General features: G+C 44.1%; 1 protein-coding gene and 2 long non-coding RNA genes across 13 annotated transcripts; 1 reads left to right on the top strand and 2 right to left on the bottom strand.

The window, feature by feature from the left end:
• Window positions 1-3434: 3434 nt before the first annotated feature.
• Window positions 3435-60781, bottom strand: LOC310922259. Of its 2 annotated transcripts, XR_014592359.1 has the most exons (3): window positions 60649-60781; window positions 26202-26388; window positions 3435-3593 (listed from the first exon to the last, which is right to left on the bottom strand). It is a non-coding gene; the product is annotated as an uncharacterized lncRNA (long non-coding RNA). The 2 variants fall into 2 exon arrangements; XR_014592360.1 differs by lacking the exon at window positions 3435-3593 and having other exon boundaries at window positions 26128-26388.
• An 18168-nt stretch (window positions 60782-78949) lies between these two features.
• Window positions 78950-109060, top strand: LOC310922228 (polyadenylate-binding protein-interacting protein 1-like). 7 transcript variants are annotated; one of them, XM_083882676.1, is made up of 12 exons: window positions 78950-79308; window positions 81985-82154; window positions 87963-88151; window positions 91737-91849; window positions 93103-93214; window positions 103495-103620; window positions 104992-105098; window positions 105471-105588; window positions 105716-105770; window positions 106336-106429; window positions 108368-108457; window positions 108946-109040. In XM_083882676.1, exons 1-12 carry the CDS (start codon window positions 79086-79088, stop codon window positions 108956-108958), a joined length of 1410 nt encoding a protein of 469 aa, XP_083738802.1. In that variant the 5' UTR covers window positions 78950-79085; the 3' UTR covers window positions 108959-109040. The 7 variants fall into 7 exon arrangements, with proteins under 7 accessions (XP_083738802.1, XP_083738805.1, XP_083738804.1 ...); XM_083882681.1 differs by lacking the exon at window positions 78950-79308 and adding an exon at window positions 79332-79683; XM_083882679.1 differs by lacking the exon at window positions 108368-108457 and having other exon boundaries at window positions 108946-109060.
• Window positions 108879-131155, bottom strand: LOC310922229. 4 transcript variants are annotated; one of them, XR_014592349.1, is made up of 6 exons: window positions 130989-131155; window positions 128527-128606; window positions 127179-127322; window positions 114072-114235; window positions 113430-113953; window positions 108879-112930 (listed from the first exon to the last, which is right to left on the bottom strand). It is a non-coding gene; the product is annotated as an uncharacterized lncRNA (long non-coding RNA). The 4 variants fall into 4 exon arrangements; XR_014592350.1 differs by having other exon boundaries at window positions 108879-113606; window positions 113868-113953; XR_014592348.1 differs by having other exon boundaries at window positions 108879-113953.
• Between the last annotated feature and the right edge of the window lie 13024 nt (window positions 131156-144179).

Raw genomic sequence — 144179 nt, 5'->3', positions numbered from 1 at the left:
CACGATATGACAGCCAGTAGGAAAGACAATGGGAGTGTCTTGTGTTTCAAGTCTAAGATTCCTGTAATTAGGGTTTTTTCCTTTTCAAAGTCCCGTGCCAGAGTTAGAAAGAAGAGCGGATCTCACAGCTCGGTCTTGAAAGGTGTTTATTAAGATTTTTATCTGAAGGTCAGCGCACTGCCTAACACCAGGCTTAGCACACTGAAAAACACTGCTGCCAAGAACCCAAGACCTGATATCCAAGGTCTCTTAAAGGTTTCTAACCCAATTAACTCTTGAAACGTACTATATTTACAATTTTGTACCAATAATTACTACTTATTCTAGACACATAATTCTTTACATCACCTACATTCTATCAATGTCTTTGTGCCACCGTCACAGCAGAAGATGAAGTAGAAGAAGAAGAACTTAGGACACCGTCCAAAATTTTCTATCATGCCTCTATCTACTTCCATTCTAAAAACATAAAACTACAAATTTTTACCCTGTGACAAACTAAACTACTATCTAATTTAATTTTTTTGCTTTTCTCTTTTCATCCATAAGTGTTCGCAATTTTTCCTATGGGCTAAGGTCAAAGGCAATGCTTTCCTGGGGCCCCGGAGCCCCCGAGGGCAGTTTGAGGGTTTTTCCCCGTGCCCTGGACTCCAACAGGAGTGGAAAGGATTACACGGCATGGGGTCAGGACAACAAGGACTGACAAGGAACTTTCTGGAACCGAGGGCAGGGATTAGGAAGGATTGACATTTATGTAGGTGGGGTAAAAGGCAGGTCTGGGGAGTGATTGACAACTGAGGAAGGAGATAACCTGGACAATATCAAACATATCAGGGGAAAACAGGGATGATCCATTGGGATAATAACTTCACAACAACTTAACAAAAACACACCACCACAACAGTTGCTATTAGGGATATTTCAGTTTCGTTTGAATTAAAAACTATTAATTTCTGGAAAAGGAAAAGCATTCACCCTCATCTTTCTCATTCTTCCTTCTCCAAAGCAGCTTTAGTCAAAAGGGTGAGTGAGGAACCAAAGACCTGGCTGAAACTGCACCTGCTTGGTGATGAAGCCAAACCAGAAGGTGTTGTTTGGATGCCTGAAGAGCTACCTCTGAAAGAGGCAAGTGACTGAGACAGGTTCATCTGATAACCTCAAATCACATCCCAGCACCTTTTGTTTGCTCAAAATTGCTCCTTGGGTCCAAAACATCCTGGGGCTGCTCCCATGCCAAGGAACTGACATTAAGCTTTCAAATGCAGATCTTTCTGGGAGAGAAACAGAGCAGAACCTCAGCCCTGAATGCCTGATGTGGTGATGGGCAGGGCTGAAAGCACACAAGGGCACATCACCCTGCTACTGGGGAGGGGCTGTGCCCAGGGGCATGGAGACCTGAGCATCCAACTGTTATGGGGAATGTTCTGTATAAAATAATTCATGCTAAAATAAAGTAATATAAAATGAGAAAACAGAAGCCAATTCCAGGAAGGCTAGTTTGCATTTGTGAGGGGCCGGGTGGCTCTAGCAGAGATAAAAGAATTCAACAACAGAAAGGGGAGCTGCAACCTCGGAGATGGGCCATCAACGGTGATTCATCAAGGATACGCCAAATCAGATATGCCTTAAGGACTAGACGCACCCACTCATCAACCAATGCTGCCTTCTCAGAAATCTCATCAATTTGTCGTCTCTGCTCGGAAACCTATTCAGGAGGACTAGAGTCTCAAAAGAGGACACATGAATATACAATCTGAGCAAAGGTGGACAAAGAAACCCTGCCTTGGTGAAAATAAACAATATAAAAAACTAGATACATGGTGGCAAGATTTGTGAACGAAGGAGGATAGGTGCAATAAAAGCCTGTCCTGTGTTCACCCAGTGTCGATCCCGGGATCGGGATTGTCCTTTTGTCATGGCTTTCCATGTTCGCTGTTACACAAAAAATAAATTCTATTTTTTTATTTTTCAAATCCAGCTGTCTCATTTATAACACAACCTTCCACCTCTGCCACCTGGGAGCATTTTGGCAAGTGTACCTGATAAAAATGAAATTTAAAATGTTTATCCTGTAATGTAACAGTGAAAAGCCACCTCCGTGGCACCTCCCCCCCCAGACCACCTTAAAAATGAAAAGAGCTCCATTCAAAGAAGCCCAGTACCGCGTTCCCCCCCCACCCCTAACGACGGAGCGAGAAACCAGCGAAGCAGCCGGTGCTGCCGCCGCCGGCGTTGCCGCCGCCGATACCAGAGAGGGGAAGAGCAGCCCCGGCCCCCACCCGTTGCCGCCCCCGGGGCCGAGAGAGAAAAAAGAACCGGCCACCCCTCCCAGCCCCGTCCGCGGCCCGAGAACCGGCGCGGGGAACCCCAGAGCCCGCGGAGCTGCCCGGCCCGACGCGGCTCCAGCCGCCAAGCAGTCAGCAGTCCGGCACGGGAAATCCCAGACCCCTGCGGCCGCCGCCACCAGAGCGGGAGAGAGAGGAGCCGGCCGCTTCCCCCCCAGGCTCGGCACAAAGAGTTCCAGCAACCATGCCGCCCGCTCGGCTCAGGCCCAGCCGCAGAGAGGCCCCAGGGCCCGCGCGTGGCTCGGCCCGCCCGCAGTCAGCTTCCGCTGCTGGATAGCGCGTCCCCGAGCCCGCCGGACTGCCGCCTCGTTCCAAAAGAAAGAAATCCACGCCCGCCACGTTCCACCACCACCTCACAAGCCCTGGCCCGAACCCCCGCAAACGTTGCCGCCGCTGTGAGGCAGCGTGAGACCCCCGAAACGCCATAACTGCAGCAAAACTGCCACGCGGTCATTAGAGTCTCCAGGCGCCCGCCCCGGCTGATCCCGCATGCAAATAAAGGACTCCAGGTGCATCTCGGGATACGGTTTAACACCAAAAAAACCCTCATAAAATAAAAACCAAGCAAAATTGAAACGCACAGAAACCAATTCTAAGCCGTGTGGACCCTGAAGTATCAAAAGAGCTAATTTCTCCGGTTTTGCTTACTAGCTGTAAGTTAAAAAGACCAAACCAGAGGTGAGACCCCCGGAGAAAACAAAGGAAACTCAGAACTCTGGGGTTGCTCCCAGCGAGGGCGAGTTCTCCAACTCTGTTGAATTGCCTGCAGCAGAGCTGAAAAAGACCCTCCTCCTTCACGGCGCACGGGCAGCCAAAAACCCCTCGAGCAAATATTGAAAGAGCTGATCAATAAAGGCGTTTTAAGGAGATTAATATTTTCTCCGCCCATTTTTATTCATAACAGTACCCATACAACCCAGCCCTCAGACTATGCCATGTGTCCTGCAGAAAGGCTCAGGACGGGAGCCACGTGTCGCAGCACAACACTGGAAAGGTGTTACAATCCAATTATTAAAACTGTTAGAGATGCCCCTGCCCAAATTAAGTTGCAAATGAGACCATATGCTGAAGTCAATAGTATGGATTTTATTTAACAGTAAATCTGAGAAAAAGAGAGAAAGAAATGGAAAAAGGGGAGGGGGAGAGAAAGATAGTAACAGTCAGGTTAAATAGAAAATATCATCACTTCGTGGATCCCAATGGCATCCCATTGATCCTCTTCTTCTTGTCTTCTTGCTGGTGAGGGTCCTGCAAAACATAGAGTTCAATGGATTAATAGTTTCCATATTCCAGGAACTGTTTTGCATGGTCTCTCCTTGGGTCTGCCTTTTTAGAGCATGCGTGTTTCTTGGCTGTGTTCTTCATTATCACCTCCAGCTTCGGCCTTGGTCTATTTTTTCTTCAAATGGTAGATGCTGATAGTTGGTATATCAATAGCAGAGTCTTCTTTACATGTTCACTGGATGTTATCCCAGCCATACAGACAGTTCAAGCAGCTACTATATCACTACTACCACTACGCCTAATTTTCTTTACTAATAGCAGAAATAAAAACTTATATCCTTACCACAAAGTTATTAATCATATTGCACACATCTTGTGAAAAGCCAATTTTATAATATAAACTTATAACATACAGGGTATACAGGGTGCCACACACACATGAACAGACCCTCGTTATTCTCTTTTAATTCTGTTAATATTTTTTTTTCTTTATACCTTTTAAAATTTTGAGCCTGTTTTGCCCTTAAGGTGTTTTCTCCTAATCTTTATCTTACTGAAAGAAATGAAAATTGGAAAGCTCCTAAATATATGTTAGAAATTTGGAGAATTGAAACCCTTGATTGTTATGTAATAAGTGTATTAATATCTTGAATGTTTATTTTGTAATGTAACAACGAGAAGCCACCTTGGTAAGCAAAAAGGGGGGAGCTCTTTAAAAACCCCAGCCCCCCGAGCAGACAAAGAAAAAAAGAAGAAGCCCCCCCACGCTTGCCAAACTGCAGCAGCCCCCCCGATGCCGGAGTGAGTTCGCCCGCCGTGAGTGCCGAGAAGCCGGGGGGGGGGGCGGACGCCCACAGCCATGCGGCACCGGCTGCCGAGCCCGCTGCGGAACGGCTGCTAGCCGGGGGGGGTCTGCCTCGGGCTTCCCGGCCCAAGCCGGCCTCCCCTACCGTGAAACGGCTGCCAGCACCGCGGCTTCCGGCTCCCACACTGCTCCCGAACCCCTGCTGCTGCCACCGCTGCCGGAGCCATGCCGTGTGCTCCCACAGTCGCCGCTGACCCCGGCTCCCACACCGCTCCCGAACCCCTGCTTCTGCCGCCGCTGCCGGAGCCATGCCATGTGCTCCCGCGGTCGCCGCTGACCCCGGCTCCCACACCACTCCCGCTGCAGAGCCGCCAGACGGCTGCTGCCAGCATATCTCTACCCCGCCCCGCTCCAAAAAGAACCCGCTCCCCCAAACCGTAGCGGATGGCCGCCGAAGTGCCGCCACAAGCGCCTCTTCCCCCCCCCCGCCACCATCAGAACCTCCGAGACGCCTGCTCCCCGAGCGCAGCCATGCCATGAGGCTACTGGAGCCCCTGCAGCTCCTGCGCCCCCAGGGCGACCCCATACATGTAGATTAAAAATCCCAAGTGCATCTTGGGACCCTTTTTAACACCAAAAATCCCTTATAAAATAAACCTAAGTAAGATTTAAACCCACAAGAACCAATACTGGGCTGTGTATACCCTAGAGCATCAGTGGAGCTAATTGGTCCAGTTTTTGTAACTCACTGTAACCTAAAAGTACCAAACCAGGGGTGAGACCCCGAGGCAAACAAACAGAATTCAGAACTCCGGGGAGACTCCCAACGAGGGAGGAGTTCTCCAGCTCTGCTAAACTTCCTGCTGCAGAGCTGACCAGGACCCTCCTCCTCAAGGGCGAACTGGGCTGCCAAAACCCCTCGAGCCACCATTGTAAGAGCTGATTAATAAAGGCATTTTAAGGAGAAAAATATTATCTCCATCCCTTTTTAACATTACCCCATGGGTTTTCTTTTCCCTTCCTCTGCTTAACTATAGCCAAAGAAAATTAATAAATGATTTTTGTAAGTTCGCTGGCATTTGGCCAGTGTCAACCTGTCAAAGTGGGGTTACTTCTAAAGTAGTGTTTCTTCTGCTAGCATTGCAGCATCGATGCAGGCATTTTAGCCTAGAAATATGTATTACCAGTGGCAGTGCCCTCTGAGGAACTGGTTTAAATTCTAGGATTTTAGCAATAAACTCGAATCAATAGCTCCAACATATTCATTAACATAATGTAATTTTTATAGGTACCGTTTTATTCTGTGAACTAAACAAAATGTTTTTTAAAAAAAGAGACTGGAAGATATGACAGCCTAACAGTGAGAGGTAATTTTCATCTTGTAGACAGCCTATCTAATTAATTCTCTGGGCTCATTAAATATTTACAATTTTGTATTTGGCTGCCATTCAACATCCGCATAAGCTATCTTACACACGTCAATAAAAATAGTTGGGTAATTGGATTTTCACAGACACAATTTTTCTGATTTAAACAACTTTTGAAAGCAAGGTTGCAGGATTTGCTATCAACTAATTAGGACATTTGGTCAAAGTCCTGTATTGCTTTTTGTTTAGTCCTCTAGAATGTTTCCTTATTGAAAAGTATACAAAAACAAAGAAAGAAAAAATTAATAAACTGTTAATGGTGGCTTAAATTTTTTGTATACTGATCCAAACTGGCCTGGCTCTTTAATGATTCTGGGAGCCAATCATGTTCCACTTTTTGGACAGCAGACTCAGGTTAGTGAGGGACAGAAGCAGAAAGAAATAAACACTTTCCCTACATCTATGAGGAACCATGGGATAGAGAAATAATTGGAGGGTTTCTTTTATATCTTTCTCTCCTAGGTGGTGGGAGGGAATAGTGTGGACTTGATTAAGCCTTATTAAGGTGAGAAACTGAACTAAACATGGGACACACCTTACACTGTATTCATTTCCTGTACAAAACTCTATGTACACAGAGTGCAAGTCAGAGAGTTTGCATCCAAGAAGTAAATGCATTTATCAAAGGAGACAATATGCATAATAAAAATGTAGATTTACATTTTGTTTGTTCCAGGTCTTTGATACTAAATTTCAGTGCTCCCCTAATATGAAATACTGCAACTATTCAACGAAGGTACCAAATATGTACATAAAAGCATATTTATAAAAGGGAATATGTACTTCATTTCCTTTTCACCAATTTTTGTAATAGAAGAAGGCATGAGCATATAAAAAAGCTGAAAGAACAATCTAATAAAATGCATATAAAAATTGTGGTTTATATTGCATAGTTAATATGTGCAGTTAAGTGTCACAAAATTGATGGTGCTAAATGCTTGAAATTAATATTTTTAAATTCTTTTTATACTTATTGAATTAACCAAATTATATATGTCTTGCTTTTCAGCAAGAGGTAGTCTGTTAACTGATGTGAGACCAGAAGAGAATTTTTCATGGACATGGTGTTCTAGATGATTTTTTTTTACCTTCCTGTGAACCGGAGCTAGCAGCATGTCCCTAAAGCATGATGCATCCTGGCTTCGCAGGAATTTCTAGACTGTGGAAGGGTGAAAAGAAGAACGTAGAGATGAACTGTTCAGTTTAGCAGTACTGTAATGCTATAATAAGTTCTGAAACAGTGTTTCTTTTTGCTTGAGTGTGTGGTTATATTCCTTTTATGATTTCACTGTAAAATAATAAGTAGCTCCAAGTCAGACTTACAAAGGCAAAAGCCTCTGAATACTTCTAACCAAGGAGTAGACATCCAACCTTCACAAGTTACAAAGCCCTTTGTATGTGGCATACAAGGGGCTGCCTCAAAGAAAGTCTTAGGTTAAAGACATTAACAGTGTGGTTTTGAAATAAGTACAGTAACTTATTTCCAGGCATGGGACACTTCAGAGGATTGTATGCTGACATTGTCACTTTTTTGTTAGTGAACAAATGACCCATATAAATGACAAATGCTAAAGAGTAGAGGTGTCAGCAAGTCTAACCCTGAATCTGAGCCATAGAGTCACAGAATCATAGAATCATTTAGTTGGAAAAGACCCTAAAGATCGAGTCCAACTGTTAGCCTAACACTGACAAGGCCACCAGTAAACTATGTGCCTAAGTGCCACATTTATGTGTCTTTAAATAACTTCAGGGATGGTGATTCCATCACTTCCCTGGGAAGCTGTCCTGGTTTGGGAAAAATTTGGAAGGGAACTTCCCAAAGGGATGTTTCCCTAAAGGGCAGAATTCAGCAGCCCCTCCCCCAACCCGTTTGGAAGATAATCTCCTTGAAAAAAAAAAGTGGAAAACAACCTGTTTATTTCAGAAGCAAAGTACTCACAAACATAAAAAAAAAAAATGAACAATATTAACCCATAAAACCTCTTGTTGCTCTGAAGAGATGGCAAATTCAGAAAGAGTCCTGTGGTTCAGAGAGAGAGTCCTTTTCATGAGTGTGTCTTGCCTCGGCTCTCTCAGTCCCTCCAGGGCTCCGGTCTGTCTCTGGGGCTCATGTCCGGTGTCCTGGCAGCAGTGCAGCTTGGGGGGGGGAAGAGCCGGACCATAGTCCTGGTGTTCCTGGACCGAACAATAGCTGAACAGTTCCTAAAATAAAATTCTGGCCTCAGCTAACTAGAAAAAACTAACTAAAGGCAAAGGAGAGCTCTCTCCTGCTGTCTGTGCTGCAGACAACACAGTCCATGAGAAAAAGGAATTCTAAGGGAGTAAAAATGAAGCTTCTGCAGAAAAACTGCATGCTTCTTCTCCCCTCTTCCCTCTCAGAACCAGTCTTTAAGGCACAGAACTCAATATCCAGCATAAGCAAATGGAGGGGAGACAATACAGCATCATAAAGTCGCCCTAGGACAGAAACCTTGTCCAATGTCTGACCATCCTTTCTGTGAAGAAATTTTTCCTATTATCCAATCTAAACCTTCCCTGGTACAACTTGAGGCTGTTTTCTCTTGACTTATTGTTTGTTACTTGGGAGTAGAGACTGACTGCCACTTGGCTGAAACCTCTTTTCAGAGCAGACCTAGCAAAGCTTGGAATTTTTCTCATACTTTTTTTTTCCAAAGGCACTTGTTCTTTTTCTCCACATTTGCAAAAAAACTTAGTTCTCTAACACAATACAGCTACAGAAAATGCTGAGAGATTTTATAAAAAAGCCTCAGCCCATTAATCCATCCTGTCCAGATCCCTCTGCAGAGCCTTCCTACCATCCAGCAGCTCAACACTCCAGCTCAACTTGGTGTCATTTACAAATTTACCCTCATTCTGATTGTCAGTAAACATATTAAACAGAACTGGGTCTGTGACATGAATTTCAAAAGAATTAAGGATTTTAGAAAAGTTAAGATTTTAGCTAAAGATAAGCTTTGCTGGAATTAATTAAAGTAGATTGATAGATAGGCAGGCTTTGCTGGAAAAAATTAAGAGTTAATGGTTATCTGAAAGAAGCCAGATTTAAGATAATTATCACAGATCTAAATAACTAATTGCTTGTCATTTTTATGTTTGTTTAGCTGTGTTTATAATGAGAAATGGAGAAACTGATAAATAGATCTGAAAGAACACAGACAATTGCAAACCTTGTACATCTGGAAAACTCATTCAAAAGTCATGGAGGGACAAAATTGGAGTTCCACCAGAACTCATTTGTATTGTCATCTCTTGAAGAGGTTGAAAGTTCAGAATGAGGAAGACTCTAACCGCTTCCTCCTTTTAAGACCCCTCCCTATGAAAAGGACCACTGACCCAATTCAGGGAGCAAACTATGCATGTTTAATAGCCTTTTAAGATAATTACCATACAAAGTGGGAGATGGGAGGTGTTAGTGTTATGAATATGTATTTGTATTTTGGATATTCAAGACTTTTGTAAATAAATAGACTCTGAAATTGCTTGTAACTTTGCAGTGCGTATCAGGGGATTACCCCACACAACTGCCCGGCATCAAATTAAACATACACTTTCTAACTCTAAACTGTTAGACAGTCTTTTGTCCTTCAGAGTTGGGTATCAATACTAGATCAATATCCATATTTAATAAATCAGGTCCATGTGAGAGACTGGAAGGATTGCTGCCAATCCTGAAATATCCAGATGGGAGATTTATTTACTTCCTGTTATAGATGAGTAATGCAATGGTTGGTATGGTTCTTCTGAGCTTGTTTCCCTGGCTAGCTTGCTCTTCAGATACCATATAAACGAGTTATTCCTTTGGGTCCAGATTTCAGACAGAGACGTGATTTTGCCTGGAAGAAGGAGCGGCTCACACTTGGTGGTAATTAGGAAGGTGTTTATTTAGGGCAAAGGCCCTGGTGTCAGAGAGCTTGAGAGTGTGAGTGTCAGTCCCGATTTGGGCTCTTAAATGCTCTTATGAACAGGGGTGTTACTGATGGAAATGAGGGGGAGTGGCTTAGGTAAAGGGGGCATTTACATTGCCATTTTGGGACAAGAAGGGTGGGAGGATACCTGAAGCCTTGGCTGAACCATCTGGCTTTGCCAGGGCCATCAAGTACTAGGGAGTGTCCATTGATAAGATACAACAGAAGGTACAATACACAGGGACAGGGCTATTGAAGAGACATACAATGGGGAGGGAGAGGCCTATTATGTGGATAATGACAGGGATTAAGGAAAGGGGTGTGAGTGGGAATGAACCATTACAGAAACTCAATGAAAAAATCATACAGAGCTTTAGAAAATCCAAAAGGCACACTGCAACAGGTTGGCTCTCACAATTAAGGGATGAACATTATGTGTAAGTTAAGAGAAGTTTTATTGATGCATAGTTCTTATTGTGATATGTTCTCCCCATAGTCCTCTTTCCCCTCTCCCTTGTACTGTTGTTTGTACTGATGTTTAATGCAACAGCCTTGTATTGCCATTATATTTACCCTTTTGGCTGAGACATCAGTGTCCTGGTTTGGGACAGGTTTGGGAGGAAACTTCCCAAACGGCCCTCCTCTAAAAAGCAAATTTCAGCAGCCCCTCCCCCAACCTGAAGCATTGATTTAGAAGAATTAAGGACTTTAGTTAAAATAGATATTGCTGAGGTAAGGTAGCTAAGCTTCCCTTTTGTTAACAGAAGCCGATTGAAGGAACTGATAAATCATGGAACCTGTCAAACTAGGCTTTTATGTCCTGAATAATCAATAGACTCCATGAATACAATGCAATCATAAATCAAACAGTCCCGGAAAAACAGGATTCAGTTGTCATGTAACACTAAAGGTTAAAAAGTCAGAGCTGAGGAAGACAATCTTTCTTCATCATTTTGGGACCCCACCCCATAAAAAAGACCACCGACCCATTTCAAAGAACAAACTACGCATGTGTCATGGTTTGAAAGCAAAACGAGTGAGAGGCTCCAAGTCAGAAATACAATTTAATAAGAAGAAAGGTAAAAAGGTAAAAATAAAATAAAATAAATGCAATAACACAAAGGACCACTGACAGAGTCAGAATACAACCTGAGAAGGATGGTGGAAGCAGTCCAGATGAGGTGGTCTTCCTGAAGCAGTGATCCTGTAGAAAGGTCTGGGAGCTTTGGTCCTCTGGGAATCCAGTAGGTAAGGGCTGCTTGTACTGTCCCAAATCCCAGATTATATCTAGGTGAGAATGCTTGGCTCCTCCCCCTGGGTGGAGCATATCACAATGGGATGAGGAGTTGTGAAGTGGGTCCTTGATGGCCCATTAAAGAGAGAGAACTCCTGGAGGGAGTTACCTGTGAGTCGTGGGCAAGGCGTTGATGGGCCATTAGCAGAAGATAGCCCAAAGGCAGGGGGCCTGGGAAGAACACTGCCCCACTTGGTTTAACAATTCATGAAGATGGTGATAGAATAAATACTTTGTGTACATCCTACACTACAACCCAGGACTGTTACCCCTGCCTTTAGAGGGGCAACACGTTGTGACGTGGGAGTGGACCTTCACAGAGGACAGCAGGCAGCAGCTTGGTGAATCATGGAAAGCTCTTTATTATCTGACTCCAAAGGCTTATATACATTTTGTACAGAGGGCCAAGATTGGCCCAAGGAGGTTGCAACCTCCTGACTCCATTGGTCAATATGACCATCAGTCAAGTTCTCTCTCAGAGAACAAGAATGTAAAACATAGAGATAAATTCTAAGAATACTATATTGTTTACATGAAGCAGCGTGAGAAGCTGCTGCAAAGACTCAAACACTTGAAACCAAGAAATGCAGGGACGACACAGGACAGCATGCTTAATGGCTTTTTGGCTAATTACCGTACAAAGCGGGGAATGGGATGTACCAGAGTTATGAGTATGCATTTGTGTTTTGGGTATTCAATACCCCTGTACATAAAAAGACTCTGTGATCATCTGTAAATTGTGCGTGTGTTTCTGGGAGCTATCCCGCATGCTGCCTGGTGTCGTAATAAACATACACTTTCTAACTTTAAACTGTTAGAGAGTCTTTGTCCGTCATAGTTGGATATTGGTATTAGATCAATATCCAAAGTTTTTTAATAATTCATTTGGCGAGCCAGCCAGGAGAACTGCTCTCTCTGGCCATGGGGCTGGTGGGGTCTGGGACCCCTCGGGGTGCCTACCCGGAGTTTTCGGGGAGAGGGCTCCTATGACGCTTCCGTCCACCCGGGGAAAGACCAGAACCTCCTGGAGTCATGGACAAAAGGTATGTTTAAAGGAAAAATATTGAATACAGGTACCTTTGAATAGAGGCAGCTTATAAGTCATAAGAGATGTCTTATGCAAAGCAGAGGCCTGACTGGGTTTTGAAATCTCCGCGGAGTGTTGTAAATGGTTGTTGTGTTCCAGGTAAAGCTGGTAACTTGTTGGCTGAATCCCAAGTGGGGGCGGCAGCGGCGGCACAGAGCCGCAAGTCTTGTTGGTTTTAGGAGCGTAGTGGCTCCGATTTCGGCTTGTAGTTTAAAGGTGCACCTTGGTAATCCATAATCTGAGAGGCTAGCCCGAGTTTTGAGATGAAGAGGGTCTTGTTCTGGGTTGCAGTCACGCATGCGCCGGATGTGTGTGTGTATTGTGGACGAATTTGTGTCTGTTTGGTAGTCCCGTGCTTAAGTGGGAAAAGAATCATTTGTGTACCGTATGGGTTATGGTTTGTAAAAGTTTGTGTTGTAGGCGTTTTGCTTTGTGTGATTTTGGAGTGTGCTACTAATCTTTGTCTGCAAGTTTAAAGCTGTGAAAGAGTTTTAAAATCCCCGCCAGAATCAGCGGAGGGCTATCTTTGCTTGAAAGGGTGGAAGGATTTGTTGTGTTTAGCTGTGAATTGAATTGTGTGTAATTTTGACTGTGTGTGAGCAACAAAGTTTTGGTTGGTGAGAGGAATTTTTGTGTGTGTGTGTTTAAGCTGTTTATTTTGTCTTTTGGAAGAGCAAGAGATGCGGAAAAAGGTTTTTTTGTTGTTGTGGTGGTTGTTTTGTTTTTCTGTCTTTAGTAGGTTTTTTCTCTTCTTTGGAACTACAGTGATCCAGGAATCTGAGTTGCCCTGGTAACCGGCAGGGAGCCAGAATTTGTAGCCTTAGGGTGTGTCTTTAGGATCTTTGTGGAGTTCTGAAAAGCCTGATGTTTTTGTTTTAACTGTTGTTTGTTTGTGGAATGCAGTTTTAATTGTAAAAGAGCCAAAACTGCCTGAGATCGGGGACACCTCCCCCCTTCCTCAATGCGGAAGGATTTGTGGAGTATTTGGGATCCTGTGTTAAGATCTTTAACTGAGTGAGTTTGAAGTTGTCAAAATCCCGTTGTTTTGTGAGCTTGAAAATTGCTAGTATGCAAACAGGCTTTGGTGAAGGGGGAAAAGACCTGGTCTGGTGGTTTTGGTGCAAGAAAAGCAGAGAACCCAGAACTTATGCCTAACGCCGGCAAAAGTGGCTGAAGGATTTTTGGTGCTAAGATATGCAGGGAAAATAGTTCACACTGCATTCTGTAACATTCTGAGTCGAGTAGCAGAGACCTGTCCAATAATTCAAAAAGCTTTAAGACAAGTAGTAACCGCAGTTTACACAGCTTTTTTGCAAAATTTCCATTTGTCCCTTAGTTACAACACAGCAAGAAATACGACTAGTTCTTGGCTGCATGCTTGCTACAATCTATAAGAAGTTAATTGCAATTTTCAAACGTATTTTGGGAGTAATATACCCAGAGCAAAACATGAAAAAAATTAGTTTAATGAGTAATTAATAACCAGCAATTTGGGTAAAGTGTCTGGGTAATTGTGTGGAGTATTTTTCCTTTGAATGAAAAGGGGTTTTTCCCTTTTTTATGTAACCATAAATTCTTTCCTCAACAGCTGATGCTTCGAACCTTATTTTAAAAAATACATACGGCTAACTTTTTTTTCTTTTTTAAGATTAACAAGCTGTGTTTCCCTTTTACTGGTTAAACTATATGCCCAGGAATAGGAGGCACAAGAATTGAAAAGCTGGGTCAGAAGAGTTCTCCTGCCCAAGAATGGAATTTCAGAAACCTTAAAGAAACTAGTAAAAAATTCTTAAAGTTGAGTGTGGCCAGCATATTTTGTACCAGAGGAATATCAAGTGAAACTTAAAAACTAGGAAAAGATCAATGAACATAAAAAGATGGTCAAAGAGGAGAAAAAGTAGTTGCTCATATAAAAGAAGACTGAGGAGGACCAGAGGGCCCCACCCTAAAGAACCCTCTGGTTATAATTAAATTGGAGAACAGAGAAAAAAGAAATAGAATTCTTAATAGACACAGGGGCAGCATTTTCAGTGCTGAATAAAACCCTAACACCTGTAACCAATAACTATGTTATAGTAAAAGAAGCGACTGGCCAATCTAAAAAGGGATTACTTTTACAAACCATTGAAGTACAAATTGGGGAAACAATGAGGAGTTCACTTATTTTTATATATGCCTAAAGCTCCATCTGCACTTTTGGGCAGAGATCTGCTAGATCAGCTGGAGACAAAAAGTAATATTTAAGAAAGGGGAAATTATTTTGGAGGTAAAGGATCAACAATACGTAGAACTGTTCAGTTTAATGATTATAACCAAAGAAATTGAAGTTGCAAATGAAGAAGAGAATTTCAGAAAAATAATAGATCATGTGTTTCCTGGAGTGTGGGCTCCTGACATGCCAGGCAGGGCAAAGAATACACTACCAGTACAGATCAAACTCAGAGAAAGAGGACAGCCAGTAACCCCCGAACTAACCTGGTTTACTGTTTTAGATTTGACAGATGCTTTCTTTTGCCTCCCTCTCCATAAAGCCAGCCAGAAAATCCTTTCATTTGAGTAGGAGAACCTCAAACTGGATGGAAGAACCAGCTCACATAGTGTATGCTTTCCCAAGAGTACAAGAACTCACCCACTATATTTGGGGAGCAGCTTGCAAAGGATTTAGTGTCTTGAGAACCTCCACCAGTGGAAGCACAGTTGCTCCAGTATGTACATGACCTCCTAATAGCTACCCAGACCCAGGAAACATGAGTGGACCAGACGGTAAGCCTTGTAAACTTTTTGGGCCTACAGGGGTATCGAGTATCCCAAAAGAAAGCTCAGCTGGTGAGGCAAACAGTCATTTACCTGGGTTACGGAGTGAGTGCTGGGCAAAAGACTTTGGGGCAGGATACTAGACTCCAAAGCCTCAGGCAGTGAATGAACTTAGAACTTTTTTTGGGCATAACAGAGTAGTATAGACTGTGGATCTATAATTATGGAATGTTTGTTAAACCTCTATATGCCTTAATCATGGATGGAATCAGAGAACTTCAGTGGACAAAGGAAGCTACTCGAGCCTTTGACCACCTAAAGAAGGCCCTCATGTCAGCTCCAGCCCTAGGACTTCCAGACGCGAGTAAACCATTCTTCTTGTTCTCTCACGGAAAGCAAGGGATCACCTTGGGAATATTAGCACAGAACCTTGGCCCATATCGAAGGGCAGTGGCCTATCTTTCCAAACAACTGGATACAGCTGCTAAAGGACAGCCAGGGTGCCTCTGAGCTGTTGCAGCAGTGGCTGTGAACATCCAGGAAGCACACAAGTTCACCCTAGGCCAGAAGATGTCTGCACTAGTGTCTCACACAGTGTCTGCAGTCCTTGAGGCAAAAGGGAGACATTGGCTCTCCCACAGAGATTCCTGAAGTACCAAGCTATACTGGTAGAACAAGATGATGTTGAGATTGTGGTAACTAACATTGTGAACCCAGCTTCCTTCCTCAGCGGGAGTATGGGAGAACCAGTGATCCACGACTGCCTGGACACCATCAAAACCACCTACTCCAGTCGCCCAGATCTGAAAGACACTCCGATTGAGGATGCTGAGACCTGGTTTACTGACAGAAGCAGCTACGTTGTCAGTGGAAAGCAGCATGCTGGGTATGCAGTTACCACCAGCAGGGAGGTAATAGAGTCTGGACCATTGCCCACCAACACCTCTGCGCAGAAAGCTGAACATCTATACAGACTCAAGGTATGCCTTTGAGGTAGTCCATGCACACGGATCCATTTGGAAGGAGAGAGGACTATTAAATTCACATGGGAAAAGCATTAAACATTCACAAGGAATCCTAAAGCTGCTAGATGCTGTGCAGCTACCTAAGAGGGTAGCAATCATGCACATCAGTTCGCATCAAAAGCTGAGCTCTGAATTGGAAGAAGGGAATATGCTGGTGGACAGAGAGGCAAAAGATGCAGCCAAAGGTGAGGTACCCGATGAGACAATTGAGGCTGCACTTATCCCAGATGGAAAATTTTCAATTGAAGGAAAGCCAGTATACAATAAAAAGAATAAGAAACTTCTTAAAGTAGAGAAAGCAAATTATAATCAGGAAGGGTGAGCTGTGACAGAGAAAGAGAAGCTTGTAGTAACCTCCTATTTGTTATGGTCATTAGTGCAAAGAAAACATGAGAAAACACACTGGAGAATAGACTCCTTGTATAGCTATTTGAAGGAAAGAATTATAGCCAGGAAGTTACAAGGTACAGTGATACAAGTAACCCGTCAGTGTAGTCTTTGCCACCAAACTAATCCCAAAAATACCCCGAAGCCTAAAATGGGACAAATTGGGAAAGGCTGTGGACCTGGGCAACGATGGCAGATTAATTTTAAAGAGCTGCCCAGGAAGGGAGGATATCGTTACCTATTGGTGTTAACTGATACCTTTTCAGGATGGCCAGAAGCCTTTCCTGCCAGGATGGCTAAAGCCCGAGGAGTAACCAAAGCACTGTTGCAAGAAATAATACCGGGGTTTGGAGTTCCAGCCACCATATCCCCAGATAGAGGGCCTCGCTTTATTCCAAAATTGTACCTCATACCACCCTTAATCTAGTAGCCAAGTGGAGATTGAGGTAAAAAGTAATTTTGCCCTGGCCCCAAGCTCTCCCATTGGCATTATCACAAATTCAGACAAAAATAAGGGAAAAAAAAAAAAAAACCAAAAAAACCCAAAAAAACCCCCAAAAAAACCCCCAAAAAACCAAAACAAACAAACAAAAAAAAAAAAAAAACAAACAAACAACAAAAAAAAAACAAACCCCAAAACAGCTAAGTCCTTTTGAAATATTGTATGGAAGGCTGTATGCAGTTCAAGAAGGAACAGCACCCATGCAAGTAGGGGAAGAAACCCTACATAAGTATATAGTGGCCCTAAATAGACAACTTTGAGAAATTGAGATATATGTGGCTGGAGCTCAAAACAAAAAAAAATTAGACGGGCCAGTACATGATATACAACCTAGAGATTAAGTCTTTTGCAGAAAAGTTCTTGGAACCACAGTGAGAAGGAGCATTCCAGATGCTTCTTACTACTTTCACTACAATCAAGATCAAAGAACAGAAGGCCTGGATCCATCACTCCCGAGTGAGGAAAGCCCCAGAAGGAATCTGGAAGATCACACCAGGCGATGACGAACTGAAACTGAAGCTCACTCGGAACCACGAATAGATGGACTAATAGTTATTATGGACATTATGTGGAAAGTTGCGATTATTGCAATCATAACCTTAACCATAGCACAAGTCAACACAATACCACATAGGTACAATGTGACTGAGATAAACAGGTGTCAAGGAAAAGCTTATGATGCTTACTCTTGTAAGGCTTTAAATAAGATGCTTAGAGTTACGAATGCAAGCTTGTGGGAAGGAAGAAATGTTTGGGGATGTAAGTATGCATTCGTACAGGATGGGTTCCATGAGGCTTACCACCCACCCATGAGACCCATTCGGATTAGTCCTGAATGCTGTGACAAATGCTTGAGTAAATGTCCTCAATTTAGACTCAAAATAGAGGGGTGTGCAGTAAGAGAGTATGACATAAACTTTAACATTATGATTCCACCAGTGCCAAGAAAGGCTGTGATCCCCCAGGTGCCAGCTATCCCAGAAGCAGAGGAACAAATAACTCCTTTAATTAAAAAGACAGGAGTTCAGAATCTGATAATTAACCCAAAGTGGTCTTTAAAACGAGTAGAAATGAGAGTACAGGTAAATGCTTCTCAGGTTCGTCCAGAATGTGCTCCATTTCTCAAAAACTCCTTTATGGACTGGACCACTTGGTTCCAAAAAAGTAAGCCTCCTAATTTTAAAAGTAAGAGAGTTCTCACTGGGGTGCTAGAAACAGGGTTGAGAGTACTAAGTACAATAGATTGAGAGGTACTGATGAATAAATTAGCCTCAGTAGGCAATGATTTAGTCCAACTACAGCAACCTTTGCAATCTTCTCTACTTGCATTGGGTAACAATCATTGGAAATTGACCAAATACTACCAGAATGGGAAAACACAGAAGAACAGGATCATGAGGTAATAATTAATGCACTAAGTACAGCTAGTGAAAACATTTCGCTGGCTGTAGGGTGTACTCAGGCACAACAGTGGATGCAATCCGTGGCTGCCGCAGTGTCCTGGGTTGCAGTGTAGGATGTACACAAAGTATTTATTCTATCACCATCTTCATGAACTGTTGAAACCAGGTGGGCTAGTGTTTTCCCAAGCCCCCTGCCTTTTCTGCTAATGGCCCATTAACGCCTTTGGGGTGTTTTCTGCTAATGACTTTTGGGGTGTCTTCTGCTAATGACCCATGAGTCACAGGTAACTCCCTCCAGGGGTTATCTCTGTTAATGGGCCATCAAGGACACATTTCACACTTCTCATGCTATTGTGAGATGCTCTGCCCAGGGGGAGGAGCCAAGCATTCTCACCTGGATATAAGCTGGGATTTGGGACAGTGCAAGTAGCACTTATCCACTGGATTCCCAGAGGACCAGATCTCCCAGACCTCTCTACAGGATCACTGCTTCAGGAAGAGCACCTCACCTGGACTGCTTCCACCATCCTGCTCAAGTTGTATTCTGACTCTGTCAGTGATCCTTTGTGTTATTGTATTTATTTTATTTTACTTTTACCTTTTTACCTTTCTTCTTATTAAATTATATCTCTGACTTGGAGCCTCTCATTCATTTTGCTTTCAAAACCACAACATTTTTTGGTGCCCAACGTGGGGCAGAGGCACTGAGAAAAGTCAGAACTACAGTTTTGTATTTGAGAAGACACCTGTTTGCTATGATGCTCAACATGCTTACATGTGTCTTATACCTATCTCTCTATATTTTTCCACACATGGGGTACTATCTGCCGGTCTTAATGCTCCTGTGTAGACCAGGGTATGGTACTAAAATTGCCTTATTGGTCTATTATGTCCATTGCTTGATAAACTCCGAGGCAATGAACAGCATTCAGAATATATACCCAGTTTTGGATTCGTGTCCTGGTCTAGGATGCTACATCTGGGGCCTCAACAATCTCACTCAGCCCCTCTGGGGAGGAGTAAAGAATGATTTTTTCCAGCTTTTTAGGCACCACACAGCAGTTTTTGAAAATACTGAGTGCGCTCTGGATGCCAAGGACAGTATGATGTTATTGTCATCCCTGCTTTCTCTTCTCTGCACAGCCCTTTGTTTTTTCTGCACCATACTTAGGAACAAAACACTACCTGGTGTGATACAGCGTGTTCCTAAGGAAGAGGAAGAGGGAAAGAGAAGCAAAGCAACAGCATCAGCATCTACACAGACCATCGCAGAGGAGAAAGAAGCCAAAAATGAATCAACAGTGTCCGTGTCTACACAGACTATCACACAGGAAAAGGGAACCAAAGACAAGGCAACAGTGTCCTCATCTACACAGACCACCACAGAGGAGAAAGAAGCCAAAAGTGAGGCAACGGTGTCCACATCTACGCAGACTGTCACAGAGGAGAAAGGAACCAAAGGTGCCATCAGCATCTCCACACAAACCGTTACTGAACTGGAACCACCTAAACCAGTAGCAGTTGCTACCACTCAGAAAAAGAAGTCAAGGAGCAAATCAGTCCGCGTAGTGACTGACGAGGATGCAGCAGGACCTTCGCAGCCAGCAGAGGAGACAGAGATAGAGATCATCACTCGCTCTCTATCCCTGGGTGAGTTGTGTGACCTACGAAGGGAATTCACCCGCCAGACCAACGAGTCCATCCTGACCTGGCTGCTCTGCATCTGGGACGCTGCAGCCAATGACACCATTCTGGATGGAATTGAGGCTAGGCAACTGGGATCGCTGTCCCAGGATGTGGTCATTGACCAGGGGATTGGGAAAACCCAAGAACCTCTCAGCCTCTGGCAGCGACTGCTGACAAGTGTGAAAGACAGATACCTTTGTAAAGAAGATCTCCAAGTGCACCAAGGCAAATGGAGCACAATAGAACAAGGTATCCAACGCCTGAGGGAATTGGCTGTGCTGGAGATCATTTTTTCAGAAAACGAGAGATTTCCTAAAAACCCAGATGATGTCCAGTGCACATCACGGATGTGGCTGAGACTTGCACAGCTTGGACCAGAGATGCACTCACGTTACCTGGCAACACTGCAATGGAGGGAAGGTGAGGACAAGGTGGGTGTCTTGGCTAATAAATTAAGAATTTACGAGGACACTGTCATCGCCCCAGTTCGCACCCATGTCTCGTCTGTGGAAACAAGACTGGCTGAGCAAGTCCGGAGCTTGATTGAAGAAGGCCATCAGAAATTAAAAGAACTTAAGGAAGAAATTTACCATATCTCACCAGAGCCGATGAGAGTCTCTGCCATTAGGAGCAGGCGTCCCCCAGCCAGGGAGAGAAGATACACACCACAAGGTAACCTCTGGTCTTTTCTTAGAGAGCATGGAGAAGATATGAAGAAGTGGGATGGAAAACCCACTTCCACTTTAGCAGCCCGGGTACGTGGACTGAAAAGAGGAACACCTACCACAAGAAGCCCATCTAGAATCAAGGTTGCCCCAGTCTCTCAGAACTCCAGACAGTACAGGAATGATGATATGACTGATCCTCTGGAAGGGACCTCAGAAACATACGTACAGGAGGAGAACAATGTATGCCATGACCAGGAATAGGGGTGCCCTGCCTCTAGCCAGGAAGAGGAAAGGGATAATCGGATCTACTGGACTGTGTGAATCCGACGGCCTGGCACATCTGACCCACAAGAATATACGGCATTGGTTGACACTGGGGCCCAATGTACCATGATGCCATCAAGGTATGTAGGAACAGAATCCATCTCTATTTCTGGGGTGACAGGAGGGTCCCAGGAACTGACTGTATTAGAGGCTGAAGTGAGTTTAACTGGGAACGAGTGGCAAAAACACCCCATCGCAACTGGTCCAGAGGCCCCATGCATTCTCGGCATAGACTATCTCAGGAATGGATATTTCAAAGACCCGAAAGGATATCGCTGGGCTTTTGGAATAGCTGCAGTTGAGAAAGAAAACATCAGACAGTTGAATACTTTGCCTGGTCTCTCAGATGACCCCTCTGCTGTGGGACTGCTGAGAGTCGAAGAACAACAGGTACCAACTGCCACAACAACAGTACACCGCCGCCAATACCGCACTGACAGAGACTCTGTGATTCCCATACATGAGATGATCCGTAAACTGGAGAGCCAAGGAGTGGTCAGTAAGACTCATTCACCTTTCAACAGCCCAATATGGCCTGTGCGTAAGTCCAGTGGAGAATGGAGACTGACGGTGGATTACCGTGCTTTGAATGAAGTCACGCCACCACTGAGCGCTGCTGTGCCAGACATGTTAGAGCTTCAATATGAGCTGGAGTCCAAGGCAGCAAAGTGGTATGCGACCATTGATATTGCCAATGCCTTCTTCTCCATTCCTTTGGCAGCACAGTGCAGGCCCCAGTTTGCTTTCACCTGGAGGGGCGTGCAGTACACCTGGAACCGACTGCCCCAGGGGTGGAAACACAGCCCCACCATCTGCCATGGGCTGATCCAGGCTGCACTAGAGAAAGGTGAGGCTCCGGAACATCTGCAGTACATCGACGACATCATCGTATGGGGGAACGCCCCAGGGGAGGTCTTTGAGAAAGGAGAGAAGATTATTCAAATTCTGTTGAAAGCTGGTTTTGCCATTAAACGAAGTAAGGTTAAGGGACCGGCTCAAGAAATCCAGTTCCTGGGAGTCAAGTGGCAAGATGGATGTCGCCAAATCCCCACAGAGATAATAAACAAGATCACTGCCATGTCCCCACCTACCAACAAGAAGGAAACACAAGCTTTCCTCGGTGCCATAGGCTTCTGGAGGATGCACATTCCTGAGTACAGTCAGATTGTGAGCCCTCTCTATCTGGTTACTCGCAAGAAGAACGATTTCCACTGGGGCCCTGAACAGCAACAAGCCTTTGTTCAGATCAAACAAGAGATTGCTCACGCAGTAGCCCTTGGCCCAGTCAGGACGGGACCAGATGTGAAGAATGTACTTTACTCTGCAGCCGGGAACAACGGTCAGTCCTGGAGCCTGTGGCAGAAGGTGCCTGGGGAGACTCGAAGCCGACCATTGGGATTCTGGAGCCAAAGCTACAGAGGCTCCGAAGCCAACTACACTCCCACAGAGAAGGAGATCTTGGCCGCCTATGAAAGAGTTCAAGCTGCCTCAGAAGTGATTGGTACTGAAACACAGCTGCTTCTGGCACCCCGATTACCAGTGCTGGGGTGGATGTTTAAGGGAAAGGTTCCCTCCACACATCACGCCACTGACACCACATGGAGCAAATGGATTGCTCTCATCACACAGCGCGCCCGTATTGGAAACCCAAATCGCCCTGGGATTCTGGAAGTTATAACAAACTGGCCAGAAGGTGAGAATTTTGGATTATCGTCTGAAGAAGAAGAAAAAGCAAGTAACGCGTGCCGAGGAAGCCCCACCATACAATGAGCTATCGGAGATTGAAAGACAATACGCTCTCTTCACTGATGGCTCCTGTCGAATTGTAGGTGCTGACCGGAAATGGAAAGCTGCAGTTTGGAGCCCCACACGACAAGTTGCACAGGCTACCGAGGGACAAGGTGGGTCGAGTCAGGTTGCAGAGCTTAAAGCTGTCCAGCTGGCTTTGGATATTGCTGAATGAGAGAAATGGCCAAGGCTCTATCTCTACACTGACTCATGGATGGTAGCTAATGCTCTGTGGGGATGGCTGAATCGCTGGAAAAAAGCCAACAGGCAGCGCAGAGGAAAACCCATCTGGGCCGCTGACATTTGGGAGGACATCGCTGCCCGAGTAGAGAGACTGACCGTGAAGGTTTGACACGTGGACGCACACATACCCAAGAGCCGAGCTAATGAGAAGCATCGCAACAACGAGCAGGTGGACAAAGCTGCCAAGGCGAAAGTATCACAGGTGGATCTAGACTGGCAGCACAAAGGAGAACTGTTCCTAGCTCGTTGGGCCCATGATGCCTCTGGTCATCAAGGAAGAGATGCGACATACCGATGGGCCCGTGACCGAGGGGTGGACCTTACTATGGACAGCATCTCCCAGGTCATCCACAACTGTGAGACCTGCGCTGCAATCAAACAGGCCAAGCGAGTGAAGCCTCTGTGGTATGGTGGACGATGGCTGAAGTACAGGTATGGGGAAGCCTGGCAAATTGACTACATCACCCTTCCCCAAACCTGCCAAGGAAAGCGCTACGTGCTGACCATGGTGGAAGCCACCACTGGATGGCTGGAAACCTACCCTGTGCCTCATGCCACTGCCCGGAACACCATCCTGGGCCTGGAAAAACAAGTCCTGTGGAGACACGGCACCCCTGAGAGAATTGAGTCGGACAATGGGACCCATTTCAAAAACAGCCTTATAAACACCTGGGCTAGAGAACATGGTATTGAATGGATATATCACATTCCTTATCACGCACCAGCTGCCGGAAAAGTTGAACGGTGCAATGGACTACTAAAGACTACCCTGAAAGCACTTGGCGGGGGAACCTTCAAGAATTGGGAAATGAACTTAGCCAAAGCTACCTGGATGGTCAACACCCGAGGGTCTATTAATCGAGGTGGTCCTGCCCAGTCTGAACCCTTGCACACAGTGGATGGAGATAAAGTCCCTGCAGTACATATGAAAGGCATTTTAGGGAAGACTGTTTGGATTAATCCTGCCTCAGGAAAAGGCAGACCCATCCGTGGGATTGTCTTTGCTCAAGGACCTGGTCACACTTGGTGGGTAATGCAAAAAGATGGGGAAACCCATTGTGTACCACAAAAAGACCTAATTTTAAGTGAGAACAGTGCGTAACATTTTATTCTCTATGTGTATGCATATCTTTGTAAGAATGTATTGATTTGGATATGATGTAGATGGTAATAGAATAAGGGGTGGATTATGTCCTGGGTTGCAGTGTAGGATGTACACAAAGTATTTATTCTATCACCATCTTCATGAACTGTTGAAACCAGGTGGGCTAGTGTTTTCCCAAGCCCCCTGCCTTTTCTGCTAATGGCCCATTAACGCCTTTGGGGTGTTTTCTGCTAATGACTTTTGGGGTGTCTTCTGCTAATGACCCATGAGTCACAGGTAACTCCCTCCAGGGGTTATCTCTGTTAATGGGCCATCAAGGACACATTTCACACTTCTCATGCTATTGTGAGATGCTCTGCCCAGGGGGAGGAGCCAAGCATTCTCACCTGGATATTAGCTGGGATTTGGGACAGTGCAAGGGCACTTATCCACTGGATTCCCAGAGGACCAGAGCTCCCAGACCTTTCTACAGGATCACTGCTTCAGGAAGAGCACCTCACCTGGACTGCTTCCACCATCCTGCTCAGGTTGTATTCTGACTCTGGCAGTGATCCTTTGTGTTATTGTATTTATTTTATTTTACTTTTACCTTTTTACCTTTCTTCTTATTAAATTATATCTCTGACTTGGAGCCTCTCATTCATTTTGCTTTCAAAACCACAACACGCAGTTATCAGAGAAAGCGTCGAGGGAACATTCCCTGCTGAAATTCGCAAAATTATTTGAGACAATGCCTCTGATATGGAGAAGGAACTCCAGTCTTGGTGGGTGCTGGTCAGTTTCACCTATAACCCTGCGACTAGTATAGTGACAGCCTTTGTTTTAACTATACATGATGCCTCAGTGGATTTGTCACTTTGAAACGCATCCAGGCAAACAGAAAACTTCACTGGTTTATACTGGACAAGGTTGTGTCTGTCTAAGGACAGCGTGCCCCATCATAAGAATAGACAATCAAATTGTAAATGAGACCAAATTAAATTTGCGTGTTTGCAATTTTGTTAGAATTAAGGGATGTGATTTTTCCTATCGGGCACCTGTAATATCAAGATACTGCCTGTGCCCATAGGAATGAATTTGACTTTAGTCGCTTAATTGATGAAACATCCCGGATTGAGAGGAATGCTAAAGGAAACTAGAGAAGGGGAGGAAAAGGACACCATGACACAGAAACCATCAAAAGAGTATTTAAGAGGCTTGAAGAACATTTGTCTCATCATTGGTGGGATGTGCCTTTTGAGTGTTCTCTGACAGCAACTGATATACTAAATGCCTTAGTCCACCCTATAGTTGTGTTGCTTATTTTGGTTAGTATAAGTTTAGTTTTATCTGTTGTGATACTTTTTTGGAATTGGAGGATGCCACGACAAATAGCAGCCTTAACTTCACTATCAAAGGCGTATGGCTTGGTCTTGAGAGACACTAGCTGTACGGATTGGATTGATGAGGAAGACACTCTATATTGAGTAAAAGAATTTACTCACTTTAAAGAAGAAGTGGGGTAGTGTTGAAGCATTGATTTAGAAGAATTAAGTACTTTAGTCAAAACAGATATTTCTGCGGTAAGGTAGCTAAGCTTCCCTTTTGTTAACAGAAGCCGATTGAAGGAACTGATAAATCATGGAACCTGTCAAACTAGGCTTTTATGTCCTGAATAATCAATCGACTCCATGAATACAATGCAATCATAAATCAAACAGTCCTGGAAAAACAGGATTCAGTTGTCATGTAACACTAAAGGTTAAAAAGTCAGAGCTGAGGAAGACAATCTTTCTTCATCATTTTGGGACCCCACCGACCCATTACAAAGAACAAACTACGCATGCTTAATGGCTTTTTGGCTAATTACCATACAAAGTGGGGAATGGGATGTACCAGAGTTATGAATATGCATTTGTGTTTTGGGTATTCAATACTCCTGTACATAAAAAGATACTGTAATCATCTGTAAATTGCGCGTGTGTATTTGGGAGCGATCCCGCATGCTGCTCGGCATCGTAATAAACATACACTTTCTAACTTTAAACTGTTAGAGAGTCTTTTTCCGTCATAGTTGGATATTGCTATTAGATCAATATCCATATTTTTTTAATAATTCAAACCAGTTAGGGAGAAAAATCTCCTTGGAAAAAAGTGGAAAAAACCCTGTTTATTTCAGAAGCAAAGTACTCACAAGCATGAAAAATTAATAATAATAAACAATGGAACCTCTCATTGCTCTGAAGAGATGGTAGATTCAGAGATCCAGAGTCCAAAAGTCCTTTCTGTAGGTATGTCTCCCTCTGGGCTAGGAGCTGTCAGGGCAGTGTCCAGGGGTTTGCTGGCATGGGCTCCCAATGCTGGTCTTCTCGACTAGGGCAGAGCTGAACAGTTCCTCTGGAACACTGAAGAGTTCCTGTGAAGAAGCCACAGTTTAGAGAAAAACTTTTTTGTTTCGGCTAATGAACTAGAAGCTAGCTTAAAAGCAAGGAAAAAAAAACCACCTCTCAGTCTCCGTGCTAAAAAACCAGCTGTGAACGACAGGAATGTGGGGGAGCAAGTGCAGTTTCTGCAGACAAACTGCTCTCTGCTTCTCCCCTCCCTTTGCCCTCTCTGTCTCTCTGGGCCTAGCTTAAAACTACAGGATCCATTTCTGAGCAAAAAACCAGATGATGGGGATACCAGCATCATGAAGTCACCCTAGGACATCAGTGAACCAAATATCTTCTGTTGGCATCCTCTCAGTAAAGGGAGATGCATCTAAAATTGTTGAGGGTTTAAAAATCTGTTGTACTGCTAATGGATCTGCATTGATAGTAGTTTGTAATTTAGAAACTGTAGTAGTGTCTTCTGTTAATTTCAGTCCTTCTGAAAGTGCCATTAGGTAGGTGTTGGGGGGTAGGATTTTTCCTTTTTTTTTCTTTCTCCTAGGGAATTTTATCCCATTTTTGCCTCAGAGATGATAATGACAGTACTTGAGAGACAAAAGATATAGCCAAGGATCATGGGGACGGATGCAGCTAGCTGCACTCTTGTAGCTGAGGGGTGTTTTTCCTTGGGAAAGGGCAGAGATACCATGAGATTTTGGCTGGAGGGTGAGGGGCTGGGCTCAGCTCCTTGCTCACTCTCTCACTCTTGGAGCTCTTGGATCGGAGGGGAACAGTCGAGTTGCTGCTGCTGCAGAGAAAATTCACTGCCACTGCGGAGTCCAGCCCCTTTAGTGCTTCTTCCTTACCATGGGTGAACCTTTACTTATAAGGGCGGCTGTTGAACTGGGACCTTATTAACACCCGACCACACTGGAAAGGGCCCTCGCCATCTACTTGGGTGCCTCAGGGTAAAACCCAGGACCCCTCTTCCCTCCCCCTTCCCGGAGGGTGTGTCTACTGGCTGCATGCAGCAGCTGCTTGCAGAAACCTGGCTGCCACTGCACAGCCCCACTGTTTTCTGCTGCTGCCTCGGGCTTTTTCACCACACTTTAACCCGACAGCCCATGCCTGCCACGATACCCTGCAGCTCCTGCTATGGCTGCAGAGTTTCTGCTACATTTTGTTTGTCACCCCAGGTGTGTCCACCTCTGCCGTTCCAGCTGCTGCTCCAAGGTTCTTTCTACAGTCCATTTTGCCATCTGGAGGGGCACTGAGACTGGCTGCCCCTGTGGGTTTGTAAAGGAAGCCCCTTTTCTCTCCCTCCCGCCAGCTTGCCTGCCAATGCCAGCATGGAAAGTGGGGGCTAAACCTGTGCCACAGCGCCTCCTGCAGTCATGGGTGAATCATCACACCTGCCCTGCCCAGCCGGGAGCTGTAGTAGTGTGGCGATGGATGGTGGTTGCTACTACCTTTCCCCAAAAAGAATCTCTTCTGGAGAAGCTGCTTGGGTGGGCACACAGGCAAGGAACTCAAGTCCACACACTGCACACACCATAGCTAGCTCAGACAAGAAAGACAGGAAGGGTGTCCTGTATAAAGTTCCAGTGCAGTTTATTTTGCAGACACATGCCAAAGGGGTTTAGGGACAGAAAGACCCAGATCAAAGGAATGTCCAGGATTAAGTATGGGGTCAGGAACCATTGGTCTGAGGGCAAGGGGCAGTATGAGGGCAGGGCAAATGGCAGTGACATATAGGGTTGTTGAGGGTAAGATTTTAATTTTTTTTACCTATAGAATTTTTTCCCATAAGTTGCTAGGAAATTAACTGCTGGGTAGTTATAGGTACTTAAGCAAAACAAAGGGGCCAAAGGAGAGGAGTTGTAGCACCTGGCCACACTTCTTTGGGTCTCTGGGAGTTTCTCTCAGAGAGGGAAGATACCGCGAGCTTTGGCGGGCAGGAAATGGATGCGGCTGGGGGCAGCTTCTAGCTCTTGCTCTCGGCATTGAAGAGAGGACAGCCAGGCTTTTGCTTGCTGTGGGAGGAGTTCACTGTCACCACCAAGTCCAGTCCTGGGAAATCTACCACCATCTGCTCGTGTGTCCAGGAATTCTGAGCTTGCCTCCTCCTGTCCTGCTGCCTCTGTTTCTTCAGCACTGCTTTGAGGTTTTTTGCTACGCTGTGGGCTCGCACCTACCCTGCTCTGCTGGGACATCCCACCGTTCCAGCTACCACCGCAGAGATTCTGATATACCTCATCCACCAGCCTGGGATTTCCCACCATTCCAGCTTGGTGCTCTCAGAGTCCTGCAGGGGCACTGAAATCAGACTGCCCTGGGCTTTCTGAAGCAAAGCCCCTCAAGGTTCCTGGTTCTGTTTATTATTAATGCTGTAGTTGTGAGGCATTGATTTAGAAGAATTAAAGACTGTAGTCAAAATAGATAGTGCTGAGATACTTCCCTTTTGCTAACAGAAGCCAGACTGAAGGAACTGATAATCCTTGGACGGAACTGATAAATCAGAGAAGCTGTCAAACTAGGCTTCTGCATCCTGAATAATCAATAGACCCTATGAACACAATACAATCATAAATCAAACAGTCCTGGGAAAAACAGGATTTAGCTGTCACGAATACTAAAGGTTAAAAAGTCAGAGCTGAGGAAGACTATCTTACTTCATCATTTTGGGACCCCACCCTATAAAAAAGACCACTGACCCATTTCAAAGAACAAACTACGCATGCTTAATGGCTTTTTGGGCTAATTACCATACGAAGTGGGGAATGGGAGGTATCAGAGCTATGAATATGCATTTGTAGTTTGTGTATTCAATACTCCTGTAGATAAAAGACCCTGTGATGATCTGTAAATTGCGCGTGTGTTTCTGGGAGCTATCCCGCACGCTGCCCGGCGTCTAATAAACATACACTTTCTAACTTTAAACTGTTAGAGAGTCTTTGTCCGTCATAGTTGGATATTGGTATTAGATCAATGTCCATAGTTTTTTTAATAAATCATTTTGGCGAGCCAGGCAGGAGAACTGCTCTTTCTGGCCGTGGGGCCGGTGGGGTCTAGGACCCCTCAGGGCGCCCACCCGGAAGTTTTCGGGGTGAGGGCTCCTCAGACCTTACCGTCCACCCGGGGAAAGACCTGAACCTCCTGGAACTACAGACAAAAGGTATGTTTAAAGAAAAATGTATTGAATGCAGGTACCTTTGAATAGAGGCGGCTTATAAGTCATAAGAGACGTCTTATGCAAAGCAGAGGCCTGGGTTTTGGAATCTCCGAGGAGTATTGTAACAGTTGTGTTCCAGGTAAAGCTGGTCACTTGTTGGCTGCATTCCAGAAGGGAAAGCAGCAGCAGCATAGAGATGCTGGTATTGGGGGCGTAGTGGCTCCATCTTTGGTTTGTCCAGGTAACGCTGGTCACTGTTGGCTGCATTCCAGGGGGAAAGCAGCGGCAGCACAGAGCTATTGTACTGGTTCCAATTTGGCTTGTAGTTTAAAGGTGCACTTTGGTAATTCATAATCTGAGAGGCTAGCCTGAATTTTTGAGGTGAACAGGGTCCCGTTTTGAGTTGCGGTCGCGAACGCTGGATGTGTGTGTATTCGGGTCTGTTTGGGTTTTCTTTGTGATTGAGTGTTTAATTTGTGTACCGTATGTGTGTGAATTGTGAAAGTTTGTGTTGTAAGTGTTTTTGTTTTTAAGTTTGTGTTGTAAGTGTTTTTGTTTCTAAGAGATTTTAAAACCCCCGCCGATCCGCGGAAGGATATCTCTGCTGAAAAGCAGAGGAATTCGGGAGGGAATGTGCTTGGGCCGTGACTGGAGGGTGTCACGGAGAGCGCTGTAATTTCTGACCACATAACTGATAGTGTGATTTTAATCAGTGTGCTGTTCAATAGAAAAACATCTGTGGGTGGATAAACTGTTTATTGTTTATTAGAAAAACAAGCAAGTGTAAAAAAAAAAAAAAAAGTTTTGGGTGGTTTTTTTGTGACATATCACAGTGATCAGGCAGGAATCTGGGTTGTCCCGGTAACCGGCAGGGAGCCGGGATTTGTCGCCTCCGGCTGTATCTTTGAAATTCTGAAAAGCCTGATGTGTTTGTTTTAACTATTGTTTGTTTGTAGAATGCAGTTTTAATTGTAAAAAGAACCAAAACTGCCTGATCGAGAAACCCCCCCGCTTTTTCCTCAGTGCAGAAAATTTGTGGAGTGTTTTTGATTGGAGACGCTGTGTTAAAATCTTTAACTAAGTGAGTTTAAAGTCTTCAGAACCCATTGTTTTGTGAGCCTAAAAAAATTGCTATCACATAAACATGTTTTGGTGAAGGGGGACAGTGTATAAGAAGTTGATTGCAATTTTTCTTCAATTGTTAACTTTTTGTTTTAAGCACAAGAATTGAAAAGCTGGTTCAAAGAGTTCCCCTGCCCAGGGATGGAATTTCAGAAACCCTAAATATTAATAACCAGTAATTTGAATTGTGTCTGGGTAATCGTGTGGTTTTTTCTTTTAAATAAAAAGAATTTTTCCTTTTTTATGTAAACACAAATTCTTTCTTCAACAGCTGGTGCTTCGAGCCTTGTTTTAAAGAATACATATTGCTAACTTTTTGTTTTAAGAATAGAAGGAACAAGAATTGAAAAGCTGGTTCAAAGAGTTCCCCTGCCCAGAAACGGAATTTCAGAAACCCTAAAAATTAATAACCAGTAATTTGGATTAAGTGTCTAGGCAATTGTATGGGGTTTTTCTTTTAACTAAAAAGAATTCTTCAACAGCAAGCAATGACCTCTGATGGAGAGACAAAACTGATTAAGGTCCCCTTTTCCTCAATTGATTTAGAGATTTGAGAAAAGGGTGCTAAAGGCTATCGAAGTGATCCAATAGAGGTTGCTAAGAAAATGAAGTTTATAATCAAGCAGCATTTACCCGATTAGGCAGACCTCCAATTGCTACTTGGTGCCATAACAGAGAAAAAGAAATAAAATTCTTGAAAACCCTAACACCTGTAACTATGTAATAGTAAAAGAAGCGGCTGGCCAACCTAAAAAAGGCTTACATTTACAAACCATTGAAGTTTAAATTGGGGAAACAATAGAGAATCCATCGATTTTTATATATGCCTAATGCTCCATCTGCACTTTTGGGCAGAAATCTGCTAGAGCAGCTGGAGGCAAAAGTAATATTTAACTGTTAAGTTTAATGTAGATAACAAAAAAAAAATTGAAAAAAAAATAATAAAAAAGAAAATAGATTAGGTGTTTCCTGGAGTGTAGGCTACTGACATGTCGGCAGGGCAAAGAAAACTTTTTAAAGATAAAACTACTGAAGGAGTGTCAGTTTAAATTCAACACTCCTATCGTGCCAGTAAAGAAGCCTGACAAGTCATAACTTAGCTGTTAACAAGATAACTGAAAGCTTGTATTCAGTAGTTGCTAACCCTTATATCTTGTTAACTCATTTACTGTTTTAGATGTGCAGATGCTTTCTTTTGCCTCCCTCTCCATAAAGCCAGCCAGAAAATCTTTTCATTTGAGTCCTTTGAGGTGGTCCTTGCACAGGAGAACTTCAAACTGAATAGAAGATATTTGGGGAGCAGCTTGCAAACAGTTGCTCCAGTATGCAGAAGACCTCCTAATAGCTACCCAGATCCAGGGAACATGAGTGGACTGGACGGTAAGCCTCCTAAACTTTTTGGGCTTGCAGATCCCAGAAGAAAGCCCAGCTGATGAGGCAAATAGTCATTTACCTGGGTTAAGAAAGCTATTCATGCCTTTGACCAGCTAAAGAAGGCCGTCATGTCAGCTCCAGCCCTGGGACTTCCAGACGTGAGTACACAGCTCCTAAAGGATAGCCAGAGTGCCTCAGAATTCACTCTAGGCCAGAAGATGCCTGTGCTAGTGTCCCATACAATGTCTGCAGTCCTTGACTGGTAGAACAAGATGATGTTGAGATTGTGGTAACTAACATTGTGAACCCAGCTTCCTTCCTCAGCGGGAGTATGGGAGAATCAGTGATCCACGACCGCCTGGAGACCATCGAAGCCACCTATTCCAGTCACCTGGATCTGAAGGACACTCCGATTGAGAATGCTGAAACCTGGTTTACTGACAGAAGCAGCTATGTTGTCAGTGGAAAGAGGCATGCTGGGTATGCAGTTACCATCAGCAGAGAGGTAATAGAGTCCAGACCATTGCCCACCAACACCTCTGCACAGAAGGCTGGACATCTACTCAAGGTATGCTTTTGAGGTAGTCCTTGCACATGGAGCCATTTGAAAAAAAAAAAATCCTAAAGCTGCTAGATGCTGTGCAGTTACTTGAGAGGATGACACAGATCGCATCAAAAAGTGAGCTCTAATTGGAAGAATAGGCTGGCCGACAGAGAGGCAAAAGACGCAGCTAAAGGTGAGGTACCCGATGAGACAATTGAGGCAGCACTTATCCCAGATGGAAAAATTTCAATTAAAGGTAAGCCAGTATATAATATAAAGGGTAAGAAACTTATTAAAGCAGAAAAAGCAAATTATAATCAGGAAGGGTGGGCCATGACAGAGAAAGAGAAGCTTGTAGTAACCTCCTATTTGTTATGGCCATTAGTGCAAAGAGAACATGGGAAAACACACTGGGGAATAGACATCTTGTATAGTTATTTGAAGGAAAGAATTGTGGCCAGAAAGTTACAAGGTACAGTGATACAGGTAACCCGTCAGTATAGTCTTTGCCTCCAAACTAATCCCAAAAATACATCAAAGCCTAAAATGGGACAAATTGGGAAAGGCTGTGGACCTGGGCAACAATAACAAATTGATTTTACAGAGCTGCCCAGGAAGGGAGGATATCGTTACCTATTGGTGTTAACTGATACCTTTTCAGGATGGCCAGAAGCCTTGCCTACTAGAATGGCTAAAGCCTGAGAAGTAACCAAAGCACGGTTGCAAAAAAAAAAAAAAAAAAAAAAAAAAAAAAAAAAAGAGTACCGGGGGTAGAGTTCCAGCCACCATATCCCCAGATAAAAGCCCTAAATAGAGAAATTAATAAATATGTGGCTGGAGCTCAAAACAAAAATTAGACAACCTAGAAATTAAGTCTTTTGCAGAAAAGTTCTTGGAACCACAGTGAGAAGGAGCATTCCAGATGCTTCTTACTACTTTCACTACAATCAAGATCAAAGAACAAAAGGCCTGGATCCATCATTCCTGAGTGAAGAAACCTCCAAAAGGAATCTGGAAGATCACACCAGGCGACGATGAACTAAAACTGAAGCTCACTCGGAACCACAAATAGATGGACTAATAATTATTATGAACGTTATGTGGAAAGTTGTAATTATTGCAGTAATAACTATAGCAAGGGTCAACGCAATACCACGTAGGTACAATGTGACTGAGATAAACAGGTGCCAAAGAAAAGCTTATGATGCTTACTCTCGTAAGGCTTTAAATAAGATGCTAAGGGTTATGGGAAGGAAATGTCCTCCATTTAGACTCAAAATAGAGGGGTGTGCAATAAAAGAGTATGACTCAAATACCTGTAATAGAAAGGCTGTGATCCCCAGGTGCCATCTAGAGATCTCTCACTGGGGTGCTAGGAACAGGGTTGGGAGTATTTCACCTATAACCCTGTGACTAGTACAGTGACAGCCTTTGTTGTAACTATACATGCCAATAGTCCCCTAAAGATTAAATCAAGAGGGAACTGTATTGTACCCTTTTGAACACCGAATGTGAGCACAAGAAATTGAAGGAAAATGGCAAACTGTTAATCTAGAGCCCTGTACTGCAAGAAGACAGTTAGGATCTGTCACTTTGAGACAAACAGAAAACTTCACTGGTGTATACAGGGCAAGGTTGTGTCTGTCCAAAGACAGCATGCCACATCATAAAAATAGACAACCAAATTACCCAATTCAATTTGTGTATTTGCAATTTTGTCAGAATTAAGGGATGTGATTTTTCCTATCGGGCACCTGTAAGATAACCCATAGGAACATCCCAGATTGAAAGAAATCTTAAAGGAAATTAAGGAAGAGGGAAGAAGGACATTAATTACAATTCACCATGACACAGAAACCATCAAAAGAGTATTTAAGTGGCTTGAAGAACATCTGTCCCATCACTGGTGGGATGTGCTTTTGGGTGGTCTCCAACAGCAACTGGTATACTAAATGCCTTAGTCCACCCTATAGTTGTGTTGCTTATTCTGGTTAGTATAAGTTTAGTTTTATCTGTTGCGATGCTTGTTTGGAATTGGAGGATGCTACGACGAATAGCAGCCTTAACCTCATTATCAAAAGCGTATGGCTTGGTCTTGAGAGACACTAGCTGTACAGATTGGATTGATGAGGAAGACTCTTTTGAGTAAAAGAATTTACTCACTTTAAAAGGAGAAGTGGGGAAAATGAGGCATTGATTTAGAAGAATTAAAGACTGTAGTCAAAATAGATAGTGCTGAGATACTTCCCTTTTGCTAACAGAAGCCAGACTGAAGGAACTGATAATCCTTGGACGGAACTGATAAATCAGAGAAGCTGTCAAACTAGGCTTCTGCATCCTGAATAATCAATAGACCCTATGAACACAATACAATCATAAATCAAACAGTCCTGGGAAAAACAGGATTTAGCTGTCACAAACACTAAAGGTTAAAAAGTCAGAGCTGATGAAGACAATCTTACTTCATCATTTTGGGACCCCACCCTATAAAAAAGACCACTGACCCATTTCAAAGAACAAACTACGCATGCTTGATGGCTTTTTGGGCTAATTACCATACGAAGTGGGGAATGGGAGGTATCAGAGCTATGAATATGCATTTGTAGTTTGTGTATTCAATACTCCTGTAGATAAAAGACCCTGTGATGATCTGTAAATTGCGCGTGTGTTTCTGGGAGCTATCCCGCACGCTGCCCGGTGTCGTAATAAACATACACTTTCTAACTTCAAACTGTTAGAGAGTCTTTGTCCGTCATAGTTGGATATTGGTATTAGATCAATGTCCATAGTTTTTTTAATAAATCAGTTGTTGTTGTTTGTTCTGCCTTGTTTTACATACTAGTAAAGAACTTATTCCTATCCCCATACCTCTGCCTGAGAGCCCTTTATTTTCTAAATTATAATAATTTGGAGGGAAGGGGGTTGAATTTTCCATTCCAAGGGAGGCCCTGCCCCTCCCCAGCAGACACCTGTCTTTCAAACCAAGACAAGGGGACATAAGGACAGAGTATCAGGGTTACCACAACCAATGGGGAAAGAGGGAAAGGAGAAACCTCGAGAACCAGGGACATATGTGGATAGAGGTAGGCAAAGCCCATGGACCAATGCGAACAGCAAAACTGAGATAGATTAACATAATGTTGTAGAGCACCATGGGGGAAGCCTTTTTGCTTACCCTAAGCTATGAGGCTTTCCTGAAGCCTGTGGTAGATTCTTCCAAGTCATTGGCCTAGAAGTTTCCCTGGCAGGCTCAGGGGCCTCCATAAGGAGCCAACAGCACCTCTGCCAGCTGTGACCATAACTATACCAAAGGGGAAAGTGCTTGACAGCTGAGAGAAGGCCGTTACTGGGTTTCTGGTTTTGGTTTTTTTTGTTGCTGTAATAAATGCGTATTATATAGTTGGCTTTTCGCAAATATTAAAATGAATACTATATGTATAATTGTACTGTATTATCTTTTATTAATAGAGTTTAGAAAGGTGATAAATGTATATTTTCTGATTGTAACATAGTGTTAACAGTAAAAAGACTAGGTTTTTTTCTCTTTGTAATATCTAAACTGACCAAATCAGAAGGTATGGAGGGTCACCTTGCATTCCTGCATAAAGACTGCTGACTTTCTGTTTCTTATCCAAATGAAGATAACCAAAAACCTCAGGAGAAGAATTTATGTGACCCATGTCACCAGACGAAGTGAAGCCACCTACAGATGGCTCTACCAGATAAAATGATTGGGGGAAGAATTGAAACTGATCAAACCCAAAGAGAATGTTTGAATCATGCATTAGGATCTATTGAATATGCAACACAGCAATCCTTAAAACAGAATTCAAAAGAGTAAAGGCATGCTTTCTGGTGAGGCACCCCAGCTGGAACTTTTGCTTTTCTGTCTCCTAATTGCCTATTTTTTATTAAATTTATAAATTTTTCTAAGAAAGTAAAACTCGTTTTTTGCATTGCCATTGTGGTTGTTTTCATTGGTATACATATATATATATATTAGTAAAAAACTAACTAACTTTTCCCACATCTTTGTCTGAAAGCCCTGTAATTTCAAAGTTATAATAATTTGGAGGGAAGGAGGTCACATTTCCCATTCCAGGAGAGGTTCCCACTTTCCTTGGCAGACACCTGTCCATTAAACCAGGACAGATCTTGGCACCCAATGTAGAGCTTGAGGGCATCGAGAGGAAAGGGTAAAAAAAAACCAACCAAACAGTTCTTGGGTAACCTATTTTTGTGCTGAATAGAGAAACCTTGTTAAACGGCATGATGTGGTCTAGCCTAGCCTGGTTTGGTTGGCACATGGTTGCGGCTACATGGACTGCTGGGGTGTGGATGCTGACAGACTGGTCAGAGAGGAATTTTCAAGCATCAGACAGCTATAAGGCCTGTGAGAGAGAAAGTCAAATAACTTTCCCATACACTGGTCTGGGAAGCTGTAAGGAAACTCATGAAGGAATTAAAAAACAATCCTTGCACCTGGTGTTTTTGCACTTGTTTACTTGCAAGATGTTTATGAAGAGATGTTGTTTCTAATTAGCCAATAATGGTGAGGGGTGTTGATTGAGGGACCAATCATGTCCAGCTGTCTCGGAACAGTCTATAAAAGATGTGATTTCTAATAAACTGTGCTTTTTGCTTTCTGAGAATATTTGGAGTTTGCGTTGTTATTCAGTCATCTCTAATATAATAGTGACACTGGGGCTGTTATCCAGTTTGCACAATAAGGTGAGGAATTAATGTATTTTTAACTTCATCTGGAATGTGGACACATGGATAAATGGCTATCACACAATAAGTGCATGTTTTCGGGCTTTCATTAGTAATGGTACCTATTGTGAGGAAGTAACACTGAGGAAAGTTTTCTCCCAACCCTTCACCCGTTTCTTTGGGCCTACCCCACCAGCTTTTGAAGGGTTCAAATTTCCTCTAGATGCTAACCATGTGTTGTTGATAGACCTATTCTAATTAGCATTCAGAGATAAGATAATATTGACCTGGATAACTACCTTGACACCTACCCCAGAGACTAGGGATACTGCCCAACAGCCTGACATTTCCCCTGAGCCTGACACTGCTCAACAGCCCATCTCAGAAATGAACCACCCAGACTGGATGGGGGTAATGGAGGAGAAGATATGCCAGGTGCTGAGGGAATACATGTCCCCAGATGGTGGGAAACCCTGTCCCTTCCTCAAAGAGGGAGACTGATGGTGCAGCAGTGGAACCCATGGGCGTTACAACTGTCCAGGTTCCAGCTGAACCACAAGGGCAGCCACAGCCAGCAGCAGTCACCCCTGTGCAGAGGAGAAAGTATAAGGCCAAATCAGTATGCCCAGTTAATGATTATGAGGTACCAGGGCCCTCACAACCAGTGGGGGAACTGGAGCCTGAAATCATCACTGAGTCCCTGTCTCACAACAGTCTCCGTAATCTGCAAAAAGACATTGTGTGACAAGGGTGTGAGGCTTATTCAACCTGGTGACTTCGGGTTTGGGACCTTATGGGTCCAGGCATGCAACTGGATAGTGGCGAAGCAAGGAATTTGGGATCCTTGACCCAGGACACAGATATTGATTGGGTGTTCGTGAGGGAGCCAGGGCCCCTTTCCCTCTCTGGGAGTGGCTTTTAATGGGTGTAAGAAAGAGGTTTGTTCAGAGACAGAATGCAGGAGCACCATCATAGAATGCCCTGAAAAATCACTGAGGAAGGGATCCAGCACATGAAAGAAGTGGCAGTACAAGAGGTGCTCTTTAGGAGGGATGGACAGAATGATAATGACCCTGAAAAGGTCAGATGCACAGGGAAAATATTGTGGAACCTGGCAAATCTAGGCCCATCCCAATACACCACCTTCATTGCAATGATTAATGCCGAGGCTAACCAAGAGATTGGGTTCTGTAGCCAACAAGCTCAGGAATTATGAGAGTATGGTCAGTGTCCCAATGCAGGGTCATGTCTCTGCTGTGGTTAAGACCCTCAAAGAGGAGTATAAAGATGAGATTAGGGAGGAGATGAGGAAGAACAGTGTGGCACCACTGTGAGTCACAGGCCAAAATGTTAGAGCCTGACGTCCCCCAGCTAGGGAGAGGGGGTACACCCCACAGGCTGAGCTGTTGTAGCAATGGGGAACAAAGAGACATGGACCCCTTTATGCATCCGAAGATCTCCTTATTGTAGAAATCATCCCCCTTTTATACTGATAAGTTCATCCAGAGATAACCAAAACTTAACAGAAGAAGGGCTAGCTCAGCTGCAGTCTGCTGTCTACGAGTCATAACTACCTCTCACCCCTCAAACCGGCTTCCAACTGTTCAACCTGTAGCTGTGCCTTCTCACAGGGTTTTCTGGTGAACATAAGCCTTAACAACTTTAAAATTAAAATCCCATATCCTACAAGCTATGGTTCTTTCTGTGCGACCATGGGGAAGTGTAGTGGTTTTGGTTTGCTGAATTTTGTTTGTCAACTGGGAGATAGGATTTTGGGAGAAAAAGGCAAAACAGGCCTCAACTTAAGGCAAACAGATAGATTTTCTTAACATACACTAGGAAGAAAATAAGAAAAGAAAAAAAACTACAAATGAAATTTCTAAACCAACTCTTTCTCCTACCACAAACGGTTTATTTTCTACAAACAATGCAAAGAAGCAAAACTCAGAACTCCAGGTCAGTAACCACATATAGGACAGTCTTTCATTCAGTCTTTGCAAGAGAGAAGTCTCTCCTGTTGTTAGGTAACTTTTTACAAAAGAAAGAGACTGCTTGTGGCTTCTCACATAAAAGCAGCCCGCCCAGGAGATTCTGCAATTGTGGAACTTCTTATATCATGTAGCCTTTTCTGTGACTACACATATGGGCCATAGACTCACACATATATATATTGGGGTGGTAGTTTTTAAAGATAGGCAACTTCAAAGGCAAAGGATTCTTCAACTCAGGGAACAGAGATGTCTTCTCACTTCTTTTGCTGACACAGGGGGCTTCTTCTCATCTCTCTGTTCCAACCTCGCATGGGACTACCAAATCTCAACTTCTAATTTAATATTCACTGAGTAAATCATAGATATCTTTGCTCAAAGAATTTACAAATCATCTTCTCAATTCATATTGTCCATGATTTAAAGGATTATTCTAGCATATTCATATTACAGTCTATTACTATAACTCATAGGAGATTTTCAGCCTAGAACTAAGGCAACTTGTCATCTTTTTTACTTAAGAGGTTACTCTTCTTTTACTGACTTTGAGATCTCCATATAGTCTCTTTACATGTCTCCAATTTGACCTCTTCTCTCATCTCTGAGAAGGGCTAGAGTTTAAGAAAGTTTCAATTTGTGTCAGGAAAGAGTTAAAGCTTGCCCAGGCCTATGGTGGTCATGTGATCCCTGCCGTGGCAGCCACGAAGATTTCAAAGCCATGCTGGAGGGGGGGGAGAGGCGGGGGAAGAAGGATCTTATCTTCCCCTGGGCCAGCAGCACCGGCAGCCAGGGCCAGGGCACGGCCCAGCCACAGCCTGGTCCTCTCTGCTGCGGTCCTGCTGGCGCAGGGCCAGCACTGCTGATCTGAAATCTGGCTGTTCTTCTGGGGGGCAGCGCGCGCCCCCTCCCCCCCCCCCGCCCCTCGAGGCCTGGACGGCCTGCCCCAACCGCCCAAGGGGGTGGCGGAGGCAAGACCCGAGTCTCTGACTTACAAAGTGATGTTAACTCCTTGCCAGCTGGAGGAAGAAAAAGGCCAAGTCACCTGATACCTCTGATTTAAGCCTGGGTTGTCCAGAGGCGTAGACAACACTCCTATTAGTCAGCCAGAGTCCATCCCCAGCCTCACATCCATGCAAAACCACCACAGGAAGACATGAGAAGGTGGGATGGGAAACCCACTTCTGTCCTGGCAGCACGGGTGCGTTAACTCATGGAAGAAAACACTAATCAAGGGAGTTCCACTAAAGTGAAGGTAGCCTCAGCCTCCCATGACCAAGTCACCAGGTATTATAGAAGTGAGGATGATATGTCGGATCCCCTTGAAGGAACCTCTAGAATGTACGCCCACAGAGGGAATGAAAACCAGGGCTAGAGAGGCCCTGCCTCTAGCTAGGTAGAGCCACAGGAGAATTGTGTCTTTTGGACTGTGTGGATCCGGTGGCCTGGCACATCAGAGCCACCAAAATACAAAGCATTACGCAACACTCGTGCGCAGTGTACCCCAATGCCATTCGGACATGTGGAGGCAGAACCTGTTTCTATTGCTGGGGTGACAGGAGGATCACAGCAGTTGACCCTGCTGGAAGCCAGGTTGAGCCTGTGTAGTGGTTTCACATTCGCCAAATTTAGTGTCTGCTCTTTTTTACCTTTGGGAGATAGGATTTTGAAGAAAAAGGCAAAACAGGCTCAACTTAAGGTAAACAGATAGATTTTATTAACATACACTAGGAAGAAAATAAGAAAAGAAAAAAAACTACAAATGAAATTTCTAAACCAACTCTTTCTCCTACCACAAACTGTTCATTTTCTACAAACAATGTAAAGAGGCAAAACTCAGAACTCCAGGTCAGTACTGCTTATAAAATAGTCTTTAATTCAGTCTTTGAGAGGGAGAAGTCTCTCTTGTTGTTTTGGTAACTTTCCATAAGAGAAACAGTCTGCTTGTAGCTTCTAACTCACACAATAGCAGCCCGCCCAGGAGATTCTACAATTGTGGAACCTCCCATATTCACCTAGCCTTTCCTGTAACCACACATATGGGTCGTAGACTCACAGATTGGGGTGGCACTTTTAAAGATGAGCAACTTCGAAGGCAAAGGATTCTTCATCCCAAGGAACAGAGATGTCCTCTCACTTATTCACTGGCAGAGGGCTTCTTCTCATCTCTCTCTGTTCAAATCTCTCATGGGATCACCAAATCACAACTTCTAATTCAATATTCACTCAGTAAATCACAGATACCTTTGCTTTAAAATCCACAAATCATCTCCTCAATTTGTATTGTCCATGATTTAAAGGATTATTCTAGCATATTCATATTACAGTCTGTTACTAAAACTCCCAGGAGATTTCAGCCTCAGGCAACTTGTCATCTCTCCCACTTAAAAAGTCACTTTTTGTTCACTTGATTTATTAAAAAACTATGGACATTGATCTAATACCAATATCCAACTATGACGGACAAAGACTCTCTAACAGTTTAAAGTTAGAAAGTGTATGTTTATTACGACGCCGGGCAGCGTGCGGGATAGCTCCCAGAAACACACGCGCAATTTACAGATCATCACAGGGCCTTTTATCTACAGGAGCATTGAATATACAAACTACAAATGCATATTCATAGCTCTGATACCTCCCATTCCCCGCTTCGTATGGTAATTAGCCCAAAAAGCCATCAAGCATGCGTAGTTTGTTCTTTGAAATGGGTCAGTGGTCTTTTTAATGGGGTGGGGTCCCAAAATGATGAAGTAAGATTGTCTTCCTCAGCTCTGACTTTTTAACCTTTAGTGTTCGTGACAGCTAAATCCTGTTTTTCCCAGGACTGTTTGATTTATGATTGTATTGTGTTCATAGGGCCTATTGATTATTCAGGATGCAGAAGCCCTAGTTTGACAGTTCTCATGATTTATCAGTTCCTTATCAGTTCCTTCAGTCTGGCTTCTGTTAGCAAAAGGGAAGTCCTAGCTACATTATCTCAGCACTATCTATTTTGACTACAGTCTTCAATGCCTCATACTGACTTAGATATCTTTATATTGTCCCTTTACATATCTCTAATTTGGCCTTTTCTCTCATCTCTGAGAAGGGTTAGAGTTTTAAAAAGTCTCAAACTGTGTCAGGAAAGAGTTAAAGCTTGCCCAGGCTTGCGGTGGTCATGTGATCTCTGCCAAGGCAGCTGCAAAGATTTCAAAACCATGCCTGTGGGGGGGAGGCTGGTAGATGCCTTCTCTTCCACCCTCAATCTGATGGTGTGAGCTGCTTAGAGCTGCTCAGAGTTGCTCCCTGGGGCCTGGGGGGGGGGGGGGGGGGGAGGGAACAAAGGATCCCATCCTCCCCCGGGCCAGCAGCGCCAGCAGCCAGGGCTGGGGCACAGCCCAGCCACAGCCTTGTCCCCTCTGCCATGGCCCCTGGCATGCGGCCAGCACTGCCGAACTGCAGCACTGCCGCCGGCAGCTGGGGGAAAAGAACTCAGCCGGCCCTGTCTCCTCTGTGGGCAGTGGTTCCTGGAGGGTGGCCAGGCCTGGCCGCCCTGGGGCAGAAGGGCTTAAGCCAGGCCCTCCTCGGCTGCCAACAATGTTACCTGGTAGCCAGCTGAGAGGAAGAGGTGGGCTCAAACTCAGTCTCAGCTTTATATGGGTATTACCAAATGTCCTATTCCATTTTCTGAGTGGTCAAAACTACGTGCCAATCTAAGAACTGGCCCCTGATAGGTCCCTGTTCTTTCCAAAGAATTCTAAGGTCCTAGCAGAGCAATAGCGTATTAACCAAAAAAACCAAACTGTATTAACCTATGACAGCCTGACTGGGAAAGAGTGGCAGAAACATCCTATTGTGACTGGTCCAGAGGCCCCGTGTTTTCTGGGCATAGACTTCCTCTAGAACAGCCATTACAAAGACCCAAAAGGACTCAGGTGAGCTTTTGGAATAGCTGCTGTGGAGGCAGAGGGCATTAGGCAATGGAACACCTTGCCTGGACTTTCAAAAAAAATTTTTGGATTTGGGCTCCTGTAGGTGAAGGAACGAGTACCAATTGCCACCTCAACAGTGCACCTCCAGCAGTACTGGACAAATGGAGATGCTATGATCCCCATCCACAAGATGATCCATGAGCTGGAGAGCCAAGGGGTGGTCAGCAAGGCCCACTCACCCTTCAACAGTCCCATTTGGCCTGTGTGCAAGCTTGACAGGGAGGGGAGATTGACAGTGGACTATCGTGGCCTGAATGAAGTTACACCACCACTGAGCTCTGCTGTGCCAGACATGCTGGAGCTCCAGTACGACCTGGAGTCCTGTTGACGTATGAATGCAAGACTCAAAAGTTGAGAGAAAAAGGAATCTGTTTATTGCAGAGTTAAGACAGTACTTATACACTTAGTGTGAGAATCTTTGCTCAGTCCTTTGCATGCAACCCAGCTGCAGGCCTGCAATAAATCTGTCAGCCTGACAGTTTGTTAGTTTTCTCAAGGTTTGCAGGCTTTGAAGAAACAGGACGCCTGTTGAAACCCTGGAGGCTGAAAATTTCAGGCTTTCTGAGCTGAGGGGTGCTGACCCTCAGGCAAGCACTACATTTGACTTGAGGCCTTGGAACAGGCTTCCGAGATTGAGTGATAGAATAGGGGTTGCTGGTGTATAGTTTGAATAGTATTGTGTGATCTCACTGGGTGAAAAACTTAGATTTAAGATTTTAGTATATAGTAATGTGTGTGAGTCAAGATGGAGGATTTAAGGCATTGTCTAAGTCCTTCTTCTTCACCTTTGTCCTAGGGTGACTTTTTGATGCTTGTATCCCCAATCGTCTGTTCTGTTTGTACTGTGTAGATATTTGCAGTGAGGTTTGAGCTAACCCAGCCTGGGCCCCACACCAAGACCAACTGTGAAGCCTGTGGCACAGTTAGAAATTAGATGTTAAGGTGTTAATGAGGGACAGTGGGTTTTTTAGAGGTTAATAAGTATAGTTATTAGTGTGAACACTTCAGCCATCTTAAGGAACAAGTAAAACAATGTTTGTTTGCATTTTTCCCTGTGCTGTGTGCCAATGAGAATGTAACTGTAACTGTAAACTATATAGAAGTGTATATAACCTGCCATTTTAGATGAAATAAACAGAAAACGTAGCATTAATCATAGTGATTGGATCTGCATTTGCTCCTGTTCAGCTTCTCATTTATTTTAAGGGTCCTCTCACTTTAGTACTGTATATTGAGTTCTGTGCCTTTAAGACTGGTTTTGAGAGTGAAGCAGGGAGAAGAAGGGCGAAGTTGGTTTTGAAAACAGCACTCACCCTTATGCATTCTTTCTTCGGGGCTGGGTTTGCCTGAGGCTCGGACAGACTGTGGCACAGAGATCTGCTTTGCTCTTAGTTTTAGCTAGCTGAGACAGAAAGGCTCTCTGGACCAAACCCTGAAGGAATTTTCTGATCCTATAGCCTGGGACTTCCCATGTGAACAAATTCAGAACCCAGACGAGGTGGGGAAATACTTGGAAAGAGAAGCGCCAGGATGACTCCAAGGAGAAATGGATCATTGCAATAAGCTGGGCCCTGGCATATGCTTATCGCACACTGCTAGATGCTGTAGGGCAGCAGATAGAGGCAGGGGGGCAGGGAGATAAATCAGCAGCTACCCCAGTTACTCAGGCTGCAGACAACCCCACAGCTACTCAGGTTGTAGCTAAACCATATAGGGAGCCTAAGTCAGTAGCTTAACCAGACAGTGAGACTAAGACACTGGAAGTCACTGCAGGAAAGAAGGGAAAGAAGCACACATGCAAAACCAATTGACCAGTGGATAGTGATCCAGGTGAAGGACTCTCAACACCTCCTGACACCCAATCAGAAGCCGAACCAACTGGCACAAGATCAGAAGCCCAATCAACTGGTACAAGATCAGGAGCCACTATTGAGTCCTTTTCCCTGAAGGACCTTCATGGCCTAAGAAAGGACTACACTCGACAACCTGATGAATCTATAATTAGTTGGTTAGTCTGTCTTTGGGATGCTGCAGGTGAGGCTACAATTCTGGAAGGCACTGAAGTGAGGCATTTAGGATCCCTGTCACATGATCCGGTTATCGACCAAGAAATGATGAGAGATGCTCACCCTTGCAGTCTCTGGAAAAGGGTCCTGGGAAGCGTGGCACAAAGATATCTGTGTGCAGATGATCTCTATATGCAGCAAACCCAGTGGAAGACCATAGAACGAGAGATTCAATGCTTGAGAGAAATGGCAGTGGCAGAGATTGTCTTCTCAGATGACCTAAACACTAGGAACCCAGACTTGGTAACATGTACACCCGTGATGTGGGGAAAACTTGTACTCTTCTGCTTTAGCAATAATGAAGTGGGATGACATGGGGGAGACCGTGCTGGATATGGTGAAGAAGCTCCAAGCATATGCAGATGCCGTGCATGGCCCAACACATCTGTGGAAACCCATCTGCAAAAGTTAGAAGGCAAGATAGAGGAGAATCACAAGAAACTCAGAGAGGAGATTAGAGAGGAGATGAAAGAGGGCTCTCTCCAAATCTCAGCAGTACAGATCAGAGGTTCAGGCACCAAACACAGATGTTCCCCAGATAGGGAGAGAAGGGACACCCGATGAGCTGAGCTGTGGTCCTTCCAGTGTGATTATGGAGAAAACATGAGGAGATGGGATGGAAAACCTACTGCTGCTCTGGCACGACAAGTGTCTGAATTAGAGGACAGCAAGACTCAGAGAGGAAGTTCCACCAAATAGGAAGCAGCTCCAGTTACCCAGGGAAAGAAAGATAACCAGGCTTACAGGGGCCCTACTTCTAGCCAGGTAGAGGCTAAGGAAAACCATGTTTTTTGGACTGTATGGATTCATTGGCCTGGCGCATCACAACTATAAGGGATTTTTGAGCTGTGGAAGAAAAGCCTCATGCTATCATGGTCAGCCAATCTCGCTTTATTTCAATTGTCTTACATTTTTATACACTTCATAACTAGCTCATACATATTGCAAAAGTATAGCTCCTTATTGGCTCTTAGCCAATGACGCACACGTTGCTAAGTACTAATCCCAATGTTAGTGTTATCCTTATCTTTATGGCTTACTCCTTCATTCCTTAGGAAGTTCTGCATTTTGTTAACTAAACCAGATCTGCCTCAAGGACACTTTGACCTTTTAAACTTTTACTAGCTGCATAGTATCGTGTCCTTTGGCACGTAGCCATTCTTCAGTCAGGCTCTCTACAACAACCACAAAAATATGAGGCCTTGGTTGACACTGGTGCGCAGTGCACATTACTCCCATCCAGACATGCGGGAGAAGAATCTGTTTCTATTGCTGGCGTGACGGGGGATCATGGGATTTTACTTTGGTGGAAACTGATGTGAGCCTGACTGGAAATAAGTGGAAGAAACACCCTATTGTGACTGGCCCAGAGGCCCCATGCATTTTGGGCATAGACTTCCTCTGAAATGGGTATTTCAAAGACCAAAAGGGACTCAAGTGGGCATTCAGGATAGCAGGTGCAGAGACAGAGGGTGTAAAGCAATTGAACACCTTGCCTGGATTATCAGAGAACCAATCTGTAGTAGGACTCCTGAAGGGGGAAGAGCAACAAGTGCCAATTGCCACTTCGACAGTGCATCACTGACAGTACAGAACAACTCAAGATGCTGTGATTCCTATCCACAAGATGATCCGTGAGCTGGAGAGCCAAGGGGTGGTCAGCAAAGGACCCTCACCCTTCAACAGCCCCATTTGGCCTTTACGCAAATCTGAAGGAGAATGGAGATTGACTGAGGAATATCGAGCCTTGAATGAAGTAACTCCACCATTGAGCGCTGCTGTGCCAGACATGGTAGAGCTCCAGTATGAGCTGGAGTACAAGGCAGCAAAGTGGTATGTGATGTGTTATTTAGGAGTTGGGCTGGAGCCTAGATCCCAATAAGCCTCTCTGGTGGAAAAGCCACTTGGGGAAACTCAGGCGAAGCAGTCAAGCTCATACATCCACACACACCACGTGGCTAGCTCAGCTAGGAGAGGAAGAAGGCCTTGACACCAGATCAGTTCCAGCAGGTTTATTTCCAGGAGCCAAAGGGACACCCAGAGTCAAGAGGGCAAGTCATCTGCTTGTCCCCACTTAAGTATGGGGTTCAGCAGCCAATGACCTTAAGGTACAGGGGCAGAGCAAAGGGCAGGTAAGGTCAGTATTCCATAGGGGAGACAGGGCCAGTCACCGGGTCCCACAACCAATGGAGACACACTGAGGAGAGGAGAAACCAAGGGCCAGGGGCATTAGTGGGGGGAGGAACTGGGGCAAACCATGTGTACAGAGCACCATTAGGAAGTCCCCTCTCTCAGGCTGAGCAGGCAACTATGGTCTGTCCTGCCAAGGCCAGACCCTGGGTATTATGTTGAGGGGCTGCAGGGATTCCACAGTGGTATGCTGTCTTAGTTTGAAAAGACAGGAGTCTGTAAAGGAAGGCAAAAGCCTCCTGTGAAGTGGAAAAGGTAAACCCCCTCCCTCCCTCCGAATTACCACAATTTCAAAATAAAAAAAACAGCTCTCAGGCAAAGGTATGGGAATGGGAATAATAGTTATTTACTAGAAAAACTAAAATAAAAAAAAAAAAAGAACAACACATGTAATTAGTACAAACAAAACTACTGATACAGTCAGAAAACCTGACACCCTGAGGAGTCAGGGTGTTGGTAAAAGTTCAGTTGGATGGTGGCTGTGCCTCCTGCAGTGGCAGATGAAATGTTGCTGAAGCAGAGATCCTGTAGAAGGGTATAGTTCTCTGTGAAGGTCTGGTGATAGAGTAGATGGGCTTGGTCCTCCTCTGGGAATCCAGCAGGGAAGAAGCTGCTTCTCTGGGAATCCAGCGAAGATGGCTGCTCCTCTGGGAATCCAGTGAAGAAAAAAACTGGGGCGATGGCTTAGACCAAGCTTATTTTATGCAGGTAGGAATGCTTGGTTCCTCCTTCTGGGTGGAGCATCTCACAATGGGATGATGTACCTTATCAGTCATGCAGTGAGTCACTTAATGGCCCATTAGCAGGAGACATCTCCCTGGAGGGAGACATTGTTCTTGGAAGAGATAAGATAACTGCCCCCCACCTCCAACAGATGGCAAATAGAATACATTCTTATCTCACAAATCCAGGACATTATCCACCCCTTATTCTATTTCCATCTGCATCACAATGAAATCTTACACCTATTTCTCACTTAAGACTAGGTTTCCTTGTGGTACACAACGGGTTTCTCCATTTTTTTGCATTACTCACCAAGTATAACTAGGTCCTTGAGCAAAAACAATCCCACGGATGGGTTTGTCTTTGCCTGAGGTGGGATTAATCCAAACAGTTTTTCCTAAAATACCTTTCATATGTACCACAGGGACTTTATCTTTATTTACTGTGTGCACGGGTTCAGACTGGGCAGGACTGGCTCGATTGATGGACCCTCGGGTGTTGACCATCCAGGTTGCTTTTGCCAGGTTCATTTCCCAGTTTCTAAAAGTTCCACCACCAAGTGCCTTCAGGGTGGTCTTAAGGAGTCCGTTGCACCGTTCAACTTTGCCGGCAGCTGGAGCATGATAGGGAATATGATATATCCATTCGATACCATGTTCTTTGGCTCAGGTGTTGATAAGGCCGTTCTTGAAATGGGTTCCGTTGTCCGACTCTATTCTCTCAGGGGTGCCATGTCTCCACAGGACTTGCTTTTCTAGGCTTAAGATGGTGTTCCGGGCGGTGGCATGAGGCACAGGGTAGGTCTCTAGCCATCCAGTGGTGGCTTTCACCATGGTCAGCACGTAGCGCTTGCCTTGGCGTGTTTGGGGCAGTGTGATGTAGTCTATCTGCTAGGCCTCCCTATACTTGTACTTGGACCACCGTCCACCATACCATAGGGGCTTCACCCGCTTGGCCTGTTTGATGGCAGCACACGTCTCACAGTCATGGATAACCTGAGAAATGCTGTCTATGGTTAGGTCCACCTCTCGGTCTCGTGCCCACTTGTAGGTGGCATCTTTGCCCTGATGACCAGAGGCATCATGGGCCCATCGAGCCAGGAACAACTCCCCCTTATGGTGCCAATCTAGGTCTATCTTTGACACCTCTATTCTTGCTGCCTGATCTACTTGCTCGTTGTTTCGGTGCTCCTCATTAGCCCGACTTTTGGGGACATGGGCATCTACATGACGGACTTTCACTGTTAGTTTCTCCACCCGAGAGGCAATGTCTTTCCATATATCAGCAGCCCAGATGGGTTTTCCTCTGCGCTGCCAGTTGGCCTTTCTCCACCTTCCCAGCCACCCCCACAGAGCATTGGCTACCATCCACGAATCGGTGTAAAGGTAGAGCCTTGGCTACTTCTCCCTTTCAGCAATGTCTAGGGCCAGCTGAACAGCCTTGAGCTCAGCGAGTTGGCTTGATCCACCTTCTCCTTCGGTAGCCTGTGCAACCTGTCGTGTGGGGCTCTATACGGCTGCTTTCCACTTTCGGTTTATCCCTACGATGCGACAAGAACCATCAGTGAAAAGAGCGTAGCATGTTTCCTCTGCTGGTAGTTGGTTATATGGTGGCGCTTCTTCAGCCCTTGTCACTTGTTCCTGTTCCTCATCATCAGTGAGACCGAAGTTTTCACCTTCCGGCCAGTTCGTAATTATCTCCAAAATCCCAGGGCGATTCGGATTTCCAATACGGGCACGCTGGGTGATAAGGGCAATCCATTTGCTCCATGTAGCATCAGTGGCATGGTGGGTAGTGGGAACCTTTCTTTTGAACATTCAGCCCAGCACCGGGAGTTGGGGTGCCAGGAGGAGTTGTGCTTCTGTGCCAATCACCTCCGAGGCGGCTTGAACTCTTTCATAGGCAGCCAAGATTTCTTTCTCTGTTGGGGTGTAGTTGGCTTCGGACCCTTTGTAACCTCGGCTCCAGAATCTCAAGGGTCGGCCTTGAGTTTCACCAGGCACCTTCTGCCAAAGGCTCCAGGACAAGCCATTGTTCCTGGCTGCAGAGTAGAGCACGTTCTTCACCTCTGGTCCCGTCCTGACTGGGCCAAGGGCTACTGCATGAGCAATCTCCTGCTTGATCTGAGTGAAGGCTTGCTGCTGTTCAGGGCCCCAGTGGAAATTGTTCTTCTTGCGGGTAACTAGGTAGAGAGGGCTCACAATCTGGCTATACTCGGGAATGTGCATTCTCCAAAATCTTATGGCACCTAGGAAAGCTTGTGTTTCCTTTTTGCTGGTCGGTGGAGACATCACCGTGATCTTGTTGATGACCTCAGTGGGAATCTGGCGGCGTCCATCTTGCTATTTCACTCCAAGGAACTGGATCTCTCGGGCAGGTCCTTTGACTTTGCTCTTCTTAATGGCGAAACCGGCTTTCAGGAGAATCTGGATGATTTTTTCTTCTTTCTCAAACACCTCTGCCACTGTGCTCCTTTACACAATGATGTCATCGATGTATTGCAGGTGTTCTGGAGCCTCACCCTTTTCCAGTGCAGTCTGGATCAGTCCATGGCAGATGGTGGGGCTGTGTTTCCACCCCTGGGGCAGTCGGTTCCAGGTGTACTGCACACCTTTCCACGTGAAAGCAAACTGAGGCCTGCATTTTGCTGCCAGAGGAATGGAGAAAAACGCGTTAGCAATGTCAATAGTGGCATACCACTTTGCTGCTTTGGACTCCAGCTCGTACTGGAGTTCCAGCATGTCCGGCACGGCAGCGCTCAGCGGTGGAGTCACTTCATTCAAGCCACGGTAGTCCACAGTCAATCTCCATTCTCTGTCGGATTTGCGCACAGGCCAGATGGGGCTGTTGAAGGGTGAGTGAGTTTTGCTGACCACCCCTTGGCTCTCTAGCTCACGAATCATCCGGTGGATGGGGATCACAGCATCTCGATCTGTCCGATATTGCCGGCGGTGCACTGTCGAGGTTGCAATTGGCACACGTTGCTCTTCCACCCTCAGGAGTCTTACTGCAGACGGGTTCTCTGATAATCCAGGCAAGGTGTTCAACTGCTTAATGTTCTCTGCCTCTACAGCAGCTATTCCAAAAGCCCACCTGAGTCCCTTTGGGTCTTTGTAATAGCCGTTCTGGAGAAAGTCTATGCCTAGAATACATGGAGCGTCTGGGCCGGTCACAATAGAATGTTTCTTTCACTCCTTCCCGGTCAGGCTCACCTCGGCCTCCACCAGGGTCAGTTGCTGAGATCCCCCTGTCACACCAGCAATGGAAACAGCCTCTGCCCCCACCTGTCCCGATGGTATTAAAGTACACTGCGCACCAGTATCAACTAAAGCATCATATTTTTGTGGCTCTGATGTGCCAGGCCATCGGATCCACACTGTCCAGAAGATCTGGTTTTCTCGTGCCTCTCTCTGGCTAGAGACAGGGCACCTCTAACACTGGTTATTATTCCCTTCTTGGGCATACATACTAGAGGTTCCTTCAAGGGGATCTGACACATCATACCCGGCAGTTCGGTCATGGGAGGTCGAGGCTACCTTCACCTTGGTGGAAGTTCCTCGGTTAGAGTTTCCCTCTTTGAGCTGACGCACCCGTGCTGCCAGGACAGAAGTGGGTTTCCCATCCCACCTACCCATGTCTTCCCCATGGTCACGCAGGAAGAACCACAAATTGGCCCTTGGGGTGTACCCTCTGTCTCTAGCTGGGGAATGTTGGGCACTGAATTTGAGGCTTGTAACTCGCACAGGGGCTGCATTAACTTTCTTCATCTCCTCCCTCATCTCCCTCATCTCCTCTTTGAACTCCTTAATCACAGCTGAGATATGAGCCTGCATTGGGCCATTGATCATGCTCTCATAATTCCTCAGCTTGTTGGCAACAGAACCCACGGTTTCTCGGTTAGTATCTGCATCAATTGTTGCAATAAAAGTGGTGTATTGAGATGGCCCAAGGTTTGCTAGGCTCTACAGCATTTGCCCTGTGCACCTGACTTTGTCGGGGTCATTGTCATGCTGTCCATCCCTCCCAAAGAGTACCTCCAATATTGCTACTTCCCTCAGCTGTTGGATCCCTTCCTCAAGGGTCTTCCAGCGCATCCTATGGTGGTGCTCCTGCATTCTTTCCCTGTGGACAAACCTTTCTCTGACACTCATTAAAAGCCGCTCCCAGAGAGAAAGAGACCCTGGCTCCTTTACAAAAATCTGATTCATACCTGAGTCCTGGGTCAAGGGTCCCAAGTTCCTTGCCTCACTACCATCCAGCTGCACGCCTGTACCCATAAGATCCCAGACCCGGAGTAACCAGGTAGTATAAGCCTCACGTCCCTGTCGCACAATGTCTTTGTGCAGGTTACGGAGACTTTCGTACCTCAGGGACTCGGTGATGATTGCAACCTCTGGCTCCCCTGTGGGTTGTGAGGTTCCTCCATTCCTATCCTTATCTGGGTGCTCAGCTTTCATCTTAGACCTCCTTGTTTCTACCGGGGCAACTGCTGCTGGCTGTGACTGCCTTTGTGGTTCGGCTGGACCCTGGACAGTTGTAACACCTGTGGGTTCCACTGCTGTACTATTTGGCTGTCTCTCTTGAAGGCAAAGTGAGAGTTTCTCAATAGCTGGGGAAATGCACTCCTTCAGCATCTGACTCATCTCACGTATCTCCTTAACCAGAACCCCCACCCAATCTGGGTGGTTCATTTCTGAGACAGACTGTGGGGCAGGGTCAGGCTCTGGAACAGCAGCATCTCTAGTCTCTGGGGCAGGTGTCAGGGTAGTTCTCCATGTTAATCTTTCCTTATCTCTGAGTGCTAAATATAACAGGCATATCAACAACACCACTCATTGTATGACATCATTAGCATTCAGAGTGGATCTTAACCCTTCAAAAACTGGTGGAGCAGACCCAAAAAAATGGTTAAAAGGTTGGGAGAAAATCTCCCCTGGTGTCATTTCTTCACAATAGGTACCATTATTAAGGTAACCCCAAAAACACACAGTTAGTGTATGATAGCTTTGAATCCATGTACCTGCCTTCCAGAGGAAGTTAAAGATCCATGAATTCCTCACCTTATTAACCCATAAGCCAAACTGGATAACAGCCACAGTAGCCTTAGTTATAGGACCCATATCTAGATAAGGGCCTGCAAATGGGAGAAATACAGCCACGATCACGTGCCACCCAAACCAAGGTAAGCTAGACCACATGGTGACACTCAAAGATGTTTCTATATCAGTACACACAATTAGATTACTTAAGAACTATTATTCCCTTTTTCCTTTCAATGCCCTCGAGCCCCACGTTGGGCGCCAAGATCTGTCTTAGTTTGAAAAGACAGGAGTCTGTAAAGGAAGGCAAAAGCCTCCTGTGAAGTGGAAAAGGTAAACCCCCTCCCTCCCTCCGAATTACCACAATTTCAAAATAAAAAAAACAGCTCTCAGGCAAAGGTATGGGAATGGGAATAATAGTTATTTACTAGAAAAACTAAAATAAAAAAAAAAAAAGAACAACACATGTAATTAGTACAAACAAAACTACTGATACAGTCAGAAAACCTGACACCCTGAGGAGTCAGGGTGTTGGTAAAAGTTCAGTTGGATGGTGGCTGTGCCTCCTGCAGTGGCAGATGAAATGTTGCTGAAGCAGAGATCCTGTAGAAGGGTATAGTTCTCTGTGAAGGTCTGGTGATAGAGTAGATGGGCCTGGTCCTCCTCTGGGAATCCAGCAGGGAAGAAGCTGCTTCTCTGGGAATCCAGCGAAGATGGCTGCTCCTCTGGGAATCCAGTGAAGAAAAAAACTGGGGCGATGGCTTAGACCAAGCTTATTTTATGCAGGTAGGAATGCTTGGTTCCTCCTTCTGGGTGGAGCATCTCACAATGGGATGATGTACCTTATCAGTCATGCAGTGAGTCACTTAATGGCCCATTAGCAGGAGACATCTCCCCGGAGGGAGACATTGTTCTTGGAAGAGATAAGATAACTGCCCCCCACCTCCAACAGATGGCAAATAGAATACATTCTTATCTCACAAATCCAGGACATATGCTACTATTGATATCGCCAATGCATTTTTCTCCATTCCTCTGGCTGCAGAATGCAGGCCTCAATTTGCCTTCACACGGAGAGGAGTGTAGTACACCTGGAACCAACTGCCCCAGGGACAGAAGCACAGTGCTACCATCTTCCATGGACTGATTCAGACTGCACTAGAAAAGGGTGAGGCTCCAGAATATCTGCAGTACATTGATGACATCATTGTGTGTGGGAACACTGCAGCAGAAGTGTTTGAGAAATGAGAGAAAATCATCCAGATTCTCCTGAAAGCCGGTTTTGCTATCAAGAAGAGTAAAGTTAAGGGACCTGCTCAAGAAATCCAGTTCTTGAGAATAAAGTGGGAAGATGGACGGCATCAGATTCCCACCAATGTCATCACAACAGTGTCTCCACCAATCAGCAAGAAGGAAACACAAGCTTTCCTAGGCACCATAGGCTTTTGGAGAATGCATATTCCTGAGCACAGCCAGATTGTAAGCCATTTCTACCTGGTCACCTGCAAGAAGAACACTTTCCACTGGGGCCCTGAACAGCAACACACCTTTGACCAGATCAAACAGGAGATCACTCATGCAGTAGCCCTTGGCACAGTTAGGACAGGACCAGATGTAAAGAATGTGCTTTGCTCCGCAGCCGGGAGCCATGGTCTGTCCTGGAGCCTTTGGCAGAAGGTGCCTGGTGAGACTCAAGGCCGACCACTAGGATTCTGGAGTCAAAGCTACAGAGGGTCTGAAGCCAACTACACTCCCACAGAGAAGGAAATTTTGGCTGCCTATGAAGGAGTCCAAGCAGCCTCAGAAGTAATAGGCACTGAAACACAACTCCTCTTGGCACCTCGACTACCGGTACTGGGGTGGATGTTCAAAGCAGAGGTTCCCTCTACCCACCATGCCACCAGTGCCACATGGAGTAAGTGAATTGCTCTCTTCACACAGCATGCCCATATTGGGAAACTGAATCACCCTGGGATTTTGGAGATAATTACAAATTGGCCTGAAGGTGAAAATTTCAGTCTCACTGATGAAGAGGAACAAGAGCAAGTGACTCATGCTAAGAAGCTCCACTGTACAGCCAACTGCCAGCAGAAGAAACATGTTACACTCTTTTTACAGATGGTTCTTGTTGCATTGTAGGGATGAAATGAAAGTGGAAAGCAGCTTTATGGAGCCCCACATGACAGGTCACACAAGCTACTGAAGGAGAAGGTGGGTCAAGCTAACTCGCTGAACTCAAAGCCATTCAACTGGCCCTGGACATTGCTGAAAGAGAGAAGTGGCCAAAGCTCTATCTCTACACTGATTCATGGATGGTAGCTAATGCTCTGTGGGGATGGCTGGAGAAGTGGAAAATGGGCTTATTGGCAGCATAGAGGAAAACCAAATTGGGCTGCTGAAGAGTGGAAAGACATCGCTACCAAGGTAAAGAAGCTACCTGTAAAAGTCTGCCATGTAGATGCCCATGTCCCCAAGAGTAGAGCTAATGAGGAACACTGAAACAATGAGCAGGTAGATCAGGCTGCAAAGATAGAGGTGTCAAAGATAGACTTAGATTGGCAACACAAGGGAGAGTTGTTCCTAGCTCAATGGGCTCATGATGCCTCAGGTCATCAGGGTAGAGATGCCACCTATAAGTGGGCACTAAACCGAGGGATGGATCTAACCATGGACAGTATTTCTCAGGTTATCCATGACTGTGAGACATGTGCTGCAATCAAGCAGGCCAAGCGGGTGAAGCCCCTCTGGTATGGTGGATGGTGGTCCAAATATAAGTATGGGGAGGCCTGGCAGACTGATTATATTACACTGCCCCAGACACATCAAGGTAAGCGCTATGTATTCACAATGGTAGAAGCTACCACTGGATGGTTGGAGACATACTCTGCGCCTCACACTATGGCCCATAACACCATTCTAGGCCTTGATAAGCAAGTCCTTTGGTGGCATGGTACCCCTGAGAGGATTGAGTCAGACAATGAGACTCATTTCAAGAACAGTCTTATCAACACCTGAGCTAGGGAACATGGCATTGAGTGGGTGTACCATATCCCTGACCATGCACCAGCTGCTGGGAAAGTTGAGAGATACAGTGGACTGTTAAAAAACACCTTGAAAGCATTGGGTGGGAGATCTTTCAAAAATTGGGAGTGGCATCTAGCAAAGGCTACCTGGTTAGTTAACATCTGAGGCTCTACCAACAGAGCAGGCCCTGCCCAGTCTGAGCTCCTGCATAGAGTAGACAAAGTCCCAGTAGTACATGTAAGAGGTTTGTTAGGGGAGACAGTTTGGATCAATTCTGCCTCAAGTACAGACAAACACATCCGTGGGATTGCTTTTGCTCTGGGACCAGGTTGCACATGGTGGATAATGCAGAAAGATGGAACAACACAATGTGTACTTCAGGGAGATCTGATTGTGTAAATATCACTTTTTGTTGAATGCCACTGCCATTGTCTGTATATAGCTATATACTGTATACATATATATATGTATGTATAATGTATGTGTGTGTATGTAGAGTTAGAATATATTTTTTTGGTAGTAAGTTGACGATATGGAGATAAGGGGTGGAATGTCCTAGGGTGGCTTTTTGATGCTTGTATCCCCAATTGTCTGTTCTGTTTGTGCTGTACATTGAGTTCTGTGCCTTTAAGACTGGTTTTGAGAGTGAAGCAGGGAGAAGGACAGTTTGTTTTGAAAACAGCACCCACCCCTCTGCATTCTTTCTCTGGGACTGGGTTCGTCTGAGGCTTGGACAAACTGCGGCACAGGGATCTGCTTTGCTCTTAGTTAGTTTTAGCTAGCTGAGACAGAATAGCTCTCTGGACTGTTGTTTTTTTTTCCTTTTTCTTGGGACTGTTTAAACCTGCCCTGGACTGAAAAACCCAGGGGAGCACTGGGGGCTTGCATCTGCGGCCCACCAGGGCCTGGACTTCAGCATTTTCTAGCAGCACCAGAGGGGCTGGGACTGATAAGAGACTGAGAGAACCGAGCTACACCCACAGCAAAGACTTTCTCAATTTGCCATCTCACTCCAGAATGAGAGGTTTTATTGTTTCATATTATTCATTCTTTATGCTTGTGGGCACTTTGTTTGTCAAATAAATTGTTTTTTCCATTTTTCTCCGAGGAAGTTTTTTCCTGGACCGGCTGGGGGGAGGAGCTGTTTGGGTTTGGTCCCCAGAGGGACCCTTTTCAGGGGTTTTCTCCCAAATTTGCCCTAAACCAGGACAACCTTCTTCTTCTTTCTTCTTCATGGGTTTGGGTGGTTTTCTGTAATTGGGTAAAAAAGGTCCACATTGCGGGCCTTGGGTGGTCATTATTGGGTCAAAAGTATAAATAATACCTGTGTCACCATGTTATTGGGTAATAATTGCTTAAATAACCTTGGAATGAATTAGAAACACTCCATTTCACCTTCATTTTCTAAGTTGATAGTTGGAGCTCACCTTGTGAGACTGTACATAGATAAGAAACAATAAACATCCAAGTCCGAAGTCGACATCTACGTTTTCCATGTATTATTCATCCTGACCTTGTGTAAGAGACAGTCCAAAGATCCCTCACCTGCCTCACGACCCTCATCAAGGACAAAGATTGAAGCCCCCCCAAAGGACTGAGACTGAGACCCTTAAAATCCCAGCACAGGGACACTGGCCTGACTGAATGTTTCCAAGTGTTGCCTGCAGGTGTGTTTGCTGGACCAAGACTGGTTTCCCATGGGAATCAGTCCTGAAACAATGGGTCCTACTCGCTGCTGAGATGGGCTTGTCCTGTTCGGAACTGGCATGTCTGTACTTGTTTGCAACAGGCTTACAGACTTTCTCTACCATCCTGTACCTGTTCCCTCGATCGTCCCATTCCCCCCCCCCCCCCCGGCAGACCTCGAAAGGACTATAAAGACCCCTGAGTTAACCAAAGACTTTGTGATCACTCTACAGAAGAAGACGGATCTATTGGCATGGACCACGAGGATTTTGTCTCTCCGTTGGTAGCTATTACCCACCACCTCTTTCTCTTTTTTCTCTATCCTTTATTTCTTTTCAAATCCTTCTATCGCATTTGCTGTTGACTCAATAAAGGTGCATTTGTTTTGATTAATACTGAAATCCCCTCTGTGTTGTTTTTGCATTCTGAGATCAGTTAACAAACCATCACGACCCCTGCTTGCATTAGGGGATCGTGACACCTTGACAGAGAACAAGAAGCCAGAACTGTAACAAATGGTGCTCCTCATGTGAGGAAAAACACCGTCCAAGGTCAGGACCTCCCTGAAGGAAAAAAGCAGTGGAAAGCTGGGGAAAAAGAAAGCAAAAAATACCCGGGGAAAAGAAAAAAACAGCCGGATCCAGAAACTCGTGTCTGCAGGTCAGAGACAGGAACACAGGAGACCAAGGAGAAAAGCTGACGTTTAAAGTCAGGTAGGAACTTTTTTTCAAATAGTCCTTCAGGGCCAATCTGGTGTAATGTCTAAAACACAAAAAGAAGCAATAGAAAAGCTAGAGTCCATGATAAAAAAATCACCCTATCTCTTTCTCAAGAGACCAGTTAAGAGATCTCCTTTGCTGGATACAAGAGCAGTTCCCAAAAGCAAATACAGAAGTGCTTTTTAATCCATTTCTTTAGGAATCCGTCTGTCTAAGGCTTTATAATGAAGCCACTCTTAGAAATAGCATGGCTGTGAAGCTTCTCGCTGTATGCAGGGTAGTTTATGAAGCTATTGCCAACAGAAGTGAAGCTCAAAACCGCTCCAGCGACACTGATTCCGCACGGCAGAGAGAGGAGGAAGGGGGGGGGCGGTCCCCTCCATCCCGTCAGTGTCCGCAGCATCGTTGCCACTTAAAAAATCATGGACAGCTACCCAGCTAGAGGTGTTAAGAGACCCCCTAACCTTGCAGATGAGTTACCCAGAGACAGGACCCCTTGAAATATGAGGGAGTGGTGCAGGACAAAGTGAATCCATGTGTATGTAGAAAGCAGCTGTTATAAGTGTATATTATAAAGTTGGCTTTTCGCAAGATGTGTGCTATATAATTAATAACATTGTGATAAGGATATAAGTTTTTATTTCTGCTATTAGTAAAGAAAATTAGGCGTAGTAGTAGTAGTTGATATAGTATGCTTAAACTGTCTGGTCGGGATAACATCCAGTGAACATGTAAAGAAGACCCTGCTATTGATATACCAACTATCAGCATCTACCATCTGAAGAAAGTATGGTCCAAGGCCCAAACTGGAGGTGATAATGAAGACACAGCCAAGAAACACGCATGCTCTAAAAAGGCAGACCCGAGGAGGGACCATGCAAAACAGTTCCTGGAATATGGAAACTAGTTTGTGGAAAAAACAAGACTGATACAATAGGAAGAGTATTTAAAGAAGGCCTCTGAAATAGCAGGTTGTGGACTTGGCTGAATGCCAAGTCACCCGGCCGGCCGTACTTTGCGCTTTTTTTTGTCTCCTTATTGTCTTATTTTTTATTAAACCTATATCTTAAAATTTACCGAGAAAGTGAACCTTGCTTTTCACACAGCTATTACGCAAACTTCACAACTTACGCTAACTGCGTAGACGGCAGCCGTACATACTACCCCAGTTACGCAAACAGCGCAGGCATTGCCGCAAACAGCGCAAAACTCCGACGCTGAACGGCAGAGAATGAACGGTCCAAGCACAACAGCGAGACGGAAGGTAAAGACCCCTCGCACAGTGCCGGCAAGGGAGCACAGCTTGGACCGGGCGGAGCAATCCCACACCTCGAAGCGAGCGGACCAACTCGGCAGTGCGGGGTGACAGGACCTGCGCCGCTTGGACGGGGCGGAGCAGGCGGGCTAGCCCCCCGCAGGCGCAAGTAAACAGCGTAGCGGGAAAGCAAGAAGCGGGCAAACCGGCCCCTCAGCCCGGGGTGGGCGGAGCAACCCTCTCTCACGGGGTGTACAAAGTGGCTCTGCATGGAACGAGCAGAGTGGGCAGGCAGCCCCTCCCCCCCCCCCCCCCCCACGGCTCGAGCGGACTGGCACCACCAGAAGCGAGCGAAGCCGCCCCGGCAGCTCTACAACCAATTTTAAAACCACAAAACATGGCTGTGGCTTCAGCCACCCCTCAGACCCCGGCAGGGACAAGCCAGGGGCAGGAGGAGTTTACAGGAGGACAGGGATTACACGAAACAAGAGAAGGGGAGAGTGAGTCCAATCTCGGATCAGGGGTTTTAAACTCAGACCCGGAAGTTGCTAGCGGCGGCTCTCTGGTGCCGAGATCCGTGGCGTGGGGCTGCACACAGCTACCCGCTTTCACTCAAATATCGACAGAGCCTCCGGGCATGGTGCCGGGGTTTCCAGGGCTCTGGGTTCCCCCAGGAGTTTCGGCAGCTCCGATAACCACCCCCTTCGGGCATTCAGTCACATACCATGGCGCGATTCTGAGGGAGTTCCTACGGGACCTATTATTCCAGCTCGGGGACTGCGCGCAGGAACTTTATGCTTCACAAAATGGCGGCGCGCTGCACCCTTTTTGCCATACAACAAGATGGTTGCGCCAGACGTGCTTCTTCCGTACAACAAATGGGCGGCGCGCTATGCACTTCCGTAAACAATGCTTACGTGTTTCGGTCGACGCCATTTTGTGACCAACAAGGCGTTCAATCTCCTGCTGCTGCCCCACTACTGGTTGCTTCTATTATTGCACCTTCTAATACTTATACAGCATATGCAACCACCAGCTCTTCATACAGGAGGAGAAGATGCTACACAATTAATACCCATGCCAGTAAGATACTTTGGACCAAATATACCTGCTAGATGGATACCACTGACACACAACATAATTAAAGACTTGATACAAGCACTTAAAGACAGCAGCTTAGGCTCTCTCTACTTCAAGCAACTATTGAAAGGCACATTCAGTAATTATGATTTGATACATTATAATTGCAAATATACTGCAACCACAGTTTTAACAGACTCTCAATACATGCTATGGGAAGTCAAATGGAGAAGAGCTCTTACCAGATTAATAGAGTCTTATGCTGGAGGCCCAAATGCAGCCCTTACATTGGCCCATCTATCCGGCGGTCCACGTCATGATAGACCAGAAAACCAAGCTACAGATCTGCCTCGAGAAGTCATTACAGATATTAAGGATGCAGCCCGGAAAGCTATTTTGCAAATTCAACCTGCCGGAACCCCAGAGAGCACTTTCACAGAAGTAAAGCAAGGAGTATCTGAGCCATTCACCTCTTTCATAGATCGCCTTACTCAAGCAGTGGAGAGGCAATGTAGTGATGAAGTAGCACAACTGTTGGAGTCCAGGGCATCCCTCTGGGCACCCTGGAAAGTCATAGACTTTGGTAGAGAGGCCTGGGACCCGAAAAAGAGGGTCTGGGGTCTGTGCAGGGGGGGGGGTTGCCTGGCACAGAGCCCAGGAAGACAGTCTTTGATTTTAGTCCATGTGAAAAACATCCAAGCAGAGAAGAATTGCAAGTCACAAATGTGTAACAGACAGTAGTGTATTTTATCACTGTGTGGAAGATTTTGTAGTTTGGGATTTTTAGAATGTAGATGCAAGGGGACAAGATGATGGAATTAGGGTGGATCCCTGAGTTCTTCTTGTTCTTCCTTGGCATCCATCTTCTGCAGTGACGTGGGCACAAAGTACTTTGATAGGATTGGGTCAAAGTAGAAATGACTCTGTTAGTATAGGTGATAGGCATTGGTATGAAATGGTAAATAATAGCTACATAGTTATCTGAATAAAAGCAGAGTGACCTCCCATTATGGGGTGTCGCAGTTAGGGACACGAAAAGGACCACACTCACCCGTCAGGTAGAAGCAGGGAAAAGAAGGCAGTTTATTATGATTTAGGGTTTATATAGTATTTGGGATTTGGTCAAGGATTGGTCAATGAGGGGAACACCTCTCTGACCCCAGTGGTCAATCCAGAAATTCATCACCGAGAGGAATGAAAACAATATAGATTCCTTTGAGAGACTTTGAAGGAAAGTATGTAAACTATCATCAGAAGGCTTAGTATTATGGCAATAACGGGGAGAGTCACATCATGTCCGAGCTGCTGTGAACATCTTGGCCAGACACAGAGAATTGTAAGATAAGAAATAATAAACAACACGAGAAACCAAGAAAACCAAGACCTTGAGACTCCGCTTCATTCTTGCACCGCACCGAACACAGAGACACAGACTCAAATCCTTCAGAGGTCGGGGAGGGAAAAACACTCCCTCAGACCCATACAAACCACCAGCCTTGAAATCTCGGGTGAGAGAAACCATTAAACCCGAGACACAAGCACATTTGCTTTGAAGCTTGGCGTTTGCAAAAGCCAATGAAGAATGCAAGCACATAATTAGTGCCTTACCTGGTCCACAGCCAACCTTGCCTCAAATGATAGAAGCTTGCAGCAAGATAGGCACTTCTGCACATGTAGTGGCAATCCAAGCAAACACCTTAGGAGAACAATTTGGAAAACACCTAGAAGCTGCAGATAAAAGATTGGAAAAAACCCTCACAGCTCTTCATATAACTTCTCAAGAAGATGACTCTACAGAAGTGATGGCAGCAGAACTTGCCAGAAGACCATGTTTCAAGTGTGGAAAATTTGGACATATAAAAAATATTACTCAGAGACTTTGGAAAATTTGAAAGCACCAAGTCTTTGCCCGAGATGCAGAAAAGGGAGACACTTTGCAAATAAGTGTCGTTCCAAAGTAGATGTAGATGGAAGACCTCTACCTCTTCCAGGAAACTCCAAGAAGCATGCAGCATACCAATGCGCTACGACAAAAGTGATGGCAGTGAGTCATCAGCACGGGACCCCTCAAGACACACAATATGCGGGGAACTCCAATCAGACTTCCTACACAGGACCATCTGCCGCTTCTCCAGCGACCCAGAATTGCGGCCCCCTGTCGCTGTTGCATTAGAGGCGGCTGAATGAGCAACAAAGACTCCAAACTTGTTGGAGGGCATATAGCACAGTTTATTAGAAATCACATCTTTTTATAGACTGTTCCGATACAGCTGGATGTGATTGGTCCTTTAATTAACACCCCTCACCATCATTGGCTAATTAGAAGCAACACCCCTTTGTAAACATCTTGCAAATCAACAAGTGCAAAACACCAGGTGCAAGGATTGTTTTAAATTCTTTCACTGAACTTCTCACAGCTCCCCAGACCAGTGTATGGGAAAGTTATTTGACTTTCTCTCTCACAGGCCTTATAGCTGTCTGATGCTTGAAAATTCCTCTCTGACCAGGCTGTCAGCATCCACAATTCCCTCTTTTTGATTTAAAGCAAAAGGCAGCATTTCTAATCCCCTGCAGGACCCTTTGCAGAAAGGAGAACAAACACAGCACAAGGGGTCCCTTTAGCAATTCACCAGTTACTAAACAAAGCCTCAATCAGACACTGACTTAGAGTAGTCAGGGAGATTCTCTAGCACATGCCATCGAATTCTTCACAATCATATCCATGCATCAACATCAAGTCTTGCTGTTCATTCTTGCAAGGAGTCAGTTGCTAATTCTAATACAGTAAACAAACATTGTTAGTCTGCTCAAAGAACTGGCAGTCTAACTTGTCAACACTCACTACTCCAGAAACAAAGGAGAAGCTAGAATGCTCATTCTCTACTTGTAGAAAGACCATATCCTTCCTGAGAGGACCCACATTTCCCCTAGTCTTTCTTTTATCTCTGATGTATCTATGGAAGCTTTTTTTGTTATCCTTCATGTCCTTGACCAAATTTACTTCTGCCAGTGCCTTATCTTTTCTAACCAGATCCCTGACTGTTTCGACAATTTCTCTGTATTCCTCCCAGGCTACCTTTCCCTGCTTCCACCCTCTGTAGGCTACTTGTTTGTGTTTAAGTTTGTCCAGGAGCTCCTTGTTCATCCATGCAGATCTCCTGGCATACTTCCCTAATTTCCTCTTTGTAGGGATGCATGGAGGAGGCAATCCTTGAATATCATCCAGCTCTCTTTTTCCCCTATTCCCTCCAGTGTTTTATCCCATGGCACTCTACCAAGCAGATCCCTAAAGAGGTCAAAGTCTGCCCTGCTGAAGTTCAGGGTAGTGAGCTTGTGCATCATCCTCATTGCCTGTGGAGGACCAGGCATAAGCATGTTTTGTCTCAAACATTCTGACTGTTGTGACAGGAAAACTGTGATTAGAAGAGAGGGTCCCGTGGAGATAAGGCAGCGCTGTTCTGAGCCAAATTCCTGCTCTGCCTTGAGACTTGTGCTTAGTGTGTCCAACTCCCTGCCCCTCCTCCTAATAGTGACTACACTTCCTGGGCTACGGGTAGGTTTGAAGCTACACAGTGCATGTGTTAACCTAACTCAGCATCTAATATCATCATCAGTGCTCATCATCAGCATTGATGAAGAATGGAACCAAAGGGTACAAATGTCAGAAATTATCTGTTGAGTAAATTGGAAAAATACTATTTGGCTTTTTGATCCTTATCTCTTGGTTTTCTTTCTCTTAAAAATGTCCCTGTCTTTAATTTTTCCTCTATTAAAAAACAAAGAGAGAAGCACCTTTTGATATGCCTTGAAGGCTAAATAAGTGTGACAAATGTTTAAATTAGTGCACTTATAATAGGGTTATTATTGGCAGACTCCCTTAGCTTTTTAGTACTTAACAGCACATATTAGCAGAGTAATGTCATTTTCATGATATGCTGAATCCAGTGTTCAGTCTACCTTCTAGATAACCTGACTTTTCCATTTGCTTCAAGGCAAGTACAGAAAAAAAGACTGCCTTCTTGCTATTCTTGTTGCATTCTCTGTGTCCTGGAAGGCAGCCAGAATGACTTGTGGGTCTCCTGTCCCTGACAGCATGAGCTGCCTCCCATTCTCATGAGAAACCTTGGCAGGAAAGAGACAGTTCTGACCAAATTTGAGAGCTAACGGGGGATTTCCATTAGCACAATTGCTGCCTGCTATAGCAAAAAGAGCGCTGCAGACCGGACCAATTGAGTGTCCTGGTTTTGACCAAAAACAGTGTTCATTTTTTGCAGCAGTCATGAGGGAGCAGAGCCTGGAGCTGTGTGGGTGTGGCCAAGACCCTAATGTTATTTGATACCATCTTATGTCATTGCCAGTGGTGGGGGAAAGGGACCCTTTTTTTGCTTTCGAGAAAAAGGGCGTTCCTTTCTGGTGAAGCAAGTGCGGCAAATGGAGTGGTGAGGTAACGCTGGTCCTGACTGGAGGCAGCAGTTTGGGTGGTGTGGCTGCAGTCAGGTTGAGCTCCACACTCTCTTGTACAATTTTGTTATTAATAATGGTACTTACTGTTCATTTTCTTATTTCATTGTTGTTTCTGGCAAATTGTTTTTATGTCAACCGTGATCTTTGCCTTTTGTGCCTCCAGTTCTCATCTCTTGCCATTTGTGGGTGGAATGGGGGGTAGGGGAAGTGAGTAGGTGGCATGTGGTTTTGGAGCCTCGGGAGGGCACTAAATTAGGGAATACCATTCCCAAACAATGACAGCCTTATTTGATGCCCAATATGTGGCTCGAGGGTTGAAATTACAACAGATTTCCTCAGATCAGGTCGGAAACAAATTTTATCTAAGCATTTGTTGGATTAGGTACAGAGCCACTGGGCACAATGTTGCTTAGTCTGTTCATGTAAGTGTGTATCAGGATATTCGAGAGACAGGACCACTGAGAGACGTGTTAAAAGGATGATTTATTGCTCTTATCTTCATCAGTCTCAGAGAGGGTGAGAACATCTTCACATCATTCATCAGAGGTCACAAGATCTCCAGCTAGAATGCTTTTTAAGGATTTATTAGCCAATAAACTACACAAGGTTTGTTAGTGTTTTCACACCAATCACTAATTATTTTGTTTTACACGTTTTGCCGCAGTGGGATCCGCAGTGCGGATCTTCTTAACCAATCATATAATGACACACAAACCTACAGTACTACACCTTAAAACTTCTTACTACCTTTGTAACAAATTCTCTAGCCAAACTTTTCTACTCTAAAACTTTCCACTACCTAGCTTAACATGTTTCTACTTAAACTACTGTCAGGGGTCGAAACTATCTCCCTGCTAGGACCTTAGAATTCTATAGAAAGGACAGGGACCTATGGGGGGGGGGGGCAGGTTTTGGATTTTCATGCAGTTCTGACCACTCAGAGAACGGAAGGCGACTTTTGGTAATACCCATATAAAAGCTGAAGCTGGGTTGGAGACTTTCTCTTTCCTTCCCCCGTCCAGCCCCCCGTCCAGCCCCCAGGGTGGCTGGGGGCCCCAGCCGGGCCTCCAGGAGCTGCTGCCTGCAGAGGAGGCAAGGCTGACTTCGTGTTTGGGGCCTCGGCAGGGATCGGTGTGGGTTGTGGCAGGACCGTGTCCCTGGCCCCCCTGGCTGCCAGCACACCTGGCCAGGGGGGACAGCTGCCATCGGCTGGCGCCATCAGATCGAGGGATGGAAGACAAGGTATCCATCAGCCTCCCCCCCACCAGCATGGCTTTGAAACATTTGCAGCTGCCCCGGCAAAGATCACCTGACCACCGCCGGCCTGGGCAAGCTTTAACTCTTTCCTGACACAGACTGAGACTTTAAAACTCTAACCCCTCTCAGAGATAAAAGAAAAAGCCAAATAGGAGACATGTAAAGGGACAATATGGTGATCTCAAAGTCAGTGAAGGAAGAGTGGCTTTGAAGTGATAGACATGACGAGTTGCCTGGGTTTTAGGCTGAAAATCTCCTATGGATTTTGATAACAGGACAATCTTTTAAATCGTGGATGTCCTGGTTTAGGTTGAATTAGGGGAGAACCTCCAAAGGACTCCCCTAATCTACCACCCCTCCCCCAACCCTGGGTTTGGGAAGGAATTTCTCGAACAAAGTGGAAAAAAACGGTTTATTAACAAATTAATAAACACCCCCCCCCCCCCCCGACACAAGGGGAAAAAAAAGAAAAAGAAAAAAAAAAAGCTCAGGTTACTGTGAGGGGGAGGGCGCAGAGCTTCTTTCGCGGGCCCTGGAGATCCTCGGACTCCTCCGGTCAGGTCAGCTCTGGTGCCGGTCCAAAATCTTAAAAGTGGGGGGGGGGGGGGGGGGGGGAGGGAAGAAGGGAAAGAAAGGGAAAGAAAAAAAACCGGAAACAGCGAAGATGAGCAGCGTAAAGGAAAAAGAGAGGGAGAGAGCGGCAAGCGAAAAGCGCAGCAAGCTAGCCTAGAGCAGCAGCAGAGCTAAGAGAGAGGGAGGCAGTCCATGCCCGCCCAGCCAAGAGGAAAACAGGGACAGCTGTTAGACATAACAAGGTAGTCCACGATATGGGATAGGAAGCACTGTCAATGCAGGACAGTGGACAATATAATTTGGGGAGATGATTTGTGGATTTGAGCAAAGGTATCTGTGATGAACTGAGTGAATATTTTTGTGCCCCCATGAGAGGTTGAACAGAGAGAGATGAGAAGAAGCCCTCTGCCAGTGAAGAAGTGAGACCATCTCTGTTTCCAGAGTTGAAAAAGATCCTTTGTTTTTTTTTTGAAACAGCTCAGTTTTAAAAGGTACCACCCCAATTTGTGAAATCCATGGCCCATAGATAGTCATGGGAAAGGCTACGTCATATGGGAAGTTCCACAGATGCAGATTCTCTGAGCTGGCTGCTTTTGTGTGAAAGTTACCAAACCACAGGAGTGACTTGTCTCTCTCAAAGACTGAATGAAAGACTGTCTTATAAGTGGTACTGACCTGGAGTTCTGAGTTTTGCCTTTTTACATTGTTTGTAGAAAATGAACAGTTTTTAGTGAGTGGGTTGGTTTTAAAAATTAATTTGTGCTGAGGTTTTGTTTTTTTTTTTTGTCTTTTCTTATTTTTCTCCTTAGTGTATGTTAATAAAATCTATCTGTTTTTTTGCTTCTAAGTTGAGCCCGCTTTTGCCTTTTTTCTCCCAAAATCTTATCTCTCAGTTAGCAAACAAATTTGGCAAATGTAAAACCACCACATAAATGGTGCCGTGACTCGAATAAGCAAACCTAAACCACCACAGCACTCCGCCAGCCCAGTGGGAGAATCAAGGTAATAGCAAACCAGCAACCATGCACCAGTCTATGACCATATGGGAGCAGCTAAAAGAGGCAGTGAACAGATCCATTAGTTGCTGAAGAAGGGCAGAAAGAGATCTTTTCATCCCCAGTCTTGTTAGCGTAGGAAAAACACACAATCACTCAATAATTGCATGCAGTGCTTTTTTGAAAGCTCTGGGAGCCAGGGGTCTGAGGACCCAAACTTTGACTCTGCCGAAATCGAAAACTGACACAGTTTTTATACTTTTCTTGTTACATAAGGATACATGTCAATCATTAAACCCCATTGTTCCATTGATTCTACCCAAGCCTAAAGCTGTAACAATGATTCTCATGATTCTTGCTTAAGATTCTGGTTTAAGAGAATAATCATATTTAGTTATCAAACTAACATTACAATTAGCAATAATGTCATTTATCGTATTGATGATTATACAGGTACAGATCCACCTGACCTAACTTTATTCTCAAAGCCTACATACTAAGAATCACCATCATCCCCCCTTCTCCCCTATTACCTAAGCAAAGTTATACTTGATTTGGTTAAAACAATAGCATGGAATAACATCCTGGTTGCAGTGAAGCCAACATCCCGTTCTCGGGCCCTGCTATCTCAGAAATCATTTTAACCCTATACTATCAGTCTTACTAGTGTAGCCTCTAGTGTAGGCTTCCTCAGGTATGGTCCTACACTTGGATCATGGCAATCCCAGGCATATCTACAAGTTGGGTGGAGAAGTGATTGAGAGCATCCCTGTGGAGAAAGACTTGGGGGTGATGGTTGAGGAAAAACTCAACATGAGTTGGCAGTGTGCACTCACAGCCCAGAAAGCCAACTAAATCCTGGGCTGCATCAAAAGGAGCATGGCCAGCAGGTTGAGGGAGGTGATTCTCCCCCTCTACTCTTGTGAGACCCCATCTGGAGTACTGTGTACAGTTCTGGTGTCCCCAACATAAGAAGGCTATGGAACTGTTGTAGCAAGTCCAGATGAAGGCCACAAAGTTGATAAGAGGTTTGGAGCACCTCCCTTATGAAGATGGGCTGAGAAAGTTGGGTCTGTTCAGCCTGGAGAAGAGAAGGTTGCAGAGCAACCTTCCAGTACCTTAAGGGGGCCTACAGGTAAGACAGAGAGGGACTCTTCATCAGGAACTGTAGTGATATGACAAGTTGTAATGGGTACAAACTGAAAGAGGAGAAATTTAGATTAGATATTAAGAAGAAATTCTTTACTGTGAGGGTGGGTGAGACACTGGAACGGTTTGCCCAGGGAGGTTATGGATGCCTCAAACCTGGCAGTGTCACCAAAATTCACTGAAAACCAGTCAAATAAGACTCCTTAACACCAATTTAGTGTTAAGAAGGACATTATTTATTACAGGTCTCTGGGCCTTGCATGCACGGGATCTTCTACAACTGAGAAGTCTACTGCTTATATGCAGTCACCACATGCATATTATGATTTGCACATTACCATAAAACTCTCCTGAAGTTCCCAGATTCAGTTCTTGTTATGGCTGTGGTTGCATTCCTAAGACAGATGCCTTCCCCTTATCTTCCAACTGTCTTTGCTGAGAAAGCAAATCCTGCATACCCTGTTTGTTGCTAAAAGTACACAGACACACTAGAAATTGGATTAAGCCTTTTTGTATCAATTCCCCCCTTTGAAACTTCTCAAATTCCTTTAGGCCATTTGACAAGCTTCAACTCAGGTTTTATCTATCGTCACATATATTCCTGCAAGATTATGACTGATCATTTTGCAAACGCAACCAATAGCAAGACCAATAATTATTACAATTACAATCGCAATTATGATAGTTTCCAGTATTCCACCCAGCCATCCTTTCAGGGACCATCCTCCTATTTCCTGAAGAGTTTTATTAAACCAATTAGTTTCAGAGGCCATTCAGATAGCATTGCTATCTTCAGCAACTTGCCGCATTTTTTCAAGTTGTTTTTGGAGTTCTTCTGTTACATTTGGGATGCGTACACAACGTTTTCTAATTAATTTTAAATACCCACAAATCCCTTGTTCTTTGGCCAGCTATACATCTAAGGCCAGTCTGTTTTGTAATATCAATTTAGTATTTGCCTGTATTTTCCTATTTATAATTTGAAATCTCCTTTCTGAGGCTTAGGATAGTTTCTTTACTTGCCAAGTTAGATTATCTAACAAAATTCTGTTTTCCAGAGCCATGGCTCCTGGCAAGAGCAAACTGCAGGGCCCATCCAAACTGTGTGGAAGCTGAAGGCCCTGTCCATTCATGCTTGGTGTCTCATTTTACCATATCCCAATACTGGGCTTTTATGGTTCTTCTTCCCCAAGTTGGGCATAGGGTTAATAACTCTAAGGTAACTTGCCTGGTGGTGAGTCCAAACACTAGATGGGTGGTCCAATATCTGCCTGAGGTAGCCCAAACAGTATAACCTGGGGAAGGAACTTCAGAGATCTTACACAATTTAAAGTTTGGTTACTTCCATTTACAAGTAATTTGGCCATCCATCTTATGGTGCTGGGCTGGCTTCCATTGTTTCATTTTTCTCCATATCTCCATTGATTTTTACTTAGATTACACATAGGTGTGATTCCCCAATCTAGACAACATTCCACCTCCCTCACGTATTTCCATTGTCCTTCTAAGGGCTTCATCCAGGTATGAGGCTTGGTTCAGAGAGTTTGATACTCTGGCAAGTTTGAAACATTTTGGGTATGATTTTTAGTAACACATAAATCTAACAACCTGGTTGCTTCTCCTTCTGAGGCTGCTAAGTTGAATTCTAAAAAATGTTGGCCAAGACTATGGGACCCTATTGGACACTCCTGACCTCCTTTTTTTCCCCCAGAAATAGTTCTATTATCTCCTGGCCTCCAAGCTGCTAGATCCTCAAGAATACCATCTCCTCATTGCCTACATCTCTACTTCTCATCCAAATAGTGGGTGATATTTGCCTTTGCTATTGCATTAGTCAGATTATCATATTGAATCACTATTGACAGATCTGTAGGGATAATTCCCCAAGAAATAGGTTCCCCTGCTGAACTGGGGATAGGGAGGAAGGCTGTAATGCTGGACAGATTGCCCATCTTATCAAACCCTTGGATTAAAGTCAATATTAAATTTTCTTCGACACCTCCACCTAAAGATAGAAAATTTCCCATAAACATTAGTCTGTACATTTTGCTGCTCGTTTACAGATGTCTTTGAAATTTTCAGCCACAGGGGCCTGGTGTTTTCCACTGTCCACTCTGAGTTGAAAGCCCTCTTAATTTGGGTGCAATGTATCCAGGAGTTAATTCCTTTCACCTTCACTGCTGTTCTTGTGGTCAACAGAACTAGATAAGGTCCTTTTCACTGCTCCTGAATGAAAAAAATGAAATTTGGAAAACTGAAACCTTTAATTGTCATACAATAAGTGTATTAATACTTAAATGTTTATTTTGTAAAAAGCCACCTCCATGCCCCCCCCGCTCCCGGAGCGAGCCGCTGCGGCGGAGCTCGTCCCCGCCGGCGCCGTGCTGCGGCGCGGCGCCGGCGGCCTGGGGCGAGAGCGAACAGAACCGGCCGCTTCTCCCTGCCCACAATGGGGACCCCAGTGAGCGGGGCCGTCCGGCCCCGACGCCCGCAGCCAGCCGCCGCCGGAGCGAGCGAAAGAGGGGCCGGCCGTTCCCCCGTGCCACCGCGGAGCTAGTTCCCAGTGTCCTCGAGATTGCCGGGCCCAGCGCTGCCCGGCACGGGAGACCCCGGCCGCCCGCAGCCGCCGCCGCCGGAGCGGGAGAAAGAGGGGCCGGCCGCTCCCCCCAAGCCCAGCACGGGGAATCCCGGAGCCCGCAGAGCCGCCTCCCCGGCGTGGCTCCAGCCGCCATGCCGCTCGCCCAGCTCAAGCCCAGTCGCAGAGAAGTCCCAAAGCCCGCACGTGGCTCAGCCCGCCCGCGGCCAGCCGCCACTGCTGGATGGCGCGTCCACAGGCCCACAGGGCTGCGTCCCCGAGCGCGCCCGGGCCGCCGCCCCGCTCCAAGAAGAGAGAACCCACGCCAGCCACATCTAGCAGCCCTGGTGCTGCCCAGCCCCGAGGCCTCCGAAACGCCATATTGGATACTATGAAAGCCCACAGCCCCTGCCGCCCAGGACGACCCCACATGCAAATCAAAGACCCCGAAATGCATCTCGGGATCCCTTTTAACACCAAAAACCCCTTATAAAATAAAACTAAGTAAAATTGAAACGCACAGGAACCAATGCTAGGCCGTGTGGACCCCAGAGTATCGAAAGAGCTGATTTCTCTGGTTTTTCTTACTAGCTGTAAGTTAAAAAGACCAAACCAGAGATGAGACCCCCGGAGAAAACAAAAGAAACTAAGAACCCTGTGTTTCCTCCCAGCGAGAGGCGGGTTCTCCAGCTCTGCTCAACTCCCTGCAGCAAAGCTGATAAAGACTCTCCTCCTCCACGGCGCACACGGGCAGCCAAAAACCCCTCGAGCAAATATTGTAAGAGCTGATTAATAAAGGCATTTTAAGGAGATTAATATTATCTCCGCCCATTTTATTCATAACACTGAAGTGGTTCAGATTTTCAGGTCTTGATGCATGTGTTGGGGAAGATGAAGCAGGGAAACCTTATAAATATGATTGCTTGGCAAAAGATTCTGAAAATATGAAACCTATAATCAAAGTAGAAATGAAAGCTAGCTTTGAGATATAGGATATCGAGCCTTAGTTACTATACAACCAGAAAACAATAGTCTAGGCAGCTGAAGGAGAATCCCTTTTGATTGAACAATACCCTTCTGCTAGCTGAGGGATCTAAAGGTCAATGCAGTAAGAGAAAAGAATCTAAAGAGTAGCTTTTAGAGTTTAAAATGTAACACAGTATGGTAATGTAGTAGTTCTTATGGGCTGTATGTAGATTCTCTAGGATTTGTGTCTTGTACTGGTTGGTGTAAATTAGAATATTCACCACAGAAAGAGATATCATGTATTGTAACAGGAGCTTAGGTCTCTCCTGCTCTTGCTCTCTCGCCCTCTGGCTCTCTCTCACGCTCTCTTTTGGGCACGCTTTTAGCTGTGGCTGGCAGCTTAAGCAAAGCTCTTGTACTCACTGAAGCATTGATTTAGAAGAATTAAAGACTTTAGTCAAAATAGATAGTGCTGAGGTAAGGTAGCTAGACTTCCCTTTTGTTAACAGAAGCCAGACCGAAGGAACTGATAAATCATGGAAGGAACTGATAAATCATGGAACCTGTCAAACTAGGCTTTTGCATCCTGAATAATCAATAGATTTCATGAATACAATACAATCATAAATCAAACAGTCCTGAAAAAACAGGATTCAGCTGTCATGTAACACTAAAGGTTAAAAAATCAAAGAGAGGAAGACCCATCTTACTTCATCATTTTGGGACCCCACCCTATAAAAAAGACCACTGACCCATTTCAAAGAACAAACTACGCATGCTTAACGGCTTTTTGGGCTAATTACCATATGAAGCGGGGAATGGGATGTACCAGAGTTATGAGTATGCATTTGTGTTTTGGGTATTCAATACTCATGTACATAAAAGACCCTGTGATCATCTGTAAATGGCGTGTGTGTATTTGGGAGCGATCCCGCACGCTGCCCGGGTCGTAATAAACATACACTTTCTAACTTTAAACTGTTAGAGAGTCTTTGTCCATCATAGTTGGATATCGGTATTAGATCAATATCCATAGTTTTTTTAATAATTCACCACGACCTATGCAATAAACCTGTAGAAGCATCAGTCGGCGGCAGGGAGAGGGATCTCTGGAGACCAGGGAGGGTCTTGGAACACGTGGTTTATTGCATAGTTCGTGGGTGAAAGAGCCTTGCCTTCAGCCACCAGCCTCAGCTGAAGGGGTGCCCCAAAGAGAGAGTTAGGTCCTTGTTACAATGCATTACAATGCATCTCTTTTTGTGTTGAATATTCTATTTTACAGTAACCAACCAACGCGAGATACAAATCCTACAGAATTTACATACAGCCTATGAGAACTGCTATATTACCATATCCCTCTGTATTCTAAACATTAAAGGCTACTTCCTTATCTACCTTTTCCCTGATACCTTGGGCTCCTCCCCTGGGCCCCCTAGGTGTCCCTTTGTTTGCTATTACTCAACCCACCTCCAGCTAATCGCTGTCTTCCTGCCTGCCATGCTTACATCTGAAAGCTTGCTTTCATTTCTGTTTCACTCACAGGCTTTATATTTTAAAAATCTCTTGCCAAGCAATCATATCTGTAAGCTTTTCCTGTCTCATCTTTCCCAATGTTATGAGGGACATATTGCATTAAATAATTTGTGCTAAAATAAAATATAAATAAAAGTAATGAACAAACACTGATTCCGGGAAAACTAGGTTTGCATTCCAGGATGGGTGGCTCTCCAGAAGCATAATAGGAATCAACACTTGAAAAGAAGGTCTCGGCCCTGGAGATGGGCCATTGATGGTGATTAATCAAAGATATGCTGAATCAGATAAGACTCAAGACTGGGCACACCCCGATGCAACCTTCCTGGAAAATTCATTAAATTCATCAGGCTCCGCCCAGAGAACTATTCAAAGAAAAACTGCCTCAAAAGAAAACCCAAGAATACATCATCCAAGCAAAAGTGGACAAAGAATATAGCCCTGGGGGAAATAAAGAGTATAAAAACTGGACTCATGGTGATGGGATTTGTGAACGGGGAGGATAAGTTCGATAGAGGCTTGTCCATACGTTCACCCAGTACCGATCCTGGGGTCGGGGCTGTCTTTTTATTGTGACTTTCCGTGTTTGCTGTTACACGAAAAATAAATTCTGGTTTTTTATTTTATTTTTCAAATCTGTCTGTCACATTTATAACACAAACATAAACCACGTTTCAAGAGCTGCCCTGGACTCCAGAGATCTCTCCCGTTGCCGTCCCGTCTGCTCCTACACATATGTGATCCCCTGACTGAAATGAATGAACTGGGGTGTCTAGGGTAAGAGGTTCTGAGAGAATGACAAATCTTTTTAGTTCATTCAAGGATTTCCCCAATTAAACCAAATATTGTTATATTTCCTGATTCCAAATTTGTTCTTAGATCCAGGGAAAGTTGCAACAGAATACGGTCTTCCAAACATCAACTCATACAGGCTCACCATCAGTTTAGTTCAGGGTTGCACTCTTATTCGTAACAAAGCTAATGGTAACACCTGTGGCCATTTCAAGAAAGTTTCCTGACAAGTTTTGCTAATTTGTCTCTTTAAAGTTTGATTCATTAGCTCAACCCTTCCACTAGATTGTGGTCTCCATGGAGTATGTAAATCCTGACTTATACCCAACTGTTTACTAAGTTGCTGTAACATTTCAGATATAAAATGAGGTCCCCTATCAGATAACATCCCTATAGGCACTCTGAACCTGAGTATGATATCTTTGAGGAGTACATTGGAAACTTCTGTAGCCCTGTTGGTGCGGCAGGGGAAAGCTTCTGGCCACCCAGAAAAGGTATCCACTAATACTAGGAGATACCTGTATTCTTGTTGGCATGGTAGCTCAGAAAAATCAATTTGCCAGTATTCCCTGGGAGTGTTTCCTCTTTTAATAATCCCTGTAGGTGGTCTTTTTGAATTCAAAGGATTATTTTTAAGACATATCAGGCATTTTTCTGTGACAGATCTGACAATTTTTGTCATCCCAATACCGAGTATCTGAGTCCATAGACTTGTCATCATACCATCAATTCCCCAGTGGGTTTGCTGGTGTTTCTCTTTTACAATTTGTAACATCAGTTGTGGTGGGACTATGACTTGGTTATTGGGAGTTCCCAGCCATCCACCCTCTTTATTCTGGGCTTTTAGATAAGTAGTTAATTTTAAATCTGCTTGACTATATCCAAGGCTACCTTCTGGCAGTGACATAACTTTATCAGGTATTAATGCTAGGATGCCTTATTGTGCAACATCTCATGCTGCTTTATCTGCAAGTCTATTTCCTGTGTGAATTTGGGAATCCCCACACTGGTGTACCTTGCAGTGTAGTACAGCCACTTCCTTGGGAAGTTGGATAGCATCAAGAAGGGACAATATTTCTTTTTTATATTTAATGGGAGATTATTGTGCTAATAATAGGCCTCTTTCCTTCCATATAGCTTCATGGGCATGAACAATGCTAAAAGCATATTTCGAGTTGGTCTTTTTCCTGCTGCCAATTCCAGGTCTCTTCATAGGGCTATGAGCTCTGGTCTTTGTGCTGAAGTGTCCGTGGACAGCAGTGCAGCTTTAATTATCTTGATTGACATGACTAAGGCATAGCTGGCTCTTCATTTTCCATCATGCACCAAGCTACTGCCATCTGTAAAGAACTCTGTCTCTGGATCTTCAGTGGGTGTGTCTTGTAGGCCTGGTCACCTTGAATAAACTTGCTCAATTGTCTGTAAGCAGTCATGGGTTAGCTGTTCATCCCCTTGCATCAGGGTGTTCAGGAATTAGGCTGGATTTACCGCTGTGGTTAATTTCAACTCCACATCATCTTGCTCCATTAAAATAGTTTGATACTTCAGCATATGACTCAGGGAAAGCCAATGCCCTCCTTTTTGTCCTAATACAGTAGTTACTGCATGTGGAGTGTACTCTGCTATCTTTTGTCTCAAAGTCATTTTCCTGGCCTCTTGGATGAGGAGAACCATTGCCACTATGGCTTGCAGGCATCTGGGCCATCCCTAGCTGACCTTGTCAAACTGTTTTGAAAAGTACCCCACAGGCCTCTTGAAGTCTCCTACCTTCTGAGTCAGAACTCTGAAAGCTAGGTGCTGTAGTTTGTGCACAAAAAGCTCAAAGGCCTTTGTTAAGTCTGGAAGTGCTAAGGCAGGTGCAGACATCAAGGCCAGCTTTAAGTTATGGAATGCATGTTCACTCTGAGGAGTCCAAATCAAAGGTCCTTCTGGAGCATCCTTTAAAAGCTCATACAATGGTTTAACTAAAAGTTCATAATTTGAAACCCACAATCTGTACCATCCAGCCATACACAAGAATTCTCTTAAATCTCAGGCAGTCACAGGTTGGGGTACCTCGCAAATGGCTTATTTTCTGTCCATTCCTAATTTACAGTGTCTTGGTATTATTTCAAATCCTTGGTAGGTAACTTGCTGCTTCATGATCTGAGCTTTTTTCCCAGGACACTTTGTAGCCTCCTTGGCCTAGGAAATTTGGAAGACTGATAGTCAATTCCATACATTTTTCATTAGTTTCAGTTTCTAGCAAGATGTCATTAACATACTGCAGGAGCAACCCTTTGGGGTTGTCCTTTTTCCAGACCTCTAATGCTTTTGCCAGTTGGTTCCCAAAAATCCTTGGACTATTTCTAAATCCTTGCAGTAACACAGTCCAGGTAAGCTGAGTCTTCTGGCCAGTTTGAGGATTTTCCCATTCAAAGGCAAAAATGCCCTGACTTTGCTTATTGAGAGGTATGCAAAAGAAAGCATCCTTCAGATCTATTACTGTAAGCCATTGGTGATATTCCATAAGAGCTATTAACAGGGTATAAGGATTAGCTACAACAGGGTGGATATCCTGAACTATTTGATTGATCGCTCTTAGGTCTTGTACTAGCCTGTATTCATCCCAGGCTTTTTAACTGGCAGAATAGGAGTGTTATATTCTGACTCAAATTCTATCGATAATCCAAATTCCCTGAAATTTTCTATTAGACTCTTGATTCCCCTTCTAGCTTCTAATTTTAAAGAATACTGCTTCTGCCTTACTGGCTCTGATACAGGTTTTAGGGTAATGCTTACAGGCTGAGCTTGTTTGGAATGGCCTGGAGTTCCACTGGCCCAAAAAAAGGGTGTTACTGCATTTTCTACTGCTTATGGTTTTCCTCCAGAATTATCTGGTTCTAGTGTTCCCTGCAACATAAAAGTCCTTGCTTCAATGGCTTTAGTCTTGGGTACGAATAATTGTACTTCTCCATCTTTAAATACAATCTGAGCCTCTAATTTACTTAACAAGTTGCTTCCCAAAAGAGGAACCAGACACTCCGACATATATAAAAGTTGGTGTGTTAACTTTGTTGGCTTAAATTTACAATCTTGCCTACAACTTTTCCACACAAAGCCCTTTCTTGTGAAAAACTGCATATGCACAGTGTGGTATGATATTTTTAAAAGCAGACACCTGTAGCTACAGGTTTCCTAGCATGTGTAGCTGTAATCTTGGTCTTGTTACGGTCACAGTATGCTATTAGTTCCTATAGGAAACAATTACAAGAGAATATTGTCTTTTTGAAAATGCCATTTCCAATCTTTTGTGATTTTTGAGGGAGGTATGACTCAAATACATCCCAAGGCCTCAGAACCAGCTGCTGACAAACAAACCCCAAACTTGTTTGCTGTTGGAAGTCACGCCCGTGCTGACTCATCAATTCTGAACAGGTGAGGTTGGCTACGCAGCCCGACATCCAGGTGAGAGCCTTAAACCCCTAGCAGCCGAGCTGATGGAGACAACTCTCACAAATACCACGCCTGACCCAAACCTGCTGGTGACAATGGCCCCTGACGGGCCGTGCTCCTCCCCCTTCCGGCGGCGGGTGGTGCAAGGCCTCAGTGCCATCGAGGTTGCTATGGCGACGGGTGTTGAGAGGTCGCGAGGGGGCGCTGTGAGCCAGCCTGGGTCGCGACCATCGTGGCAGTGTGTGTGGGGGTGAAACTGAAAGTGAAGTGCTCGGGCCGCGGCGAAGCGAGGTTGAGTCGCTGGCTCCTTCCCATGAGAGCCTGAGCCACCCCGACCCGAGTATGTCGGATAGTTTCGACCGAGCTCCAAGTGCTGGCCAGGGCCGGGGTCGCGCTACTCTTAGCGGCGCGGACGCGTCGGAGAGCTGTGGTGGGGCCTGTCTTGGGGGTAGTGGTTTCCACAGTTCAGTCTCGGCCGAAAAGCAGCATAAAAGGGGCGGCCTCTTTCTGCAGCAGGAACCGTTGCGACCTCCGAAAACAGCGCCGCTGAATAGCGGAAACGCAGGTACTGGCCGCCGTGCAGTGACCCCCTTCCCCGCCCTTCCAGAGGCCCCCGGTGCCGAAGGTATCGAGGAGTGGGCCCCTAAAGTCCGCTGTGCTCCCCTTTTTTGTGCACAGTGCCCTGCTCCTGCTTCGCTTGCTGCTTCGGCACTCCTCACCCCCATTCCTGTCGCCGTCCCACTGAGAGTAAAGCCCTGGGGCTTCCCCCACACACCTCCCTTCGGCCTAGCCACGGGGAACGCGTACTTTCTCCCACCCCACGCACCTAGGGCCTTAGAGGACACCGCATGGAGATGAGCTGCGTAGGGGGCCTGGCAACTGCACTTTTCCTTAGATGAGCAGTCATGTTTCTGGGCTATGGACCTGTGCCCAAGTAAAGGTATGATGTAGCGTTGTAGCCTGCTTGCAACGTTTCTCTGTCTGTCCCTCCCTCCCTTTCTATGCCCACACATCTGTAGGTATGTGTTTTAGCCATTTGTTCATCTGGCTGCAGATGTTCTCATTCTTCTCTTTACAGAAGAATTCTCTAACTCTGGGCTAAAGGTTTGACAAAAGAAATAAAGCCATCCCAACAGTAACAAAGCATTATTTGTTGGTTACCTTTTTCAGGTAGATCCAGATTATGTTTTTAGTAATTTTAGGAGCTAATCTATAAACATGGATTTGGAAAATGTGTTTTAAAAAACACTGTTTCATTGGATTATTTTTTTTAATTGTGTACAAAAAAGATAGTTTAGTGTCTAAGGATTATGTTAAAAAATAATGATTTCTTCCATTTATTGACCTTTAGTCTTGCTTTTACATATAAAATCTATGAGAAAAACCCCAAAGCAGCAAGAATATCATAAGAAAATTTACTCATTTCTCAGGTTAGCTCTTAGAAAACATGTTTTCATGGGGAAAGAGAGGGCTCTCTTTCACCCTTTTTTTGGTCACCTTCACATGAACATTGATTGTGTTCACTTTCTGTCGTGTAGAAAGGTGCCTAGAGTTTGCTCAAGTAAAAGCTTTATCCATATTAAATATATATATTTGCAGTATAGGATGATACAATGGTTTGGGTTGGAAGGGACCTTAAAGACCATTTAGTTCCACCCTTCTGCCATGAGCCAGGACACTTTCCACTAGACCAGGTTGCTCCAAGCTCCATCCAACCTGGCCTTGAACACTTCTGGGAATGGGGCAGCCACAGCTTTTCTGGGCAGCCTGTGCCAGGGCCTCACCACCCCCACAGGGAATAATTTCTTCCTAATATCCATTCTAAACCTACTCTTTCAGTTTGAAGTCATTCCCCCTTATCCTATCACTACATGACCTTGTAAACACTCCCCCTCTGGCTTTTTTGTAGGCCCCCACCAGGTACTAAAAGGCCACCATAGGGTCTCCCCAGAGCCTTCTATTCTCCAGAGTGAACAATCCCAACTCTTTCAACCCATCTCCATAGCAGAGATGCTTCTGCCCTCTGATCATCTTCATGGCCCTCCTCTGGACTTGCTCCAGCAGGTCCACATCTTTGTTGTGTTGTAGGCCCCAGAACTGGACTCCCAGAACTGGACCACACCTGTACTCCAGGTGTGGTCTCTCAAAAGCAGCATAGAGGGGCAGAATCACCTCCCTCACTCTGCTGGTCATGCCTCTTTTGATATAGCCCAGGACAGCATTGGCTTTCTGGGCTGCAAGTGCACATTACCAGCTCATGTTGAGCTTCTTGTCAACTAACACCCCCAAGTCTTACTCCCCAGGGCTGATCTCGACCCATTCTCTGTCCAGCCTGTACTTGTGCTTGAGATTGCCCCAACCCAGGTGCAGGACCTTGCACCTGGCCTTATTGACCTTCATGAGGTTCCCACAAGTCCATCTCTCAAGCCTCTCCAGGTCCCTCTGAATGGCATCCCTTCCCTCCAGCGTGTTGACTGCACCACACAGCTCTGTCATCAATGAACTTGCTGAGGGTGCCCTTGCTCCCACTGTCCATGTCACTAACAAAGATGTTAAACAGCACTGGTCCCAGTACTGACCCCTGGGGAAGGTCACTTGTCACCAGTCCCTACTTAGACATTGAGCCATTGACCACAACTCCAAGTGTGACCATCCAGCCAGTTCTTTATCCACCGAGTGGTCCATCTGTCAAATCGATCTTTGCAGTTTAGAGACAAGGATTTTGTGTGGGACAGTGTCAAATGCTTTGCACAAGTCCAGGTAGATGATACTAGCTGCTCTTCCTTCATTCACCACTGCCGTAACCCCATCGTAGAAGGCCACCAAATTTGTCAGGTAGGACATACCTATAGAAGCTTTTCTTGTTGCCCTTGATGTCCCTGGCCAATTTTAATTCTCTCAGGGCTTTTGCTCTCCTAACCTGATCCCTGGCTGCTCAGGCAATCTGTCTTCCTCTCAGGCTACCTGTCCCTTCTACCCTCTGTAGGCTTACTTTTTGTGTTTGAGTTTGTCCAGGAGCTCCTTGTTCATCCACGCAGGTGTCTTCTGGCAATTTTGCCTGACTTCCTCTTTATTGGGATGTATCCCTCCTGAGCTTGGAGGAAAGTATATTTATAGTATAAGTATATTTAAAGTCCAAAAAGTGATGCATTCGTTTTTGTGTACTCTGTGTGAATACATACTATTTTAGTGGTTTCTAAGAAAAACCATTAACAAAAACCATTTATCAAAAACTTTTCAGAACACCTGCAACAGGCAAGAATTCCATCTGGATCACTAGAAAAAGTTTCAGTTCCTGATTCTGGACCAGAAATGGCTGAATCTCAGGTGGCTGTGGCTCCTGTGGTAACATCAAAATTGTCTGTTAAAGCACCTGAGTTTTATCCATCAGGATATAACCATAACTTTGCAGTGAGTGTTAGTCTTCTCTTTGTATATGCCAATTTACTTATGTTCAGTTTAACAATGTTTCTTGTGCTCTTGTGTATCAGATAACTTGAATGCTGCATTTGCTGTAAAGATTTCAAAAATTTGGATGATAACCTCCAGAGACACAGTCAGAATGTTGTGATAAGTGAATGTTATACTGTGATAGCCTTTAGTATTTTGCCTGAAGTTTGCTCCAGATAACTACATTCCTTATTGATTACACCCAACAGTGTAAGCTGTCTTTTTCACAACTACCTCTGTTATAGTTACATCTGCACTGCATTTTCATTAAAAACTTAGCTGCATTTTTGTTCAGATTGCATGGGGTTTTGAAGCAAGTATGGGAGAAAGAAAAGCTAAAGTTCAAGTTAAGTATAGCCTTTACCTTTCCTGAATTTACTGTGCCATGGGTATGATTTGCCATGACTGCCTAACTTTATGTACCATCATGTGTCTTTTAATTCCTTCAGGAATATTGTATCACTAGAGGGCAAAAAAGTAGGTTTGGGCTCATTCCTAGCAGCATACCTAAAATGAAATATATTTTCAGCCAGGCTAAGGGTAATCTCTGATCCATATTTTACATTCACCACATAATAAAAGTTGATACTTCTTCTTTTCTACTCTCAATGTCTTCCATATTGTTGCTATAGTAATTCTACTCTAGGGAAGACCTATGTGAATTCTTAGCATATCTTTTTGTTATGCAGGCAGATAACTGGTACTGGTATAAGTAGGTGAAAACTATTGCTTTTACAAATACAATCAAATGATAATAAACAATTCTACTGAAACAAATATATTTTGAATAACTTAGGGAAAAATACTTGATTTGAATGCTAAACATGGTGGTTTGGAATTTTGAAGGGTATTTTTCCTCACCAGTAAAATCAATGCTATCTGGATGTTACCAGCTTTGCCAGCTTACTGAATAAAATTACCATCCTGAATAATAAAAGCCCATAATCATATACAACCATTGAAAAATGCCAGTACAAACATGCTTCTGTGAATGGATTATCTAGTAGGAAAAAATACTACTTTGCCCTTGTACATGTTACATGGTTTCTATGAATAAAGAAAAAATGCCATTTGGGATGGCATGAGTGTGCATATGTATGATTACAAAGTTTTGAGTCCAGCAATGTTGCTTTTCAGCTGTTTTGCAAAAACACACAGGCATGTTGGACGAATATGTTATGAATACAAGTAACTCATCTGTTAACAAAAATAACTCAAGATGGTAGCAAAACCTAGAACATTTATTTGGAAGTATGTTGTAGGAACCCTAATCTAATCAGAGTATACTAGGGATAGAATAGTGATGTTTCAGACTTGTTAGTCCTTCACTATTACCAAGTTTGGGGATTTTTTTGTTTGTTAGTTTTCGTTGTTGTTTCTGGAGTTTTTTGGTTTTGTTTTTGGTTTTTTTGGGGGTTTTTTTTGTTTTGTTTGGTTTTTTTTTGTTTTTTTTACTTTAATAGCTGAATTAATTTTGTAAACTGGGTCCACCTGCAATAAAAATAAGGAATTTAGCACACTACTATTACACAGGTTTTTCACCGTGGGTTTTAAAATTTGAAACAAAGTAGTTTTGAGAAAATTCAGTTTTTCTTACAAGTAATACTTGGCTTTCATTTATAATGTTCCCTGAATTTTTTAGATCTGAAAATTCATGGGGTTTTTTTGCTATTTATTAAACATTTATTGTTTTAGAAATGTGTTTGTTGATTCCTTGTTTGATTGTACATTACTGTAATTACTATGTGTCCATATAACATTTGATTGTTAGATTATTTAATCTCCAGTTAGTTCTGATACTCAAAATTATCAGCTACCTGTGAAGATACTTTGGAGCTACAGCATCCAAGGCACACTAGATTTTTTCAGAAAAAAACTTTACCAGGACTTTGGGGAGGAAAGATCTCTGTGAGATTCTGTTTGCATACAGCTGTCCATCCCATTGGAAGTTGTGGATATCTGCAGTAGAACTGGTGACTAGATTGAGGTTTGGATTGCCAGTAGGAAATGTCTGACTTGTTCTCTGACATGGATATATGAGAATAATATGACTTTTACTCTATCAGAAGGGCATAATGATCTCAATTAATAGTTTTAGGAGTGATATTTGTATTATCTTAGGTGGAATTTCCCCTCCACCTCCTATTTTTTTTCTTCAACTAATTTCCAAAAGGAGGCTAAGCAGCCTCATTAGTGGGGTTTATACTTTTAGTCAAACATTAAGGTGCCAATTAAATCACCTATTCATGTCATATGAGGTTTGTACCTGTAACAGTCTTTATACCTAATTTTGCATTAACTATTGTATACTTGCTGAGTAGGTATAATCCGAAGATGAAAACCCAAAACTTAGTTGATAAAGTACGTGGTTCTGTGTCCATTGTTAAAGTTTAAAATCTGCCAGTGAGAAACATGAGGGGTTTATGTCTAGAAGTTACTGAACTAAATCTAATTAGGTTTTAAGTATTGAGTGCCCCTAATTTAGCAATATACAACATATAATAAAGTTTGAAATATTAATTTTTTCTCTCCCATTTGTTCTGTTCCCTGGCATAATTACTAAAACCTAGACTACCTTTGAAGTTGCATAATTAGTAGAGGTAGATGAATGTGGTGCTGAGTTTAGCCTCTGTGGTTAGCCTTTCAATTACAAAATGGGAAGAGGAGTATGAATACGAGGACACCAGTATACCAAATGGGATTGGAGTCCCTTGCAGAACAAGGACATTTCCTCCAGGACTGAATTTTTATCAGGTGAGGATGAGAGGAATATGCCTTCCTCTCTACTAAATGAGAATTTCATAACAACCTGATGGCTTTCAGAAAGAGCAGCTTCTTTTACTAGCTACAGCAGCTGCAGCCCCTGCAACTTGGCTGGAGAGTTTTCAAACAGGTTGTTTGAAGAAATGCTAGTTGTGCTGTATGTGACTAAGCTGCAGTTGTTGCACAATAGTCATAGTTCTATGGACCAAAATAGTTTGTTGTACAAAACTCTAACTGAACTATTTGAAATTGTCTAGTAAAATTTGATTTTCTTTAGAGAAATAGAATATTTAGCAAGTTAGAGGCTTGTTAGCTTTTATTCTTTGGCTTCATAAGCTCTAAACCATTAGAATCATAGAATAATTTAGGTTGGAAAGGACCTCTGAAGTTCCTCTGGTCTGATCCCAACTCAGAGCAAAATCAACCTGGATCAGGTTGTTGAAGGCTTTATCCTTATGAGTAACAATGATTTGCCACCATTTCCTTAAATCCGTATTTTTTTTCCTATTTCTGCTGGGCCACATTAACTTTGTTTTCAATATTACTCACTGGGCAAATATTCTACTTAATTAAACATCATATGAAACCTTTCTAGTTTTTCTTCTGTTATATTGATGTGTCCCTCATTTGTTCTATACTCTTACAACATGGGTCTTTAAAGAATTTTGGAAAATCTGAATTTTCCCCCACACATTCTTTACAGGTTGTGAAATTAATGCCAATACTTGATTTTCAGCAATGTGTATCTGTCTTTCTCCACAGTTCATATCCAGAGCTTTTATCTTTCACAGATCCATGTTGCTTTGCAATAGAGAAGAGAATGAGGCATTTTGAAGACAAAGTAAAGGATATCCCCTCATTAAGGGAGAGATGGTGGGGAGAGGGAGAATGTAATTATGAAACTTATCAGTGTATTTATGTCCACTAAGTAAAGAAAAAGTGGTTATCGTTTTTAGCTTGATTTTTCATTACAGTAGATATATTTAAATCTTTTTCACATTAAATAGTAGATCAGTTGAGAATTCTGATATCTTGTATGTTACCCTTATGTCTTGAATCACTAATTATGTCAGCTCTAGCAGTTCCCTCTTCAGGTTCCTGCTTGCTCTTCTGAGATCTCATGAGATACTTTTCACAATCTTTTGTACAGTATGAAAAGGGGAATTATTGGTACTGTGTTATTACTAGTTACATCACAAAGTATGTTGCTTCCTATGCTATTCCTCTCATATACTAGCATTGTAATTATCCAGGACAGCACTGACTTTAGAGACTGTTACGTACATTCATTTTTGAATGGACAAAATTAGTGGATTGCTCTTGATTGAATGCCAGGCACCCACCAAAGCCTCTCTCACCCTCCCCTCTGCAGCTGGACAGGGGAGAGAAAATATAACAAATGTTTATGAGTTGAGGAAAGGACCAGGAGATAACTCACCAAATACTGTCCATGAGCAAAACAGGCTTGAATTAGAAATATGAATTTAATTTATTACTAACAAAAATCAGAGCAGGATAATGAGAAGTAAAATAGGACCTTAAAAACACCTTCCCTCCCTTTCCCAGCTCTACCTTCTCCACCCCCATTGGAACAGGGAGACTGGAATGGGGGTTATGGTCAGTTCATCACCCATTGTTCCTGCCACTGCACTGGGAGAGGAGTCAGTCTTTCCCTTGCTCCAGCATGGAGTCCCATGGGAGACAGTTCTCCATGAACTTCTCCAATGTGAGTCCACCCCACAGGCAACAGCTCTCCCCAAACTGCTCCACCGTGGATCACTCTTAAACAGGGTCAGTCCTTCAGGCACAGCCTGGTCCAGTGTGGGACCCCATGGGGTCACAAGTCCTACCAGTAAACTCGTTCCAATGTGGACTCCTCTCTCTAGAGGTCCATAGGTCCCTACCAGGACTCTACTCCAGCACAGGCATCTCACAGGGTCACAGCCTCCTCTCAGGCATCTCCTGCTCTGGCATGGGCTCTTTCAGAAGCTGCAGATGGATCTCTGTATCCCTGTGGCCCTCCCTGGGCTGCAGGGGCACAGCTGCTTCACCGTGGTCTTCTTCATGGGCTGCAGGGGAATCTCAGCTCCAGTGCCTGGAGCACCTCCTGCCCCTCCTTCTGCACTGACCTTGGTGTCTGCAGAGTTTCACATATTCTCACTCCTCTCTCCTCTGGCCCCAATTACATCCCCGCAATAACTTTTTTTTCTTCTGAATTATGTTATCCCCGAGGCATCACTGCCATCTCTGATTGACCTAGCCTTGGCCAGTGGCAAGTCCATCATGGAGCTGGCTGGCATTGGCTTTGCCAGACATGGGGGAAGCTTCCAGCAGCCTCTCATAGAAGCTACCTCTGCAGTTCCCCCTGCTACCAAAACCTGGCCACACAAACCCAGTAGAGCAGCTTTCCGTTCCATCAGCAGGAGCATAAACATTGAAAAAGTATGCATTATTTCCTGCCTGTATTTTATACATGGGAACATTACACTGTATTGTATTTCTGTAATTTCTTTCCCTCCTGCATATTTTGGAGCACTTTTGCACTCTAGGTAAGCTCAAAGTATTTTGTTTCCAACTTTTAATTATTTTTTCTTCAGTTCATATAGCTATAGCACAGTTTATGTGTGCATCAGGAAAGGGTGTTGAGCCTCAGTTTGGTAATTTTATTCTTAGCAGGTATACTTATGTGTTAGTTTATTAGTTAATCTTAGTCAAGTTGGCAAACTAATTTCTTTTTAATCTGTCTTTTGATGTGTTTTGCTGGGAGACTTTAATCTCTATTAAAACATGTTACGTAGTTCTTGACTACTAGAGTTTTTTGATGCAGAGGTCTATATTTGCTAAAAATGTTTAAGTGAAATGTGTAATAAAGATCACTATCAAGTATGCAGAGCATCAGGATTTGCTCAAGACTAAGGGCTATATGGTTACTTCTGAAGATAGTAAATGTAACAACTTTATTTAAGGTTCTTTTTAAATAGCTGGTATATTTTTTCACTGCTATAGGATTCTTCCTTTGAAGATGAATATGATGGCTATCTGACTTTGGCAGAATATGTACAAGACTTTCTAAATCACCTCGCCGAGCAACCAGGTTGTTTTGAAACTGAAATAGAACAGTTTGCCGAAACAGTGAATGGCTGGGTCACTGTGGATGAAACTTTGCAAGAACTTGTTGAACTCATATATCAACAGGTAGCCTGTGTATTGTCTTAACATGGATGTTATGCCTCTGTTACCTAGTGTGCAAAATATGCATGCTAGTATTATTTGTTATATCATTGTGCCTACATAGTATTTTAATGGTTTGAATTTTTCTTTTTAGACTGAAATGTATAGGGAAAGATTTTTTTCAATAAACTGTCATGATAGCTCAAGTGAGATATACTTGGCTGGTTGATAAATTTCCCTAATTTACTCTGTTTCCTTTGTTGCATATTTGAATCTCTCAGGTCACATACTAGAGTTGAAATTACAGTAGTTCATTAAAGAAGTTATATTTGAATTGCTGGATTTGCATAGCAGAGACTGTCAGTTGTACATTTTTATTCTATCCTACAAAATATTCTTCATAATAGATATTTTTTGTTCTTTTGTATTTAAAAAAATATACCTACTTTGGGAAATGCTCTTTTTACTGACAGGCTTTGTTCTTCATTTGGTATTATAACTATTTCAGAACATCATAATTAGAAAAAAAGGAAAGCTAGTCTGCTGGTAACTAGATCTAGTCCCATTGATGGTCATGGAAACGAGGACAGAGACCTTGAGCTGAACTCTGTACTAATTGGGGAGCCATTGGAAAAAACAGCTTAAGCTGTGTTGCTTAGCAAATGAGCTGCTGCTACTGTCTTCTGGGCTTGCTGCAGAAAATGAAGTCACACTTATGCTTGCTTTTTGACATTAGATATCTCCCATTATCCTGAGTTGCTTTCAAATTCTACATTGAAGCATGTAAACTTTATGCACCTTCTAAGTGCAGATACTTGCAGATTTTTTTACTGTGAAATAATCTGGGGTATGTAGAACCGGCATGACTGTGACACATTGTGTAGTCTTAAGAACTGTAGAGTCTTAAGTTTCTTACTGTAATACAGAATTGATACACATTTAATTCAGAACAATTTAGTTAGATATTAAGATTACTTGTGCTGTGTTTGGCAGCATATTTTTTTCATCCTTTATTTGGACACATGGAGAAAAGTTGATAAAAGATGAAAATATTCCATATAACTTTATTTGAAGAAACTTCATAGATGTTTAATAAATTGACTCTTGGTTAATATAAGTATTTTAATGTTGCCTCTTTCTCTCCCCCTACTTAAACAAGTCCAATGTTAGGGTTGAATGTGCCTTTCTTAACTGAGAAGCATTGAGTGTTATCAGTCTGAAAGATAATTTTTCTGAAAAACAAAACTTAGCTCAGTGCAAACTGCTGTCCTAGTATCCGAAAGCACATGATTTCAGCTTCATTGCAGTGTTTGAGTGTCAGTCAACTATGCTTATTCTTCTATCTTGAGTCTCTGCTCAAGTATTTGTTTTTACTTGTCCTGGTTTATCTCAAAACTTCATTTAAATATGCTGAAGTGTGTTTATAAGCATCTGCATCAGTGATGTTTGAGCAGATCTACAGATGCTAGATTTGTGAAGGAAAAAAGGCTAAAATAAAAGAAACCAAAATACTGTACAATCTTCTCTTCATCTGGGTATCAGGTATCTTAGCCTGTCTGTAAGACTTAATTATATACTTCCCCTGTTCTTCCTAATCCATTTATGTCTTGACAGAGTGAAGTGCCAGTTAACTTGTTTTCCAAAAGTTGAACACTGACTTCATAGCTTAAGAGTCTTGACTATTGTGTAGTTAGTATGGCATACTGTTGCTGTTATAGCAAGTAAAATTTCTCAAGATATGTATTGGTAGGCTATTCTTCATGCTTAGATTTTGACTTTTTTGGAGTTGGAGATAAATTTGGATTGCAAAGCAACAATAATTCAGGGAAGACATCATTGTACTATAATGATTGGTTAGTAAGAGATTTATTTATTTATTTATTTATTTGTTTGTTTGTTTTTGTTTCTGTGTGCTATTCCAGGTCAGAATACCCCAAATGGCATTGTTTCAGTATTTGATGTAACCACAAATACAGACCAACTCATTGGGAAGATAATGGTTTAAAAAAATACAGATGACCTGTGTGGTGGTTTGTTTTGGTGGGATTTTGTTGGTTTGTTTTGTGTGTTTTGTGGTGGTTTTAGGGGTTTTTGTTTGTGGGTTGGGTTTTTTGTTTGTTTGTTTGTTTGTTTTTTACGTTGAAGTTGGTTTTGGGTTTGTTTTTGGTTTGTGTTTTTTTTTTTTTTTTTTTTTTTTTTTTTTTTCCCTTAGGAAAGAGAAGTGTAATTTAAGTGGCATATTTTGCCTTATAAAAAGGGGGCCCACCTCTTCTAGTCCAAGCAACTGATTGAACTAAAGCCCCAGAAGCTCGTTAGCTATTTCACATGCCTCTTACTGGAAACTAAAGTTGATTTTGCTTTCTTAATTACTTAAATTTGTTGTATCTTTCAAAGATATCTCAGTTCTTTCCAGCAGCGTAATGCACATATTACAGTTATGTTTAGTGTATATTTTCCTCTGCCTGTAGAAGGTAAGTAGCTATAATGCATTGACATGACAATGGCAAGATGCTTTTTCAAACATGTTAGAAGCAGAAGCATGCAAACATTTATAGCACTGCTAGATGTTAAAGGAGTGTTCAAAGATGATAAAGCCAAAGGAAAAGTTTGATGAATTCTTAGTATCCATGGGGTTTTTTTGGCAGAGCTGATCAAATTACTTAGACCAGAGCCTCTTTTCAATGAAGCTATATCTGAGAAATAATATCAAATTCAAGTCTTGTTAGAAGAGAGCACAAAACAAATGAGCAGTAATAAATTGCCAAAATAAGGGAATGTTCTGCTTTAAGTTCTAAGAGAGGTTGAATGTAAACATTAATGGATTCCAAATTACTTTTACCACCTCTTGGAATTTTCAAGTATCAGTTTCAAAGCAAAATATTTTTCAGACAGTGTATAACTTATGTTGTGGAATTTCGTTGCCACCACCTGTTTTTAGATTATAAAAGTGTAAATATTGAAAGTAACAGGTCTTGTTTTAGAAAAAAGGACTTATCAAGAACTATTAACTGTAATGATACAGTTTTAATATCTGAATCAGAAGTTTGATACTTTGCAGTTTGATGGAGCATGTACAGGAGATATTATTTATCTTTACTTACCATGTTTTTGTACTCTTTCCCTGAGCGTTCCTTATTGCCAAAAATAAAAATCTGAGATAAATAGCTCTTAGATGGAATGAAGGTGATATATTTATTTTAACACACTGTTTGATCCTTAAAAAAAGTCTTAATGTCCACTCTTGGGTTTGTTAGTTTGGTGTTTTTTTGTTTTGTTTTGTTTTTTATTAATGGTTTGAAAGTGACTTTCCGATACTCTTTGGTGTAGGTCACAATGGAGAAGTAGAATTGAGGACAAATGACACAATGCTGGTTATTTTCTTAAAGCTACAAAATCAGTATAATGAAATTCAAAGTGCTGAAATGCATATAGCAAAGAGTCTATGAGAGAAAAATTAACATGAGAAAGAGTAATTATTAATCTTCTGTTCTTCAATTGTCTAGTCAACTGTTGTTAAAGACAGATTTTCAAAAATTTCTTAAAGATATTTCCTGATAACCTAATCATGACTGCAATGAATAATTTATTTTTCCACTTTTATTTTGGAAGGCCACATCTGTCCCAAATTTTTCTTACATGGGAGCACGGTTGTGTAACTATCTATCTCACCATCTAACCATTAGTTCACAAAGTGGGAGCTTTCGACAGTTGTTACTTCAAAGGTCAGTATCAGTGTGTCATTTTAAGCCTGTTACTTTCTCAGGTTGTCTTCCTTTTTTGTATGTAACTCTTACCATAGTGTGCATATTTAAAATAGAAATCTAGATTGAGGATTATTAAAGCATAGGTACATACTAGATATCTAACACACATATTTTTAATTTTTTATATTTTTAATATGAAAAGAGGACTCCAAGTTCTGTTGGCTCCTTTCAGTTGAGTATATTGTACTGATACCAAGTTAGAGTAAATTCAAAAGGTAGTCAACTTTAAATGTATACTAAATGCATGTATATGTACTGTCTTTGTCCTTTAACTCTTGCCAGGGCTTATTTCATTGTGTTTTTTCTTTAATTACTTTTCTGGCTGGAGTTGCTGTGAAAAGTTTATTTGTTGGTTTGCTAACCAACTTTACACCTATGATGCATAAAATCCAGAAGGATAAATTTCTTCAATTTTCAGTTACTGCACAAATTTGGGGGATTAAGGTTTAATAATGATTAGACTTCACAGTTGACAAAAATGCAACATTTTTTAAATGGATGGATTTCCTTTTAAATCTTACTGTATGACACTTGAAGGAATAGTACACATTATTACTTCAAAATTCTTTAGAAATTAGTCTTTTTCTTTAAGGACTTTTGTCTTCCTAAGCTCCAGACTTGATTCTTAGTTTAAAAGTTTCACTTAGTCCACCTATGTTTAGGAGTAAAGGCATGATAAACTTAAAAGAACACAGTTGTTGAATACTAAAAAATTACCTCACTGCGATGTTATCTTAATCCTCACTGTTTGCATTTATATCTAAATTTTGCTTCTGTCACTTAAAATGTTAGGATAAAGAATTTATCCAATAAATGTAAAGGCATCTAAAACAATGTGGGCAGCACCCTGAAAGAGGGAAAACATCTTTCAGAGTACACCTATTTTATTTCTGTTGATGTTTTTCTGCCCATGTTAAACTTCCTGGACCCATATTCTAATATATAAACTGTGTAACTGTCTTAATTTTTGCATGTTGCAATTTGCCCTATTTCGTTTTGCTTTCTCAGATATCTCAGTGCTCATCTAGAAGAACAAAAATCTGCATTCCTTGTGAAGTCCTCTCACTTCCTTCACAAATCAGACTTCCTACTATTCAGCATTTAATAGTTCTAATGCAGTGAATAAGTTCTTAGCATTCTATTAAATAAGTAGCATGTTGAATATGTTGGGTTATCTATAGATGATATGATTTTTACTTTAATGTTTTCAGGTGCCAAACAGAGTATGAAAACAGAGATGAAGCTGCCAAAGGAGATGAGACAGCTCAAACACAATTTCATGCCTTTGTGTTATTCTTAGCTGAACTTTACCTTAACCTAGAGGTAAGAAGAAAGTTATATGTCATTCATATTCATTAATTTTTGTTGTGTTTAAATAAACACTAAAATGGAATATCGTTTTGTTGCCCGATCCCGAGAGAAAACACAAACCAACAGTGTCAGTTTATGCGGTGCTTTATTCGAGGGCCCTGGGGACCTGAGGACTAGCGTCCCAAGTCAGTGTCTCAAGTTGGTTACAAAAGATGCTCATCATTTATACCTTTGTTACAAGTCTTACTTCATCAGCCTATGTGCAGTCTCCGACGTACTTTACTTTAAACATTCACATTCATCTTCCAGGTAACCTTTCTAACGGCTATAAATTTTGCACGCTTGCTTTAGCTAAAATAAAGGTTAATTTTCTAAGCTTAACTCCCACCATAGAAAACATTTTATTGGTAACCATGTAATCATATTTCACAAGTAATTTGTATACCTATATGTACTACATGCTCTACTAAGTCCTTTAAACATTGTTCCTTGTATCTGCAGATTCTCAGGCCTCATTTCTCAGGTTTGGTTCCCATGGGCCTGTACCAGGAACCAACTCCTTAGCCTAACTACTGCTAACGGAGGCCTTATGGCAACAACTCCCCCCTTTTGAGCATTCTTCAACCAGTTGCAAGGATGCTCAATTCTCTTCTTCATGCAGCAGTCTCTATATAAGATGGTGGTGGAGTAATTCTTGTCATGACTTCATTTCGGGTCATGGCCTTCATGACTCTTCTCGTATGCATCCTTTCCTTAAAGATCATTCCTAAGAAACAACGATATGCTACAAAAATAATCACAACCAAGATTATAATCATTATTACATATTGAATAACAGAGGATATCCAACCAGAAACCTGGATCCCTAAAGAGCTAAATATTGCTCCGATCCAATTGTGTTCAGCATCTTCTTTGGTTTCCTGTATTTTAGACTCTATATCTTCCAATTGACTTATGTCTTTCTCTACTTCCTTTGTAACGTTTGGGATATGGATACAGCAATGATCTGTCCTGTCATATAAGTACCCGCATACACCATGTTCCTTTAATAACAACATATCCAATGCCATTCGATTCTGTATAGCCATCCTACTAGTTGCTTGTAGCTGCAAATTCAAATCCTTAAACCCCTTTTTAGTGGCTGATGCTAATCTCTCAGTTTGTCCCAAAAGCCGGTAGAGCATTTCCCTATTTCTATAGGTCGATATGGGAGCAAATAATGATTCTAACATCCAAACTAATTTGACCCCTCCTGATGGTTCATGCCACTCATCTTCTGGATTTATTCCCTCCGTGACCTCTCTTTTATTCCTCCTTCCTATGTCCAAATCTGTCAATCTTGATTGTTTCCAGAATGGGCATAATGTGGGCACTCCCAACGTTCTTTGGGTCACCAATCCATCTATAGGTATATGTGTGGTCCACATTCCATGTCCCATGACCCATACTAAATTCCCTGGACTCCTTATGGTAGTAGTTTTGCAATTCACCTCCTTTTGCCCTTTTAATTCTCCTTTTATAGAGTGGTTGTATCCTCTACATTCACATCCCCATTTCAGCAAAATCTTCACTGGTACCAGCCCTATCTGCTCTCCTGGTGTATCACACGTAATTACCCTTGTGCAATTCCATGACTCTACTTTCTCTGTCATTTTCCTATGACTTGTTTCTGCTGTCAGGACATGGGCATGTGTCTGGTTCTTTCCACCAGTCCATTGTATACACCATCCAATTTTCCCTAGATAACTATATGTTTCCAGCAAGCTTGGCCCCCAGATTGCTTGCCATGTAGTCCACTCTTCCTTGCCATCCTGGCAAACCACTTCATAGTAATATTTTGTAGTGGGCATTTTATGTGATTGTACCTCATCATATTCACACCATCCTACATTTTTGAATCGAACAATCGTGATAAATTTGGAATTGGTTAAGGCTTCACAATCCCCTCTGCTTCCAGGTGATGACCACTGTTTACGGAGAATTGTTGTTTTAACTGTCCACTCAGTACGATTATGCAACTTTTTCCTACATTCCTTTGTCCCATTTCTGGTGATCGGGGGCATTTCACTGATAGGAATAATTCCCCAGGGTATGGGATCCCCTGCTGCATGGGGTAAAGGTAGACAAGCAGTTATGGATGACACATTCTGAGTTTTTCCAAAGTCTCGTATCAGTCCTACTACCAGATTTTCCTGTTTAGAGTTTCTTGGTAACCCTACCTCATTATCTACCTGCCGAGTCACTCTCATCTCACCTAGGTACATCGTCGTTCTTGCATGTGCCCACCAATCATCCTGTGCTATCCAACACCAGTAAATGTCTTCATCTTTTCCTGGCTGCACATTTCTTACTATCAGGATAATTGATTCTCCTAATCTTCCTATCTGATACTTTCCTCCAAATGTTAAATTTTTCCCAAACCACCATCCATACTCGGAAAAATGCTGGCCTTCTTTAACTTCACAAGTAAGAATCACATCCTTCCCTTTGGTTACCTGGTATACTCCGTGTTGGGCCTTAATTTCAGAGCCTAAGTGGGCCCTTGCCTCCACCTTTCGTAACCCAAAATTCCCTTTCCCTCCACAAGACACTATGCACAGATATATACCTTCTGTCTCTCCTATCTTTGGATCAGTATAATTCAGCCACCCTTTCCCATAAGTTCCCAGAGTCCACCAACTTATATTCCCCAGCTGTCTTTCCCATTGCTGATGTTTATTCTGTTTCCACCATTTGACTTGGATATCCTGATAACATTTCTTTTCCAATTTGAAGGTACAATTTATTCTCAAAGGAGGTCCGTCCCACATATCCACCTGAGTTGAGACTGGAGTTACATTTACAGCTACAGTTTCTCCACTTATTTTCCCAGTATCCCATGGTAAAACCTTCAATTTGAAATTCCCATAATCAAAGCTTTCTCTTATCCAGACCACGCAACGATAAACGTCGCTGTCATTTATCGTGACATTGGATAGTTGCAGGGTGGTATTTCCTTTTTGCTCATCCTTATCCCAAACCATAGTTATACCTGTATGAATTTGTTCTGCCCCCTGTCTCCTCCACCTTACATTGACTTCTTCGGATCTAACTTTCTGGTTGTCCGTGAACAGACAGGTCATAGACACATTCATTCCTTCCATTATCACTATTTTGGGTTTGAATTCTGTAATAACTAAAAATTCATTGGTTAAAGGTAATAAACGGATCAGCAAGAACCCAACTGTCAGAATCAGATCTTGGGCTGGAACACCATTCGAGTGGGGGTTAACGGTTGAACTTCCCAATGGGTCGGCACCTTCTTGACTCGGGTGTAATGTATCCAATTGTCGATCCCCTCGACTTTTACTGCAGTGAAGGTGGTCATGATCACTTGTCGCGGGCCTTCCCATGTTTCTTTCAGGGGGTCTGTGTTCCAATTCTTCACATAGACCTGGTCTCCCGGCTGGATGTCATGGACAGGATTTTCCAGCGGCGGGGGGTCTGTTCCATTGCAGGGCTCCTTTTAGGGCAGTGACTTCCTTGTTCAGAGACAACACATAATTAAAGAGCACATCATTCCCTACTACATGAGGGTCTCCCTTTAATACTGTAGCATGATATGGTCTGCCATACAGTATCTCGTACGGACTTACTCCTATCCTCTCCCAGGGTTTAATCCTAATTCTTAATAAGGCTAATAGTAGGGCCTGAGGCCACTGGATTTTGGCCCCCTGACAGATTTTCTTAATCTGTCCTTTCAGGGTTTGATTCATCCTCTCTACTTGCCCGCTGGATTGAGGCCTCCATGGGGTATGCAAATTCCAAGTAACATCTAACAGTTGGGCGACTGTCTGTACCACTCCTACCACAAAATGAGGTCCCCTGTCAGAAGAGATCCCTAATGGAACCCCAAATCTCGGAATAATTTCTCTCATTAATGTTTTCACTACTTCTTTGGCCTGATTAGTTCTGCAAGGGAATGCCTCTGGCCATCCCGAGAATGTGCAGACATACACCAGCAGATACCTGTATCCTTGTGATCGGGGCAATTCTGAAAATCTATCTGCCAATAATCTCCTGGCTCTGCCCCTACCTGTAATTTCCCTAGTTGTATCTGCTTCCTCACTATTGGATTATTTTTAAGGCACACTGGGCACATGGCATTCACTCGTTTAGCCATTGTTAACATCTGGTTAGAGATAATTTCCCTCTTCAGAAATTTTACCAATACCTCTGCTCCCCAGTGGCATTTATTATACTCAGTTTCTAAAATCACCTTCATCAATTTGGTAGGGACCACTACTTGGCCACTCCCAGTCACATACCATCCCATTGCATTCTTCTGGGCCTGGACCAGCTGTGCCAATTTCTCATCCTCAGCGGAATAACTGGGTTTTTGTCCCATATAAGGTTGTGCCGGTCCTACCTTCGTTGGAATCAGCGCCATTTCAGTCCAGACCTCTCTGGCAGCTTTTCGTGCAATTAAATCAGCCAGCCGATTCCCTCGAAAAATCTTTCCCTCATCTCTCTGGTGTCCTTTCACATGCATCACAGCCACTTCCATTGGCTTATACACAGCTTCCAGTAGCAGCAGGATCTCATTCTGATGTCGAATGGATGTCCCCTGTGAACTTAACAGTCCTCTCTCTTTCCATAAAGCCCCATGTACGTGCAGAACTCCAAATGCATATTTTGAATCTGTCCATATGTTTACCTTTTTCCCACTGCTCAGGACCAGGGCTCTGGTTAATGCTATAATTTCAGCCTTCTGTGCAGATGTTCCTGGGGTGAGGGCCTTAGCTTCCACCACCTGCGTGAGGGTCACCACCGCATACCCGGCATACCTGGTTCCATTCTCTACAAAGCTGGATCCATCGGTATACAGTTCCCAGTCTGGCACCTCCAGGGGCACATCTCTCAGGTCCGGTCGGCTAGCGTATACCTGTTTGATGGTTTCCACACAGTCATGTGTTAATTCGCCCTCATTCTGCTCACTGCGGAGGAACTCTGCTGGATTGATGCAATTAGTCACTTTGAGCTCAACATCATCCTGTTCTCTGAGCAATGCATGGTATTGTAACAATCTGCTAGAGGACATCCAATGCCCCCCTTTTTGTTCCAAAACTGCCAGTACCATATGGGGCACAAACACCTCCATCTTTCTCCCCAGAGTCAATTTTCGGGCCTCCTGGATCAGTATTACCTTGGCTGATACTGCCTGCAAGCATGCTGGCCATCCTGCACTCACAGTGTCCAGTTGTTTAGAGAAATACCCAACAGGCCTCTTCCACAATTCGAGGGTTTGGGTTAGTACGCCCAGGGCTAGTCGCTGCCTCTCATTGACGTATAGCTGAAAGTCTTTATTTAAATCTGGTAGGCCGAGTGCAGGTGCCTCTTTCAAGACCCGTTTCAGATCTAGGAAGGCCTTCTCCTGTGGTTTGCTCCACTGCAGTTGAGACTCCTTTAAAGCCTCATAAAGGGGTTTAGCCATTCGCCCAAAATTTGGTATCCAGAGTCTACACCAACCCACCATTCCTAAAAAGGATCTTAGTTCTTGGTGGTTTCGGGGTGTGGGTATTGCACAGATAGCTTCAACTCTATTGATTCCCAATTTCCTAACCCCCTTTGAGATTTCACAGCCTAAGTATATCACACTCTCTTGGACTAATTGGGCCTTTTCCTTCGAAACCCGATATCCTCCTTGTCCCAGCATATTCAGCAGTTCTATGGTTAGGGTTAAACAGACCTCCCGTTGTTCTGTAGCCAAAAAGATGTCGTCCACATACTGGAGGAGAACGTAAGAGAAGGGTGATTCTCTTACCTGAGTCGTCTTCCATTCCTCCAGCTCTTTGGCTAATTGATTTCCAAAAATTGTAGGAGAATTCTTAAATCCTTGGGGAAGTCGTGTCCAAGTGAGCTGCCTTTCTCGTCCGGTATCCGGATTTTCCCATTCGAAGGCAAAATATTTCCTACTTTCTAATGCCAGTGGGATGCAGAAGAAGGCGTCTTTTAAATCGATAACTGTAAACCATTGGAATTTCTCTGACACAGATGTTAACAAAGTATACGGATTGGCCACCACCGGGTGAATGTCTTTGACAATGTTATTTATTGCCCTTCAATCCTGCACTAGTCTATACTTACCATTTGTATATTTCTTTCACTGATGCTAGCAATGTATAAGGATTAGCAACTACTAAATGAATGTCTTTTTAGTTATCTCATTTATGCCCCTTAAATCTTGTACAAGTCTATACTCACCATTAAATTTCTTTACTGGGAATATTGCAGTATTGTATTTTAATTCACATTCTTCTAGAATTTGGTACTTTAGGTATTTATCAATGGTCTTTACTATTCCCCGTCGTGTTTCTGCCTTGATAGGATATTGTTTAATTTGCATGGCACTTGCCTCTTCCTTCAATTCTACCTGTAGTGGCTGTGCCAATTTAGATTTCCTTAGTATATCCGTTTTCCACACAGAGGGAATCACTACTTCTTCTACTTTTTTTTTTTTTTTTTTTTTTTTTTTTAGGAATATTGGGAGTTGGTTTCTCTTTTACCGTTAAAATCTTTCCTGGTTTAGACTCGGGTATCCTCATTACAAGTTCACCATTCTCAAAAGTAATCTCTGCCTCTAGAGCTGCCAGAAAATCACATCCTAAAAGCAGAGCTGAACACCCAGGCATATATAAAAATTTATGTGTTAAAGTTTTATTTCCAAAGCTCAGATCTAGGGGTTGCAGGAATGGCCAGATCTCCTCCTTCCTTGTGGCTCCAATAATTACAGTCAATTTTTTTTCCCAATCTGCCCTTCTACATAATTTAATATGAAATATTTACAAGAAAAGTGACATCTTTCCCTTCTAAGCACAGAGTGGCCATCTGTTCCTTTGATTCTGGCTTCCCCTCACAAATCTATGACTCTGGCTATGCTATTCAACTGAGGCTGAACATACTGACTAAACCAGTTTGGGCACTCTCGTTTTCAATGTCCTTCTAATTTATTTATTCTTAATACTCCACAGCCTCTGCCAAAACCACTTCTATTACTGTCCCGACCGGTTCTGCCACCACGTCCTCGCCACCTCTAAAAGCTTGTCCAAACTTCTTAACTTTCCGCTTTCCAGTTCCTGTAACTTTTCCTAATGTCCTCCTGTGACTGGTCTAAAAAAAAATAAAGGCGAGCTGAATCTTTGCTTGCTCACTATCTATCTGAAGACCAGTATATTTCCTGGCTGCATTTGAGCTATCCTCTCCACTATCACTGCTTTCCGTTCTGTCCCTTCTGCATCTCCCTCCCCTTCATCCTTGCCCCACAGTCAAATCCTGATCGTTGTCAGGGATAGAAGCAATGGGCAACTCCAGCAGAGGAGGACTGGGGATAGGGGACAGGAGCCAATGACATAGGCGTAGGTGGGAGAGGAGGGTCGGTAGAGGGATAAATATGAGCAAGCGTCAGCAGGGGAGGGGGATAGCCAGGAGAAGCATTTTGGATAGGCGCAAGGAGGAGAGAGGAAACAGAATCAGGTGGGGTGAGAGTAAGTGGAGTAAAACTTAATGCTGAGGGAACGTTGGTAGGGGCAGTGGGTCCTACAAATAAATCAGCTTCCAAATCATCTCCTCCCTTTTTTCCCAAAACCAGGTGTTCTACACAACACTTATCTTGGACGCAAGCCAAACAATGATTATTTTCTAAGACCAGTGCTTGTATTCCACATTCCACTAACCATGCCGGTTTCTCTTTTAAATAAAAGAAAAGATCTATGTATGGCAATTCATCAAGTTTCGATTCTCGTTTACAATGTGTCATCAGTTGTGATATCAGTTCTGATTGTAAAGACCCATTTTCCGGCCATCTCTCGTTTGTTTTTGAGAGCATAAAACAAATCAAGATAAGGTATCTCATTCCATTTCTCATTATTCTGTAAGAAGCACATCAAGGGGGTTATAACATCAGGATTAACAGATCCATTCAAAGGCCACTCTGGGCCACCAGTTTCATATAGTGGCCACCGATGATTGCAATAATCAATCATTTTACTTTTATGTAACTCTTGGTGGAATCCTTCCTTTTTCCACCTTCCCAGTAAACATCCCAAGGGGGAATTCCCTGGGACCTTATCATTAGATTGTACCAAAGCCTTAAAGGTTTTAAACGGCATCATCTTTTACACCTTAAGTTGCTCACACACACACACACACACACACACACACACACACTAAATATAGATAGACTCAAGGACCAATACTAATATTAATACCAGTGTCAATACCAATACCAATCTTGCCACTTCTCGTCACCGCGAGGGGCAAGTGCCGATCCTGCGAGGCTTTCGCCTCGTCTGACGGTCGGCGCCTAGGCTTCCCAGACCATAGACGTCTTTTGCCCAACCCTGCGGGGATCGTGCCCCGTCTTATTAGGCAGGCACCCAAACCTAAAGAATAAAGCACCTTTCGGGCTTACCTTCCCACAGTTGTCCGTCAGGCGCGGGGTCGGGCGCGGGTCGATGACTCCCCAGAAATCACCTGGTGCCGGCGTGGAGTTAATCAGCTCGCGAACCGCCCCAGCCACCTCCGGAGTCCTGCCGCGGTCGCCAGAAAACTGCTGCCCGTTCCCGAGAGAAAACACAAACCAACAGAGTGTCAGTTTATGCGGTGCTTTATTCGAGGGCCCTGGGGACCTGAGGACTAGCGTCTCAAAGTCAGTGTCCCGAGTTGGTTACAAAAGATGCTCATCTTTTATACCTTTGTTACAAGTCTTACTTCATCAGCTTATGTGCAGTCTCCTACGTACTTTACTTTAAACATTCACATTCATCTTCCAGGTAACCTTTCTAACGGCTATAAATTTTGCACGCTTGCTTTAGCTAAAATAAAGGTTAATTTTCTAAGCTTAACTCCCACCATAGAAAACATTTTATTGGTAACCATGTAATCATATTTCACAAGTAATTTGTATACCTATATGTACTACATGCTCTACTAAGTCCTTTAAACGTTGTTCCTTACATCAGCAGATTCTCAGGCCTCATTTCTCAGGTTTGGTTCCCATGGGCCTGCACAGGAACCAACTCCTTAGCCTAACTACTGCTAACGGAGGCCTTATGGCAACAGTTTGAGGTGTGAGTTGAGTTTGTTTTTTTAAAGGGAAAGAAGAATAAAGTAAAAGAACTTTAAAACAGTTTAATTATAATGTGTGTCCAAGAAACAGATAAACGAAAAAGGATAAGATCATCAGAAGAGTAATATATAAAGATTTAATAAAAGGTGTAAGAATACATAAAAAGAACCAGCCATAAACCATCTTTGGAATGAAGCTTTTGGTATTTTCTTTTGTCTAGTAAACCCACCAGATTACTACACTTAACACAGAAAATGTTACAACCTAGCAGAAGCAGATAGGTATCGATAACCCATGTAATTCCATATTCAGCCACTAATAGGAGCTATTATCAAATGCTTGAGGAAGGCATGGGAATCTTCAAAATGAACAATAAAAATGCAGACCTTGAAAGATATTTCTTCTGAAGATTGAGTCCTTGTCTTATGCATTAAGCATGAAAATTTGTATTTAGATCAGGTTTTTTGTTTCTGATATGTACAAAAAAAATGTATGTACACATAAGAATTCTTTGACTCTTATACCCATGAGTACAGTAAGTTCACTGACTATTGTAGTGTCCTTAAAATATATTTTTTACTGAATTATTTCAAAGGTTTGATTTAAGAAGGCACTACTAAAATGTTCTCCTGACATGAGGAAAGAAAACTCTGATTTCCATTTCTATTCATAAGTGGGCCTTGAAATCTAATTTTCACTTACTAGAAGTAAAAAGGAAGCTTTCCAAAGATTTAGGGGAGGGGAAGTTGCCCAGTTTGTAGTACCATTTATTTTTAAAGCATTTCTTCCTAATTTTTAAATATATAAAGAATGCCTTCTAGAAGTAAGGTACTCTACAGCTGCAGAGAATGCATAAGGTAGGATGGGAAAAGAACATGGGATTCTGAAAATCTGGGATGATGTGGATCACTTGCCAGACATTTTGCAGCTTTTCTTAGCAATTTATTAGCAAAGAAAAAGTGCTAGGCAGGCATTGTTATGTATATGTCAGAATTGCAAGGATACGACTCTATATTCTAGACATAGTTATGGTATTTGACATGTTCTTTCAACTGAGGAGCTCAACTATATTAATCACAAACCAAATCGTACAGCATCTGAGAGAGAAAATGTGACTAAATTAATTTCTAAAACTTAAGTCTTTTAAATGTAGTTTGGTTTTGGTTTTTTAAAATATATTTTGCAGATTAAAGGAAAAAAGGGACAGGTCACACGAGCAGAAATTCTTCAGGAAGGCCTTTGGGAATTACTAAATGTGCTCTTCTCTAACCCTGTGGATAATAATTTGATGTGTGCGGTGAAACTGCTGAAGGTGAGACAGTAGTTTTAAAAAAAGAAAAAGAAAAAAAGTTGTTTTTTGTTTTTTTTTTTAATATATCATCATAATCCTGAATGAAGAGGGAAGCTCCAAGTAGCTACAAATGTTGAAGTGTATCTGTAGCTAAACTGGGCTACCTCATGAAACACTGGATTCACTACTGAAGCAGTAGATGTCTCCTGTTGTCCTTTCCCTTTAATATAGTGGTAGATACAGGCTTTTCACCTATTTGCTTTGCAGCATATTTATTTTTAATTAAGCCTTCTTAGAGTTGTTATCTAATTACCTAGGATCAATGTAGGACTGCAGTAGAAAACTGGGAATGTGAAACAAGTGCTTGCTTTTATCTTTGCATTTTATTCCTTTGTATCATCAGACACCATTCCAAGCATTTTTAGATCATATAGAATTTATGCTGAGTAGATTAGGAACTGCTGTTAAGTTTGATCATAGTGGCAATTTTTTTTTTTTTGTAGCTTAACTCTTATCTCCTACTGTGCATTTATTGGACAATGAATTAAGTACCTGTTCTTAACAGAAAAGGCTTTCATCCATAGCACTTCTGGACTGTCTGCTGCTAATGCTCTCTCAGCAACAGCTTCAGTCTCACAGATTTTATGTATTAAAACTCAAGTTGGCTTGGTCAGATAATCCTTGGCTCCTCTTTATACATACCTAGGTGAAAATCTGTGGCATATCTGATTCTAGGTATGTTGACTGAAGTCTTTCTAAAGCTTACTAGCCTATTATTATTAGGTAAGCCTGTGGCATCATCTGCAAAATATGATCTCTTTTTTAATAGCATGTATTTAAAGTGATTAAGATCTGACAAATGCTGTTAGTTCTTTCAGCAGGATTCAGAATGTTGCAATATTTTTGTGTCAATGTGACACAAGTAACAGTATGGTCAAATGCAATCTCCATGTCCCACTGATACACAATCTCAGAAAGATGATGAAATGTAATGCTTTTTTACAAGAAATCACTGCAATATTAAAAAATGCATTTTGTTGTAATGTGACTGTTTCTCAGTGTAATTAAATCACTGAAGAGTTGTTTCAAAATCACATTTCAAGACTGAAATGAGGGAAGTGGCTGTGAAATTCTAGGCAACATTGGACATAGTTACCATACTGTCTGTAGTCTAAAATAAACTATTTATGTGTTCATTAATCCATTCAACAAAAAGATGTCGGAGATTGGGACCTTCAACCCTCAGGTAATCACATAATGCATCTAAACACTATGGATTGTTAATGAAACTCTTCTGTCAACAGTTTCCTTAACTTTTATAATTCACTTTAAAAGAGAAAAAAAATACTAAGCAAAAAAAATCCCCAATAAAACCTAATACCTTGTCTTTAGTTGACAGGCTCAGTTTTAGAAGATGCCTGGAAAGAAAAAGGAAAGAATGATATGGAGGAAATGATTCAGAGAATTGAAAATGTTGTGTTGGATGCAAACTGTAGCAGGTGAGAAGATAAATTTATTTGCAGTATTTTGCTTTTATATTAAACAGAACATCTTAAAAATCTTCAAAAATAATGACTGTGTCCAAAATATCTCCTTAAAAACTTTCATTTACAAAAGGTAAGGTGATATGTTGGTCACTTTCATGTAGAAATTGTGGGAGGAGTGGTTCTTTCAGTTTTGGTTTTGTTGTTTTTTATCTTTTACTAGAGATTAATATTCCACTTAATGAAATGGTTGTGTATCCTTGTTTTCTGTTTGTGTTTTCTGTTTGTATGGTTTAAGTCCTTCCTCTCCCCCACGAGCCCACCATATGCTCAATTATTGTTTTGCACAAATCATTCTAACTTTTGTGCTGCTTTTTTTTATTTCAGAGATGTGAAACATATGCTTCTGAAAGTAGTCGAACTGCGATCAAGTAACTGGGGTAGAGTTCATGAAACTTCTCCATATACAAAAGCTAGTCCTGAAAATGACCCTAACTATTTTATGGTAAGAAGGTGCTGATATTTCAGTTCCTTAGTTTAATATGAATTTGATTTATAGACAATCACATTGCTAAAAGCTACAAACATCTGTCTCTGAACTCATATAATGTACTGTATAACTTTATTCTTAGAATGAACCAACATTTTACACTTCTGATGGTGTTCCTTTCACTGCAGCAGATCCGGGTATGTCCCCTGTTTGTCCCCTGTTTTCTCAATCTTTAAAAAGTTGCAATTATGTCCTGTTGAAGTTCATAAAAAGTTGTTCTTAAAATATCTGAAACTCATACAACTTAACAGACAAAATTATAGCTGAACTCCTGGCTTTGTGTAACATGCCTTATTCTGTGTTAAGAGAAGGAAAATGTTTGAAATGGAGAATGTGCAGTTGAGTTCATATAGTTCAGAAGAATTTGTGCCCTAGTCCTCAGCACTTGGTTTCCACAGGTCTTCTTTTGATTTTCCATTGTTAGTAGCAAAAGGGTTTGTTTCTTTGTTTCCTATAATCTGAACACAAGATGGCACAACATCATTTGAGGTAAAAATAACTGTGACTACTTTTGTTTCTTTGGGAAGTTAGGTATCATTCTTGGAGTTTGATTCATGTCCTGAGAAAACACTGTAGTGGGAGTTTTTGTGATAATGTTTCATGCTGTTTATGGTTTCATTAAATAGGCTATTTTCAAACTGTATAGATGTACATTAATTTAGAGGACTAATATATTACTGGGTCTCATTTTTACTATGGCAGATTACCAAGAAAAATACCAAGAACTGCTTGAAAGAGAGTATTTGTTTCCAGATTATGAAGAAAATGGCATGGCTTTATCAGGAGCTGGAGATCAGTATGTTTTCTTTTTGAGTGATAGTTGTTGTGGGGTGGTTTTGGGTTTTTTTTAAACACTAGTTATTTTTACTGCAAATTTAGGAATCCAATCTTGTAAAAAATGAAATTAATAATTATTATTTAGTTTTACAATGGAAATTATGTGCTTGTTCAGGTGTAAGTTGGTTTGTAATCACACAAGTTTGAAACATTTTATATTTATTCAACTGAGCAGGGCAATTAAACTTCATATATTTTTGCACATGTGCAAACATACTCTCTTCTGTATTTTAGAAAAAAAATTGCAAGCAAAATGATGCATCATACTGTCAGGTGTTGGTAGTAAGACAACCTGAATTCATTCTAGCTAGAGATAATTACAAAATTTTCAGTGTCTTTCAAAGGGAGAAGGTTGTTAAGGTTTTCTCTTCAGGATAAGTTGTATTCCCTCAATTAATTCTAAAAGGGGAAGCAGTAGATGGGAATATAGTCTCACCTTCTGACACCAGTTTATAAGAATTTGATAGGAAATCAGTGAAAGAAATACAGTCTAAAATAAATTGCTCTGAGCTCTGTACTGGTTGAAGGAGGACTTTCAGATCATTATTTGATACTCAAAAGCATTTTCAGTGTTGTGTTTATGTGTGATAAGAGTGCTGGTCTGGATCAATGTTTTTGTTAGTAATTTAGAAAACTTTTAGATGGCACCTAGCTGAGGGGAGTTACAGGAACTTTGGGAGATAAACTAGTGATGTCATCAGAAATCAACAAGATCATACTGTGGAAAAAACTACCCTTGTGAACTGTTGTGTTTAGAACAACTTAAATGCAAAATGAATACAGACAGCAGTTAAACACAGCAAATCTGAAAAATGTCATGTGAAAGACTGTGAGGCAATCATGCAAGGTGACTGTGGAATCTTATTTAAAGGCTTAAGAAAAGCTTAGATAAATCTATCCTGATCCTCTATCAGCTATTTCTCATGACTGACATCAGGGAGAAGGGGTCTAGAGTTTCTTCTCAAATCTATGCTTCTACAGGAAAGGAAGAACAAACAAAATAAATATGTTATATGATTTAATGCGCATGCTGATTCCCTTGTTTGGGACTAAAGCACAGAAGGTAATAAACTGTGCACCTGAAACTAATGCACCCTTTATGGGAGTCAATAGTGCTGATTTATTTTAAGGCTGTTTAGAATTATATACACTATTATGTTCAAGCTACAACTCTGTTGTCCTAGTTTATGGTGATGGAAACTCCAGTTGGACCTAGAGAAAACAGGGAACACTCAATTTACTTCTCAGTAACTGAGGAGAAAAAAAAAGCTGTTAAGTGATCCCTATAACTTCCCATCTTGATTTTTTTGAAACTGTTAGTCTCCACTCTGCACAATACTGATTATCATTAATGGAATACAGTCTTTTCTGTGACCTAAATGAGACAGATCTTTTCCAAAAGATTGGTTAACATGTAATAGAAGGTAGTAATGTCGCCTTCTTTCATATATCAACAAATAGGAATACAGGTTTTCTATATAAATATATTTTTCTGACTAGTGTGCAACCAAGAGAGTTGACACAGTATTTGAACTGGGATGTTAACCAACTAAAATTTTGCTAATACGATGCCTATAATATTTTTTGTAAATGCATCTGTGCAAATGTGTTATTACATTTTTGAAAGCTTGTATTACATTATTGCATTTTTCTGTCATCTTGGAAATATTTCTGTCCTTTAACCTGTGGACAGCCTAAGATGATCTAAAATGGTGACAAACACTGTAGTAATTTGTACATATCTGTGCTGCTTTGGGATTTCTGTTTGTTTTCCTAGGGCCCATAAGCTCTGTTTTATCCTTGACGTCTATGTAAATATTTCACCTATTTACTGTTTCTGAAAATCTGTACATAAACATAACAGTTTTGGTGGGGGGTTTTGTTTTTGTTTTTTTAGGTATTTTAATGACCTTGATAACAAGATGGATCCAGAAATTGAAGAAGCATATGAAAAATTCTGTCTAGAATCAGAACATAAGAGAAAACAGTGAGATGTTACACAATAACATTAGTTAATTAAACCAGTTTAGGTCTGGTTAGAGTACAGGGAGGCAAAAAACATTTGTATCAAAATAAGGAAGTTCACTTTCTCCAAGTACTCAAGTTACTCAATTTCCGTTTTGTTAAACAGAATCTGCCAAAAGTTGTAAACTTATGCTCTGTAACTGAGTGTTGTGTATATATCACAATTTATTTTATGGACAGGTATATGAACAGTGTTTGGCTGCAATAAAATTGATTTTAAAAATATCATAATGGAAATGAAAATTTAATGAGGAGCTGTCCCATAGATTACCCTTGGGGGGGAAAAAGAGGAAGAATAAATCAATTTCAATTTAATTGCTTGCTTGGTTTAGTATACACTAGGACATATCCTTTTTACCATATACAAGGTCTGGTATTTAATATTATTTTTCTGACTAAAGAACACATGTTCAATGCCTTTTTTTTTTTTTTTTTTTTTTTTTTCTGTAGATCACAATCATGAAATCATGTTTGTGAAGGATAATTCTTGTGGGGAGTTTTGATTTTCTTTTTCCTTCCTCTTCCAAAACACATATATGTGAGGTCTGGACTCTTTATTAGAATAAACATGTTACATGTTGATATGTGAAACACCAAGCAGTGTTTTGGAAGTCAGGTTCTTTCAAGACCTTTGGTTCAGGTAAGCTTATTTTCAACTTTTACAAGCAAAAGCTATCCTATAATTTGCTGTGTTCTTCAAGACTATATGAATATATTTATGTTTTAACCCATGCTTCTCCAGGAGTATGTGCAGTGCTTGATATATTTTTTGAAACTATCTAGCATGTCTAATCTCTCAGAAATCCTTTTCACTTTCTCCATTATTCTAATTATTTTAAATAGTTTAATTTTGTATTTTGAGTAAACTCATATTTCATAAATGTTGACATTCTGAAGTCAACTGCTAGTTTTTTGAACCCATATAATCATGTTCGTCTTTTTAGGATATACCATTGTAGTTGCTGCCAAATTCAGTTGTATTTCTTCCTATTACCTGTTACTGGTTAGACTGAGTAGAACCCCTTATAAAAAGCAAATGGGAAATATTTCCTAAAAGGCTATTGTAAAGAACATGTGATATAAATATGCATGTAAATAATTTTCACTCATTTGGTGAAATGACTTGTGTATCTGCTAATACAGTGAGTACTGAATGTTCTCTGGGTATTTAACATACTCATTTAAGTTGAAGTTTTAGAAAAAAAAATTAACCAGTGTGGAGGCTGTTAAACCAGACAATAATATAAACATTCTCCCCTGGAGGGAGAGAACAGCCCTTAGGCATGAGCTTGTTGCAATCCCGCTAAGGGAGAAACCCTGGCAGATAGTTCTCTTTGTCATGGTGAGAAAGTGTGTTACCCCCAACAGGCTTTGAGGCAACTATGTAAATCATTTGTACCCCATTGACCCTTCCCCTTTGCTCCTCCCCTGAGCCCTCAGGTGATTGGCCCTGATGTTCTACCCTGCCCCCTGCCTCTGCAATATAAACCCCTGTTCCCTCTGACGCTGGCTCTTCGTCACTCGACCCTTCCGAAGAAGAAGCTGAATAAAGCCTTCTGCAGGACTCCATACGAAGGCTCCGTCTCTTCCTTCAGCATCGTCCTGAAGAGTTGATTTCACTGAAGACCTTGAAATCACTCAGTGGCAGCAGACGCGCCGGAGCCTCTGGGACATCCTTCTAAGGACGCTTCTCCAGGAAGGTTGCAGCATTCTGACCACCACTGCCCGCCGTGACAAGTGGTACCCAATGTGGGGCAACTGCCTGGGAGCCCCTAGAGAAGCGCCTCCAGCTGCCCTGTGCAGCTGGAAACAAGCCACTCTCAGCGCAACCACTTCCCTAAGGAGAACCCCTCATGTTCTAGTGAGGGCTATCAGAAGGGCATCGACCGGGACCTCCACGAACATCAAACGGAGACCAGTCGAATGGGCTGACCACCCACCCAGCAGTTTTTTGTTGACCCAGTGGGTTCGATTGCCCAAAGGCAGTGTGTGAGTTGTTGTGAATTCTATATTGGGGTCTTTCTTCCTTCATTTTTTCGTTTTGCTGCTGGGTGAGGGATTGAAGGGTGAGGATGGGAAATAATTTAAGCCATCTAAAGCTTAGCCCTTCTCAAAGAGACATTTTTATCCAAGTTGCAGGTGCCCTTGCTTCAGGAAAAGTTTTCTAAGGGAGAGCTCAAAAGATTTTTTCATTGGATTTTTAAGCAATTCCCAAATGTAAATTCTGATTCTGTTCTTTTGAATTCGTTTTGGGACAATGTGAGGAGAAAGGTAAATGTTGTTCAAATGAATGGGGATTTATCGGTTGCCAAATTCTTTCCTTTATTTCCACTTACTGTTAAAACGTTGGAGAAAATGGGGAATGCTTTGGGGAATGTTTCAGGAAAGTTTTGGTTCCCCAGTTAAAAACACCTTCCCTTTCAATCCTCTTCCTATGTTCCTGAACCCTCTTCCTCACCTGAGAAGCGATCGGCAGGTGATTGTAGCTATTCAGCTTCGAGTTGCTACTGTCTCCCTGATGCCTCTTGATCCCCTCTCTCCCTTTGCCAGAATGGCACTGGCCATGCCGCTCTGGACTTTCCCCTCAACCTCTCTCCAATGCCCATATACCTGGTTCTATCCTCCATGGTTTCTATCCCTCAAAATGGCACCAACAACGTGGCCAGGCCCGCCATTTTGTCCCTCCCTCCTCCAAGTTTTCCCGCTCTTACGCCCCAAAATGGCCACCTTCCCACCTCTCCTCTGCCTTTTCCCGCCCTTTCCATCATGCTCGGCTCTTCCCTTCCCCCCGCGTTGATGAGTGTAACCACATCGGGACCCTCCCCTTCCACCGGGAACACCCCTTCCCTTCCACCACGGACCCCACCCCTTCCTCAGTCTCCTCCCCTTCCACTGTTGACTCCTCCCCCGTGGTTTAGCCCTCTTCTGGCCCCCATAACACCAGGACCAGAAGTGATCATGGCGGTGACTGGAAGGAAGCCATCTTCGCTTCCACTGCCACCCATCACATGGCAATTCCGATTCACCCAAAAAAGCCCCGCGCTCTCATAAAGCACCCTCCACCCTCCTCGGAAGATGAGAACAGCGATTCCTCGGATGCCAATTCCGAGTCTGAGGATCGCTGGGCCAAGACCCAAAGGGAAGCCACCCAGGAGGGAGATTGGGAATTGGCAAACAAGATCTCAGCCTTCCCAATCCTGTTCAAACGAGAGAAGAGGACAATGACACCTGCCTCCTGGGAGCCCATCCCCTATGGGGAACTTAAGGAGTTGTGTAAGGCAGCAAAAGAGCATGGTCAGGGATCTCACTTTTTCAAAAACCTACTAGAAGCTACCTTTTTTGCTCACATGCTGGTCTCTCACGACATCAAAAACATTGTCAGTTGCCTCCTTTCGCCAGCAGAGTATATGCTCTGGGAAAGGCAATGGAAAAAGCAACTCAAAACATTATTAGACACCTATTCCTAAGATCCAAATAGACCAAATCTGACAATGGACCAGCTCGCAGGCAAAGGTAACTTCCAAAAACCTACCGAACAGACACATCACTTACCAGAGGCCACACTCCATGACATTGCCACTGCTGCAAAAACATCATTGCTTCTCACTCCTGACAACTCCATTCCAACACAAAGTTTTACAAACATAAAACAGAGAGTGGATGAGTCATTTATTAAGTTTTTGGACAGACTCAAAATTGCTCTTGAAAGACACATTGAGAGCCAAGAGGCAAGGAGAAAAGTTTTAACTAAAATGGCCATGGCAAATGCCAATCCTGAATCTAAAGCAATTTTGAAGAGTCTGCCTCTTGACCTAGAACCCACCTTTGAACAAATGGTGGAGGCCTGCACAAAACACATCCATGGAAAACACAGTGGCACAAGCCATTGCCAAAGGGATTGCCGAAGGAGTGTCAGGGGCGTTCACAGTGGTTGCAGCCAAAGTCAATAATAGATGTTTAAACTGTGGGAATTTTTGACTTTTTTTTAAAAGATTGTCCTGGAAGACTGTCCCTTGAGGACAATTGAAAGGACCATCTATAGCTCAGAGGTCAACCAAATTACCAAGGGCGTTCAGGAAACTTACAGCAGAGCATGGGGCAGCCCTGCACTATGAAAACAAATGGAAAGCTGCCCCATTCCACTCTTCCCACCCTCCTGAGGAGAGGGAGAAGAATCCAAAGGTTCCTCCTGCTATGAGGGAGATCCAGCATACTCCCAGATACAGGTGGGAACCTGGTACCAACTGGTAAATGATTTATCCTTTGACTTTACTGATGAATGTATTCATAGAATTCCAAAAGGGAAATATGGGCCATTAGATGGACCTTGGGACATTTTAATACTAGGAGATCCATTGCACAGACCCAATGAAATTTTTGTTATCCCAGAAGTCCAGACTGTGAGTCCCAGTGATGAAATTTTCATTTCTGTTACCTGCAATGAAACACTTTATTTTTTACCTGCAGGAACTCCAATTGAACAGGCTTTTTTACTACCTAGAAATTACCCAGAACAGGTTCCATCCAACCCCCTCATCATATGGACGCAGATCGTGGGGTCCAACAAACCAATTGTTACGTGCAGCCTGTTCTCCAAGGGGGAAAAGATCAACCATTTGGGGATGATAGACACCGGAGCAAACATCACAATTATTGCCTGCTCCGAGTGGCCATCTGACTGGGAACTGGAACCTGTGGCAGGGATGATCTCAGGAATTGGAGGGGTGACTGTTTCCATGAGAAACAAGAGGAACGTCACTATAGGAGGACCTGAGGGCAAAATGGCCACCATCACACCATTTGTAGTAAGGTAGCCCATCATCCTCTGGGGGAGGGACATGATGGCCCAGTGGGGGGCCACCCTTCAGATCAGTTGCAGGGATTTTAGTTGGGGCCACTGAGGAGCGCGCAACACCTACCATCCCTCAACTCACCTGAAAACAAGACCATCTAGTGTGAGTTGACCAGTGGCCCCTCCCCGAAGAAAAGCTGCACACCCTTGAGTCCCTTGTGGCAGAGCAGCTTTCCAAGGGCCACATCAAAGAAACCAACAGCCCTTGGAACTCCTTGTCTTCATCCTCAGGAAACCTGGCAAAGACAGGTGGAGGCTCCTCCACGACCTCAGAAAAATCAGTGAGGTGATTGAAGACATGGGCCTCCTGCAGCCTGGGTTGCCCTCATCCACCATGTTGCCCTGGGATTGGAGACTGGCAGTCATTGATATAAAAGACTGTTTTTTTAACATCCCCCTCCATCCTCAGGATGCCCCCAGGTTTGCCTTCTCAGTTCCTTCCCCAAACAGACAGGCCCCCCTCAAGTGGTACCGTTGACTTGTTTTGCCGCAAGGCATGAAAAACTCCCCAAGCATTTACCAGTGGTACGTCGCCTGCATTTTATCACTGTTGAGGGAAATGTTCCAGGAAACCATAATCCTTCATTATATGGATGATGTTTTGATCTGCACAAAAAAAACCCCATATTTAAATATTGTGTTTAAAAGGACGATAAGGGCAATTGAGGAAGCTGGATTCGAGATCAGGGAGGACAAGATCCAGTACACCTGCCCCTGGACCTACCTGGGACTCTGGATCCACAAGCAGACCATTGTGCCTCAGCAGCTGACCATCTGGGACGACCTGAAGACCCTATGGGATCTCTATCAGCTTTGCGGGTCCATCAACTGAGTATGTCCCCTGCTGGGGATAACGAAGGAAGACCTTGCACCGCTCTTCAACCTGCTCTGCAGAAATGAGGACCTGGATTCACCACGTACCATCACGCTGGAGGCCTGGGAGGCCATCGTCAAGGTCCAGGAGGCCCTGTCTTCCCATCAAGCCCACCGTTTTGAGCACACCTTGTCTTTCCAGCTGACTATCCTTGGTAAGGCTCCACAATTCCATGCTCTCATTTTCCAATGGGACACACAACTAAAAGACCCTTTGATAATCCTAATGTGGGTCTTTCCTCATAATCAGCCCACAAAGACAATTACTACACCTCAAGAGCTAATGGCAGGACTCATCAGAAAGGCTAGAGCTCACCTCCGCACTCTTGCAGCGTATGAGTTCATGTGTATTTACCTTCCATTGACTACTGGTGAGATGGAGCATTTGCTTCAAATCAATGAAAGCCTCCAGTTTGCTCTCGATAGCTACACAGGCCAAATTTCAATACACTTACCCAGTCACAAGCTGTTTAATTTGACATTTAATCTGGTTCCAAAATCAATCCAAAGTAGAACACCCCTTAAAGCTTTCACCATTTTTACCAACGGCTCAGGGTCTTCCCACAAGTCAGTGATGACTTGGAAAAACCCCAGGACACAGAAGTGGGAGTCTGATGTTCAGGTGGTGGAGGGATCCCCACAAATAGCAGAACTAGCAGCTGTCATCAGAGCTTTTGAGAGATTTCAGGGACCAATCATTATGGTCACTGATTCAGCATATGTAGCTGGTGTAGCTATGCAAACATAGCATTCCTTTTTAAAAGAGGTCTCCAACCCAAATTTATACTGCTTGCTTTCTAGATTAGTATACTTAATCTCCCATAGAAAACAACCATTTCATGTAATGTGTGTGAGGTCACACACTGACCTCCCTGGTGCCATTGTGGAGGGAAACAGGAAAGCGGATGCACTAGCCATGCCTGCCGAGGTCACCAACATCCCGGACATCTTCACTCAAGCAAGTTGTCGCATGCCTTTTATCATCAGAATGTCCCAGCTCTCGTGAGAATGTTTCATCTCTCCCGAGAGCAAGCCAGAGCAATTGTAGCCTCATACCCAAAGTGTCAGAATTACCAAATTCCATTTATGAGTTCCAGGGTCAACCCCTGTGGTCTCAACAGTTGCCAGCTATGGCAAACAGATGTGACTAATGTTCATTCCTTTGGGAGGAAAAAATACGCACATGTTTCCGTTGACACCTTTTCTGGTGTTGTGTTTGCATCTGCCCATGCAGGGGAAAATGCCAAGTTCACCATCAGGCATTTTCTCCTTGCGTTCACCACTCTGGGAGTCCCAGAACAAGTAAAGACTGATAATGACCCAGCTTACGCCTCATAACAGCTCAAAGCATTTTTTAACCAGTGGGGTGTAAAACATTCCACAGACATACCACATTCTCCCACAGGTCCATCAATCGTTGAACAGACTCACCAGACCATCAAGCAAGTCCTTCACCAGCAGCGGGGAGGAACAGTGACCATGCCTCCCGTTGAGAGGCTCTGTAAGGCTCTCTATGTTATTAACTTTCTAAATTGTTCCTTTTCAGAGCCAACCCCCCCCCATACTCTGGCACTTCTCCAATTCGGCCTGAGCTAAGCTCCATGAGAACCCGCCGGTGCTAGTCTAAGACCCAGAAACTCAACAGATATTTGGTCCTTTCGAGTTGATCACCTGGGGGAGAGGGTATGCCTGTGTTTCAACACCATCGGGCCCCAAATGGCTCCCAGGGAAAAATATAAAACCCTATATAAACCCTGCAAACACTGCTCCAGCAGACAATAACCAAGATGTTTCCGAGTTAAGTACAGGTTCACCCAAAGACCAAAGGAACGCTGCCTGGAGATGGAGACGACGTCAACCACATTCACCCAGAAAAATAAACCCTCCCGTCACCAGATCGCAGTGGAGACAAAACTTCAGTCAAGATTAAGCTTAAGTCTAGCCTCCATCGATTTTAGCCAGTTGTTTTCCCCAGTTCACCTACCCTTCTTCCTTTCCCTAACCCTCTCACCTGACCCCTCCCCACTGTTCTTTTAATAAAGAGAGGGGAAATAGAGGGTTGGTGGGAAAAGATGGGAAAAGGAAGCTTTTTAAGGGTCAGTTGCACAAGTTGCCTGCATTCTTTTAACAGAAGCACCTTTCCCAACCACACACTCATCAGTAGAGTACAGACATGGCAGCCAAGAGAGTGCCTGTGGGGGTGTTCCTGGCAGAAGCCCTGCTCTTCTTTGCACATGCTGTGCAAGGTAGCAAACTCTGCAGGCCATCAACAACCCCAAAAATGATGATGGGCTGAAGCGAGCTCTGCAGTTCGCCATGATGGCATTCAACAGAAGCTACAATGAGATGTGCTCCAGTTGAGTGATGTGGATCATTAACACTAAGAAGCAGATCGTGGCTGGAGTCAAGTGCATCATAGAAACAGAAATAGCCCAGACAATCTGCACAAAGCCAGTAACCGATAAGGAGCCCCAGACAGCCAAGCACAGCATCTGCAATTTTGTAGTGTTGACTGTTCCCTGGTAGAATGAAATAGATCTGCTAGAGAACAAGTGCCAAGCAGTGAATGATTCCAAGAGCACCCAGCCACCAAAAGAAGACAAAGAACTGAAAAGCAAAGGAAATACTGAACAATTTGAGAACTCATTTGGACATGTGGAACACAAGGGATGGGTTGATTCCTTTTTCTATAGTGTTCTTTCAGTTTCTGTAGTTATTCTTACCATTTTCCACATAATTTTATACTTTTTATGTTACTCCAAAAAAGCCGTAGGAGATGTCTTTTTAATTAATAAACAAAGGGGAGTTGTGGAGGCTGTTATCCAGACAATAATATAAACATGCTCCCCTGAAGAGAGAGCAGCCCTTAGGCTCGAGCTTGTTGCAATTCTGCTAAAGGGAGAAACCCTGGCAGATAGCTCTCTTTGTCATGGTGAGAAAGTGTGTTACCCCCAACAGGCTTTGTGGCAACTATGTAAATCTTTTGTACCCCGTTGGCCCTTCCCCTTTGCTCCTCCCCTGAGCCCTCAGGTGATTGGCCCTGATGTTCTACCCCGCCCCCTGCCTTTCCAATATAAACCCCTGTTCCCTCTGACTCTGGCTCTTCGTCACTGGACCCCTCCGAAGAAGAAGCTGAATAAAGCCTTCTGCGGGACTCCATACGAAGGCTCCGTCTCTTCCTTCAGCATCGCCCTGAAGAGCTGATTTCACTGAAGAACTTGAAATCACTCAGTGGCAGCAGACACGCCAGAGCCTCTGGGACATCCTTCTAAGGACACTTCTCCAGGAAGGTCACGGCACTCTGACCACCACTGCCTGCCACAACAAAGCAGCTTTGTTTCCTTTGGTATAGCTTTCACTATCTTTTTGCTTTAAAAAAAATAAAATTCATTTTTTCTTTTAAGTATGCATTTGTCCTGGTCATAGAGAGGAGGTGGAGTTTAGAGCTGTGTGGACATGGCTAGGTTGGTATTCTATATCACCTACATCATTGCTGGGGAGTATAGCTTTTGGGGGGAACAAAAGGTGAGCACAGCCCTGGAAATGGCACCGTTTGTCTCCCTCTCTTCATTGGAGAGGGTTGCTGGGATCAGCCCTGTGCACCTTGTCCTCTGACATGGCTGCTGCCCATTCCCTTCCCACTCTGAAATGCAGTTCCAGAATGTGGTTCTGAAAAGCAGCAAATGTGGCTCTGAGATGTAACTCTGAAAAGCAAGAGCCACGTGGAATGGAGCCCAGCAGAGTGGTCCGAAGCAGTAGTGAAACAGTGGAGCCAAGCCCAGTGTAGCAGTCTGAAGCGGCAACATGTTGCAGTGTGGATGATCTAGTTTTTAGGGGTTTTTCCCATAATTGTTTTCCATTGTCTCAAGCTCAGAGACAGGGAGAGCCAAGTGCCTGGAGTGCTTGCCCTCTTGTCTTTGTCCCGGGGGGCCACATGGACGTGACTGATACCTGTGACTTACGGGAAACGTCCGCCTTCTTTTCTTTGTCCCAGTGGCCACATGGAACTAAGTTGAGGTGATGAACACCTTTTGTGTGTAAAGCACCTTTTTGGGTTTTTTTTCATGCTTTAGTTATTACTATTGTTGCTGTCACTGTGGATTTCTTATTCCATTGCTGTTTGCTTTCAGTAAATTATCTCAACCCATAGTTTCTGTCTTTGTCCCTCTCTTATCAAAGGGGGTGAGGGGAAGGAGAGCACCTTATTTGGAGTATAGTTTCAAGCTGGTGTTAAACTACCATGTTCAATTGGTGGCCAACATGAGGCATGATAGGGTTGAGATAACATCTTTCATCTATGCATTTGTGTATTAGCTATGAAACTCCCTGGTTACAAGGCTGCTCGGTCTGTCCACATGGTTATGGTACCTAACCCTGTATATACTCCTGTATATGCATTATGTGTCCACAGCAGTGCTCTTTTTCAGAGCAGGGAGAGAGATCAGGATTGTTTTGTTGTTGTACTCTCGATATCAGTTTATGACGTGATAACATCAAGGATAATGGGGGTCTGTCACAACTGCAGCTGGTCTGTAGCTGCAAAGATAAATCTGGCCATAACAGATCCCCAAACTTGACCAGCCTAGAAGTAAACAAGTCCCTGGGTGAGCAATGATAGGATAGATTTGAACCCAAGCAGGGAACCCCAGCCAATCCCATGCAACCCTGAATGCAGACACATCACTGGGGATGGATAGTCATGAGTGGCATAGAATGTGGGAGAAAATGGGCAAGCTTTTGAAGGAGTATTGTGCTCCAATGGTTTGGAAGTTCACCCCTGAAAAACTACAGGACCCTGATAAAGTGGCAGAATATTTGATTAAAAATGCTATGGCAGTTCCAGAGAGGCACAAAGTTCTGTAACGTTCTGATCAGACACTGCTCAATACTAGACAGCACCCTCAGGGGAAGGAGGAGGAGGAAAACAGAACAACAGGCACTCAAACTCTGCAGCTGAACCAGAGAAACAACCTGTGCCGGTAGCAGTCACCCCTATACAGAAGAAAAAATCCAAGACCAAATCAGTTAGCTTAGTGAGGGATGAAGAGGAAACAGGGCCCTCACAATTAGAGGAAGACAGAGCCAATCAATTGATCCCTGTTCCCAGGTAAGCTGTGAGATATGCAAAAAGATTTCAGCCACCAGTCAGGTGAGCCCCTGGTGACCTGGCTGCTCCAATGCTGGGATATTGCAGCCCACACTATGAAACTGGATGGTAGCGAAGCCAAGCAACTTGGGTACCTGTCCTGGGATATGGGCATTTGCAAGGGGATTGGGAAAAGGACAGAAACTCTCAGCCTCTGGAGGTGATTCCTATCAAGTGTGAGAAAGGTATCTTGGCAAGGCTGACATATCAGTGCACCAAGACAAGTGGAACACAATGGAGAAAAATATTGAGTACCTGAGAGAATTAGCTGTGATGGAGATACTCTATAGGGATTCAAATAACGATCAATGCTATATAAATATGGATGACATCCAGTGTACACAAACCATGTGGTGGAAATTCCTACAGAGCATGCCAGTGTCATATGCCAACTCATTGAGAGTGATGTCATGGAAGGAAGGAGGACAAAAAGTGGACACTTTTCTAAGCAGATTCCAGCTATATGAAGGAACTATTTCCACCCCAATTAAAGGCCTGCACCTCATCTGTGGAAAGACTGTCCAAGGACTTCCAGCAATTTAAAGAGGGAATTAAAGAGGACCATCAGAAATCTAAAGATGGCTACCAGAAATTTAAGGAGGAAATGTCCCATTCCCCACCAGTATGGACCAGAGTCTCTCCTATTGGGAGCAAATGCCTGTAAGGTTCAAAAAACCCTCATTCAATGAAGCTTTTAAAAGGCTTACAAGTTGTTTGTGTACTCTGAGTAAGATGCACAGGAGTAATGCCGGTAAGATATTCTCAAGAGGTCAAAACAACAAAAAAACCCTACTGGCAACCTAAGAAAATCAGTCAACTTGGGCAAAAGGTTTAGTGCAACATTCAATCAACATAAAATACTTCTCAAAGCCTTAACTTAGCTCACTCAGCAAACTCTAAGCTCATTCAATTCTAAGTTACTCAAAAATTCTGAGAAGAGGAAATGAGAAGAAAAAAGAAATAAAGACATAAAATATATAGAAGAGGACACATATAGCTACCAACTCCTGGGTTCCAGTGGTGTTCAGCTGATAGAAATTCCAAGAAGAGGTAGGGTCAAGATGTGCTCACCTCATGTTCAGATTTACCCCTTGGCCTTCCTGGGCCCTACCCCCAGGAGGGATTGCCAGTCATTTGGCCACTCAGGAGCTGGGTTAAGGGCTCCAGGGGCAGGTGTGGAGCATTGTCTCCAGGATGCCAGTGATTGGCAGCCACTGTGAGGCTGGGATGCAGGCTCTAGGAGTGGGGGATTGTCGTGGTTTGACACTGGCCCAACACCAGGCACCCACAAAAGTCAATTGCTCACCCTCCCCTGCTACAGCTGGGCAGAGGAGGGTAAAAGGGAAAGAAAAAACACAACAAAGGCTTCATGAGATAAGGACTGGGAGAAATATTTCAAGGGCAAAGCAGGCTCATCTTAAACTGTGAAGTGAATTTATTACTATCAGAGTCAGAGGAGGATAATGAGAAGTGAAATAAGCCCTTATAACACTGTTTCCCCCCCAGACCCTCCCCCCTTCCCACCAACAGCACAGGGAGACAGGACATGGGGGTTTTGGTCAGTTCATCACTGAGATTTTCTTCCACTGCTCTGGGAGAGGAGTCCTTCCCCCGTGAGGCCATGGGGTCCTTCCCATGGGACACAGTTCTCTGTGAACTTCTCTGGCATGGATCCACTCTCACAAGCAGCAGCCATACTGCACCTGCTGCAACATGAACTCCCCCCACAGGCAGACAGTCCTCCTAAAACTGCTGCAACGGGGGTCTCTCTTTCCATGGGGTGCAGTCCTCCAAGGCTGCTGCTCCAGCTTCGAAGCAGGGGCCCCCTCTCTCCTCCAGGTCTTCCACTGAATCAGCCTCCTCCAGGCATCCACTCCCTCCAGCATAGGCACCTCCCCCATGGGCTGCAGGTGGATCTCTGCATCCCCTGTGGACCCATGGACTGCAGGGGGACAACCTGCTTCACCATGGTCTTCACCACAGCCTGCAGAGGAATCTTGGCTCTGGGGCCTAGAGCACTTCCTCCCCCTCCTTCTCCACTGACCTTGGTGTTGCCATGTTTTCCCTCACATGTTCTCATCTCCTCCTCCTAACTAAAAGCAAAAAACCCATGACATTGTTTTGATTTTCTTCTTAAATATGTCATCACAAAGGTGTTACCAACCTCTCTCATTGGCCCAGTTATGGCCAGCAGCATGTCCATCTTCAGAGCCATCAGCCATTGGCTCTGCTGGGCATGGTGGGAAGCTTCCAGCAGCTTCTCACAGGAGCCATCTTTGTGACCCCCCTGCTGTCAAAATCTAGGCCATGCCAAACCAATACAGGGGTGCAGGGCAGTGCACTGCCTCACCATAGCAATACCCAACCTGCCCCTCCCCTCACATACATGCACCCCAAAATGTCTCAAGACATCAGTCTTTCTAATCTCTCATGACACTGCCCTACGAGAGAGAGGACACACCAAAAGGTTACTGGTGCTTTTACCTGTATGACTACAGAGAGGACATGAAGAAGTCAGGTGGAAAACCCACCTCTGGCCTGGCATCACAAATACATGAGTTGAGAAGAAGAACAATCACTGCAGGACATTCTTCAAGGATAAATACTGCTCCAGTTTCCAATGAGCAAGTCCCCAGGCGGAATAGTGTCACAGAATGAGTGGGAACTTCAGACAAGCCCTGCCTTAGCCTCAGATTTTTGGCAACAGCTTAAATTTAAGAAATCACTTTGGTCCACAAGTTCTAAGGATGGCAAATCAGGTCTATTTATGAGTTATTTATTGAACAGATGGGAGATAACAGACAAAATGTTTTAATCAGTTACTACACAGCATAAAACTAAAAGAACTAATAATAGATTACATAAAACAGTGCATGATATCAAGATACTTACAGTAAAGCTGCCAAAATAAATAGTATCAATTAGGAATCAAATGTAACTTACCACCAAAATTGCTATAGTATACACAGAGTCCTTTCACTCAACCTCCAGAGGAGTAACCACAGAAAAGACGTCCCTGCTTAGGGGAGAAACTCCACACATTTCCAGGGAATGTGCAAAAGATTTCTGCTTTGTGAAAGTTTGGTGTAGCTTTTATAGTTTGAAAAGTGAGGTGTCTGTCAGTCAGAAATCCAGCTTATTTTTCAGATCTCACTTCCACAGTAAGATGTTTATTGTCAGCTGGGAGTGTTAATCACATGGAGCCAAAATAAATCACTACAAGACAGCTTGTCCTGTTTGAATTATTTCACCAGTGAACAGCAACAGATAAGCTCTTGTGAGGTGGCAAGATGCCCTGCTACAAACAGAAGGGTTGATGTTACTTTCAATCTCCTTCAAGGAACCTCCAGATCATACTTACAGAGGGAACAGACCAGAACTAGAGGGGCCCTGACTTCAGATAGGTGGTGGAAAGGGACAATTGGATCTATTGGACTGTGTGGATCCAATGGCCTGGCACAGACCCACAAGAATATAAGGCTTTACTTGACATTGCTGCACACAATGTACCCTGATGCCACCAAGATACCTAGGGGCAGAATCTACCTCTATTTCTGGGGTGCCAGGGAGATCACAAAAGCTGACTGTACTGGAAGCTGTAGTGAGTCTGACTGGAAACAAATGGCAACAACAGCCCATTGGGATTGGTCCAGTGGCCCCATGCATCCTTGGCATAGATTACCTCAGGAGAGGGTATTTCAAGGACCCAAAAGGGCATTGCTGGGCTTTTGGGATGGCAGCTGTGGTGACAGAAGGAATTAGACAGATGAATACTTTGCCTGGCCTCTCAGAGGACACTTCTGCTATGGGATTGCTGAAGGTCAAAGAAGAACAGGTAACGATTGCTACAACAGTGCACTGTTGACAATAACACACCAACTGGGACTCCATGACCCTCATGAAAGGAATGAGGGTCTTGTCTTTACAAACTGAGTGTCTGCTGGTAAATAAAGCTAGATGTCGTCCCTAAATTTCTTGCCTTCAAGTGTTTGAGTCTTTGCAGCAGCTTTCTCACGCTGCTGCATGTAAACAATATTGTATTCTTAGAATTTATCTGTATGTTTTGCATTCTTGTTCTCTGAGAGAGAACTTGACTGATGGTCATAGTGACCAATGGAGTCAGGAGGTTGTAACCTCTTTGGGCCAATCTTGGCCCTCTGTACAAAATGTATATAAGCCTATTGGAGTCAGATAATAAAGAGCTTTCCATGTTTCACCAAGCTGCTGCCTGCTGTCCTCTGTCAAGGTCCACTCCCACGTCACAACGTGTTGCCCCTCTAAAGACGTGGGGTAACATCTAGACACTGAGAAATAAAAGAAACAATGGGAAGGATTCCACTAATTGATGAAGGAACTGAGAGGGATTTGTCTTTACAAGCAAATTGTAGGTCTGCTGATAAATAAAGTTAGATAGTGAGAGATGAAAGACAGTGGGAAGAACCATAAATTCCATAGGCATTCCACTGATTAACACAAGGAAAGGAAAAGGTGAGAGGCATAAATTAGAAAGGGGTCTGTAGTGGTTTCAAGTTCGCCTATTTCTGTTTCCCAAATTATTTGTAGTGGTTTGAGTGCCTACTAGAATTATTTACTTTTTTCCTGCTGTGAGATAGGATTAGGAGAAAAGCAAATCAGGCTCAAAACTTAAAAGGGTATAAAGACAGGTTTATTAACAAAACTACGAGAGACAAAAAATTAATAAGAATCAGAATAAAACTTTTAAAACACTTCTTCTCCCCCACAACTTTCTTTTCCCTTCTCATGGACAACGTATAGAGACAAAACTTAAAACTTAAGGTCAGTTTACCACTTATAGTCTTTCATCAGTTCATTTAGAGAGAGAAGTCTCTTTTGGTCTGCCATGGAAACTTCCCCACAAGAAAGAATAGTTCTCTTGTGGCTTTTTAATTCTCACAAATGCACCTGCCCGGGAATCTGCATTTGTGAAGTCTCTCCCATATCATGCAGCCTTCCCACAGCTGCATAATGGGCCATGTAAACTCATGGGGTACCATTTTAAAGATGAGTGGTTCCAAAAGCAAAGGTTCTCTTCATGTCTCTCTGAGATCATATTTATCTCTAGGAACAGAGATCTTTTTCTTCCTCCTAGGGCAGAACTTCATCTCATCTCTCTGTTCAAACTTCTTGTAAGATCACAGCTACTTCAATATTTACTTAGTCCACCACAAATACCTTTGTTTATATCTGCAATCTGAACACTCTTTTCATCTCCCCAATATGTATTTCCATGACTTAAAGGGATATTCTAATATATTACAGTCCATCACGATGGCTTTACCAAAAAATTTCAGCCTAACACTAGGCATCTTCTCATTCCCTTTTCCACCTAAAACCCAACTCTTCCTTCGCTGACTTTGATGTCTTCATATTCTCTCTCTACATGTCTCTGCTCTGTCCCTTTTTCTTACTTAAGAAAGGATTAGTGTTTTGCAAGTTTCATCTGTGCAAAGAAAGAGTAAACATTCTCGCCCAAGCCTGCAGAGGGTCATGATGATTTTTTCCCAGGCAGTGGCTGAAGGTGGTAAATTCAGGCTGTGCTAGGGCTGGGCCAGGATCTCAGGAGTTCTGACTTCATTTAATTTTTATCTGCAAGGCCACTCTGCAGGGCTACAGAGCCACCCTTAGTCTCAACTGCATGATCTCTCACACAGCTGAGCCCCTCCCTCAGCTAGGGGTCTTAGTAGTGGTGGCTGGAGCGCGTTGGGGGGAGGGACAGCTCAGCTCTCACAGCAGCATGCATGCGGCTGGGGCTTTCCCCCCTTCCTCTGCCCGGCAGCTAATGGGGGGGGAGCCTGGCCTGGCCCTGCCAGGCCTCCTGGGGCCGCGATGGGGGTGCGGCTTTAGTGGCAAGATGTTAACAGCCACTGGAGGTGCTGGAACTGCTGGAGGCCTGATCCGGCCAGGATGGGCCCCTCTCTCCTCTCCTCCCCCTGCCCAGTAGCCACTGGAGCTGGATTTTGAGGGACAAAAGGTTTCATCCACTTCTGGGGAATCCACAAGGGGCCGAGGGAGTAGCCACACATGCATAGCCACGACCCCAGGTCACGAGCTCATAGGGACCTTTGGTTTCCCACGTTTCTGGGTCCCTAATCAAGACCAGTGGACGCTGAGGCAATTTGAACTGATTGCCACTGTTAAAATGACGCACCATTGGTGGACTCGTGTTTTCAAATGAACAGTTCAGAAAATTGATGGTAAACACGGCTTTGCAGAGCTTCTGCTGTGGAGACATCCACACAGTCGAACCACTCTGTCTAGCCAAGACCTGCTTGAGCATCTGGTGTGCATGTTCAACCACAGCTTGACCTGTGGGGGAGTGAGGGATGCCAGTTTTACGTTCCATTCCCAATGCTGGACAAATTCTGGGAACTCCTTGGACACATACGCTGGGCCGTTATCAGTTTTGATTTCTTTTGGAATCCCCAACACTGAAAAAGCTTGCACTAGGTGCTGCTTGGCATGCGCAGACTTTTCTCCTGCGTGGGCAGAGGCATAGACTGCGCCTGAGTACGTGTCAATGCTCACATGAACATATTTGAGGTGACCAAAACTAGGAGTGTGTGTGATGTCTGTCTGCCACACTTCACAACTGCCAAGGCCCCGAGGGTTAACCTCCATGCCTATTGATGGTATGGCCTGGAGCTGGCAGTTGGGACAGGTGGCCACAATGGCTCGAGTCTGACTCCGTGTTAGCCAAAACTGATGGATCAGACCTGGCACCTTTTGATACTATTGCTGGTGACTCAGCTTTGCCTGTTAGAAGATGTCAGGGAGACGTGCCTTTTCAACTGGGGCAGCAAGGGTGTCTGCATTGCGATTTCCTTCTGCAATTTCGCCTGGCAAATCAGTGTGTGACCTAACATGCATCACATAGAACGGATGTTCTCGATGAGAGATCAAATAAATTAGCCTTGAAAGCAACCTGAAGAGATGCTCATTCTCTATTTCTTTGAGCACAGCCTGCTCCGCTCTGGACACTATCCCTGCTACGTAGGCAGAGTCTGTTACCAAATTAATTGGTTCCGAGAACTTCTCAAAGGCTCTTACCACTGCAGCCAGTTCAGCCACTTGGGGGGATCCCTCCACAAACTCCACATCAGCTTCCCAATGCTGAGTCTGTGGGTCTCTCCAAGTCACCACCAACTTGTGGGAAGCCCTGGATGCATCCATGTACACTGTGAGAGCCTTGAGTGGTCTCTGACTCCTCTTCTCATGAGGAATGAGGTGGAATTCCTCATTGAACAACTTGTGGGATGGGGCATGGACTGATATTTGTCCCCTGTAGCTGTCCAGAGATAATTGGAGACTGGCATTGCCCTGGAGCAAATGCTCAAACATCTCTTTGGTCAATCTCTCAGGAGAGTTCCTTCCCTCCTCAGAAAGTTTGACTGGGAGGTGAATGCATGTAAAATCACAACCCACCAATTCACAGTCTCACCCTGGCCTTCTGAATCAGCTGAGCTATCAATTCTTGTGGTTCAGTGATGGTCTTGGATCCTTGGTGAGAGAGGAAGACCCACTCTATGATCAAGAGTGAATCTCTCTGCCCCTCGATCCATTGGAAAATCAAACCGTGCAAATGTGGCAGCTTTCCTAAAACAATGAAATGGAAAGGCACGTTTGGCTCACACCTATGAGCCTGTCTCTCTGACAAGGCCTTCTGTACCTTTTCGATTGCTGTCTTTGCCTCTGGGGTCAGTTCCCTGGGAGAAACCAGCTCCCTCTCCCCCTTCAATAAATTGAAATGGGGGGGGCTAGATCCTCATTTGTGAGGCCTAGCCAGGGTCTTACCCAATTCAAAGACCCACACAAGGAGTGGAGATCTGCTAGGGTTTTGAGATTGCACTGAATTTCCAATTTCTGCGGAACAACGGTCCTTGCAGTGATTTCCAAGCCCAGGTACCTCCAAGGTGCCATCCTTTGTACTTTATCTTCCTGCAATGGAAATCCAGCAGAGGTTAAAACGTTAACCACTAGGTCAAGCATGTGTTGGAGTATTGAGTCTTTGGGAGCACACACAAGTAAATCGTTCATGTAGTGGAGGATGATGGTGTCATTCCTCTCAGCATGTACCAGAGACAGCAATGAGGCTACAAATTGTTGGCATATAAAAGGGCGCATTTTAAGATCTTGCGGTAAAACTTTCCAGTGATAGCGTTTCATTAGTGCTTTTCAGTTAATAGTGGGAACCCAGAATGCAAACCTTGGCGCATCTTCTGGGTGTAAAGGAATTTGGAAAAAACAATCCTTCATATCTAGGGCAGCCAATTGCCAATCTCAAGGAAGCATTGTTGGAGTAGGCATCCCTGGTTGGAGGGGTCCCATGTCCTCTATAATTTTGTTTATTTCTCTGAGATCATGGAGTAGCCTCCACTTGTCCTTCCTCGGTTTCCTTATTACAAAGACTGGAGAATTCCAAGGGCTTGTTGTCTCTTCTATGTGTCCTTGAGCCAATTGCTCCTCCACAAGCTCCTCAAGCGCCTTGAGCTTCTCTTTACTTAGTGGCCACTGTGCTACCCATCTTGGGGTATTATCCAACCACATTAACTTTTGGGTAGGGTGCTCCACAGTGGCTATTTTCAAAAATCCTGGGATGTCTTAGGAATGACCAGTTGGACTCCCCATTGGGATATGGTGTCTCTCCCGCACAGGGAGGCCTTGTATTCAGCAATGAACGGACAGACGCTTGCCAATTTTCCGTCAGGTCCCTCAATTTGCACTATGTTTTTTGAAATTTTTGCCAGTGTGATTCCTCTTATGCCCTGAAGTTTGCCCGCTACAGGTTGCAATTCCCTATGTGATGGCCACATGGTCTTAGGTATAATCGTGACGTCTGCAGCCTTGTCTAACACGCCGTCCACATGGAGGCGCTCTGAGCCACAGGCTATGTTGCACACCATAGAGGGTCTATCTTCTCCCACCACCTCTGCCCAGTAGACTCACAGTGATTTACCATCTGCTGTGATCTCTGCTGGAACGGGAATGGTCTGGGCAAGAATTTGCCCCTCTGACAGGTAAAATGGTGGGTGCATGCAACATGCCAACAGCATCAGGCCTGTTATCTTTCCCTTAATGGTCAAAGGAGCCATCTCAATCTGTAGGTGTGTGTGTGCTGTGTCCCCAATAACAAAATACTCACTGTCCAGTCCCATGTCGTGAACCATCAGGTCCTGTGAGGTGTTTGACAGGTCCACTGTAACAACAGCCCAATCAGTAGACCTGAAATGAAAACCTTTGGTAGTCACGAGCCTTATTCGGCCTCAGGGCTGCCAAACCTTGTTAGTTGAGCATTTGGCATTTTTATTTTTCTGCACCCCCACACTGTGTGTCCCTTCCTCCCCTTTTTTTTTAAGAGAGAGGCTTTAGTCAGTGCAGGTCCCGCTATATTTGTATCTTTGCGTGTAAGGATATTAACTGCGAGTGCATGCTGGAAACTCAGTTTTTTGTTTGTTGAACTTCTTCTGGTTCTGTGGGCAGGCCCTGGCAAAGTGTCCAGGCTTTTTGCAACGAAGGCAGATGATGCACTGCAGCTGTTGTGATGACATTGGTTGTTTCCTTAGTCCTGGTACTGCAGCTGCTGCAGACTGTCTGTGCCAGTCCTGCATTCTTTTCAGGTGCACTGAACAATTCTGCTTTTCTGGTGCATGCTTCTATCATATGTGCAAGGCTGGGGGCTCGCTCGAGTGGAAGACTGAGGATAATTCTGTGACACGTTTCATTGGCATTCCTTTGAGCCATCTCTTTTATTAATTCTGCCTGCACCAGTGGATCTTGCACCTGTGTTTCCACCTGAGTCCTGAGACGATTGACAAACTGCAAAAAAGGCTCAGAAGAAAATTGTGTTATATTTACGTATCTGCCTTTAACTTCAATTGTTGGTAACTGGTAAAATGTTTTCTCTGCAGCATTACAGATCTTATCTAAAATTGACTTGGATAATAATCGAGTTTGCTGTTCTGGGCAGTAGAAAGCACCCTCACCACAGAGATGGTCATGAGTTATACCGTAGCCATCATTGTCTTTAGTTTCACCCGGAGTTTGGTGGATCTCCTGTAATAGTATAGACAATGCCCTTTTCCATCTGCCTTCCCACAGATCATACTCTGAGGGAGTTAACAGGCATCTGAATAAGTCTTTTACGTCACTGGGTACCATCCCATTTGAATTTAGAGTTGCCCTCACAAAGCCTTTAAAAATTTCACTAGATCTTCCAAATTCTCTCTGTATTTTGCAAATTTCCATTTTATCTTGATAGGAAAATGGCTGGTAAGTTCTCTTGGCATTTCTCCTATCAAGATAAACAACGGGTGTCACAGAGGGTATGCTTTCATCCACATTTATCTGAGTTGTTAGAATTTCTGCTGCTCTTTCAGTGCCCAGGGAAGCAGGAGGTATCCCCTCTCCCACCTCCTGGGGTCTGGCAAGGGGCAGCCCTCTCCCCCAACTCAGGGTCTCAGGGGAAGCTGCTTCTGTCCCCCTGCCTCGAGGGCATTCCCTCTTCCGCCAGGGCTGCGGGCTGGGAGCCACTCCCTCCCCTCCGTCGGCGGGACTGTGGGCTGCAGAGGACCCACCCTCATTGCTGTGGTAACTCGGAGGGAGGGGTAGACAGTGAGAGGAAGGGTGGGGCAGGGCAGCCAAAAGCGGGAACGGGTTGGGTGGGGGGTAAGGGGTAGGGGCGGGGATTAGGGAGGAGAAGGGATTGTGGGAAGAAGGAGGAGGAAGATCATGGCGACCTCCACAACACTCCACCACGTGGTTAGTCGGGAGTCCTGTGCTGATATGGTCTGTCCTTAATCCCCTCCGGATCAGGCAAAGAGGAATCGGGAAAAAAGGAAGGGTTAATTGGAGGATTAATCTGTATCTGCCTGCTGTTCTCTGCTTCCAGCAACTTCTTGCGAGCTTGCAAGAATATTGGAATAAATAAAGAAGCTTTTTATATCACCATTTTTGACTTTTAGAGTTAATAGTTGTCCAATTATGTCCCAAAATGAAATGGAATTTAAATCCTGAAAATCAGAATCTGGAATTTCAGTGGTTAGCCAGCAAACAAATGTTATTAGTAGCTTTTTAGGTATTTTAACATTGGATAAAATATTTCTAAGGTGTGTTAGTGTTCTCTTCTGAAGGGCAGACAGCCACCGCACGCCCATATTTCTTGATGTTTTAAAGGCTATTGTCTGAATATCTACCTCCTGATGAGAAAGGCACACAGCACGATTTTCCCAACCCCCACTCTCTGCCGAGAGGACAGAGACGGGCGGGGGAAACACGCAGTACCTCAAGACAGTGTCAGCGCCGCGTCCCGCCGGCTCTACGGGCACGGGGGGCACCCCGCCACTATAACCTGGCCCCTGGGACCCGACTTGTGTAGTGCAATTTCCAAAACGCGGTCCGTGCCCAGCCGGGGCAACCCCGCATGCTGCGCGGCTCTCTGGCCAGCAAAAACCCGAAGGAAAAAAACCCCCCGTGTTTATTCCCAAGCCGCGTCTGCCAGGTCCTAGCGCCACTGACAAGCGCGGCTTCCACGGTGGTCCACTGGCAAAACTCCCCCCTCGCTAGGAGCTAAACCCAGGTTAGCCATAAATATGGAGGAATTTTTACCTGTTTCCTCTGGACTGTGGAACAGCGTCAGAAGTCCTCGTTCCGGGCCAGCACACGTGGGGTGGCGCAAGTTATCGGCCCTCCCCCCAAGCACCCACAGCCGTGCAAAACAGCTGAGAGAGGTGGGGGTAGTTGGATCAGCTTAAAAGCTTTTGAGACCCTTAGAAAAGGGCCCCAGCTACTGTGTGGGCTTTTAATATTTCATAAAAACTGACGATGAGCGCCAACTAATATAATTAGCCCTCCGCCCGCCTCCTGGGGGCCTCTGGCTGCTCAGTCTTTAGGAGGCTTTGGAGGGAATTATACCAGGAACAAGACAAAAGATATCAGAAGAGGCTCCTTCCCCAGGACCTTTGTCCCAGGCATTTATTCTTCAAGGCTTCCAGGGGAGAAAGAGATAGAACCAGGAAAGGCAGGGGTTTATATGATCTTCTTCACAGGAAGGGATGGCTGGACCCCAGCCAATTAGGGAGAGAAAGGAAGGAAGGGTCAAACTATTTGGTAGGAGGTTCCAGGGGTCCCAGGGGGAAAAACCATTCCCCCAGAGAATTACAACACTTTGTAATAAGAGTGTTGCCCCTGATTTTCTTGCTTTCGAGTGTTTGAACCTTTGCAGCAGCATTCCCATGCTGCTTCACATAAACAATATTGTATTCTTAGAATTTATCTGTATGTTTTGCATAGTTGTTCTCTGAGAGAGAATTTGACTGATGGTCATAGTGACCAATCAGGTCAGGAAGTTGTAACCTCCTTGGGCCAATCTGGGCCCTCTGTAAAAAGTGTATATAAGTAGATTGGAGTCAGATAATAAAGAGCCTTCCATGTTTGACCCTGCTGCTGCCTGCTGTCCTCTGTGAGGGTCCACACCCGCGTCGCAACGTGTTACCCCTCTAAGTGCAGGGGTAACATAAGAGGTTTTGAACTACAGCTTTAGAATATAAAAGGAGTGGTAATCACCTAAATAAAAGAAGGAAGTGAGCTTATCCTAAGCTAAAAAATTTGAGGATCCTGGAAAGGAAAACTGGACCCCATCATCACAGATGCATGATCCTGGTAAGGGAAGCTAAACATCACCCTCACTGATTTACAGTCCTGGAAAGAAAAACTGGACCTCACCATCACAGATGTAAGAAAGCTAGACATCACCATCACTGATTTACAGCCCTGGAAAGAGAAGCTGGGCCTCACCATCACTGACGTATGATTTTAGAAAAACATCCTGGATGTCACCATCACTAATTTACAACCCTGAGGTATAGAAATTCGACATCACCTATAGGAATGGATCACAATGGAGTATAGAAATTGAATTTCACAAATAGAAACTAGGAGGAAACCACAAAAAAAACCCCAAAAAACAAACAAAAAAAAAAAAACCTGCTGAGAAATGCTTTATGAAAATGCTCAATAAATACCATTAAAAATTAGTAGCCGGCGTGCAGTTGGAGGGGAAACCCCCACTGTACCCAGCGCACTGCTTAGCTCATGTTTTATCATTTGAATTAATGAATTAATAAATTGATTGTTGCTTGATATATTGGCTGAGTCAAGCTCTTATTCCTTACATCATGCAGCCTTCCCCTGCTGCGTTCATGGGTCATGTGAAACTCATGGGTGCTATTTTAAGGATGAGCTGTTCTAAAGCAAAGGTTCTCTTCATCTATCTCTGAGATAGTCTTCATCTCTAGGAACAGAGGTCTTCTTATTTTCCTGGGAGCAAAGGGTCTTCATCACTCTCATCTCTCTATCTGTTCAAGCTTCTCATGAGATCACAGCTACTTCAACATTTACTTGCTTCAGCACAAATACCTTTGCTTAGGTCTGCAACTTGGACACTCCATCCTCCCGTACGTCTTTCATGAATTAGAAGGGTATTTCTAGTGTATCACAGTACATCACGATGGCCTTGCAATAGAAGACTTCAGCCGAAGACTAAGGCATCTTCTCATTCTCCTCCCATCTGGGACTTGACTCTTTTTTTACTGACCTTGGTGTCTTCATGTTGTTTCTCTATGTGTCTTCACTCTGTCCTTTTCTCTCACTTGAGAGAGGATCAATGTTCTGCAAGTTTCATCTGTACAATGAAAGAGTTAATATCTTGCCTTGGCCTGTGGAGGGTCATTGAGGATTTCTACCAGGCGGTGGCCAAAGCAATCATGGTGATAGAGTCAGGCCACGCTGGGGCTGTGCCAGGATCTCAGGGGGCCCGGCTGCATACCTGGTCTCCAGCTCCTACTTTGTTCAATTTTAGCTGCAGGCTGATGGCCTCCACTCCCCATGTCTGGCAGTTTCTGGCGAAACCCAGCAGCAGCAGAATTTTAGCCAAGCCATGGGTTGGTCTGGCCACGCTGGGGGGGGGGGGGGGGGGGGGCGCAGCCCAGCCAGGACAGCACTGCAGCAGAGGCAGGGCCCAGCCCGGCGCCGCCAGGCCTGTGGGCCATGCAGCGGAGCAGAGCTGGCCCTGCCAGTGCCCTGTTACCTGTTCAAGATCCAGAAGTAAGAGAGCTTTTCCTAGGATTTGTTCATTTTTAACATGTGTGTTCCCAGAGGTGTGTTATAAATGAATTAGCCAATTTAATAATTAAAGAGAATTTATTAAATAATCAAAATATAAGTTTTGAAAAAGCCACAAGCAAAACAGTGCCGAGCCCGGGGTCAACACTGGGTGAAACAGCGAATTGGACTCTACTGCTCCGATTCCCCTGTGATTCACAAATTCTGCTTTTGCAGGGTCTAGTTTTTATACTTTTTTTCTCTCTGCTGAGCAGGTGGGGTGTGATAAATTTTGGGTAAAAATTCGGGTATAAAATAATAACCTGATGTATAATAAGAAATAAGGTTAATAAAATTGTGAAATCCAGTATAGGGCTAATCGTTTACCCCCCAGCCTGCCAGTCTCAGTTGCAAAGACAGGATGAACCTCATCAAGCTAGACAAAGACACTGGCCAACCTCGATAAGAATCACTTCCTTGCCAATGCAAGGAAGAAATTCCTTCGTGATAACGATACCAATCTCATCAACCCGCTGGCAATCCCATCAGCTCTCCGGCGCAACAAGCAAAATGAAATCAGCATAAGACTAACACATGAAATTGACATAAGAAAGAGTTTTTCCCGGAATGAGACAATGAGACCTGACGAGATCCGGGAAGGCCATCGAAAAGAAATTCGGACTATTCAGCCCATCCTGGACACCTGGACTGCCTCAGGGCATAAAAACCCTATAAAATGCTGGACTGAAAGCTGCATCGGCGTGGATTGGGGGGTCTTGTACCCCGGTGCGGACCCCTATCCACCCAGCGCGGCGCTGACCATTTCCTATTTTTGTGGCTTTCTCATTTTTCTTGTGCTCGATATTTTGTTATTAATAAATTGTCTTTTATTTATCCAATATTTGCCATTGCATTTATAACAGATTTGGTGCCGTGACTCGGATTCGGAGGAAGCTGCGGGGACCTGCGACCCAGGAGGGTACCCCTGCTGAGTTCGGCGGCCTGGTGAGTGAGGAAACCCCGCGGCTCCACCCGAACCTCCGAACCAAATTTAGGAACGAGAAAGCCACAAACTAGGACAGGGGAGAGAACGGATCCGGGGGCAAAAGGAGCTCAGGAAGGCAAAGGACCTTCGAAAAGCCGCGGCTTGCAAATTGCTCGTAAAACGTCTACATGCACGAAGACATCCACGCAGGAAAAGGAGCTGTAAGTACTGCTGGTTGAGCGGGTGATCGGGCGAGTGTGTGAGACGTGATCTGATCACGAAGCGAGTGTAGACTTCAAGGTCGCATTTCTGTATTCCCGTGAGGGGAACGATCGGCCGCGAAGGAAGCGATTTCGTGTGAAACTCTCTTACATCGCTCGTCAAAACCGGGATGAAGGAAGTCTCGGGGACCGATCACGGAGTGGGCAAAAAGGGGAAGGGTACGTCCTGTTGAGCTCGGGAATTGGTAAACCCTTTTTGCCAGCGGACCAAGGTAAGGGTCCAAAGAGAATCCAAAAGGATTGAGAACCGATCAGGAACCCCCGGCACAGCTCGCTGGAGGGGTGAGTGATCGAAAAAGCCCCATCCCCTGAAAAAGGAAAAAACACAACGCACAGGCAGAAAAAGTCGACTCGCAGGGAAATTTTAAGATTTGGTAAGGAGAACTTGAAAAACATGGGACAGAGAAAGAGTAAGCCCCAGAAAAAGACCTCAGAAAAGTGCCCCTCTGGTAAGGGAAAGGGAACCATGAAAATCCCTCGAAATAGTCCCTTGGGGTGGATGTTGGAACATTGGGGATATTGTCCAAAAAGAAAAGAGAAATCCAAGGAAAAAATGATTTACTATTGCATGGATGTGTGGGGTGGTGAAGAATTGAGGAACCACCTTACGTGGCCAGTCATGGGAACATTTGAAAGTTGGGTATGTAGTGAGTTAAATCGCTATGTGGAAAATAAGAGCCCCTCGGACCCCGAGAAGAAGGAATACGCCCGGCTCTGGTTAAACACCCGAGCGGGCCTGTTTCCGATGAAACAGAAAGGGCGGCCCGGAACCGGGACCGAGCCCTGGGAACCCCTGGACCACCTACCACCTCCCTACAATGGGTTAAATTCCCCACCCTCTCCGGAGCAAGTGGTGCCCACGGCTCCTTTGGATCCTCCGAGCCAACTCTTGGGGGCACCGGCATCCCAAGTGGAGAGCCATGTCTCTCCTCCATTGTCCCCTCTTGCAGCTTCCTTGCTGCCCTCCCCACTCTTGCCTCTCCCGTCCGGTTTGGGTCTGTCGGCAGCGCCCCCGCCGATAGACGCTATAGCCGCGGGAGCCCCTTCTGAGGTCCTTCCTGCGCAAGCTTGGGAGCACTCTCATTCACTTTTGCTGCCGCCACCAGGGTTAGCCCGAGCAGAGGAGAGACTCCCTTTTGCTGCACAGGCGGCAATCCCACTCCCGCAATCTGGGAGGGGGAGACAACTCACTGCTACCAGTTCTCCCCCTGCTAGCAGAACCCGACTGAAAGCAAGGATGGTGGGTGATGAATGGGGAGAGAGTGAGAATGAGGGACACAACCTACTTCCACTGAGGGAGGTACCCACGGCCCCTGGGGTAACTGGGTTTGTTAACGTACCCCTCAACACGAGAAGCAGAAGGTGCAAGCCAAGGTTTTGGTAGCGGCAGTGAAGAAGGTTCAGAGACAGGAACAGGCTTCGGGTAAGTATAAGACCTTACCCCGGAAGCCTCCAGGCCCCCGCAAAGCAACCCCAAACACCAGAAGGGAATTGCCTGAATGTTACTATTGTAAAAAGACAGGACACCTTCGGAGAGATTGCAAGAAAAGGATAAGAGATGAAAAACTGTTCCAGGAGGATTAGGGGTGTCAGGGGCTCTTCACTTTAGGGACCAGGACATCTAACGAGCCCCTGGTAAAATTGAAAGTAGGTCCCCAGCGTCAAGAGATCGTTTTTCTGGTGGATACCGGGGCAGAAAGGAGCACCTTGCAGCATTTACCAAAAGGATGCACGGTCAGTGAAGAGAAAGTTGTGGTGGTGGGGGCAAAAGGGGATCCTTTTAAAGTACCAGTGATAAAGAGCGTAAAAATTGAATCAGAGAATAAAGTTTGCTTAGGTAATTTGTTGTTGGTAGAGGAAGCGGATTACAACTTGCTAGGGAGAGATATGATTATCGCTCTTGAAATTAGCATAGTTGTAAGAAGCTCCAATCTCGTGGTAAGAATGTTTAGGGTCACCGAGAAGGATGAGGCAGACATCAATCCAGAGGTATGGCACTCAAAAGGGGAGGTTGGGAAGCTGGAAATAGATCCCATTCACATTATAATCGAGAATCCCGAGGACCCTATACGGGTCAAACAGTATCCCATTCCTCTGGAAGGAAGAAAGGGATTGAAGCGGGTAATCGATGACCTTTTGAAAGGAGGAACAATAGAGCCATGCATGTCCCCCCATAACACCCCTATACTGGCTGTGAAAAAGGCAGATGGAAGCTATCGGCTAGTTCAGGATTTGAGGGCAGTAAATGCTCGAACCAGGACTAGGTTTCCGGTGGTGGCTAATCCATATACTTTACTGAACTGGCTCACGCCTAAGGATGTATGGTATAGTGTGATTGACCTGAAGGATGCATTCTGGACTTGTCCTTTGGATGAGAGAAGCAGGGATTACTTTGCTTTCCAATGGGAGGACCCCGATACCAATAGAAAACAGCAGTTGAGATGGACAGTGCTTCCCCAAGGGTTTGTAGAATCTCCTAACCTGTTTGGGCAGGCCCTGGAACACCTCTTGACTCAATTTACCCCGGAAGCAGGGACGAAACTGTTACAATATGTGGATGACCTGTTAATAGCTGGACCTTCTGAGGGAAGTGTGAGGAAATACATGGTGAAATTACTAAATTTTATTGGAGCTAAGGGATTGAAAGTTTCAAAATCCAAACTACAGTTCACGGAGCCTGAAGTGAAATATTTGGGTCATTGGCTGTCCCAAAGGAAAAAGAAATTAGACCCTGAGAGGGTCGCGGGAATCATTACATTACCCGCTCCAAAAACTAAGAGGCAAATACGCCAAGTGTTAGGGCTCCTGGGATACTGTAGACAGTGGATTGAAGGTTTCAGTGAGAAAGTGAGATTTCTGTATGAAAGATTGAACACTGACAGGGTGAAGTGGACTGAGCAGGATGAATTGGATTTCCAAAAATTGAAAGAGGTTCTCATGACAGCCCCAGTACTGACCCTTCCAGATGTGAACAAAGAGTTCAAATTGTTTGTAGATGTCAGTGGACAGACTGCACAGGGAGTCCTGACTCAGGAATGGGCCAGCAAAAGGAAACCTATAGGATTTTTGTCTAAAATCCTGGATCCCATGAGTCGGGGATGGCCTACGTGCCTGCAGGCCATCGTCGCAGTGGCACTCCTGGTGGAAGAGGCGAGGAAAATCACCTTTGGAGCCTCACTGGTAGTTTACACCCCCCACAATGTGAGAAACATTCTACAACAAAAGGCAGAAAAGTGGTTGACTGATTCCAGGCTTCTGAAATATGAAGCCATTTTGATCAGCTCCCCGGGATTGGAGTTAAAAACCACCTCAGCACGGAACCCGGCACAGTTCATGTTTGGAGACCCCTCCGAGGAACTGCTGCACGATTGTGCTGAGATCGTGGAACTCCAGACAAAAGTAAGACCAGATTTGGAGGATCAGAAATTGGAAGGGGGAGAAAAATGGTTTGTGGATGGGTCGGCGAGAGTAGTGGAAGGGAAAAGGAAATCAGGGTACGCAGTGGTGGACGGCAAAACGGGAAAGGTGGTGGAATCAAGCCCCCTGAGGCCCGAATGGTCGGCCCAAGCTTGTGAGCTTTACGCTCTCTTGAGGGCTTTAAAAAGGCTAAAGGGAAAAAGGGGGACCATATTCACCGATTCCCGATATGCGTTTGGGGTGGTTCACACTTTCAGAAAGATTTGGGAAGAAAGAGGTTTAATAAACACAAAGAGGAAAGGCTTGGTACACGGGGAGATGATTCGACAAATCTTGGAGGTAATCAGAGAACCAAGAGAGATTGCAGTGGTACATGTGAAAGGGCATCAGACCGGATTGCAATTTCAAACGCGCGGCAATAATCTGGCTGATCAGGAAGCGAAAAGGGCAGCTTTACTCACAGTAAGCATTCCCGAGGTAGTCGGGGAGGAGAACTCCGAAATCCAAATATGTCCCTCCGAAAAGGACATTGAAGGATTCAAAGAGATGGGAGGAGCTTTGGAAATGAGAAAATGGAAGTTGCCTGACGGAAGGGAACTGGTCCCAAAAAGTACGGCCAGAGGGATCCTAAGACGTCTGCATGAGCAGACCCATTGGGGAACATGGGCACTGGCTGACCAGTTTCTAAAGTTCTTTGAGTGCAAGGGTATCTTTGAATTGGCGAAACAAAAGGTACAAGGGTGCGTGACTTGCCAAAAAGTGAACCGGTCCAGATCCAGACAAACGGCTTGGGGAGGTCGTCCTCTTTCATATCGGCCGTTTGAAAGGATCCAGGTGGATTTCACTGATTTACCAAAGGTCGGAAGGTATAAGTATTTATTGGTTATTGTGGACAAATTGACACACTGGGTAGAGGCGTACCCAAGGGCGAAAGCCACAGCTCAAACGGTTTCCAAAGTATTGTTAGAAGAAATAGTCCCCAGGTACGGAATCGTGGATTGCATAGATTCAGACCAAGGGACTCATTTCACCTCAAAAATTATAAAACAATTAACCGAGGCCTTGGGAATCAGATGGCAATATCACACCCCCTGGCACCCTCAAAGTTCAGGACAAGTGGAGAGAATGAATCAGACTCTAAAATCACAATTGGCAAAACTCATGCTGGAAACGAAAATGTGTTGGGTGAAATGCCTTCCCCTTGCTTTGTTGAATGTGAGAACCATGCCCCACTCCAATACGGGGCTGTCCCCCTTTGAAATGTTGTATGGGATGCCATACAAACACGGAATGCCGGTGGGACATCCCCAAGTCGAGGATGTGCAATTGCAACCTTATCTCATCACTGTAAACAAAAATTTACAGGAGCTTCGAAGGCATGGACTCATTCCCCAAAGCGCTCCTCTCGGGTTTCCAATCCACCAGATCCAGCCGGGAGACAAAGTGTTGATCAGGACTTGAAAAGAAACCCCTCTCGCTCCACAGTGGGAAGGACCGTTCCTAGTGCTGCTCACGACTGACACTGCAGTTCGAACCGCTGAGAAGGGTTGGACTCATTCATCAAGGGTGAAAAAGATCGAGGACCCAAAAACCTCGGACTGGAAAGTTACCACCCCTCCTGGAGAATTCAAAATCAAACTCAGACAACAAACTAGATGAACGATCAGATAAGTTGCATTACCCCAGGTTGTGAATGTTTTCCCTTTATTCATTTTAAATGTGCATACTGTAACCAGGTTTGGGTCACCCACTGTCGGGGAGGGAATCGACCGAAGGGTTTGTGCACTAACTGTCTGACTGAGGAACAGGATAACACAGACTGTCTCTTAGTACTTGCCACCAGGGCTGGACTTTTGGAACTTTGCTCTCCTGAGTGGTTCCATATTTTCAAAAAGGGGATTAAAGAGAAATTGGACGCTAAAGCAGTACCGTTAGCCGTTGAGGGCCGAAGGACCATCAAAGTACCCTGCCAAGGGGATACGATCAAATTATCCCGGTGGGCAACCTACAAGAAGAGGTTTGCCATTAGGACCACACGGGCCCCTGAAGCACACCCTTGCTGCCAAGAAGATGGTTTACCCCGCCGTATGTACACGTACGGGCGAAGGGCAAGGCAGAGGGGTTTTCCGGTGGGGTTTCCTGATGGTCCTGAGCCTAGCCGTGTGCTGGGGCAAGGGGGCCCTTCCAGGGGCACTCCTGGGGGAGAGTCCTCCCACTAAGTGCGAATAGTGCTTAACAGCTCCAGAAACCGGGCAGATAATGGATTGTCCCCCAGAAAGGCAGCTGGGCGATTGTTGGGCCAATGGCACTCGATTTCACCTTTGTGAATCAGGAAAAAGAGTCCAGTGCCAACGCTCAGGGGCAAGTCCTAAGGGCAGACTGTTCAGGGATTCTGCTCGCTCACTCGTTAGACAAAGGCGCGAAATCGAGATTCCTTACTTGGTGCAAGCGTGTCAACAATGTAATAAAACTGTATGGGTGGGAAGAAAAAGGCAATCTACTTTCCTTGCCTACTACAAGGTGAATCCCCTGTGTTACGACAAAACGAAACTAAAAATATGTAATATGGGTGGAAAATTGTATTGGGAAGGGAAGAACCTCAAACATGAGGAAATAGGTTCCTTAGATTCAGAACCCATCATCTTTGATTTATTGCCTCCGGGTGATAACCGTGTGTGCTTGCAATTTGACCAGGCCTTTTGTTTCTCAAAGAACAAGAAGGGGATGGATCCTGAAAGTAAAATGAAACAGGTAATGTTAGAACTCAGGAGACAGGAAGCCGAGGCCAGAAAAAGGAGGATTGAGCAAAAAAGATTAAGGTCGCTCAGTGAGCAATATGAACAATTGGAGAAGCAATATGGGGACGGGGGATTTCCGGCCCCTAACCAAAATCTCTTTGTAGAACTAATGCAGGAAATAGCCACCGAATTGGGACTGACGGATTTCTAGATCTGTGGGGGATTAAAGTCAGCCGAAAGATGGCCCTGGAGGGGAGAAGGGTTAGCCCCGGAACAGCTTCTAAAATGGGAAAGCTCAAAAATATCAAAAATAATAAAGAGACCGGAGGGATGGATTTTGGAAAAAAGGATAGTCGGAACTATCTGCCTTAGCCAGGAAGGGAAGGAGTTCACTGATCTGGTGGGCTATACTCCTTGCATAAATACCTTAACGGTTAATGATAAAGCACGGGTCTGGCAACCCGAGCCACCCTCCAGATATTGGGGCAAGATTCGAGAGAAAGATTGCAAATGGTTTGAGACCATGGGACTTTGTTGGCATAAAAGTCCCGGGGCTAATCCGTTCCAGGCATTAGTGGGACTAAGAGAATATTGGGATGAGCCAGGCAGAACCAATGTAGGCTGGAAAGCTCCAGACAGGATATATTGGATTTGCGGAAAGAAAGCTTACAGCGAGCTTCCCCGAAAATGGAAAGGGTCCTGTACCCTAGGCATGATCAGGCCCTTTTTCTTCACTTTGCCCAGGGCTGAAAGCAGTTTGCTAGGAGCGCCTCTGTTTGAAACACTGAACTGACAGAGAAGAGAGATAAGGCGAGAGCTACCTGTAGCCGGGGGCAACCAGAAATGGGGAGAGGAGGAATGGCCCGCAGAGAGAATCATTGAGTATTATGGGCCAGCCACCTGGGCGAACGATGGCAGTTGGGGATATCGAACGCCCATTTATCTATTGAATAAGTTGATTCGGCTGCAAGCAGTGGTAAAGGTGGTTTCAAACCACACCTCAGACGCCTTAGAACTCCTGGCAAAACAGCACTCGCAGATGAAGGCTTTTGTGTACCAAAATCGGCTTGCCCTCGACTACCTGTTGGCAGAGGAAGAAGGGGTCTGCGGCAGATTCAACAAATCGGAATGCTGCATTGAGATCGATGACTATGGGGAGACTATCAAGGGACTAGCCCAAGAAATCAAAAAGGTGGCCCATGTGCCGGTCCAGAAATGGAATTCAATCCTCCAAGCTTCATGGTAGGACCAGTTGTTCGGACAGGGGGAATGGTAGAAGAAGGTAGTGTTTTTCATAACATGCTCCATCGCAGGCATCATTTTCCTCCCGTGTCTGATCCCCTGTTTCATTCGACTGATACATTCAGTCGTCCAAGGGATGCAAATAGCCACCCTTCCTATGGATCCAGAGGCAGCCAAAGGGGGAACCGTGTCCAAAATAATGAAGCTCGAAGAAGAGAAAGGTAAAGGGAGGGCTGCTGAGGCCCTAAGGAGATTTGAAGAGGAGCGGAAGCTCCAACAGGAGGACGAATCCTCTCAGGAGGGATGGGAAGAGTACAATCTTAATTGGAATTAAGGTCAATAAAAGGAACGAATTTTTAATTTGATAAATTATTAGGCGGGGGACTGTGATAAATTTTGGGTAAAAATTTGGGTATAAAATAATAACCTGATGTATAATAAGAAATAAGGTCAATAAAATTGTGAAATCCAGTATAGGGCTAATCGTTTTCCCCCCAGCCTGCCAGTCTCAGTTGCAAAGACAGGATGAACCTCATCAAGCTAGACAAAGACACTGGCCAACCTCGATAAGAATCACTTCCTTGCCAATGCAAGGAAGAAATTCCTTCGTGACAACGATACCAATCTCATCAACCCGCTGGCAATCCCATCAGCTCTCCGGCGCAACAAGCAAAATGAAATCAGCATAAGACTAACACATGAAATTGACATAAGAAAGAGTTTTTCCCGGAATGAGACAATGAGACCTGACGAGATCCGGGAAGGCCATCGAAAAGAAATTCGGACTATTCAGCCCATCCTGGACACCTGGACTGCCTAAGGGCAGAAAAACCCTATAAAATGCTGGACTGAAAGCTGCATCGGCGTGGATTGGAGAGTCTTGTACCCCGGTGCGGACCCCTATCCACCCAGCGCGGCGCTGACCATTTCCTATTTTTGTGGCTTTCTCATTTTTCTTGTGCTCGATATTTTGTTATTAATAAATTGTCTTTTATTTATCCAATATTTGCCTTTGCATTTATAACAGGGTTTTCCTTTGTTGGTCTTATCTTTTAGCATATTCATGTATTTTTCTTTTATTGTTGCTGGTCTTGATGGAAAAGTTTCCCCGGAATGGGTGAATAATCTTTACTGGAATTCTGTTCAGGAATAAACATCTTTGGTGACGCATATTATTTGATTGTGTTTGCATATAGAATGCATATCACTGGGGTCTTGCCAGACGAATAATCCTTTGGAATAAACATGTGTGGAGACAGCTTATCCTCACATGATGAATTTCTCCTTCCTGGTGCGAAATTGCACTGGCTTTAGTTACACAAAAGCTGTAATTTTTAATTCTCTAGCACAAATTATTTTATAACATATATTACAGGTGTGTTCAACTTCCTAGTGGTTTAACAAGGTGTCAGTATTTAAAACTAGTCAGTGATTGGTTTTGTCAGGCACAGAGGAGACTCTAGTAGCTTCTCTTACAAAATCACTTTCGTGGGTGGCTTCTTCCCTCCTCACCAAATGTCAATTAATGCAAAACCAGCACACTTGGCATTTACTGTTTACTGTCCTTTGTAAATCAATTCTTCCCTCTTTCTTTTGCCCCACCACCTTTAATTATCTCCAACTCCTCTGGTGGAAAAGACCACCACCACCACAACCATTTCCCCCCTCCCCCTGGCAACAGCTGAGCCACAGGGAGCAAAGGGAGGATCCCAGAGACCTCTGGCAAAAGTGCTGCTTTTTGAACACCTCCATTGACCAGTTGATTACCTTTTGTCTCTTCTGAGCACTCTGCCTAATGTCCCTTAACAGCTCCTATTTCTACCTTTTTTGGTAAATCCACCACTTCCAACAAGCAAGTAATTAGGCTCTCATGAGCTAATGTTTTTCCTCTGCAGGTTAATAAACCTCTTTCTTCCCATTGTTTCCCAAATGCATGTATCACCCCATATGCATATTTAGAATCAGTAAAAAAATTCACTATCTTGTCCTGGTATAATTCCCACCCTCTCACAAACACATACAGTTTTGCCATTTG

This window comes from Zosterops lateralis (genome assembly GCF_965231275.1).
Source record: "Zosterops lateralis genome assembly, chromosome: W".
Classification (NCBI taxonomy): domain Eukaryota; kingdom Metazoa; phylum Chordata; class Aves; order Passeriformes; family Zosteropidae; genus Zosterops; species Zosterops lateralis.
This window is presented reverse-complemented; position numbering and strand designations above follow the sequence as displayed.

Excerpts from the sequence above, each read along its gene's own strand:
- LOC310922228 (XM_083882676.1), top strand. The coding sequence starts at position 79,086 with ATGTCGGATAGTTTCGACCGAGCTCCAAGTGCTGGCCAGGGCCGGGGT. Across the intron at positions 103,621-104,991 it reads GTGCGGTGAAACTGCTGAAG|TTGACAGGCTCAGTTTTAGA; the intron begins GTGAGACAGTAG and ends CCTTGTCTTTAG. Across the intron at positions 105,771-106,335 it reads TTTCACTGCAGCAGATCCGG|ATTACCAAGAAAAATACCAA; the intron begins GTATGTCCCCTG and ends TTACTATGGCAG.